General features: G+C 43.3%; 3 protein-coding genes and 1 pseudogene across 6 annotated transcripts; 2 read left to right on the top strand and 2 right to left on the bottom strand.

The window, feature by feature from the left end:
* Positions 1-9,581: 9,581 nt before the first annotated feature.
* On the top strand, positions 9,582-9,733 carry LOC113835027 (annotated as a pseudogene).
* Positions 9,734-21,278: 11,545 nt separating this feature from the next.
* On the top strand, positions 21,279-30,020 carry Gmnn (geminin DNA replication inhibitor). The gene is given in 6 exon segments (NM_001246817.1): positions 21,279-21,329; positions 24,418-24,495; positions 25,135-25,270; positions 28,483-28,565; positions 28,788-28,898; positions 29,859-30,020. Coding segments are annotated over 6 exon segments (621 nt in total).
* A 10,331-nt stretch (positions 30,021-40,351) lies between these two features.
* Positions 40,352-43,753, bottom strand: Armh2 (armadillo like helical domain containing 2). Its single transcript, XM_027409577.2, has 2 exons — positions 43,474-43,753; positions 40,352-40,791 (listed from the first exon to the last, which is right to left on the bottom strand). Exons 1-2 carry the CDS (start codon positions 43,751-43,753, stop codon positions 40,361-40,363), a joined length of 711 nt encoding a protein of 236 aa, XP_027265378.1. The 3' UTR covers positions 40,352-40,360.
* Positions 43,754-52,532: 8,779 nt separating this feature from the next.
* Positions 52,533-110,037, bottom strand: Ripor2 (RHO family interacting cell polarization regulator 2). 4 transcript variants are annotated; one of them, XM_035441515.1, is made up of 22 exons: positions 109,916-110,034; positions 108,241-108,396; positions 106,870-106,948; positions 105,288-105,311; positions 104,113-104,166; positions 102,727-102,876; positions 99,658-99,721; positions 92,978-93,021; positions 90,403-90,528; positions 89,985-90,133; positions 89,575-89,704; positions 88,728-88,853; positions 83,018-83,686; positions 79,139-79,320; positions 74,374-74,542; positions 70,705-70,840; positions 68,432-68,593; positions 66,096-66,254; positions 62,694-62,896; positions 60,130-60,213; positions 58,515-58,605; positions 52,533-52,633 (listed from the first exon to the last, which is right to left on the bottom strand). In XM_035441515.1, the coding sequence occupies exons 1-22, from the start codon at positions 110,014-110,016 to the stop codon at positions 52,533-52,535; spliced, it is 3,159 nt and encodes a 1,052-aa protein (XP_035297406.1). In that variant the 5' UTR covers positions 110,017-110,034. The 4 variants fall into 4 exon arrangements, with proteins under 4 accessions (XP_035297406.1, XP_035297407.1, XP_035297408.1 ...); XM_035441516.1 differs by lacking the exon at positions 88,728-88,853; XM_035441517.1 differs by lacking the exons at positions 52,533-52,633; positions 58,515-58,605; positions 60,130-60,213; ... (4 more) ...; positions 74,374-74,542; positions 79,139-79,320 and adding an exon at positions 80,541-80,612.
* Between the last annotated feature and the right edge of the window lie 34,142 nt (positions 110,038-144,179).

Raw genomic sequence — 144,179 nt, 5'->3', positions numbered from 1 at the left:
GTCTGATTGCACTTTGAGGATTCATGGAGACAGGATCACACATTTCAGCCTGAGGTAGAGGTAAAAGCTAGTGGCTGGCTGCTTTGCTTTTCTGATCATCAGCTTGAACCCCAATATCTGTCTCTGGGTTTTAATTATTCGTGCTACACATCTATACAAGAGAGTTCTATACAGCTTTAAACTGCTTGGAAGGAACATCTACACATGCCATTGGAAAGGTCTCCAAGGCACACAGGACATGGGGGGAGGGCAACAGTATAGAACACGGGGCCTCCTCTGTGCTCATTTGTACACAAAGATGAAGGGTACTTTTTTTCTTTTTTTTTGAGACAGGGCTTCTGTGTGTGGCCCTAGCTGTCCTGGAACTCACTTTGTAGACCAGGGTGGCCTCGGACTCAGAGACTGGCCTGCCTCTGCCTCCTGAGTGCAGGGATTAAAGAAGTGAGCCACCCCTCCAGGCTAGAAGAGAACATTTTCATTTTCTCTTGGCAGCAGGATTGATAAGGAGGTGATTTAGTTTATGTCTGTTAAGAACATTGTGATAAACTGAAGGATCGATGGGGCAGGGCAGTTTTTTCCCAAACCAAGACAATAATTTACTAAAAGGGTGTGACGGCACACACCTGTAATTCCCCGGCACCTGGTTGGCACAGGAGGATCAGGAGCTCAAGGCTAGCCTATACTTCTTCAGACTTATCTCTAACAACAACAACAACAACAACAACAACAACAACAAAGGAAACTTAAAGGAACAGGAAGCTAAAGAAAAGCTTCTGCAGAAACACTAGACACATACTAGTTCCTCCTGTGCTGAAGGTCGTGTCAATCATAAACTTGACAGAATCTACAATCACCTGGAAGATAGGCCCCTGGGCTTGACTGTGGGGGGTTATCTTGGTTTCAGTGATTGATGTGTGATGATCCTTCTTAATTAGAGGTGGCAGCATTCTCTGGGCAGGGGATCTTGAACATAAGTAGAGAGAGGGATGTGAGCAGCAGCCTGCCTTTATTGATGTTTCTGACTATGGAAGCAATGTGACTACCTATCCAGTCTTCTGCTGCCTGGACTTCCATGATGGCCTGTACCTTGAATTGTGAGCCACAAATAAACTGATCTCCTTTAAGTCACTTTTGTCAGAACATTTTATCACAGCAATAGGAAATGAAACCAAGGTAATTGCCTCAAAGATGTGCTCTGTCTACTGGCAGCTGCTTAAATTCCTGAGCAGCATCTGCTATGTCTTTTGGGGATTCAGCTTCATTCACTGTTGCTAAGATTTTGCAGATTAGTAAACACATGGCTTGACAAAGAAGATGAAGAATACTAATGGGTTATTATTGTTCTTTTAGGATTTATGGCAATGCTATCAAAGCTGCAGAGTATTGCTTGTCCTGTTTCTTTTAAACTCAAATACAGTTCCACTTGGTTGCTTTGTTTGTTTCAGTTTAATTTTATGTGTATGGGTATTTTTGCTTGCATGTAAGTCTGTGCACCACTTTCATGCACAGTGCCTGCAGAAGCCAGACTGTACTTCTTTCACTGGAACTAAAGTCACAGATTATTGTTAGCTACCATATGGGTGCTGGGAATTGAACCTCAGTCTTCTGGAAGAGCAACAAGTGCTGTTAACCACTAAGCCATCCCTCCAACTCCCCTGGTTATTTTTTTGAGGCAGGGTTTTGCTATGTAACTCTAAGAGACCTATGGTTCAATATATAACATTGAATGGCCCTGAATTTTAGAAACCTTCCTGCTGTCCGGCAGCAGCGGTGGTGGTGACAAATGCCTTTAATCCCAGCACTCAGGAGGCAGAGGCAGGTGGGTCTCTGTGAGTTGGAGGCCAGTCTAGTCTACAAGAGCTAGTTCCAGGACAGGCTCCAAAGGGAAACCCTATCTGGGGTAGGGGGACTAAAACAACCCAAAACCACAATGTACAACAGTCTCACAGCTGAGCTGAAGTGTTTAAGGCAGAGTTCCTTGTTGTTGTATAGCATGATTGCAAAGTGCACAAGTATGTTTAGAATTGTGGTGGTTTAAATGAGAAATGTCCCCTCCCCTCCACGTAGGCTTAGGTTTTTGAACACTTGGTCTCTTGCTGGCACTGTTTAGGGAGGTTAGGAATCCTTTAGAAGAGATGACTTGCTGGAAGAAGTATGTCACTTCAGGGTGGGCTTTCAGGGTTTGGAACTTAACCCCATTTTCAGTACATTCTCTCCACTTGCTGCACATGAGGTTGAGATGTGGAAGCCCAGCATACTGTTCCTGCTACCATGCCCACCATGATGGATGAGTCTTATGGGACAGTAAGCTATAGTAAACTTTCTTTTGGCCATGGTGTTTCATCACAACAACAGAAAAGAAACTAATACATGACCAAGGCTACAGTAATGTACACAGTTCAACATGGGTGAGCTGTGCCACACACATTGCCCCACATTCAGAATGTCTTTGATTTTGAATTAAGTTTTGGTCATTGGATATTCAAAGCTTTTTCCTATTATGAACTTTTGTGACCGCTACCAACTTCAGTAACGTGATCATCATTATAGGTTTGTGACCCATAATTTTAGAAGCGGTGTCATATTCTTGTTTGGTAGCCATGGAACAAGTTCTGTGGTGATATATTGTTTATGATTTAATAAAGCTTGCCTAGGGATCAGAATGCAAAGCTAGCCACAGCCATCTAAGCTGGGCAGTAGTGGCATACACCCTTAATCCCAGGACTCAGGAGACATGGGCAGATGGATCTCTGTGAGTTCAAGGCCACCCAGGGCTACATGAGAGTGAATCAGTATAAAAGAGAAACAGAGCTCATGCTGTATTGATATATTGTTTATGATTTATTAAAGCTTGCTTGAGCATATACCCAAAAGAAACACATTCATACAACAAGGACATCTTTTCAATGATGTTCATAGCAGCACTATTTGTAATAGCCAGAAACTGGAAGCAGCCTAGATGCCTCTCAACCAAAGATGGATAGAGAAAATGTGGTACATTTACACAATGGAGTACTACTCAGCAGAAAAAAAAAAAACAATGGAATCTTGAAGTTTGCAGGAAAATGGATGGAACTTGAAGAAACCATTCTGAGCGAGGTAACCCAATCACAAAAAGACAAACATGATATGTACTCACTCATATGTGGATTTTAGACATAGAGTAAGGGATTACCAGCCTACAATCCACACTGCCAGAGAAACTAGTAAACAAGGAGGATCCTAAAAGAGACAAACTTTGTCCCCTGGAGAAGGGGAAAGGGTCACCATTCCCTGAGCAAATTGAAAACATGGGAAGAGGAGGGAAGAAGCTACGAGAATGAGAAGGGAAGAAAAGGAAGGATGCAGAGGTCATGAGGGAGCAGAAAGGTTGAGTCATGTATAGATTAGAAGAAAGGATATGTGATAGGTAGGGTTTTAGTTGGGGGGGATGGTAGGGGAGGAAGGGAGGGAGAAGGGAACTGGGATTGTCATGTAATTCAATCTTGTTTGTAATTCAAATAAAAAAAGTCCCACCAGCCAGGAAATGGGGACACACACCTTTAATCCCAGGATTCAGGAGACAGGCAGATGGATCTTTCTGGGTTCAAGGTCAGGCTGACCTATACAAGAATGAAGAGTAGCAGAGCTCAGGCCTTTGATCCTAGGACTTGGGATCACACACCTTTAATCCCAGCACTAAGGAGGTGGAGACAGGAGTGATATGGCTGGGCGGAGAAAGAAATATAAGGGGAAGAAGACAGGAATTTAGAGCTTTTGCCTCTGAGGATTTGTGGAGACAGGATTGCCATTTCAGCTGGGTAGAGGTTAAGATCTACTGACTTGGCTGCTTTGCTTCTTCAACTTGAAACCTGAACCCCAATATCTGTCTTTAAGTTTTTGTTTGTTTTGTTTTGGTTTGGTTTAGTTTTTCGAGACAGGGTTTCTTTGTGGCTTTGGAGGCTGACCTGGAAGTAGCTCTTGTAGACCAGGCTGGTCTCAAACTCACAGAGATCCTCCTGCCTCTGCCTCCTGAATACTGGGATTAAAGGTGTGCGCCACCACTGCCTGGCATTTTATTTTTTGTGTTATATCATGCCTTTAATCCCAGCCCTAGAAAGGCATATGAGAGACAGGAGCCCAGTGTCTCATGCTGTATTCTGGCAATTAGTCTCCAGCCACATTGAGGACAGGAGATTTAGTTTCCAGGATCACCCTTTCAGCCTTGGTAAGGGCAAGTGGCTGGCTGCTTTGCTTCTCTGATCTTCAGCTTGAACCCTAATATCTGTCTCTGGGTTTTTAATATTCATGTTACAAAGTTCAGTAGCAGATTTTTGCAATTTTGGCTGAACAACCAAATGTCTTAATCCATGAGAAGAGATTCAAGATTGGACTGTTTATAAAGAAAAGAAAGTGTGCTCCTGGATCTGGGTTGGGAGGTTGGGGAGCTGCATCTCCTGTGGGTCTTCTTGCTGGTGGGAACTTACTTAGAGTTGTTAAATGGATAGCTTTGTAGGAATGGTGATGCCAGCGCAGAATCCCTGCTTGATGTGGTGGCACATGCAGTCATTTCAATCCTCAGGAGGCAGGAGCAGGGGGGTTGTGAATTTGTGGCCAGTCTGAACTACACAGCAAGAGTCTGTCTTGAAATAAAAGAACACTCCTTCATAGATAGGTCTTAGAGTTCCTGGTTTAGTTGACCTCCTTTGAGCCCAACAGTTTCAGGCTCAAGGTCAAGGGGTGGCATCTTTTTTTTTTTTTTTTTTTCCTTGCTGGCAAATTCCCATTGTGGCAGGACATCACCTGGTGAGAGCCAGGAAGCACCCAAAACCAGAACATTTTTTTTTCTTTCTGCCTAAAATTTTATTCCCTGCTTCATTTCACACTTATTTCTGAAAATAATTTTGTCATATGGTGTGTGTGCATGTATGCTAAAATTATCCATCCTGTGTGTATGCATATAATACGTGCCCAGGAATACCTCTTCTAGTTCCCTGTTTTCTGTCCATGCTTTCTTTATAGGTTATCTGTCTTTCCCTGGCCACCTCCAACCATTTCCCATCTATTGGTCCCTTTCTAATATCATTAAAACATACTCAAACATTTTCCCTTCTTGGTTTACCAAATTTTTTTAGTGCTGGCATTGGACTCATAGAGTTAGGGGTTTCTGATTGCACAGGCTCGCATGCCACTCTATTCCTGACCCGATTCAGTGAGACTCCTGGACCTATCAGACCACCACGTCTTCCTTAATAAGTCCAACAGCAAGTTCTTATTGATAAAGGAATGGATGTATTTATTTTTATATTTATTTGCTTGTTTTTCTTTTGCAGGGGATTGAAAGTAGGGCCTGGTGTATGCTAGGTAAATGTTTTCCCACTAAGTTATATAGTTATATTCCCAGCCCTCTTTTTAGTTTTTGAGACAGGGTCTCACTAAGTTGTCCAAGTTGGCCTTGAACTCATTCTGTAGCCCAGGTGCACAATGAACTTGCAGTCCTCCTGCCTGCAGTCCCAGGTAGCTAGAAGTAAAAGCTTAGAACCAGCAGGCCACGCCACATTGCTTAATTTTTGAACATTAACCACAGCTTTGGGTTGTTTGTTTGGAGATGAGGCTGGTCTCTTTATAGTTTTATGTTCATTGGTGTTTTGTGTGCATGTATATCTGCGTAGTGTTAGAAGCCCTGGAATTGGAGTTTTAGACAGATGTGAGTTGCCATGTGGGTGCTGGGAATTGAACCCCAGTTCTCTGAAGAGCACCCAGTGTCCTTAACTGCTGAACCATCTTTCCAGGGCCAACTTAGTTTTTAAGATGCTTGCTTTCAAGATGCCATGCTGCCCTAGCATGACTGCTTCAGCCTCTTTTGCAAACCCTTCTTAAGTGTCAATAGTCTTCACAGATAGGTCCTGGGTCTTCTGTTGATCTCTCCAAATTATTATTTACCTTCACAGTAAGGGCAGGAAGACTCCAAAAGTAGAGTGGTTTGTACAAGGTTACATTGGGTGTTACTATCGGAGTAGTTTCCAAATCAGTTTTATTCTGTGGGATATCTAACTCAGTCTGTCGTATGCGGGATGTTGGACAGGGCAGTGGGGACACAGGGCCAATGAGATGTGACCTTTCCTCCTCTGCCTCTTGCAATCTCTCAGCCCTTCCCACCCCTCCCTGTTCATCTGGCCCTTGCTTGTCCAGCTCCCTCACGAGTCAGGTTCCTCCCCCTCCGGAATTCTCCATTGTGCCCTGTGACAGTTCATTTTCATGGTCAGCTGCACTGGATTTAGAATCATCTGAGTGACACATCTCTGGGTGCGCCAGTGAAGGTGTTTCCAGGGAGGTTTACTGAGAAGAGACGACTCGCCTTGAATGTGGGAGGCACCATTCATTCTTTGACAGGAGTCCCAGACACAATGAAAAGGACAAAGAAACAAGTGAAGTAGGCACCAACATTCATCTCTCAGTGGTTTCCTGACCATGGATAAAATGTAACCAGTTTCTTCACATGCCTGTTGCCTCATCTGGAGGCTGCTCTTGCCACTCACTGTGCCTTCCCACGTTGGTGGACTGTATCATCAAATCATGAGGCAAAACAGCCCTTCCTTAAGTCGCTTTTGCAGGTGTTTTGCCACAACCATGAGAAAAGTAACTCACGAAGCCTCCGCCTATTCCCTTTCATTTCCCAAGTTGTCTTGCTATGCTTCAGTCTCTTCTTCCCATGAAGTCCTACCTTCTTAGTCACAAGGTAGATCTCTCTAGTTAGCTGACAAGAGCAGAACAACCATTGTCCTCATTGCATTTCTGTTGCTGTGATAAACACCCAGACAAAAATCAGCGTAGGGGAGGAAGCGCTTGCTTTAGTTCCAGATTGCAGGATACAATTCATCACAGTGAGATGTCAAGACAGGAACTTGAGGCAGCTAGTCATATCACATCCACAGCCAAGAGCAGAGAGAAATAGACACGCACATGCTTCATGCACGTCTATCTCTATTCTTACACTGCCCTGATCCCCTAAGAAGGGAATGGTGCCATCCACTCTCAGCCTGAGGCTTACAATAAATAAATAAACAAGACAATTCCCCGTAGACATGCCCATAGGCCACCCCGATCTAGGCTATCCTTCTTTGACACTTTCTCCCCATGTGATTCTAAGTTGTGTCAAGTGGACAGTTAAAATTAGCCATCACAGGGCTGGAGAGATGGCTCAGGGGTTAAGTGCACTGACTGTTGTTCTTCCAGAGGTTCTGAGTTCAATTCCCAGCAACCACATGGTGGCTCACAACCACCTGTAATGTGATCTGGTGCCCTCTTCTGGCATGCACTGTATACATGATAAATAAATCTTAAAAAAAAATTAGCCGTCACAGCTGTGTCAACAGGAGCCACACTAAATATTGCATTCCTCAGAAGGTGACATCTAGGTGACCCCCCAGTGTACCCATGGAGGCCCACAGAACTGTCTCCCTACTCACAACCTGAATACCTGGCACATGGTTATTACTCAGAATTTGTTGGCTTTATTGAACAAGATAAAAATGAAACATGACTTTATGTTAAATATTGGGATACCTGAGAAATGTTATGTTTCTCAAGCAAACTAAAAAAATAATACTACAGAAACCTTATTCTGTTTGGAGTTAGACAAGGAGCCTAGATGGTCTCTGTCCACCACTTCCAATCCAGTCATCCTGTTTGCTTTAGTATAGTTCATGTAGGGAGCTAGGACACACTCATCTGGGTTATTAAGCTTCTAAAGAACAAGCTGATGGACGTCTGAAATCCTAGCCCGTGGGAGGCAGAAGCAGGAGGATATGGAGGTGAAAGCCAAAATGGTCTGCTTAGGGAATTCCAAGCCAGCCTGGACTACACAGTGAGACGCTGTATAATTTTTTTTTTTAAAGAGCATTGCATAAATATGAACAAAAGTTAAGTTTGGTCAACAGATGAGAACTCGATACAGACTTAAATGGATGAGTCTTTCAAATTCAAGACCTACTTTTAGTTAAGATAGCATTGCCACCTAGTGGGCGGGAGAAATTTTTGTGATTAATGTTATTAAATTATTGTGAATAAACTTATAAACATTTTTTAAACATTTTACTTTATTTTTTTCCGAGACAGGGTTTCTCTGTGGCTTTGGAGGCTGTCCTGGAACTAGCTCTTGTAGACCAGGCTGGTCTTGAACTCACAGAGATCAACCTGCCTCTGCCTCTTGAGTGCTGGGATTAAAGGCATGAGCCACCACCGCCCGGCCCACATTTTACTTTTTTTTTTTTACAGGTATGGTATTGCAGTCATTTATTCAGGAGGCAGAAATAGGTAGTTATGTGTTAATTTCAGGCCAGTCTGTTTTACATTGCAAGTTCTAAGTCCTAGGCTACATAGTAAGGCCTGTTAAAACAACAAAAAAGAGGTTAAAAAAATTATGTGTGAGCCGGGTGATGGTGGCACATGCCTTTAATCCCAGCACTCGGAAGGCAGAGGCAGGTGGATCTCTGTGAGTTTGAGACCAGCCTGATCTACAAGAGCTAGTTGCAGGACAGCCTCCAAAGACACAGAGAAACCCTGTCTCGAAACACCCCCCCCAAAAAAAAAAGCAAATTATGTGTGTATGTGTTCATGTCTGTTCATGTGTGAGTACAGGTATACATTGAATCTAGAAGAAGGCCTCGGATCTCCTGGAGTAAAGTAACAGGTGGATGTAAGCTTCCTGATGTGGATGCTGGGAACTGAGACCCTCTGAAAGAACAGCGTGAGCTCTTAACTGCTGAGCGCTCTCTCTCTCTGTCTCTCTGTCTCTCTGTCTCTGTCTCTGTCTCTGTCTCTCTCTCTCTCCCTCTCTCTCTCTCTCCCTCTCTCTCTCCCTGATGATGGACATTCTGGAGCCAAATCCAAACAGTTTTTGAAGAATTCCGTAGGTATGCTCTTTACTAGCTTGTGTTTGGGAAAACAGTTTAGGAAGTCAGTGGGGATTTCTTTTCTCCTTCCTTTTTTGTCGGGGGGAGGAGGGGGATATTGTTACGTTTCTTCCTAAATGCATCAACACACTACATTACAATCTAAAACTGGCATTGCATTTTTACTGAGTTATTTTGTATGTAAGTGGTGGGTCAGGAATCCATGTGCCACAGCACATGCGTATACTTCAGGGTCCATTCTTTCCTTCCACCACGTGGATCCCGGGGAATGAATTCAGGATGTCAGGTGTGTCAGCAGTGCCTTTACCAGCTGAGCCATCTTGCTGGTCCTGTTGTTTACTAAGCTAATTATGTTTTCAGAATTCTCAGTTCTGTTTTTATCCAGGCTCCTGTACCATCTGCTCCCAACCCCCAAAGTTACCATTTCCTGGTTCTATTACTTTCTAACTTGGTTTCTTAAGAAGGTTTTATTTAGAAAAACCAAAAATAAAATAAAATATAAAGCTTTTATTTATTATTGGGGGGGGCATGTGTGCACAAGATCAGAGGATAACTTTATGGAGTAAGTTCTCTCTTTTCACCTTTCCATGGCTTCTGGGTTTGAAATCCAGGTCATCAGGCTTCTCAGTAAAGACTTTACCCATGGAGCCAGCTCCTGACCTCCACTTTCTCCTTTTGATGGCGTTTGCACTTACCTGACAGGGAAGATGCCATGATCACCAAGATGGTTTTCCCAGAGCGAGGCTTATCTGTTGCACTACGGATGTGCTGACCCTGAGCATAATCCAAGAAACTGGACTATATAATTTGTGGTTATGGGGAATTGCATTCAGTCCCTCTCTCCACTCCCAAAAGCAAATATACAAATATTCATATACCTTTCTAATTATTTTATTATTATTATTGTTATTGTTTTTTTTGAGACCGGGTTTTCTATGTAGCCCTGACTGTCCTGGAACTTGCTCTGTAGACTAGGCTGACCTCAAACTCAGAGATCCACTTGCCTCTGCCTTCCAAGTATTGGGATTAAAGGCATGGGTCACCACCCCCTGGTTTATATGTCTTATAAAAGAATTAAGAGTCATATATGAACACTTTTTAGGAGGAGGGATTTTATAACCTGAAAATTTTCTCTCTTCTTTTCAGCTATTTAAGGCTTGGTGTAGTAACACAGGTCCATAATCCTAGCACCAGAGAGCAAGGGGGGAGGGGGCGGGGAATGAATATTAACCCCAGCATGGGGGAGGGACAGAGGCCAGCAGATCTCTGAGTTTCTAACCTACGACATAGTGAATTCCAGGATAGTCAGAGCTATACAGTGAGACCCTATCTCACAACAAAGAACAAGCTGGGTGGTGGTGATGCACACATTTAATCCCAGCACTCAGGAGGCAGAGGCAGGAGGATCTCAATGAGATCCAGAACAGTCAGGACCATCCCACTGAGAAACCCTGTCTCAACAAACAAACAAACAAACAAAAAACAACTCAACCCCCCAAAACAAATAAACAAACAAATCCCCCAAAACTACAAACCAGCTAAACAAACAAACAAAAAATGACATCAAGCATCTTGGAGAGATAGCTCAGTTGTTGAAAACACTTGCTCTTGCAGAGGACCCAGGTTTGTTTCCCAGCACCCACATCTGTAACTCTAGTTCCAGAGGATCTGACATGCTCTTCTGACTCTCCTAGGCTCTGGATCCAATAGAGGAAGGAATGATGACTTCAGAGCACTGACCTCAGAATTACTCCAGGGATACTCCTTGGCACCAGGCATAATGCAGTGCATATATATATATATATATATATATATATATATATATATGCAGGTAAAATACACAAAATATAAAAAAAAACCCTACACCAAATCATCCTGGTATAGGGTTATTAAAATGTAAACTGTATATATGTATATATATATATAACATTATTTTTAAAAATAAAAAATAATATTCTCTCATTCTGCTTTTTGAAAATTTTCCTCATTGTTTATGTTGATTGTACATTATGATTTTCATGCGAGTATGTCATGTGCCTTTTGAATATACCCCCCATATTGTCTTCCTTCCTTGTTAATACTCTTTCTCTTGACAGTTTTTTTTAAGATTTATTTATTTATTTATTATGTACAATATTATGCCTCGATATATGCCTGCACACTAGAAGAGGGCACCATATCTCATAACAGATGGTTGTGATCCACTTTGTGGTTGCTGGGAATTGAACTCAGGACCTCTGGAAGAACAGCCAGTGCTCTTAACCTCTGAGTTATCTCTCCAGTCCCCTCTCTTGACAGTTTTGATTCTACTTTTATGTCATGTATACATCCATGATTTCCCCAACAAGGACTACTCCTGGGTGCCCACAACATGGGCATCTCTCTTCTAAGACACTTACCTCTCTCCTTCTATTCCCTCTGGAGTTTCTGTTGAGACCTTTTCCCAAAAGCTTTTCCAATCCACTTCTTCAGCTGCTTTGTCCTCTACTTGCTCTAATCGCTCCAGTAGTCTCCAGAGCTCCTTGCTTTGTCTCTGTTGGACAACTAAAAAAAACAGCAGCTCATGAATGAGAGGGAAAGTACCAGGCTGAAGTGCACAGTACAAAATAGGTAGCAATTCTGGCAGAATGCTAGCCAACAATTTCCAAATAATCAATTAATTGATGGGTGGTTGCTAGGATACCAAAGCCCCCGAACTGCTTCACTGAAGAAGCAATGGGGGAACTGGAGTTGGGATTGGCAGAGGAATCTTTTCAGTCCTCTTTGTAGAACAGTGAGTTTAAGCTAGGCATTTGGCTCATGACTGATTCTAGAGCTTGGGAGACAGAGGCAGGAGGATGATGGCATGTTTGAGGACAGCCTGGTGTAAGTGAAGTCCAGGTCAGTTAGAGAATTGCATATAGGGGTCTCTATCTTGAAAACCTAACGATAAATAATGAATAAATCAGGGAATTTACCTCTTTGAGGAAATAAACTGAATATATTTTCTCTTAGTGTATTACTTTGTCATTGCTGTGATCAAACACCTGATTAAAAAGTGACTAAAGGGAGAAGAGTTATTTGGGCTCAGTTTGAGGACATAGCATCCATCATGGTGGAAAAGCAGGTGGTAGGTGGTTATGTGGTGGCAGGAGCCCATGACAACTGCTTGCTCACATCTCAGTGGAGCGGGAAGCTGAGGACCAGAAGCAGTGTTGGACTACAGTGCTCCAGCATATAGTGCTCCAGTTCACTCCTAGTGAACTGCTTCCTCCAGCAATGCTCCACCTCCTAAAGGTTCCACTACTGTTTCCAGCTGTTCTCAACCTGTGTGGTTGCAAACCTCTGGGGGGTGGTTGAGTGACCTTTTCACAGGGGTTGCCTATGACCACTGGAAAACACAGATATTTCCATTGTGATTCATAACAGGAGCAAAATTAGTTATGAAATAGCAACGAAAATAATTATATGGTTGGAGTCACCACAACATGGGGGACTGTAGGGTCACGGCATTAAGAGGGTTGAGAACCACTGATCTAGACAGAGCCTATAAGTATACCCTTGAGGCATAGGAGTAGCCAGGCCTGCCCCCTGAGGACCTCCAACTGCCAGGCTCCACCCATAGAACACTCTACCAACCCTCTCTCTCTCTCTCTCTCTCTCTCTCTCTCTCTCTCTGTCTCTCTCTCTCTTTTTTGTGAGTCAGGGTTTCTGTGTAGCCCTGGCTGTTCCGGAACTCTCTGTAGACCAGGCTGGCCTTGATCTGAGTGATCTACCTGCCTCTGCTCCCGAGTGCTATGATTAAAGGTGTATGCTACCACAACATAGCTTCCCTTAGTGATGATTTCAATGAGTACGTCATATCTAAAATTTCACCTGTAAATACCACTTCCAAGTAAATGCTTTAACACTACTAGAGACGAGACTTGGTGATAGACTGCAATGCCCTGGGTTCCATCTCCAGCACCAGGAAAAGAAATTAGTAGTCAGGGGTGTCACAACTGAGCTACATTAAAAAGTTACTATACCTAACATTGTAATATCATAGAATATTCAGTTGTTATTCAAAGTTCCTTTTTTTCCTTCTGATTCTTAGAATTGGTGAGTTCAATCATGAACCACACATTGTACTTAGTAGAAGGTCTCATTAAAAAAAGATTTATTTTATTTTAAACTGTGTGTATGTGGGTATCTGCATGTAGGTGCAATACTGCAGAGGGCAGAGGCATTGGATCCTCTGTAGCTGGAGTTGCAAGTGGTTGTATGCATCTAATGTGGTTACTGGGAAATGAATTTGGATCCTCTGCAAGACCAGTGCACACTGTAAACTGCTAAGCCAGCTCTCCAGTCTCTGAGTACTATGAGTGTTCTCTATAAACCTTTCCCCTCTGTTTTTCAGTATTGAGCCTCAAACTCACCCCCTTTCTCCTTTCTTCTTCTTTTTGCTCTCCTCTCCCTTCCCCTCTCTTTTCTTCCCTCTCTCCTCCCCCACACCCATTGCCATTGTCGTATGTAGTTCATATAGACTCATACTTTCCATCTCTTTTCACCATAGCTGGAATGCTGGTACTATACCCATCTGTCCCTGAGTACTGGCACTATGCCTACTCCTGCTTTTTAACCTTTGTCTTGCCATTTATTTGTTGGGGACCATATTATTTGCCCTGGACAATGTTTACACTTTGGCTTTTGACATCATTCCCATGGTGTATCTCTACAATTTGTCTCTTGAATTTCCTTAGATTGGCAGTAAATATTCAATTCAAATTTAGTTTTGGAGGGTGGAGCATTCTTCGCAGTTGCACTTCTCTTAAGAGACTTATAGATGATAACCAAAGTTGTCTTCTGGCCTCTACATTTATGCACACACAAGTGAATATGCAACACACACACACACACACACACACACACACACACACACACACACACACACAATTTCCAGGTAGAAACCCGTTATCTTTGTTTTTATGTACACCTTGGTAATCTTGAAAATGAACCCTGAAATTTGACATTCTCATGTCAGAAGACTAAGGAACAGCTTGAATCTCCAGAGCTCTCACTCACTGGCTAGCTTCACAGATGGCAGCTCTGTAGGAATGGTGGCCCTTCTTGGCACTTACCTTACGTAAATAGTCACCTGTCACCTTCCCACTTATGACATGATTTGAAAACAAGTGATTTACAATGTCAACACAAATTGGATCATCTCTTGGATACAAAATAATGAAGTTTATTATTTGGGGACAAAAAAACCAATAAGAATTTAAAGATAGCAGATATACAACTACAACTACTTAGAATTAATTCTAAAGAAACGAGTGTTACCATAAATCTTTCCACCAAAAGCCACCTGAGCCCCACCGCCACGTGGACGGTCTCCAACAGCCGCCCAAGTTCTGCCCACCACGTAGATGGACAAAATAATACAGAGACTTATATGCTCCTTGGCCAATGACTAGGATTTCTCATCTGCTAGCTCAGTCTTAATTATCATAAATCTATATATTTTATAAGACTTATCAGACGCCTTCCATTGGCATCCTCCCTTGCCAGTGGATCAGATCACACTGCTGGAGGAAGAGCAGAGGGGGAAAAAAGGGGCACTTCCTGGTTGTCCTTCCTTAAATATGAGTCTCCCTATTATGTCATTTCCTTCCTGGATCACCACTTCTTACTACATTTCCCAGAATCCTCCTCGACTCCTAGTCCTGCCTAACTTGCTGCCTCATTGGCCAAACAGTACTTTATCATCCAGTAAGACAAACACATACACAGAAGTACTTCCCCCATCAAACAAGTTACTTGGCTTGGTGGTCAAGCACTCAGGAGGCTGAGTTAAGAGGACTGTCTCAAGTTCAAAGTCAGCCTGAGCTACATAGTGAATACCAGACCAGCTAGACAATAAGGCACATGAATATACCAGAATTTGGGTGGTAGAGAAAGGGGAGTCAGGAGTTCAAGGCCATCCTAGGCTACATGGGACCCCATCACAAACACAACAACAAAAGAAACATGTCTTTTGTGAGACTGCAAAGATCGACAGGGACCTGCACATTCAGCCACTTTCTGGTTTTCACCAAGAGAATTTAAGCAAAGTTGTAACATTTCTCTATACTGAGATCTTTTCAAAAACATTTTATTTTGCATACACATAATCTTATCCAAGACAGACAAAGCCTTGGGCCTTTTATCTTTAATACATACATACATACATACATACATACATATTATTATTATTTTGGGGGGCCTGGATCAGAAGGATTTGGGCCCCCCACGAGCGGCGCCAGGGAGTGGGTCTTCCGTATGCCATGTTTCCTGCACCATGAAGCGGGGATCATACATATTATTTTTATTCATGTGTATGTATCTGTCAGTGTGAGTGAATGCTACATGTGAGCACGTGCTCAGTTGAGGAGGCTAGAGGATAGAATTGGATCTCTTGGAGCTGTTCCCTGTTCCTGGAAGAGCAGGATGCACCCTTAACTTCTGATCCATCTCTCCAGTCACTCAGGCCTCTTTTGTGACAAAATTCAAACCACAGATCTGTACTTCATAGCAGGGGTTAATAACAAAGGCAGAAATCAGGAAATCTGACTTTTAAAGGCTCAGCTCCATTAAGCCAGCAAGCAGTTGAAGGGCATCAGCTGAGCCAGTCTCATTCCCCAGGAAAGAACCAGGACCAGCAAGAAAACCACCAGGAGCAGAGCAGAGAAGACCCAGACATTTCTCTGCTTGCTTTGCAGATATAAGTTAACTTAGTCTACTTGGCACCACAACAAAAATAATCCCAACACCTGGGAGGCTGAGGAAGGAGAATAGGGCAAGGCCAGCCTGGGCCTGATCTCTCTCTCTCTCTCTCTCTCTCTCTCTCTCTCTCTCTCTCTCTCTCTCACACACACACACACACACACACACACACACACAGCTCATCCCAATTTTCTGAAGGCTGAAGCAGGAGGAGTATGAGGCCAGTCTGTGCTCTTACAATCCTCCTGCCTCAGCTTTCTGGGTCTTGGGTGCTGCCACAGCTGGATGGTGTAATTCATTTTATTTTTAAGATTCATTTTTGTTTTTAATTATGTGTATGTGCATGTAAATTCAGGTGCCCTTAGAGGCTAGAAGTGTCAGATTCACTTGGAGTTACAGGCAATTGTGAGCTAGCTAATGTGTGTTCTGGGAATTAAACTCGGGTCCTTTGCTAGAGTAGCACATGCTCTTAACCCCCCAAGCCATTTCTCCAACCTAAGCTCCTTTCTTTCTTTCTTTCTTTCTTTCTTTCTTTCTTTCTTTCTTTCTTTCTTTCTCTCTCTCTCTCTCTCTCTCTCTCTCTCTCTCTCTCTCTCTCTCTCTCTCTCCCCCTCCCTCTCTTTCTTTTGTTCTTTCTTTCTTTGATACAGGGTCTTTCTTTCCTTGCTTTTTGATGTCTTTCTTTTTTGTTTTTCTTTCCTTTTCCAGACAGGTCACTCTGGGTAGCCCTAGCTGTCCTGGATCTCGGGCTGACTTCTAACTAATAGATCTACCTGGCTTTGCCTCCACTATGCTAAGATCAAAGATCTATACCACCATGCCAAGCTCCTAATTTTCTTTCTTAAATGATGTAGGATACTGTTAGTGTTTCAATTACTGTGAATAGACACCATAACCACAGCCACTCTTATGAAGGAAAGCATTTAACTGGGTTGGCTCACTTAGTTTCAGAGGTTCAGTTCATTATTATGGTGGGACATGGTGGCATTCGGGCAGACATGCAGGAGGAGCTGAGAATTCTACATCTTTGATCTAAAGGCAACAGGAAGTGAACTGAGACACTGGGCATGGCTTGAGCATATGAGTCCTCAAAGTTCATCTTCGCAATGACACACTTCATCCAACAAGGTCACACCTACTCCAACAAAGCTACACTTCCTAATAGTGCGACTCCCTATGAGCTTACGGGAGCCAATTACATTCAAACCACCATAGATACTATTTCCTATGTTTAAAGGACATTTGCACTTTTAATTTTTTGAGATTTGTTTTCATTTTATGTGTATGGGTATGTTTCTGCATGAAGTATGTACAGTGTCTACAGAGGGCAGAAGAGGGTGTCATTTCCCCTGGAGCTGGAGTGACAGACAATTGTGAGCTGTTATGTGGGTGCCAGGAGTAGAACTCACGTCCTCTGGAAGTGTTCTTAACCCTGAGTCATCTCTCTGTCAACATTTGCATTTTTAAAAACTTTATTGATACTTTGTTCATTTTCATTTTGGAGAGAAAATTAAAATGAAGTGATTAACAAACTTGTGCAAGAAAATACAAGTAATCAATCCAAAGCTGGCTAGGTGTGTAGGTGAGGGACAATGATTCCAGCACTCAGGTGGCCGGGACTGGCAGATCAAGAGTTGGAGGTCAACCTGGGGCTATATAGCAAGGCCCTATCTCTAAAAACCGAAATTGAAAAAGAAAAGGAATAAAAATGAACCTAGGGAACAGTCACAGCTCTGCTACATGATCTATCTGTGCTTTTCAGCTACAAAGCCCTTAGTTTGGGCTGGTCTTTAAAAAATGGTTTGGGCGGGACTCACTGCCAAATCTCACCACCTGAGTTTGAGTCCTGAAATCACAAGACAGAAGGAAAGGGCAGCCTCATCCAAGAAGGAGGGGGGAGGGAAGGAGAGAGAGGAGGAAGAGAAAGAGGGAGAGAGAGAGAGGGAGGGAGGGAGGGAGAGAGAGAGAGAGAGAGAGAGAGAGAGAGAGAGAGAGAGAGAGCACCAAATTAAAAAAGAAAGAAATGGCTCTCAACTTTTTCCCCCTTTGCTGCTAGTGTGACATTTTGCCAGTAGAGGGCAGAGCTGAGACAATTCAGGAACAGATGGGGTTGGCTCCCTGCTTCTGAAATGCACCAGGCTTCCACAGCTGTGACCTATGCCAGGGACTCTCCTCTCCTTGGGCACTGGGTAGGTGGTGAGCACTGGCAAAACACTGTTGAAACTGGGCCTGATGTGGTGATGCCTACCTGTAATGGTAGCACTCAAGAGGCTGAGTAGGAAGATTACAAGTTACATAGCAAGGGGCAGACGGACAGACACAGATATACAGTCCCATTGGGCTGGAGATGTAGCTCACTGGTTGAGCATTTGCCTGGAGTTCTAGTAACTCACCCACCACCAAATCGGTTATAGTCATTGGTAGTGTTCATGACAGCTCCTTAAGATCTCATTGTACACATTCCTTATGTTCATGTTTCTCTAAATAAACAAACAAAAATGTTGGAGGGCAGAGCAACTTGCTTTCTTAATTGGCAGCTATTGGTATCTCTCTTGCTACCCAAGCCAATTTCAGCAAAAGGCCTGTCACTCAAACAGCTAGTGCTCTTATACTAGCACAAGCTCCACTGAAGCCTGGAGACAGCAACATGACCATCTTCACAGCTAATAGTTCCAGCTCCTCAAGCTGCAGCTGGCTTTTTGTTTGTTTCTTTGAGATAGGGTGTCTCCACATAGCCCTGGCTGTCCCCGAACTCACAGAGATCAGTCTGCCACCATCTTGAATGCTGAGATTAAAGATGTGTGTTAACATGCTTGATATGTGGATAGCCAGGACATGAACTTGCAGTGATTCTCCTGCTTCAGATCCTGGACTAACAGCTGTTAACATTGGCCAGATTTGATCACTAAGGACTCCCCAAACATGGTCCTAAATGGAAACTGTAAGGCCAGCTACAACTGAGTTTCCTAAACTCACAAGAGCTGTAGTGCCTGTAGGGTAAAGGCTCTGGATCCTGAGGTCTGTGTAGGAACTGCAGCTCTATAGGTTATCACTTGCTGCTGTGCCACCCCCTGCTCAACTGCTACAAAGCACTGAGGGAAACAAAAGCTGCCAGAGCTTGGAACCCAAAGAACTTCTTTGTTTTCTGTCCTGGTGGAGCACAAGGACCACAATTGATTGACACCAGTATAGCAGCTACAGCAGCCAGCAGCTCCTGGCAACCCAATCCCTGGGCAGGTTTGTAGAATGCTTCTTCTGAGATTCTCATTGTGAAGAGCTTTCTCTGGTACCCTGAAAGGTTACTGTCAAGTTCTACAGTCTATTATTCTTCCAGAAAGTTCCCTGGGTGGAGTCCCACAGGGTATGCAGTTTCTCCAAGGTCTGGATCTCAGACCATTTAGGTGGAAGGGGTAGAAGCTGTTCCTTATGTCTTTTCTGTTCTTTTTTACATTCACCTATTTGTGTGTGTGTGTAGATCAGAGGACAACCTGCAAGAGTCAGTTCTCTCTTACCATGTGGGTCCTGGGGATGGAACTCGCATGGTCAGTCTCGGTAGTAAGCACTCACCTGCTGAACCATCTCCTTAGTCCTTTTAGAGTCTCCTTTCTGGCATTTTGAAATAGGGTCTCCCTTCATATCTGAAGCTGACTTCAAATCTGAGATCCTCCTGCCTCAGCCTCCCTAGTATTGGGATTACAGGTAGCTATCACGCCCTCAGATTCATATTACATTCTTTAGGAAAAATTTCTTTTAGCAGCAGGGCGGTGTGGTGCACGCCTTTAATCCCAGCATTCTGGAGGCAGAGGCAGGAGGATCTCTGTGAGTTCAAGGCCGGTTTGGTCTACCGAGCGAGTTCCAGGATAGCTTCCAAAGCCACAGAGAAACCCTGTCTCGAAAAACCAAACCAAACAAACTAAATACCCCCACAACCAATACACAAATATATAAAATACCTATAAAAATGTATATTACATTCCGCGTTTGCTGCTAGTGTGAGTAGGTCCTTTGTCCTCTCTAGGACAACACCTGGAGAGTACTGAAGCTTTGAGCTTCCGACACAGGGTCAGAAGGCACAGAATCCTAAACCAAGAAAAACTCCCAAGACTGCGGGAGCTGTGGCCAACTGCGCAGGCGCACGGAGTCCACGGGCGCGGTGGGCGGCGGCAAGAGGCGATTGGCTGGATGCCGAGGCCCCGCCCACCATACGTCAGCTACCCGGTCGGCCGGTCAGTCCGCAGGTTCGGGTCGTTCCGGCACCGTAGGCTCCGGCGTGCTGCCAGGGGTTCGTCCCGCTCTTAGGCTCGCTGGGGACGGAGCACCGTAGTCGGTGAGTACGAGGGCGCGGGGGCGGGGTGAGCGCAACCGCGGGAGCGGTGTCTCCCGTTCAGCCCGAAGCTAGGTCTGCCTTGACAGCCGCGGGGAACTGTTCAGGACAGGGGACGGCTTGAAGAGACCGGAGTTTCGGCCCCTAGTGTCGGCTCCGCAGCTAGGCAAAGCTGGGGGAGCTGATATGAGGGACTGCGCCATTGGTGGGGTCGGTTTTGGCGCGCTCTGGCGTTCGCGCTTCCTATTGGCTGGCGCACGCCGCGTTGGGCGGGGCTGGCTCGCCCGGGAAGGTGTGCGACCGCTGAGTCTCAGGAAGAGCGTGACTGGGGCCTGAGCTGGGTCCCTCCGGCCACAGCTCACAGGCATCTGCAAATGCTGCTCCTGGTACAAGGGCATTGAATTCTGCGTCTCCTATTCCACTGATGCCGGTGTAGGTGACAGTGGGTTCTCCTCGGACCCTGTCCTCTCCTCCGGACTAATGAATGATAACAGGATCTTGGGCCATTACCTGCATTTTGGGAAATATTGCCCGAAGCTTGGGCGTGGTAGCGCTCAATCTTAAGCACTCAGGAGGCTGAGGCCGGAGGTTCAGGGGTTCTAGGTCAGCTTTGCCTATTTAGCTGTCTCAACAGAAAAGAAGAAACATCTAGATTCCTTCGAGTGGGTTTCCGATATTATTAACATGAAATAGAGTAGAAAATAGCAGAACTCCACACTGTGTGTGGGTGCTAGAACACAATGCAAATTATTAATTACATGTAAGTAAGAGGGGTATCGGTTTTAAGTTTGCTATGTAGCTGAGAATATCCTTGAATTCTGTTTCTCCTGCTTCCCAACCGCTTGTGCCACTAGGCCTGGTTTATGCTGTACTAGGAATGGAGCCCAGCCTTTGAGCATGCTAGTCATGCACTCTACCCACTAAGCTACATCCCCAGCCAAGGTTCTTGGCATTTTATTTTATTTTATTTTTTTTTTGGAGACAGGATCTTGGCTGTGTAGCCTACGCTGATCTCCAACTTGATATGTTCCTGTCTCTGCCACTGCATTCCAGGATTATCATGTGCCACCATGACAGGCAGGATGGTATTCTTTAGGATAGATCTGAGTGTGATTAAGTGCCTGTTTTTCTTTTTCTGGTGCCCCTTTCTGGGATCTTTTGAGATTTCTGTATTTTGTGCAGGGCACCATGTCATTCAATCAGATAGTGGTTCTATGATAAAGTAGTAATATTTTTGTGGTGTAAATAATTAAAACAAAGTCCAGACTCTACCTTCAGATACAAACCATACTGTTTTTAAATTGTTTGTGTGTGTGTGTGTTTCCAGCTGAGAAATGAATTCCAGTATGAAGCAGAAACAGGAAGGAGCCGGAGAGAATGTAAAGGTATGTAATGGGACCTCTTAAATGTGCTTGGATTTGTTTTAATTACGAGGTGAGGTCTTAAAACTTGAGTAAATTGGGAGGGGGGGATAGGGTAGAAGGGGAGAGGGGAGGAGGGAACAGAAGTGGGGGAAAATATATAGCTCAATAAAAAATGAAAAAAGATATATTTAAAGAATAGAATCTTGGCTGTATGTTGGTGGCGCACACCTTTAATCCCAGCACTTGGGAGGCAGAGGCAGGTGGATCTCTGTGAGTTCGAGGCCAGCCTGGTCTACAGAGCAAGTTCAAGGACAACCTCCAAAGCAATATAGAGAAACCCTGTCTTGAAACCCCCCCCCCAAAGAATAGAATCTCATTTAAATAAAGTTTGGCTTTGAGACAACTTAAAAAAAAAAAAAAAAAGAGGTGAGGTCTTGCTGGGTTGGCCCAGACTGGCCCCAAACTGAAACTATTTCCTCAGCCCCCAGAGTGAATTTAAATTCAGGATTCATTATTAGAATTTGGAAAACTGAGTGTACTCTTGCATATATTTTGGAGGAGAGGGTTTGCAGAATATGAAATTGTTTTCTGAAAAGGTTAAGATTTAAATATATGAGTGAAACTTGGAGTCTGTTATTCTGTTATGTGTATAGAGAAAGAAATGTTATAGTGGTATACATTCCTTGGGTTATTTTTTTCTAAAGCTAACATGTATAAAGTGTAAATCTTGGAAGTGGTCTAAGTGTGCATATGACAGCAACTTAGTTGGCTTCTTTGACCATTATGAAGATCAAACATTTAGTTTTATTTTCTTCTGTTTAGAGACTTGATTAATCTGTAATCTAAATTATATCTGAAATGTTGATATAATATTTGTTCTCATGGTAGTTGGCATTTGTCCCTCAGTTAAATAGTGGGATATTAATCAACAGTAGAAACTTTACCGTGGGAAAGGTGAACTTTGTCATGTGAAGTACAGTAACTTTCTCACACTGGTGTGGTGTCATGTTCTTGCTAACCTTGTTTGAGTAGTCACCATTGTTTGCTATCCCATGGTGACAGTATAACTAATGATTTTTTTTTAATAGAACTTATAAATCAGGAAATATATAGGGGCTGTTTGCATATTATACAGAAGACACACTTTTTTGTTTTTAAGACAGTAGTTTGAGGATTTTAGAGGGTTATTTGTTGGGGGATTTGTTTTGGCTAGCCTGAAACTCAGAAATCCATCTGCTTCTGCCCCCTGGGTACTGGTATTAAATGAGTGTGCCACCCTGGATGACTTATTTTTATTGTTACTGTTCACTTATTTGTTTGTTTTTTTGAGGTAGGGTCTCAATATGGGGCCCTGGCTAGTGTGACACACTAAGTAGACCTCAGGCTAGACTTGAACTCAGAGAGCTCCACCTGCCTCTGTCTACCAAGTGCTGGGATTACAGGTTTGTGCTACCACGTGGGCCAGAGTGTTTTAATTTATTTAAAGCAGACATTTTATCAGTGTCCTAGTGAATGGACTTGTAGCAAAACTACGTCTGTTGTCAGGTGATAGTTGAGGAGGGGCTATCCATTACATACACATGCAATTGCTTCTACCTACAATGTGTTCCTAAAAATTATATTTCTGGCGCTACGAGTAGTAGTACAAGTCTTTAGTTCCAGCACTTGGGAGGTAGAAGCAGGTGAATCTCTGTGAGTTCAAGGCCAGCCAGGGCTATATAGAAAGACCCTGTCTTTAATAAATAAATAAGTAAAAATTATATTCCTGGGCCTGTGAGATGCTGTAGCCAAGCTTGATGACTTGAGTCGAATCTGTGGAATACATATGGTGAAAGGAGAGAACAGACTTGCAAGTTGTCCTCTGATTTATGTGTGTGTGTGTGTGTGTGTGTGTGTGTGTGTGTGTGCATATAAGTAAATATTTCTGTATTAGGGTTTGTATTTCTGTGACAAAACACCATAACCAAGCCAGATGGTGGTAGTGCACATCTTTAATGCCAGCACTGAGGAGGCAGAGGAGGGCAGATCTCTGAATTGGAGGCCAGCCTGGTCTATAGAGTTCAAGGACATCCAGGGCTACACAGAGAAACCCTGTCTCAAAAAAACCAAAACAACAACAACAAAAACCACTATGACCAAAATCAACCTGGAGTGGAGAAAGTTTATTTGAGCTCCCAGCTTGCTGGTGACAGTCCAACACTGAGGGAGATCAGGAGGGAACGAAAGGCAGGAGGCAGGAACTGAAGCGTAGGCCATGGAGGAATGCTCCTTACCTGCTTGCTTGCTCAGTTTGCTTTCTTATGTACCACAGTACACCCGCCCAGGGATGACACTGGCAGCAGCTGAGTCTTCAACCTAGAAATGCTCCCATGCTTGTCTATAGGTCATTCTTTGATCAGCTGAGATTACCTCTTACCAGATATGTCCTGGCTTTTGACAAAAACCAACCAGCAGGTTTTTGTTTTCACAAATGCCCATAATGTTTGGGAATATTTAGACTTCTGAAATGAGTCTTTTTGACTAGAGGAAAATATTTTGTGGAGTAACTAGCCTTTTCTCTCCGTGTTTACCTTTTTTGTAAGTAGAGTGTAAGTTCCCAGTTTGGAAGATTTTTTTTTTTTTTTTTAAAGAATAGAGTTAGTCATTTTTTGGTTGTGAGCCTAGCCTTTTAACGGCTGAGCCATCTCTCCAGCCCTAGAGTTAGTCATTTTTTAATTGAAAATTTGTCATACATCATTTGAACTATCAGTGCCACCATAGAAAGTGTGTTATGTGTGTTTTAACTAAATGAGATGGGTTGACAATGATTACAGCAAGAATATGTACTAGAATTCGAGAAAAGTTACTGTGTGTGTCTGGGTTGGGTGGTATGGCCCACTCATTCTTAATGATTTCTTCAAAATTTATTATAATCTTGGGAAATAAGTTTGCTAGTTGATTAAGACATCTTATTCTGATACAGCATCTTAAGATAAATATCAGGCCAAATCTTGTGTTCTTAGTTTTTTTTTTTTTTTTTTTAACTCTCAAACTATAGTAAGACAAACTATTTAGAAACTTTGAAAGTAATCATATGTAGTAATTAGATAATGAATCTCTTGACTTTTAGAACAGTCCTGTCCCAAGGAGAACGCTGAAGATGATTCAACCCTCTGCAACTGGATCTCTTGTTGGCAGAGAAAATGAGGTATGTGTGCAGGGCTAGCCTAGAATGGGTGATGGTCAGTCAGCATTAAACATTTCCCAGATTTTTTTAAATACTAATTTGTTTTAGTTGTAGCTAAACTTAATTACATTTATGGGCTGAAGAGATAGCTCTGGGGCTAAGAGCACATACCACTCTTCCAGAAGACCTGAGTTCAGTTCCCAGTACCCATGTCAGGCAGCTCACAAATACCTGTAGCTCTTACTTAAAGGGACACTCTTTTTCTGGCCAAGGAATGCACTCAAATCCATAAACCCATACACAGACATGAAAATGTAATTACAAATAAAATCTGAAAAGCAATATAACTATTTATTTTGTGTGTGGGTGTGTATGTGTTTGCATGGACTTTGGAGCATGTAAGTGCCACAGTACACAATTAAAGTCATAGGACAGCTTTCAGGAATCTGCTTCTGTCACTGTACAGGTCCCAGGATTGAATGCAGGTTGTCAGCCTTGACAGCAAGTACCTTTATTTGATGAGCCATCTCACCAGCCCCTATTTTGGTAGTTTTGATTTGTATAACTTTAAAAAAAAAAAAAGTTCTTAAATACATAAATAACTGAGCAATGTAGCTTTCTTGTTCAACAAATCTAAGTAAATAAGCTTTTCCATCACAGTCACCAAAAGGCTTGTCCAAAAGGAAGCTTTGGAATGACCAGTTAACATCTAAGACTTCAAGCTCTGGTCCAGAAGCTTGTGAAAATAAAGATGTTGGAGATGTCACCCAGGAAGCATTTGATCTTATGATTAAAGGTATGAAAAAAGTAAAATGGCTTGTCTTGAAAGTTTAAATTTTGATGAAGGTGGATTATTTGGTGGGGTTACTGTTTGGTAATTTAAAATTTTGTATTATAAATAGGCAAATACTCTAAATTTGGACACATGGAAGCATTTGTTTGGTAAGATCCCAGTGAGGGTGAAGTATTAAAGAACAGGACAGTGACTAAATTGGTATCTGTGAGGGTAAATTGCTTTGGGATTTACAAGACTTGGAAATGGGCTTTTCAGAAGAAAAGTGGTAACAAAGTATTTGAATATTCCAAGAGAACACAAAGTGATAGGACCAATAGGAGCATCCCTGGGGGAAGGGGGATAAAGGTGAATGAGAAATACACTTTTGTTGTTTTGGAGACAGGGTTTCTCTGTATAGACCTAGATGTCCTAGAACTCACTCTGTAGATCACCTGATCTTGCACTCAGAGATCTGCCTCCTTAGTGCTGGGATTAAAGTGTGTGCCACCATCTCCCGGCTGAAATACACTTTTAGTAAGTGTTAGTTTTTAATGGTGGAGTAGTAGAAATCAGACAAGAAAACTGATGATGTTTTATATTGTGAAATGGTCTTATTCTGTAGCCCAGACTGTCCTAGAACTCACTGTATAGGTAGCTCCAACCTAGCCTTGAAATCAGTCAGTCCTGCCTCACTGAAGAGTCTTGAACTGCCACACCTGGCTCATGGGGAGACTTTTCCTCTGTATTGGTCAGAGGTCATGAGAAATTAGAGTCTAGAGAAGTTCATTGGCTTGCTCAAGGTCACAGTCACAGGAATGTTTGGGTTTGTTGTGAGTTGCCTGGAGTGTTGTAAGGAAGTTTAGAAGCAGAAAGTACTTTTACAGAACAAAATCGCAAATGGTTGGTCTACTGGATAGAATCACAGCAGTTTTGTAATGTTTATGGAACAGGACTTGTAATGTTTGTACCTGATTAGGTTAAAATCAGCTAAAGGTTAGTTCTATACACATGTCAGAAATATTACTCGTACAGTCAATCAGTGATCCTAGACATTCTTTTTTTTTTTTGGTTTTTTGAGACAGGGTTTCTCTGTGTAGCTTTGGAGCCTATCCTGGCACTCGATCTGGAGACCAGGCTGGCCTTGAACTCACAGAGATCCTCCTGCCTCTGCCTCCCGAGTGCTGGGATCCTAGACATTCTTAGTCATAGAAAGAACAAGTATAACTGTGACTTGAGACTTCAGTGGGATATATCATTAGAATTAAAAAACCCACATAGAGTACCCGAATTTTGTTAAATCTGTTGTTGGTAGTACATTGGTGTACTTGTGAAAAGAAAAATCTTTTTATATATTTTAGGATGGAGCAAATGAGTAATATGTTGGTGTTGGGAGGCAAGTTCTTAACAGGGTGAATGGATGTACAAATGTGGAACGGAGAAGGAAAGAATGGATTGTTGAATTGGTTGAGAGTATTAATTAGTATAAATTGATTATTAAAAAGCCCTCCATCAAAAGCAAGAAGCACAGCAGATATCCAGTTCTTGGTATGTAAACACTGTTCTGCACTGAAGCTTTTGAGGAAATGGCTGACTCCAGCATTCCAGTGTCCAGTATACTACAGAGTGATCCTCATGTCTCATATCAGAAAATAAGCAAAAAGTATTGGACATGATTAAGGGACAGACTCTATTTGAGGAGATTCACACTGATTAAATGTGGGGAAATTTCAGCATCAAAATGAATAGTGGCAAGAATGGCTACTCATAAAGCCGGGAAGGGTGGCACACACTTGTAATGCATGTTCTTCAGAGGTAAAGGTAAGCCGGGTGGTGGTAGCACACGCCATTAGTCCCAGCACTCGGGAGGCAGAGGCAGGCAAATCTCTGTGAGTTCGAGACCAGCCTGGTCTACAAGAGCTAGTTCCAGGACAGCCTCCAAAGCCACAGAGAAACCCTGTCTCAAAAAAAAAAAAAAAAAAAAAAAAAAAAACGAAGGTAAAGGTAGGAGGGTCACTCCAAAGTTATTCTCAACTGTTTGTCAAGTTCAAGGCCAGACTGGGACACATGTCTCAAAATAAAAACCATGAGAAGACATAGAATTACTTTTGGTATAGTAATGAACCTGTAATGATAAATTAAGAGAAAATGGAATAGGGAGAATTGCTTTCAAAATCACATCCACAGCCAGGTGTTGGTGGCACACACCTTTGATCCCAGCACTCGGGAGGCAGAGGCAGGTGGATCACTGTGAGTTCGAGACCAGCCTGGCCTATAAGAGCTAGTTCCAGGACAGCCTCCGAAGCCCAGAGAAACCTTTGTCACAAAAAAAAAAAAAAAAAAAAATCACATCTACTCTATATTATAGAAAATTTAGGCAAGAATCACCAATACAGTTAAAATTGGTTGGGGAACATATTAACAAACTCAAATTTTACTCCCTAGATCTCTTATTATTTACCAAGGAAATCAATCTTTACAAGGGAGAAATTTAGCATATGGCAGCCAAATCAAATGATCAAATTTTATATTCAATATTGTAACAGATTGGTGTGTACTGCCTGATAAAATCCCTGAAGACACAATGCATTTATGCAATATTCCTGCCAAAAATGTTGAGTTTGAAGTAAATTCAAAATTAAGAACTATATGCAAATTAACTAGTCCAGACTTCTCAAAAGTAACAATATTTGGGCTGAGAGTGCATATATATATATATATCTCAATGGTTGTAGAGTCCCTGTCCCCCATAAAGGTCAAATAAAAATGCATAAGCCCAAAACAAATCTTGTAAAATGTTAAACTGTATAGGAAATACATATGCACTTATTTTCCTTCTGTTGCAATTATTTTTAAGGATTGAGAACTTTGATATGTTGGGAAAAAAATAAAAAGTAGATTGAAAAATTTTCAATAGAAATAAATTACTGGGGCTGGAGAGATGGCTCAGGGGTTAAGAGCACTGACTGTTCTTCCAGAGGTTCTGGGTTCAATTCCCAGCAACCACATGGTGGCTCACAACCACCTGTAATGTGGTCTGGTGCCCTCTTCTGGCATGCACTGTATACATGATAAATAAATAAATAAATCTTAAAAAAAAATAAATTGCTGAGGTTTTTATAGCAAAAATTTTGTGTTTTTGAAATAAGGACTTGTTATGCAGTCTAGGCTGGTCTCAGACAGGGTTTTAGCACTGATTTTTATTTAAAGTTATGTAAAACACTGATTTATTCCAGAAAACCCATCTTCTCAGTATTGGAAAGAAGTGGCAGAAAAACGGAGGAAAGCTCTCTATGAAGCACTTAAAGAAAACGAGAAAGTATGTATTGAATTCTTACTATTTAGAGGGTTCTACTGGTGTTCCTTCTCGCTTCAGCATAGTTGGACTGGTGTAGACTAGCTTGATTGTTGGTCTAATGGAAGTTTGACTATATGAGCAAAATGATCCTGCTGTGTTAGTTACTGCATGGGTTTGTCAATGATCTGCTTGGCAAATTCAGAGCAGATTTATGGAATACTGAACTCTATTTTTGTTATATAGCTTCATAAAGAAATTGAACAGAAGGACAGTGAAATTGCCCGCCTGAAAAAGGAGAATAAGGAATTGGCAGAAGTAGCAGAACACGTACAGTACATGGCAGAGGTAATTGAGGTAGGTAATTCCATATTCATTAGGTTCAGAGTCATCGAGGCAGTGTTGTGGTCAGAGAGTATTCAGCTCTGTAATGAGATTCCCAGCACCATTGAGTTTCTTAGATAGAGTAGCTTATTAATCCTGTCAGGGTTTTATTTTCCTTACCTATAAAATGGTAGTAATAAGTGCACATCTGAAAAAGATGAGAAAAGTTACTCCATCCCATGGTTGACACATTTCTAGATTCTAGTTTTGTAAGCATGTTATCAGCTATCATTTACAAAACAAATAGTCTTATCTGACTTTTTAAACTTGGGTAGTATGTGTTTCTAAAAGTCAGCTTGATTTTTGTGACTATCAGGCTTGGCTTGATAAATGCTTTCAGCCTTTTTTATATTTACAAAGCAAATCCATTTTACTAATGGGAGGAAACCTTTTCACATCAAACTGTCTCACATTAAATTGCTCCCTTAACATTTTAGAGCCATGACAATGTTGTTTTACTATTTTTAATTATGTGTAAGTATGGCCTGGAGCTAGAGTTACAGGCACCTGGCGTGGGTGCTAGGAATAGAACTCTGGTCCTCTGGAGGAACAGTGCAGGCCCTTAACCACTGAGGCATCTCTCCAGCCATGCCATGACAAAGTTTGAAGTACTTAACTAGCCCTCTCTGTTGGCTTTTAACATGTGGTCCCCAGCTGGCTGGAGAGTAAGAACTCATGGTCTGTGGTTTCCTAGAAGTACCAATTTAAGTTGTGCTTTGCAAGCAGCTCAGTCAGGGCATTAAAAAAACCTGGCAAATTACTAACTGGATTTGGCTGAAATATGATGTAGCACTGAATAGACTTTGATAGAACAGTGTAAATGATTTATTGGGGGTATTATAACATTGGTGTGTTGCCTTATCAGTGTACTGATTAATAGTGGATTTCAGTTTCAAGATCTTTACAATAAATTGCTGATTTGTTCCTTAATAGAGGCTGAGTCATGAACCTCTGGATAGCTTCGAATCACCGGATAGTCAGGAATTTGATTCCGAATTGGAAACTGTTGAGGATTCTGAAGTGGAAGACTCAGAAACTAGCACATGTGCTGAAGAGACTGTGTCTTCCTCCACTGATGCCAAACCATGTACATGAAGTGTGAGGTACACTGCCAACTTTGCCCTGCACTACAGCTCCTGGTAAATTAACTACAAGATGCAAGTGCTGGAATCCAGGTTTGAATCCTAGGGGCTATTACCACATTAAAATACAGATAGTATGTATTTTTAATCTGTTTTATGTAAATAGCATTTTCATTTTCTCAGTGTCAAGATGTGACTTGTGTATATTAAATAAACTTCAATTTCTTATTGAACATGGTCTATTGTGGAAAATTCAGTGTATCCAGTTTGTAGAAAATGTGTCTGTTTCTATAGTATTTTATTATTTCACTGTTGTATAAGTGGGAAATGACTTTTATTAGGAGCTGAATGTCTGTTGATCTGATTTTCAGGATCATTGTGAGCACTGTTGATTTTCATGTTTGCATATTCTTACTAAGTAGTATTTTTTGAGTGAAGCGTCTACTTTCCTAAAGCTTCCCCGAGTGAATTTGATTAGCCAGGTAAAGGCTTGTCTAACTGGTATAGTCATATTCTTTTTGAATGTTCCAAGCAATAGGTAGAGGGTGGTTGGTAGGGATAGTCCTCAGAAGCAAAGTGGTGAGAGGTGCAAGTGCAGCGAGAAACACAAGGGTAGCTGAAGTTTGGAAACTATATGCACAGTGTGTAAATACCAAAGGACAAGAGGCATTGCTAGGAAAGCAAGGAGCATAGGGTTAGAATATGTTCTGACGGGTAAGTATTTCTATGTAACTTGACAACAAAGAACATTACCGACCTTTATTTTTATCATCCTTACTTGTGTGTGTGAATGCCAGAGGTCAACTTGTGAGAGAGTCAGTTCTTCCACCTTTTGGGTCACAGGGATGGGTTGCCAGGCTTGGCAGCAAGAGTCCTGCCTGTTGAATCATGTCACCAGCCCCAATATTGACCTTTAAAGGATGATTTTAGGTACATTTTCTTAGAGAACTTTGATTTTTCTCTCTCCAGTATTGAGGTAAAGCGTGTCTTAGTATTCTGTGATGAGAAAGACTACTGTGTCTGAACTAAGTGCTTAAAAAAGGAACTTGATATTGGGTTGGGGATGTAACTCGGTTGAGCTTAGCATGCACAAAGCCCTGGTTTATCCCCAGCTGCACAAACCAAGTGTAGAGGTGCACATTTGTAATTCCAGTGCAAGACAAGGTTTTTCTGTCTGGCTGTCCTGGAACTCTATATAGACCAGGCTGGCCTCGGATTTAGGGATCCACCTGCCTCTGCTTCCTATATGCCCAGTTAATGGAACTCATGCTTTTAAGACAAGGTAGGTCTGCAGTCTCAGCACACTTCAGTGTGTAGACAGGAAGCAGAGACAGAGCTCACAAGCCATCTAGCCTGGAGTATGCAGAGCAGCAGAAATGACAACCAACTCTGAAATTATCTTCTGACCATTCATGTGCTTTGGTATGGTTGCCATACTCAAATAAATAATAAGTATTTTAAAAACAAAATGGAAGCTATTGCTAATAGCTTCATTCGATAAACTTGGAGATGATGGTGATGTACTTGTGTTGTACAATGAAGGAGCCATCGGTTCAGCATTCAAAATGTGATTAGTGTGAATGGAAAACAAGATTTATTTATGTTTTATAAACTACTCAAAGCTACTGGTTACTGAGAAATGGTGGCTATGCATGTCTTGGAGTTGGGCCACTCGCTTAAAGATTGCACTAGAGGATTGGCTAATTAATTTTTAAAAATATTTGGGAAAGGGTAAGGGGGAGAATCTGGTAATATTGTCTCAATTAGAAGAGTGGGAAGTGGAGCTCTGTTGCTTAGGTTAGTTACAGAGGATAATAGGTTTCAGGGTAATGTTCTATATATGCCATGCTGTGGTCTTACCCCTTTCCACATTTCCCCCTGTCCCCTTTTTGCTGATCTCCATCACCCGTTCACCCTCTCAAATAGTTGTGCTTTCATGTCACATGTAGTCCATTAATCTCTTTCCTCCTCTTTATAAAGAGAATTTTTAATGTAATATGATAATAACTCTTAGGACAATGTCAGAGCAGGAAAGGTTTCTAAAAGAAAATGAAGCATTATTTGTAATAGCCAGAACCTGGAAGCAACCTAGATGCCACTCAACTGAAGAATAGATAAAGAAAATGTGATACATTTACAAATTGGAGTACTTACTCAGTATAAAAAAAAAAAACGAAATCTTGAAATTTGCAGGCAAATGGATGGAACTAGAAGAAACCATCCTGAGTGAGGTAACCCAGTCACAGAAAGACGAACATGGTATGTACTCACTCATAAGTGGATATTAGACATAGAGTAAAGGATTACCAAGCTTACAGTCTACAACCCCAGAGAAGCTAGGAAACAAGGAGGATCCTAAGAGAGACATATGGTCAGCTGAAGAAGGGGAAAGGGACAAGATCTGAGCAGATTGGGGGTTGGGGGGAGGAGAACATGAGGGATCAGGAAGATTGAGTCTGGGAAGAATAGAGAAGGAGAGCAAGAAAAGAGATACCTTAATAGAGGGAGCCATTATAGGTTTAAAGAGAAATCAGGCACTAGGGAAATGTCCAGGGATCCACAAGGATGACACCAACTAAGAATCTAAGCAATAGTGGAGAGGCTACCTTAAATGCCCTTCCCTTACAATGAGATTGATGACTACCTATATGCCATCCTAGAGCCTTCACCCAGGAGCAGAAGCAGAGATTCACAGCTAAGCACTAAGCTGAACTACTGGAATCCAGTTGTAGAGAGGGAGGGGAGATGAGCAAAGGGGTCAAGACCATACTGGGGAAACTCACAGAAGCAGCTGACCTAAGCAAATGGGAACTCACGGACCCCAGTCTGACAGCTGGAGAACCAGCATAGGACCGAACCAGGCCCCCTGAAAGTGGTTGTCAGTTGGGAGGCCTGGGCAGTCTGTGGAGCCTCTGGTAGTGGAACCAATATTTATGCCTAGTGCATGAATGGACTTTGGGAGTCCATTCCCTATGGAGGGATACTCTCTCAGCCTAGATACATGGGGGAGGGCCTAGGCCCTGCCCCAAATGAGGTGACAGACTTTGATGATCCCTCATGGAAGGCCTCACCCTCCCTGGGGAGTGAGTGGATGGAGGGTGGGATGGAGGTTTGGTGCGGGGCATGGGAGGAGACGGGAGGGAGAGGTAACTGGGATTGGTATGTAAAAAACGATTGTTTCTAACTTAAACAAAAATTTATAGAAAAGAAAATGAAAAAGCCATAACAACATTTAGGTTTGCAAAGGTTTCTGATACATCAAATGAAGAACTGGAGTTTGTCAGTAGGCTTTGTAAAAAGTAGAATCTTCTCTTTGAAAAAAAAAAAAAAAAACCAGGGAAAGGACACAGCTTCTCTGGGATGTTTTTCTCCATCTGTATAAGAGTCTCTAAGGCTCAGGCCTGTGTTGCCACTGTTGGAGAGGCTTGACTGGCAGTCACTACACTTTAGACAAACAAGCAAGCAAGCAAGCAAGCAAACAACAAAACCTAACAGCAACAACAAAGAAAACCTCAAAGATCTCTTGACTTAGGTTTTTACCTGAAAAATCACAGGTCAAGGAACTACAAGGAATTTATAACCAGCAGAGCACCTGGGTCCTCTGGAGAGGATAATGGGTCCTTATGGATGCACATGTGTCCGGTTCCCCATCAGGATTAAAACTTCCTGCTGGGCAATGGTGGTGCACACCTTTAATCCTGGTTAGGACAGCACAGAGAAACCCTATCTCGAAAAACTAAGAGAAAAAAAAATTACATTTTCCCCACAGTAATGTTTTTATTTTTTCAGTTCAAACTTATTTTCCTTTGACTTAAAATTCAAGTTGCTATTACATGGTTTGATACTCAAAGAGGAGTTTGTTCAACAATGTTACTAACATTTCCAGGTAACTTGATAGCAATGCCCACAAATGCCTGGGACACCTACTGTGGTGTTTGCACTTTTGGGGGGCTTGGTTCCTTTGGAATGGGGATTCCCCGGTGATGCAGGGGTAGATTTCCTTATGGAGGCTTGCTTTGTCCTTAGTAATGTCATCTCAGCTTCTTTCCCCATTGCCGTGATAAAATTCTCTGGTGAAATCAATTTACTTATTTTAAAATTTACTTATTTTTACTTTATGTGCATTGGTGTTTTCCCTGCATGTATATCTGTGTAAGTGTGTCAGATCTGCAACAGGAGTTACAGACAGTTGTGAGCTGCCATGTGGGTGCTGGGAATTGAACTCCCAGAAGAACAGTCAGTGCTCTTAAACCTCTGAGCCATCTCTCCAGCTCAGCAAAGGCGATTTAATAAAGGAAGTTTATTCTGGCTGACATTTCAAGGACATAATGGGGAAGTCAAGGTTGTAGAAGCTTTGGCAGATGGTAATGTTGTATTCACTGACATCAGAAAGCAGAATATTAGATACTTGTTACTGCTCAGCTTTCTTTAACTTGATCCCATCCAAGGAAAGGTACCATCCCCAGTATACCTTTCTTGCCGCCACAACACAGTTCAGATAATCGCCCCCAGATTTGCCCAGAAGCCCATCTCCTAGGTGATAGCTTATCTGTGTATCCACAAGGTAGCATGCACACCCATTCATGCAGTTTGAATCATCCGGTGTTTGACTTGTAGCAGTATGTCACCCAGTGAACCTCAAACTCTACCTAACATATGTGACTCATGGGAATGGCACATAGCTAACTGGATACTAGCAGGGTTGAGGTGGAGGCAGGGTGTAGGCGCCTCAGAATAGTGTGCCAGCTATAGCTTAGCAGCAGAGCAAACAGCACGTAGCATAATGGTGATGGGATGTACGCTGGCTGAGGCTAGAGAGAAGCCAGGTGAGCTTGATGGCTGTGTAATAGTTTGTGACAGCAGAAACATTTCTGAGAATATTATATTCTTAAAAAAAAATGAGACTGGAGAGATTTTCCAATGGTTAAGAACACTTGCTGCTCTTGCACAGGACCTGGGTTCAGTTTCCTATACCCACCTAGTGGCCCATAAATGCCTGTAACTAATTCCAGGGTGCAGGTGCAGAGACTGGCTTCTGAATCCACCAGGCAGTCATTTGGTACACAAACATACATACAAGCAAGCACAGAATAACAATTTTTGTTTTTGTCATTTGTGTATGGGTCACCTGCATACCTGCATATGCCTTTAAGCCTATGTAGAGGACAGAGGAAAACTCATGGGCTCTCTCCTAATATATAGTGTGGACCCATGCAGGCCTGGTGCTTGCTGTTTCAGTCTCTGTGAGCCCTGCTTAGTTGATTCAGTGGGCCATGTTCTCTTGGTGTCTTCCATCCCCTGACTCCTTCCTCACCCTCTTCTTCAGGGTTCCTGGAACTCTGAGAAGGACCTGATGGAGACCTCCATTTAAAACTCTCTGCATAATGTCTGTTTGTGAGTCTCTGCACCTGCACCCATGTGCTGCCAGAGGGAGCCTCTGATGACAACCGGACAAGGCTGATGATGGAGGTTTCTGTTCTGCCAGGTCCCTTAGCTGATTAGCCCCAAATAAACACATGAACACTATATTAATTATAAAAGTGGCTGATGGCTAGGGCTTCTTACGGCTAGCTTTCTCTTAATTATTAACCCATAACTACTAATCTATGTATTAGTACATGGCCTTATCTTACTAGAGAAGGCCTAGCATGTCCTATCTTCCTGGTCTCTACATAGCATCTCCTTGCGGTCTCTCTCTGCCTTCCTTTTCCCAGCATTCACCTTGTCTCCTAGCCCCACCTATCTTCCTGCCTCTACTTGTCAATCAGTGTTTTATTCATCAACCAATAAGAGAAACACATATACAGAAGAACATCCCCTATCACAAGGTATTGATCTATGTATGAGTAGAGGAGAATATCAAGAATCATTTTTCTTCTTTTTCAATCAATTGTATTTGGTTCTACCCCAGGTCACTGGGATATCTGGTTTCTGGCCATCTAGGCAGTGTAGGGCATGGGCTCCCTCTTGTGGAGTGGGCCTCAAGTTAAATCAGACATTGGTTGGCCACTCCTACAAGTTCTGAGCCACCATTACCTCAGCACATCTTGCAGGCAGGACAGATTGTAGGTGGTTTTGTGGCTGGGTTGATGTCTACATTTTTCCTTCCATAGCCTGCAGAGTACCTTTCCATGCCAAAGACTAGAATGTAGGGGTGAAGGCTCCAAGCTTGGACCAGCTTAACCTCTCTACATTCAGAAAGCTGAGTGGAACTTGTCCTTGGCAATTGGGGCCCCACTGTCAGTATTCAGAGAGAGAGAGAGAGAGAGAGAGAGAGAGAGAGAGAGAGAGAGAGAGAGAGAGAGAGCTCTTTCATCCCTGCATCATTCTGGGTTGTTTAGGGATCTCCAGAGGACCTCCTAGGCCAACAACTCAACCAAATGTACCTCAGTCTCACCACTGGAAGCTTCACCTGGCTACAAAAACAAACAAACAAACAAACAAACAAGCAAGCAAACAAGCCAGTTCAGACTCTGCATTCTCCATTACTAGGCATCCTCACTAGGGTCACCATCATAGATTCCAGGAATTTCCCACTTCACTAGGTTTCCACACCACTCCCCAAACACCCCCTAATTCCATCTGTCTCCCCCGAATTCTCCCTCCACCCCATCCCCACCTGACCCATCTTGCTCCCTACCCACTTCCAGTCTTCCTGCAGAATCTAGTCTATTTCCCCTTCCCAGGGAGATCCATTGAAAGCACATTTTTAAAATCCATACCCTGCCAGGCAGTGGTGGCCCTTGCCTTTAATCCCAATACTCAGGAGGCAGAGCACACAGCCACAGCTGCTCCACAGTGAATCCCTCTCTTGAAAAACAAAATAAAACACAATCCGTACCCCTCTTGTCCCTGTTGCTGGTTCCAGAGATCAACTCCTAAATCCTGTCCTAGTATTCAGATCCATATCTCTGTGTTGTTTCGGGGAAAACCCAAATGCTGGAGAGATGATTTAAGAAGGGTTAGTAAAGGAAAACAAAAGGACTTGAAAACTGGTTATCCAGTTTGGTATTCAAGGCATTACAGTGTTGCAAGACCTAACCTTGTATTTTACCTCCTTCATCTTGACAGGCACGTTTTGGAGGTTGGTGGCCAGACTGCCTTACAGTCTATTCTGTAGAAAAAACTTTCCCTGAGCACAGTCAGAAGAGCTTTCCAACATCTCTGATTAAATATATAGATTGAAATAGCTATCTATTGGTTTCTTACCCTAACCCCCCAAGAAACCTAAAAGCCAATTCCACTCCAACAAAGCTGAAATCCAGGAATGAAGAAGTGACAGTGAGGGATAACAGGACACTATTACTAGTCAGTTTCATTTTTAGAAATATCTTTGATACACTTGTGAAATATATGGTATTCATTACTGCTTTGACCTGTTGAGATGGGAAGCAAACTAAATGCCATTTTATGACTGGTATAAAGTACAGTATGCCATGGCAGAATCTTCTGCAGCAGTGGGGAAGAGTAAGTCATAGTAGATATAGAATATTAATGTGTGTTTTTAAGGAGGTATATTTTCTACCACGTTTTACTCTTTTTTCCCTTTCAGTATTAAGGACTGAACCCAGGGCTTCCTGCAGTCTAGAAAAAGACTTTACCACTTAGCCACATCCTCACCCAGTTTACATTCTTTAACTGGCTGCATATATGCTTTTCTGTATCACATGTTTTCTTCCAGGTATTGGTCACGCCAGCAGCTCAACACTGCTGATTCCAGTATGACATGACATGATTGATGACTTCACAAAGTATAAACTCAGCATTGTGGGCTCAGCTTTCCCTGTCCTCCAGGGACTCAGAGCTTGCCTGGAGCATTCCTGCTTGCTACTGCTTCTCTGGGTTCAGGAAAAGATGGAAGTTGATTTTATCAGCCAAGGGCTGAGTATGTACCTCAGTGGTAGAGTTATTGCCTAGCAAGTGCAAGATCCTGGTTTCAGTCTCCAGTACCTTAAGGAAAATGTCAACTTCCAATAAAAGGAAGACTTAAGACATTGGACAATGAAAGGCAAGGGTACATAGAGGAGGAGAACCTATCACTAGGGGTGATGGAGGTACTTGGGCATGACTCCTGTTATCTTGTTATCTTGCTGGGTTCCATGCTGATTAGCTCTCCAAGAGATGCTGAATTTAGAGAAGACAAATGTGGAGCTTAGTGGCAGGTGTCCAGGAGCTAAGGAAAAAGCATCTGCAGGGGAAAGACTTGTACAAGGAACAATCACACTATTGGTGGACAGCTCTGAAGAGTACTGAAGGATTTATGTTATCTAATTGCATAGCAATTACATTGAGAGTGGGCATATGGATGTAATAAGAAACTGTTAGTATGCTGTCTTAGTCTCTGTTTTATTGAGATGAACAGACACCACAACCAAGGCAACTCTTATAAAGGAAAGCATTTAATGGGGGGCTTGCTTAGTTTCAGAGGTGTAGTTCATTATCATGGCAGGCAGCATGGTGGCTTGTAGGCTGGCATGATGCTGGAGAAGTAGTTGAGAGCTTTATATCCTGATCCTCAGGTAGCAGGCAGAGAGAGTGAAGAGAGAGGGAAAGGAGGTGAAGGGAGGGTCTCCTGTGGGTCTTTGGAACAGGAAAGCCTACTCCATACTCACTCAATATGTAGCTGAAGATACTGCTAAACTCCTGGTCCTTTTGCTCCTACTTCCTGAGTGCTGAGGTTAGAGATGTATGCTGCTGTTCCTGGTAAGCATGTGATATGATGAGAACCCAAGGCACGTTTTTTCTCAATGAGGAATTGGTAATGAAGTAATTGTTCTAAGTCAGCTTCAAGTAAGTATTAGAAAATAATGTTCATGGTTTAATGGTAGACATTGGAGGCAATAACTTTGGCTTTTGTGTAAAGGCTAAAACCAATATTCCCACAAACAATATTCAGCTTTGTAATAACACACAGCCTGTTGCATCTAATTGCAACTGCAGGCTACAGTGTGTGTGAATGATTTCAGGTTGATTTCAGACTGAGTCAGCAGCTGAGGATGACCTTGACCTCCGATCCTCCTGCCTCCATCTTCCAAGTCCTCTGGAAGAGTAGTAAGTACTTTAAACTACCCAGACATCTCTATCCCTTGACTTTAAACCTGGCATTACAGGTGTGTGCCATTTAGTCCTAGTTCCTTTTTGTTTTCCACTTTCAAAAATATTTTTTGTGTGTACATACATGATGTGTGTGTATGTTCATATGTGTGAGTATGGGCGTGCGAGTGCTGCAGTGTGCATGTGGAGGTCAGAGGACAACCCAAAGTGTCAGTCCTCATCTTCTACCTTATTTGAGACAGGGTCTCTTGTTCACAGCCATGAACACCAGGCTAGCTCACCCACAATCTTCAGGGATTCTCCTGTCTCTGCCTCTCATATGCTCATAGGAGTGCTGGGATTACAAGCACACTCTACTGTATTCAGCTTTAGGTGGGTTCTGGTGACTCAAACTCAGATCCTTATACTTGTGTGGCAAGCTCTTTATCCACACTGAACCATTTTTTCCAGCTGCCCTCCCTAACCAACCCACGACTTTTATTTTTTTTAAAGGCAGATTATCACTATATAGCTCTAGCTGGCCTGTTACTCAATATATAGACCAGACAGACTGTCTTCGAACTACAGAGCTCTGTCTCCTGAGTGTTGTACCACACCTGACCAGCCTTTTTGATTTTTATTTTTTACTTTTATTTTTTGAGCCTAGGGTCTCTCTCTTGGGTTTTCTGTGTCCTGGAACTCACTCTGTAGAGCAGGCTAGCCTCAAACCTGGAGAACAAGTCTCACTCTGTTACCCAGGCTAGTTGTGAACTCACAACCCTCCTGCCTCCACCTGCTAAGTGGCTGAGCTGGGATTACAAGCCTGTGTGATTTAACATATTTATTTCCTAATGGCAGAGATTACACTTGTGTGAGCTCAAGGAGTCCCATATTTATAAGTTCATATGAAGCAGTTCAGAGGTTTTATGATCACAGCTGACAGACTGGACATCTACATAGACTGTGTGTGTGTACATGTTTGTATGTGTGTGGTGCATGTGTATAGGTGTGAGGTTGACCTGGTGTGTCTTCCCCCATTACTGGCCACCATCCCTACTGAGGCTTTGTCACTGCTGGGACCACATGTGGGTGCCAACACCCACATAGCTTTTAGGTGTGTTCTGGGGATCTAGACTTTTGTCCTCAAGCATGCACAGCAAGGACTCTCCCCACTGAACCATCTCCCCAGCCTATGCATAGAACTTTTTAACTGCAAAAAACAACAATGTACAACAACACATGGATTTTATTATTTATTTCTTGTTTCCAGGGTAATGCAATAACACAAATAGCTGGATCATGTAACTGGACTGAAAAAAATTAATTTCTGTGAAAACCTAGTAGGAAATATAAGACCTCGGCAAAATTTTCAGACCACCCAACCCAGTTCTCCATAGCCAATATCTGCAGGTGGTATTTTAGAGTGCCATAGGATCTCAGCTCCCTTATGATGGATAAGTTGTTACAGGTCATGGAAGAGAGGGCATAGCATGTCCAAAACTGAACCAGGCGATGGCTGTTGACTTCACTCTTGATGGTGGAGTGGAAGGGAGTATCAAAGAAAGTAATGAAAATAGGAATAAACTGCAGTTGTCTGGCTCTCTTCTGGCTGGCCGGGTTTAAGTAGCACCAACATGCCACACTCTGGAGCAGCAGGATCTTTGTCTTTGGTGACATCACCTTTTCAGTCTGCATTATGAAAGCGACTTCTTTCATGTACTCGCTGGCGAAGTTTGCAGCAACCACGCCTCCTGCAAGACAAGCATTTCCACTTGCAGAAGTATGTAGCTGTAGCGAATGGAGCTAGCTGGTAAGATTTCAGAGGCCCCTGTGCATTACTCTTTGTGTGTGTTGGGACAGGTGTGTGTGTGTTTGTGTGCCTATGTATGTGTGTGTGTATGGGCATGCTTGAGGAGGTTGGGAAACAGCCTCAGACATCATCCACTTTTGAATGGTTGTTATTTTGGTTTTCTGAGACAGTGTTTATCTGTAGCCCTGGCTGTCCTAGAACTCACTTTGTAGATCAGACTGGCCTCCAATTCAAGAGATTTTCCTATCTCTGCCTCCTTGTTGGACTGAGCTACCATGCTGGGCTATATACCTTTAACATTTTTGTGATTAGGTCTCTCTGGCCTGGAACTCTACAAACAGACTAGCCTGATTGACTGGCTAGTCCATCCATCTCTCCAGTTCGAAGATTACATCCAGCTTTTTATGTGGGTGCTACGACTCAAACTCATGTCCTCGTGTTTACAAAGTAAGCATTTCACTGAGTGAGCTATCTGCTCAGCCTCCATTTCCTCTGTCATTTTGTTTGCTTTGGTTCTGGGGATTGAATTCAGGGCCTCACTATACCCCCAGACCCAGGTTCATATTCTGGTAACTGTCGGCGACAGTTTAGATGTGTTAACTTTTCCTTTTCTGTGTCACTGTGGAAACAGAACCTGGTGAGGAGGCATTTGGGCAGCCTGGGAAGGCCACTGCCAGGGCTCCTCCCTGGGTTCAGTTACATGGACTGGGGTGTGAATGTATCCAAGTGGTAGGATCTGGATGTGTTTGCTTAGAAAATGTCTGTCTTTGTACTGGATGAAAGTCTGTGGATCTGAGACTGTCAGAGCAGAGGAAATGCAGAGCCTGAGTCAGGAAGCCTCAGCTGCCTTGTGGTAGAAAAGTGAGAGTCATTAATTGCTGAGATGTTCTTGTACATTGTTTTGAAACCCCCCCTCTCTGAGACAAGGTTTCTCTGTGTAGCCCTGGCCTTCCTGGAAGTCACTCTGCAGAATAGGCTGGCTTTAAACTCAGAGATCCCTTGCCTCTGCCTCCCAAGTGCTAGGATTAAAGGCATGCACTACCATGCCTGGCTTTGTGATAGAGTTTTGATGAAGAATGTAAGCACAAAATATTTTATTTTTATAGTTTATAAAGTGTATTACACATAGTCAGGCATGGTGTATGCATCTGTAATCACACAGACAATTACACGTCTGTAATCCCAGTTTGGAGGCAGAAGCAGGGAAGTCTGTGCAGGTCTGAGTATAGCCTGATCTACACAGTGATTTCAAGTCAGCTAGGGCTACAAAATAAGAGTCTGTCTCAAAACCCTTCCTCAAATAAGAAAAAGCACCATCACATAAAGAAATGTCTTTGAAAAAAATTAATAAGAACTTTTACTCCTAAAATACATATGTAGACCTGGGCATGGTGGCACTTACCTTTAATCTCAGCACTCAGGAAGTAGAAGCAGATAGATCTCTATGAGTTCAAAGACAGCCTAGCTACATAAAGTTCCAGGACAGCCAGAGCTACATAACAGAGAAAGTTTGTCTAAAAAGCCAGAACAAAACAAGTAAACAACAAACAAAAATAGTTACCAAGAAAGCTAATAAGTATACCGGCAAAAGGCAAGATCACACTGCCTAATGACTACCAAGTCCAACCCATTCACTTATCTCCAATGAATTTAAAAATATATATATAGTTTTATTTAATCCTTATGATCATCTTCTAATAAAATGATATGTTCTGCGGCTGGGAGTATAGCTCCATTGCCAGAGTGCTTGCCTAGCATGCATGAGACTTCGGATTCAATGTCCAGGACCAGCTATAATCCCAGATAGAGGCAAAAAGATCAGAAGAAGTGTAAGGTCATCCTAGACTATACAGATTTAGAGGCCAGCCTGGACTACATGAGAACCTTCCTCAAAATAAAAAAAGTATATGGCTAGAAAGTCTGCTTTAATTTTATTTAGGTGGGAAAATAACTCCTTAGGTGTAATTTGAGGGGTCAAATCTTCAAAGAATGATATCCATGAGGGACTATGTAGGAGTCCTTATCCATATCCACTGAATGGTCAAAACTAGAGAGTCAGGAACCTCAGATACACCCCAGCCCTATGAAGGAAGTATTTGTGCTGGGCATCAAATGAGGCAGGCTCAGCTTCCTAGATGTTCACTTTCTGGAGGAAGAGCCAACTAACTAATTATAAGAGGACCAGAATGCTTTAGTTTGGTGTTAGTGTTAGCTATACAGGTGAGAAGCAAGGGAAAAGGCTTCCATCCTGGCTTCTACTAAAACTTTAACATCAAATGGACTACTCTCAGCACTATAGGTCCAGGGTAACACAAGTTAGAGAAGTCCATGAACAGAGCTCTAGTGGTTAGAATCTCCACCAAAGTACACTTTATCCCATGTCCTTTTAGTAAGTACCTCGTTGGAATCTGAGATTGAACTTGAAAGATCTTGGGTTGATATTGAAACAGAATCTAAGCCTGGTTTACAGAGTTCCAGGACAGCCAGGGCATCATCATCATCATCATCATCATCATCAATCATCATCAATCATCATCATCAATCATCATACTTTCTAAACTGCAGTGTTATAACAAGCAGAAGATTATGAAGCAGCTACATTAGCACAGTGGCGAAGCAGTACCTGTGAAGGCCAGTAGTCCAATTTTCTGGGCAGCCATAGCTCTTTTTTCAAGGGATAGATGTATATTCTTCAGCGTTTTGCCAAGTTCCTCAATTTTTTCTTTGTGAAAAATGCAGTCAGCTGTGGAGAGTGCCTGCTCTTCCTCCTGGGGCTTAAAATGTGTCTTAAAAGTTTTCCAGAGCCCTCTGAGGTACGTCAACAGCTTCCTGTAGCCCTGACGGGTCTTTTTGCATATCCGCCTATAAAAAAAGGAGATCCTCAACTTCCTGATGAAGGTCATTGGTGCTCATGTACACAGGCGGGGCTGGAGAAGACAGTAGCGCTGGAACGCACTGCCTGGCAACAAGATAGAATGGAATGTAGGGTACTGTCCCACAACACGGTAGAACCCGAACGTAGAAACATAAACTCTAGGTTCCTGGGCCTGGCATTCAAGGCCCAGTACTAGCACAAAAGCAAGTTGTGCTTCTATGGAGGCACAAACCCTCAAATTAAGCTGTTTGCCCGAACACATAGCTCACTCCTGTCTTTGCTCCTTGTCTTGTGCTGGGTTTACTGGAGACTTTCTTCCTTTGACCACTACCCTAGCTTCTAAGTGGCTTCTGGAACTTGCATTGGTTATCTCAAGGCTGTGGTGCGTGTTCTTCTTTGCACTGTAGACTTACCCTGTTTTGATGACAAAGCTGAAGCAAGCAAGAGAAACAACCAAATGTCACCCACATCATATCTACCCTTCTGTGTGTGCCCATTTTTCTCTTCTCTTGAGCCTGTGGGTATTCTGTTTGTGTACCAGCTTCTTCTAATCCTCTAAAATATAGTGCTCTTAAATTCTTCCCTTGTCCTAGTAAATTTTCCTTGGCAACTAGATCCCAGTATACAAGAACCTGGGCTTTGTTTAAAACAAAACAAAAAAAAAACAAAAACAAAAACAAAAAACAAAAAACCTCTCGGCTAAATGTGGTAGCTTACTATCATTTGAGCATTTGGGAAATTGAGGCAGGAGGCTTGTGAATTTGAAGCTAACCTGGGCTGTATATCAAGACCCTGTCTTAAAAAACCAAAACAGGGCTGGATAGATGGTTCAGAGGTTAAGACAACTGGCTGTTCTTCAAGAGGTCATAAGTTCAATTCCCGGCAACTGCATGGTGGCTCACAACCATCTATAATGGGATCTGGTGTCCTATTCTAGTGTGCAGGCAAACACGGTAGAACACTGTATACATAATAAATATTTTTTTTTTTTTTTGGTTTTTCGAGACAGGGTTTCTCTGTATTCTTTGGAGCCTGTCCTGGAACTCACTCTGTAGACCAGGCTGGCCTGGAACTCACAGAGATCTGCCTGCCACTGCCTAACAAGTGCTGGGACTAAAAGCATGCATGACCAAGCCTGGAAAATGAAATCTTTAAAAAAAAGTTTAAAAACAAAACAAACAACTCTTGGTTATATATGCTCCTCCATCTTTCCTCTGTATAAACCAGCTAAGTCAATATCTTGTCTTTAAATGACTTCTGTATCCCAAGCATGCTCAATTATATGTGTTTGGCTTGTTTTCAGACAGGTTATTGCCATTTTTGCCTAGAATCACCTTAACTTCTGAGCTCAAGTGATTTCCCAGCACCAGCCCCCCACAAGAGCACACCACTGCATCGGGGTCACACAAGGACATACTACTTACTTCATCCCCAGTCCACCCACCTGCCCACCCAACCACCCAGACAGACAAGGTCTCATATACCTCAGTTTGCCTCGTTTGCTATCTTTGCAGTATATATTTCAGACTCTCAGTTTTCTTTTACTTATATATACACGTGTGTGGCTGGGGGTTATGTACATGTGTGTGCAGGTGTTTGCAGAGTCCAGAGGAGGATGTTGAGACTCTTCTTCAGTCAATCCCCATCTGAATTTTTTTAAAGATAGATTTCTAGCAGGTGGTGGTGGTGCACGCCTTTAATCCCTGCACTTGGGAGGCAGAGGCAGGGGATCTCTGTGAGTTCAAGGCCAGCCTGATCTACAGAGTGAGTTCCAGGACAGGCTCCAAAGCTACAGAGAAACCCTGCCTTGACCTACCCCCAAAAGATAGATTTCTTTTGTTTTATGTATATAACTTTTGCCAGAATGTATTTCTACACAATGTGTGTGCCCAGTGCCCTGGGAAGTCAGAAGAGGACATTGGATTGTGAACTGCCATGTGGGTTCTATGAATTAAATCCAGGTCCTCTGCAAGAACAAGGCATGCTCTTAACCACTGAGTCCTCTCTCCAGCCCATAAAGACTTGTGTGTGTTTGTTTAACACTCTGCAGTCACCCACAGGCACATAACCTCCACCCCATACCCACACACATACACATATCTTTGAAGTAAGTATACTGCAAAAATAGTGACTTTGAGGCAGACTGAGCTATATGAGACCTTGTATCAAAAACCCCCCACAAAAACAACAACAACAACAAAAAACAAAATCAAACAAAACAACCCCAAACCCAATATATACATCCATTGATGGAAGTGGGGTGGTGGTGAGTGACAGGGGTATGTCCTAGTATAATTGATCCTGATGCAATATGTGCAGTGCAGTGTGTGTGTGTGTGTGTGTGTGTGTGTGTGTGTGTGTGTGTGTGTACATATATCAGTATAAGTGCTTTTGAAGGATAGAAGAGGACACTAGATTCCCCTGGACCAAGAATTTAAAGGTGTTTGTGAACTGCTTGAATTGGGTTCTGGGAACCGAACTGGGGTCCTCTGGAACGCAGTATGCTCTCTTAACTACTGAGCCATCTCTCCAGCTCAGCCCTCAAGACCTTGATTTTTATTGTCTCAGTCCACCAAGTACTGTGATTATGCTCTGGTGCTCAATTCTCTGTCTGTCTGTCTGTCTGTCTGTCTGTCTGTCTCTTTCTCTCTGTTTGTCTTTGTCTCTCTGTCTCTGTCTCTGTCTCTGTTTCTGTCTCTCTCTGTGTGTGTAGTTTGTTTATTGAGACAGTCTCATTCTGTAGCTTTGGGTGGCCTGGAACTAGCTATGTAGACCAGGCAAGCCTCGAACACATAGTGATCCATTTATTCATTTGCCTCAGTCTCCCATAATTTTACATTTATAATAAGACTTCTCACTTGAATTCCAGACTCATATTAAATCACCATCTTGATCTTTGGATGTAAACTTTATCATGTCTAAAATAGTTCCTGTGTTTCCTTCTTGCTGTAGGGTTTTCTGTCGATATATACATATTTTTAGTTTATTGTTCAGCCTAAAATATTTGCACTCATCCTCAACCTGTTTCCCATTCCATTTCCAACCTCCTAACAAATTCTCTTGTTTTTATTTTTCAAAACATATTCCAAACATAAGAAAATGTCCCGGATTGTGTACTTCAGTTAAATGAACTTGTGAAGGTATGAGGATGTAAAGAGTATAGGAAATTCGAAACACCAAACATGGTGATTTTTCCAAGCCTTATATTTCTTGCCTCTGGAATATTTCTTAAAAATATTTCATATGTAGGCATGCTTTGCCTGCATGTCTGTGCATCATGTGTGTACCTGGTACCCAAAAGGGCAGAAGAGGGCATTAGACACTAGCAAGCGCCCCATGGGCCCTGGGAATTGAACCTAGATCCTTTGGAAGAGCAGTGGGGCTCTTAACCACTGAGTCATCTCTTCAGCCCCCTGGAATATTCTTTCCAGAGATAATCTACATGACTTCTCTATTCAGTTTTCATCCACACATTTTATAGGCTTTTTCTGGCCTTTAAACTTGTGACCTTTGAGCTTACCTCTCCTTATCCTACCTTTCCCCTCCTTTGGAGTTCAAGCTCAGAGCCTCAAGCTTCCTAAACGTTTGCTCTAATACTGGGTTATGTCCCTGTGGTGGTTTGAAAGAAAATGGCCCCCAAACGGAGTGACACTATTAAGAGGTGTGGTCTTGGAGGAAGTGTATGGGGATGGGCTTTGAGGTCTCTCTTGTTCAAGCTTCCGCCCATGTGGCTTTCAGTCAACTTCCTGTTGCTTGCAAGATGTAGCACTTTCAGCTCCAGCACCACTCTGCCTGCATACTGTGATGCTCTCCCTGTCATGACGATAATGGACTGAACCTCTGAAACTGTAAGCCACCACCTCAATTAAATGTTTTCTTTGTAAGAGTTGCTGTGGTCATGGTGTCTTTTACAATCATTGATTTTTTTTCCTTCTTGGCCTTGTTATCCTTTTGCCAGACAATGAATCTTACAAGGGCAGACATTATTATGTCTTTTGTCCTTACTGCCGCACATTTGCTGCCCAGTCCCTGACTCACTTGCCAGTCATGGCAACTATGCAGCAAATTAGAGGACCTGGTTTTTAGGCTCCTTGTAAGTGTTCCTTACAAGGAACACTTGTGACAATGTATTTGAGATGAACAATTTATAAAGAGGAAATGCTGACTCATGGTTAGAGTCAGCTGAGTCAGTGGGCTCCCTTGCCTTTTTTGTTTTTGAGATGGGGTCTCTCTACATATTCTTTGCTGTCCTGGAACTCATTATGTAGATCAGGCTTGCCTCAAACTCACAGAGATCTGACTGCCTCTGCCTCCTGAATTCTGGAATTAAAAGTGTGGGCCATTGTGCCTTGACCCCTTTTTTTTGATCCTATAGAGAGGTAGACCATGGCAGGGAGCATGTGATGGAGTGAAGCTGTTCATTTTATGGTGGCCAGGAAGCAAGGAGAGACAGGAAGGGGCAAGGTCCCAGTACCTCTTCAAGGCATGCCCCGCTCACTCCTAGTAGGCTCCACTTAAAGTTCTATTACCTCCCAGCAGCACTGTAAATTGAGGACCAAGCCTTAAGCACATGAGTCTCTGTGGGTATTTAAGGTACAAACCAACTGGACATAGTGAGGGACACTTTTAGCCCCAGCACTTGTGAGGCAAAGTCGGGTGGACTATGAGTTTGAGGCCAACCAGAGATACACAGTGAGACCCTGTACCAAAACAAACAAAAAACCCGTATTCCCAAATGCTCATGCCCCATATTAGTGTAAATAACAACAAACAGAACAAAACCCACAAGCTCTCATCTTAAAGGGGACAGGAGAGAGTTTATTTGGGGGCTAAATATGAGCAACCAGGCCTGGAAACACAGGTTTAGGTTACCCTAAATAGCAAGTTCCAACATAACAGTCTTGTGAAATCTTTATAGTAACAAAGCAGAGGAAGTCAGAAATTATTACACTTTTTGAATAGGGACATCAGGTGGATGGGTGACATCCCCTCTGCACAGCCTCAGATGTCTTAGTTTTGGGTTGGTAGAAGGTAGGGGTCTGTTTGTACATTCCCAAAGACCCACTAGTCACAAAAGTGGTAAGTCATTGACAAAGATGACAATAAATGGCTGGCTACCAAGGGGGCAAATCTAGCCCTGGGTAGTTTTGTAATTAGGTTCAAGCCCTGCAACATTCCAACCTCCCCACAATCATGGTAGTTCTAATTAGTTGAGCAGCCTTTGAAGAATGTTTAGCATAAAGTACAGTTTATTTTCGGGAAAGTCCATTCTCATTCTCCTGGGAAAATACCCATTTAGTCCATCTCCAAGAGTCCCCAGAGTTTTAACGGTTCTTCTACTGCTCAAATGTCCAAGTTGGAAATCTGAGACCCCAGCCAAACTTCATTGTAAATCCAAGATCCAATAGCCCAGGATAAACATTCACATTTCAGAAGGGAGGAATATGGCACTGAAAGGAAAGAGCAGACAAAAGTGAAGGTGAAACAAAATCCCAGCAGAGAAAACATGAGGTCCTGCAGCTCCATGGCCAGCATACTGGACACAGTGATGTGAGCCTTGCTAACTGCAGCCCACCTGACTGCTCCCTCAGGCTGGCTCTGTTCACTAGTTGCAGCTTCCTGCCCCGAATTCTGGCCATAACTTCTTCCATTGCAGCTTTGGGTTCACTCAGTGCAGCTTCCTGCATTGCCTTCCTGGTGGGGGTGGGTAGGCAACACTTGCAGGACTTCCACCCTGCCACACATGCCTGACCTCCAGGCTTGTCTTCTGAAATCTCAATGGAAGTATTCACTGAGGTCATTATCTGCTGTATAATGAGTTCAAGGGCAGCCTCAGCTATAAAGACCTGGTCTCAAAAGTGTGGTGGGGTGGACAGGGAACAGGCTGGAGAGATGGCTCAGCTGTTAGAAGTACTTGCTGTGAAATCATGAAGATCAGAGTTCAGATTCCAGCAGGGCATCCCATATAAGCCTATAACCTCAGCTCTGAGGAGAGGAGGGGAGAGGAGGATTGCTGGGTCTTGCTGGCTTCTAGCTTAGATATACGAATACGAACCCCAGACAGACCCTCAAAGGAATAGGTGAAGTGTGACAGAGGACACATGACTTATCCTGGCTTCCATGTGTGCACAAGAGCAAACTTGGCGCACACATGTGCATACACACACACACACACACACACACACACACACACACACACACACACACACTCAAATAACTGAATAAAAATTGGGAGAAGATACTACAAATATACAATGAACCTATACTGAGTACAGATGAGAGGGGCAGACCAATGCAAAGCGGATGAAGATCTGGCTAGGCCTTGATACTTACAGAATGGCTGGTTTCAAGAGCGGAAACTATGGCTTTTGTGGAATAGTTTTATCACTCAGGAAAGGCAGGTGGGCTGCTGCTTCAGTCTGAAGAGGTTTTGTTCTTTTGTTTGTTTGTTTACTTTTTTGTGTTGCTTTTTGAAACAGGGTTTCTCTGTATAGCCCAAGCACTCACTTTGTAGACCAGGCTGGCCTCAAACTCAGAGATCTGCCTGCCTCTGCCTCCTGCGTGCTGGGAAGATATTTTTAAACAGTTGCTTTCCTCCTGCGTATTCTAGTCTACTACTTATATCAGGATACAGAATTCCCTTAGGATTTTCAGGATAATAAAATCAAAGTGGACAACGTGTAGTGATGTATTGTATAAATACTAACTCAAGAAGGGAATTGCAAAATAGATAAGGACCGTGAGATGGCTTAGTGAGGAAAGGCCCTTGCTATGCAAGCCTGACAATCTGAGCTTGATTTGAGGAACCTATGTAAAGGGGGAAAGAGAGAACGAACTCTACAAAGTTGTCCCTTGACTTCCACAAGGCATGCACCATGGCATGCATGCCCCCCCTGTCACATTATGCATACACATAATAATAGATAAAAATTAAAATATATATCAGATTCTACATTAGACTAGTAATTAAAAATAATTTTTATTTCAACTTACATGATTGAAAGAGTGATGAATACAAATACCACAAAACTGAAAGCACTTCCCCAACCAAAACTAAAACACAGAGGTGACTACAAAAGATGTGAAATTATCCATGCAATAGTTAAAAAGTTTCAAATCCCAAACCAAACAAAAGCTCTGTAATAGCTGTGATTTGACTTTCTATAAAAGAGACATTTCAACCATTTAACAAAGACTATAGCCTATACACACTATAACTGTACAGTGTACCTTTAAAATGAGGGATATATGCATATATATTTACAAATTTACAAAAATGTACAGTGGAACTTCACAGTTGAAAGAATATGTTGCCAGAGGTCTGGCAAATTTCACTTTAAAATGAAATGAACCCTTTTAAAAGTCTTGCTAAAATGTAAATATTGAAACTAATATCTAATTGGTACTTTATACAAACACATCCAGAATACAGTTTAAATTGCACTCACACATGTTGTTGTGATGTCTTGGCATACCCACCCCTTCCACACTTAGTAAGTGGCTGAATCTCCACCCTGGTTCTGAGCTTCTATTGAAGTTATGGGGTGGTTTCCATCTCTTAAGGCCAGGCACTTCCTAGTCTCCTGGACAATTTTTATGGAAGCAGGGATTACTTCCACTACCCCACTATTCTACCCAGTTAGGACTCATCCAAACTCCAGGCTCCCACCTGAAAGAACAGTACATCTTTCTAAATCTACAACTTTGGGGTTTGTATTTGTCTTAGGAAAAAAAAATTACAAATGTGGAACCAGGCCTAGTGGCTTGCACCTGTAATTCCAGCTCTGGAGGCAGAGGCTGAAGAAATGTTGCAAGTTCAAGGTCAGACTGGTCTGTATATTGAGTTCCAGGACAGTCAGGACTGCAATAGTGAGGCTGTCTCAAGATAAAACACAAATCAAACAAGCAGAGTGTGATAAAGATGCTTCTTGTTAAAGAACAAAAGCTTAAGCTTCAAGTTTTTTGTTTACTTTTAATAGTATAGGTACAATCTTAAAGATGCAGTACTTTTAATTAATCTTTAAACCATTTGGATGGATGATATGGGAATTCTCAAGATGGAAAAATGAAACAAATAGTAGCAACTAAAACAAAACAAAACTAAGATATAAAACTTAGGTTCCACCCTCCACAGTTGCCCTGGGAACTCCGTAGGTAGCTGAAGATGACCTTGAACTTCTGGCCCTACTTCCTCCCCCCTTTGAGCACTGAGATTACATGGGGAGCACACCGCAGTTTGTGGTGCTGAAGATGAACCAAAGCTCGGTGCCCACCGAGGGGGCACATCGGGATCTACATCCTCAGCTCCGAAACTTAGTCTCTTACAATTGATCATTTTGTCGGGTTCTCTAAGAAAACTTCTCTTTGAAGAAATTTCTTTTTGTGCCTTTTTTTTTTTTTTTAAATAAAAGTAGGTAGCTAAAGGGCCACTCAACCCTGAGAACCAACCCAGCAGAAAAGTGGCAAGGCATATGATACTTATCCAAATAGCGCATGAAGAGTTCAAGCTTACAGATGAACTTCCAAACAGGTGTGAAGAGGACTATTTGCAAATTTCACAGTAAAGTAAGATGGACTTTGAAGTGCTGTCAGACACAACTGTGATGCGGTCTGGTGAGTTCTGCACAGCCCCGTTCTGTGGGACAAGGAAAAGTTGACAGTACAGCACAATTGGACTTTGAGATCTCTACACTGGCAACAGCGGCAGCACCCTGCAAGTTCCAGGTGCTGTCTGCTCACAGCACAGCACCCTCTTGATGGCAAGGGCCAGGTGTCGGGACAGCAGTCAGGCATTGCTAAAGTGAAATTTAAAAGGCTGTTGCAACTTCGGTTCCATGACGACCTCCGACTTTAACACAGTCTCGAGGGAATTTGTCTAACTGTTCATATGCCAGCCGTCCGTCTTCTCCTGGATAGGGAACATTTAAACATGAATAACACTTTGAATTTAACTTGTTTATCCATCATGCAGGATAACATGGTGGAGCCATGCTATTGCTACATTTTTCTCACAGTTCCTGGGGATTGGACCCAGGACTTCATGTATGGGACCAAACACTTTCCCACTGAACTGTACCCTCAGCCTTCTGCTGCTATCTTAGCTAGTTACTAGGTTAAGAAAAAGTTGTTTTACTGTTCTTATGTTATAGATTTCTAGGCAATGCTTAGAAGAACCAAGAACTTTTGAGTTAATATTAGAGACCAGATGAAAGGCAAAGCACAAAACAAAGCACAAGTTCTTGCCAGCTGCTGCCAATTGCACACGACAGATTAATTTTTGTTTAGTGCATTAGGGATTTCAGTAAGGGTTATCTTTGACCTCACCGTATTGAATCTCTATGTAACTTGAACATATTCTATATTGATTTAGTTCACTATATCATATATAGACATCATTATGCATTATATCATTATGTACATCTACATGCTTAGTGGTAAAAGTTAATTTTTAAAAGTTAGGCTTTCAAGCTTTAGCTGAAAGTTAGTCTTTAGCCCTGTAGTAGCTTGAATGTAATTGATCCCCATAAGCTCATAGAGAATGGCACTATTGGGAGGTGTGGCTTTGTTGGAGTAGGTGTGGCCTTTTGGAGGAAGTGTGTCACTGTGGAGGTGGGCTTTGAGGTTTCATGTATGCTCAAGCCACACCCAGTATCTCAGTTCACTTCTTGTTGCCTTTGGACCAAGAAGTAGAACGCTCAGCTCCTTTTCCTCACCATACTCCCAGCTGCCATGTCCTTTCAAGATGACAATGAGCCACCATCTCAATTAATATTTTCCTTTATAAAAGTTGCTATGATCATGGTGTCTCTTCACAGCAGCAGAAACCCTAAAGAAGATAATCCCCAAAACACACAGTGCTCCTCCAGGCAATGGGTCATTCAGTTTTGTTTAGAGCCACATCTTTTGTTTATTTACTTATTATTCATGTGGGTGCATGTGAGTGCACTGCACCACTACATGCATGTGGAGGTCAGGGACAGCATCCTGGTCCCTCTTGTTTCAACTGCACTGCATACTCCACTCTAGCTGGTCTTTGTGTTCTGAGTGAGTCTTTTGTCTCCACTTCACTGTAGGAATGCTGTTATTTCAGATGTGTGTGCTTCTAGCTTTTTAATTGGCTTCTGAGGACTAAGTTCATTTCAGATGTGTGCAGATAGCATTTTACCTACTGAGCCATCTCTCTGGCCTCTGTAGCAACATCCTATATAGCTAACATTTTGAAAATCAATTTTATTACTATTAAAATGATTAAAATATAGGAATATGAGGGCTGGGCATGAGCCAGGGATAATGTTCAGATTACAGAGAGAGTCAAAAGACTGCCTTGGCTATACTGAGAAGTGGTCATAAGAAAATAAATAAAGCCAGGTATGCTGGTATAGGCCTGTAATCCTACCTACACAAGAACCTGAGGCAGAAGGATCACTGCCAGTTCAAGCAAAACCTGGACAACTCAGTGAAATCTTATCTCAGAATAATTTTTTTCTAAGACAGGGTTTCTCTGTATTGCTTTGGAGGTTGTCCTGGAACTTGTTCTGGAGACCATGCTGGCCTCAAATTCACAGAGATCCGCCTGCCTCTGCTTCCTGAGTACTGGGATTAAATGTGTGAGCCACCAATGCCCGGCGGAATAAAATGTTTTAAAGGGAGATGTTTATTTAGCCCAGTTGTAGGGCACTTGCCTAGCAAGCAGGAGACCAGGGGTTCCTTCCTAGTTCAAAAAAAAAAAAAAAAGGAGTAAATTTGCTTAGCACAGTATCTTAAATTTCCAGCATTGTCTTGAGCTTTTGAAAGGGGAAAATGAAGCATAGAGACAGATAGGATGCGGCTTCCTTAGTGAGGCAAACTGATTTAACCAGCCATGCACAGCTCCTTCATGTGAAGGAGAACATAGGTTAACAAAACATTGGGAATATACTAACATGATTGGTTTTAGAGAAGGACAGAGCCTCAAAAATAGAGCTAAAGTTCTCTATGAATGCCACCCCCAGCACAGGTTAAACATCTGTAATCCAAAATTCCCAATCCAAAATGCTTCAATGTCCAGATCCCTGAACACTGTAAGACTCCACAAGTGGGAGCCTCATAACCCTTGGGCATGATAGGTTATAGTCCAATATATGTGAATTTAAAATGGTACATAAAATTGCCTTTATAACACACAATTTTGAGCTTTAAACTTAGACTTCACTTCTAAGATATCTCATGTATATGCAAATATCCCAAATTTAAAAAAGGCAACAAACTGAAACATTTTTTGTTAAATCATTTGAAATAAGAATGAGAAGTGGAGAAGAGGAGGGGTGAGGAGGACATGAGGAAGCAGAAAGGCTGAGTTGGGGGAAGAATAGAAGATAACAAGAAAGGAGATACCATAATAGAGGGAGACATTTTAGGTTTACAGAGAGATCAGGCACTAGGGAAATGTCTGGAGATCTACAAAGATGACACCAGCTAACAATCTAAGCAACAATGCCCTCCCCTGATAATGAGATTGATGACTGCCTTATATGCCATCCTATAGCCTTCATCCAGCAGCTGGTGGAAGTAGAAGCAGACACCCACAACTAATCACTGAACTGAACTGGAATCCAGATGCAGAAAAGGACAAGTGAAGAGCAAAGGGGTCCAGACCAGGCTGGTGAAACCCACAGAAACAGCTGACCTGAACATTGGGGAACCCTTGCTCCCCAGACTGATAGCTGGAATACCAACATAGGACTGATCCAGACCCCAGGAACATGGGTTTCAGTGAGGAAACCTCGGTAATCTACAGGACCTCCTGTGGTAGTTCAGTACTTATCCCTCGCATAGGTGTGGACTTTGTATTCCCCATTCCACATAGAGGAATACTACCTGAGCCAAGACACAAGGGGGAGAGCCTAGGCCCTATCCCAAAGGATACGAAAGACTCTGATGACACCCTATGGAAGGCCTCACCGTCCAGGGGGAGCAGAAAGGATATGTGATAGGTAGGGTGTTAGTTGGGGGAGGTGGTAGGGGAGGCCAGGAGGGAAAGGGATCTGGGATTGTCATGTAAAACAATATTGTTTCTAATTTGAATAAAAAAATCTGCACAAAAAATATAGCAAAAAAAAATCATTTGAAATGAGGTATGTTCAGCCCTTATTGTTATAGTAACACAACCAGAGCTGGCCCTCAGGAGATTTTGCTAATACCTGGCTGTCAGTGAGCTTTGATTGAAGCGTCATGATACAGGCAGAGTTTCAGAGGACAGAAAGCCTGGATTTGGGGAGTCATAGACCCCACTGGCTGTTCGAGCATAGCCAAGGCCACAGGTAAAAGATGTTTGCAACTAAGCTTGGTGACTTGAGTTCAATCCCTTTGATTTACATACGGGAAGTACCTTCACACAGGTGCCCTAACAGGCATGACCCTAACACATACACACTCTCGCATACAAGATAAACTTGTGTGTGAGAAAAATGCACCAGTATTTTTGCATTAGGGCCAAGGAAAAGTCACAACATTGAGTTCAGGGGTGGGGTCTTCCAACTCTACTTCATATTATAATCACCCAAAAGGCTTTAAAATCCCAGTGCAGGGCCCCCCTGGAGACCTCAGGGAGCAGCCACATTGGGTGCAGCAGAGGCACAGTGACATTAGGCTCCCCTGGAGAGTTGGGTATGCAAGTTCAGATGCCTGAATCATGCTGGTGAGGCCTGGGTGAAAGAGTGAGTCCCGTGGAAAGGGTGGTGGAGGAGCAGAGGTGGTGCTCATTCTTGGAGATGCAGCCAGGAGTGCAGCTAAGTGAGTCTTGGGGCATAGGCACACCCCTCCTCAATTTTCCATGGAATGGGAGACAGACGCTGACTGTGCTTTGCAAACAGCTGGCTGTTGTTTATTTTTTAAACCTTCATTGTTATTTCAGAACCCTGAGGGATAAAAGACTTTAAGCCACTAATACCCTGGGTATGTTTTAGAGAATTAAATAACTTCTATATCTAAAACAGCCACACGGAATAACTATTTTATCCTTTAAGCAAACACAGGCTGGCCAAGCTTCCTCTGCAAACAATGGTGTATTCAACAGCAGCACTAGTTCTTATTAATCCCATAAGAAAGAAGGTCTCAAAATAAATGGGTTTTTTCATGGTGGTTGCAAGAACCATGAGTCTTCTTCACATGATGAAGATGTATTGTCAAACCAGAGTGGCTTTTTTTCCTGGAGACATTGGCAGGATTAAGCTTAAATGCTATTAGAGGAGTATTTTTAGACTTTAGACTATGTGACTATAGTAAAGGTTTCTATAACTCTCCCTTATTCCTTTCTCCCTGCCCTCTCCTCCTCTCTCTGTGTAGATAGGGACTTTGTAGACCACACTGGCTTGGAACTCAATATGTAGCCCAGGCTAGCCCCAAACTTTTTTTTGTTTTGATTTTTTCAAGACAGGGTTTCTCTGTGTAGCTTTGGAACCCATCCTGGCACTCCTCTGGAGACCAGGCTGGCCTCAAACTCACAGAGATCTGCCTGCCTCTGCCTCCCGAGTGCTGGGATTAAAGGCATGCACCACCAACGCCCGGCCAAACTTGTTTTTTTTTTAAGTAAAATTTTTTAATTTAAATTAGAAACAAGCTTGTTTTACATGTCAATCCTAGTTCTCTCTCCTTCCCCTTCTCCCGTCCTCCCCTGATCCCCACAGACCCCCTATCCCATCCTCTTTCTGTTCCCCAGAGAAGGCGAGGCCTTCCATGGGGGAGCTTTAAAGTCTGTCATATCATTTGGAGTAGGGCCTAGACCCTCCCCCGTGTGTCTAGGCTAAGAGAGCATCCCTCTATGTGGAGTTAGCTCCAAACTTGTTGCAAGCCTCTTGCCTCAACCTCTGAAGTGCTTGATTTACAGCTGTGAGCTACCAGCAACAACTGACTGTTTTATGCAGAGTTAAGAAAGGTTTTTCTGTTGGCTGAGGATGGTGGCTCAGTTGGTAGAGCACTGGTCTAACATGATCAAGATCCTGGATTTGATCATTAGCACCAAATAAATCAGAAACTGTGTCACAGACATGTAATGCTGGCTCACTGGGAGTAGAGGTAGGAGGATCAGAAATTCAAGACCATTTTTAGGCTACATAGTGAGTTTAAGGCTAACCTGGGATACATAAGACATTGTCTTTTAAAAAAGGAAAAAGAAAAAAAAAATCTTTGTCATCCTCATCCTCCCAAGTCTACCCAAATGAGCAAAAAAGGCATAAACCTTCACAAAGTGAAGTGGGGAGGGGCTATCTGGATATCCCGGAATGAAATGATGCTTGGTGAGAATAGGACAGCAGGTAGTCAGAGGTCGCCGTGAGGCTGGCTGAAGCAATTGGGGGTGCACAGCATTCAGGGCAGAGGTCAGGCACATTGACTTTGGTGTGTCATACTCACACTGGCAGCCATGCCAGGATTTCTAGAGTTCCTATTTGCCTTCTGTGGTATGAGACAGTTTCACAGTGTAGCCTAAACTGTCTTTGAACTTGAGGTGATTCTCCTGCCTCCACCCTTCAGTGCTGGGGTTACAGGTATGAGCCACCATTCTCAAATCATAGTCTTGATTCTAAACAGGGCATAGACTGACGAAGTCTTGGAGATAACAAGGGAGAAAAACCCTGATTCTTGTGCAGAGAGAACAAGGGGCGTGGCAAGATCTGGACACAATCGAGTTCTCCTGTTCTAGGAGCAGTGGGTGCACAGCCAAAGGGAAGGCAGACAAAGCAGAGGACAAGAAATGTCCTTCCAGTTCCCAGGAGAATGTCAGAAGTCAGCAAACATATAAGAAACAAACTTACCGAGAGACAAGAGCGTTTCTGAGGCCACGTTTCTGATTTCTTCAGTGTCAGACTGACACAGGGTCACTAGCATTTTAATGCTTTCGGTGGCCTGTCAGGGAAAACAGATTAGTGCCTGACACTTAGACCCAGTCTTCCAGGAGACTAAACAGCTAATTCTTTAAGCTGTAGCCCACTGAGTCCAAAACTACTCTCATTTTAAAACTCTTGTGCTTGTATTGAAACAACATGTTGTGTGGAATTCTTTTCATGAGTTGGGGTTGGTTTGGAAAGAGGGCTTCTGTTCCCAGAAGGGACTGTATCTTCCGGGAGAAAAGGAAGAGAGCAGCAATGTGGTAGGCTCAGCTGGGCATTTGCCCGGGTTAAAACAAGTCAGGTAGAGCCCAGATAGACTGCTGCACCCCATGTGTCTATCCATGTGAAGACTGTGGCAGAAACACTCAGCTCTGATGAGTCACAGCACACCAGGAGGGTGCCCAAATAAATACTTACCCAATGGGGACATTTTTTGGGGGGGGAGTGTGGGTTGGGTCACTTGAAGGTAATTTTCTGTCAAGTCACAAGGAAGGCAAAATTTCCCACGGTTGTTTTCCTTCACAGATCATTAACTTTTCCTTTTATGGCACTAATCCCTTGTTTTCATGTCCCCTCAGGTCTGCTCCTTGTCCCATGTGCCCATCTAAGGTAAGCATTAAGGTGTGGCCCTCTCATTCCTTTTCCTGGGCCCCCTCCTAATGTTTCTGTGGTAAAGGCGGGTCACACATGAATTCTAGCCCGCCGAAAGACACACTTCCGTTGGAAATCTGCAGCCTTTGCTTCCTTGTGTCTGCGTTTGGCCCTCTCCCAGCTCACTAAAGTCTCCTCTAGCAAGTTAGTTACCATTGCTCAGCTGTCAGGTGCAGCCAACATGCAGCCTGCTGTTCCTGAGTGCCTGAGAACAACAGTGGAGCCTGACACAAAATCACAGACTTAAAACAGTGTGTGATTTTTTTTTTTGAAACTCAGCTGTGAACTTTATAGATAATGACATCATGTCATGGTATCAAAGTCTGAACATTCCTGCAAACTAATTTCAAGAGAAAGGGTCTGCGAACTAAGTGGCAAACTGAGTTGAGATACTTCAGTGCAAGCTTTACTTTTCTATGCTAATTTATACAAATAAACACTGGGGAAATGATCATATCATCTCTTTGGTGGTTAAGATACTTTTTTATAACATTGACCCCAAGTCACACTGGCTCTTATAGGCAGTGGTAAAGGGCAATTGTTCCCCACTTGGCTACTAACAAATCCTGTGCAGTCATTGTTCATGGGGGAAAAGGTCCCTGGTTATGCAGCTCCAAGGAGATGAGACACTGCTGCTACCAGAGGGGCTTTGAATAGGAAAGAATCCGATACGTCCACAGCTTGCATCTAAGCTTAACAGATTCAAGTTGTTCTAGGGTTGACCAGGGATGGGGTCTCTGAGTTTGGATAGGAGTGTGGGCCTCTGAGTTTGAACTGGAGTGTAGGGATCTGGGTCTGGACAGGGTTGGGAGGCTCTGGGTCTGGACAGGGCTGAGGGACTTTGATTCTGGACCATGTGGGACTATGGCCCTCTGGGATCGGGCTTTACCTCCAGGCTCTTTAGGGCCAGGCATGCTGCCTTCTGTAGCTGGAGATTGGTCTTTGTTAGTGCTTCACAATAATAGAGCAAGGCCTGAAAGGAAGGAGAGATGCTGTGAGATATTTTGAACTGTTTGTCATTCAAATAGTACATAAAGCAGGGGAACAAAGGAGGGTAATTGGGGTGGGGGAATATCGGGGACCATGGGAGGGACCAATAGGCAGCATTGGAACTCATGGGTAGTTGGCAAAGCTATACCTGCATGAGCCTTGGAGAGGCAAATCCCTGGGACTACATGTCCTGAGGACCTCATGATGTTATTGAGCATAACTCTGATTGTTGCCTTCATGGTCATAATAGCCCTCATAATCTATGGGTTGTATGAAAATTCTCAGGGGTTTCTAGCCCCTCACTGGCCAGTGTTACTGGTACTTACAATATATGGTGATTGAGTTTTTTCCAAGCATTGCTGCTGGAGCAGATTAATGATTTAACCACCACCCTTAGAAAGAATTTAGATATGTAGAATTGTGAATAAGATCAGGTTAAGGTGTTTTTGTTAATGGCTTTGAGGTGGAAAATCTTGGGGAGCAATATAGGAAGGCAACTATTTGAGTGAGGGACTCATTGAGGTCAAGAAACAAGAACAATGGCAGCCTGGCTATTGCTGGCTAATGTACCTTTCTTGCTAGGATGGGTTGGTGATCAAAGGTGATAATTAATTCCTTGTACCAATTTCTGCCCTCAGCTTCCTGATGTAGAAAACTGTTGATGAGTGGGATGTACCCCAAGGATTTAAAGTCTAACTGACTGGTTGTTTTACGTATATAAAAGTTTTTATTTTAAATAAACTTAATTTGTGGATACTTTAATATTTTTTAAATAAAATTACCTTTTGAGATAAATAATAAAATGATTGGCCCTTTCTTTGTTAGATGAATGTGATTAAACACTACACTACGGAAACTGACTTTGTAACTGCAAATACAGCATGCCAGCAAAAGAACTGGCTGAGAAAAATACCTTGGTTGCTTACACTCTGTTAATCTATAGCAAGTTGCTTGGGTATGAATACATGTGGGTTCTTGGGACAACTTGTTTTTCACCTGTAATACATAATTACGTAAGGGATATAGAAAACATGTTGTTTTTACTTGTATTCTTTGGGATATATAAGCCGTAAGGGAAAAATATAAAGACATGGGAGAAGGAAAATAAATACCAGAAAAGATGCAGAAAGAAAGACATAGAAGGAAGATATCAGGAAGTAGCTGGAAGGAAGACACCAGGAGAAACAGAAGGAAAACATCAGGGTGGAACAGAACAGAAAAGGAATAGAGGAGAACAAGCAACAGAAAGAATAATAAAATGAAGAACTAAGCTTTGGGCCTCAGAAAAGTCCTTGTGTGTGTGTTTGTCTGTTCAGTAGTTCACCTGCTCTGTATCTCCTCTTCATTTTCTCTGACCTGCTGAAGGCTCGACATTCATCAGCAACCTAGGTGAGATCCTGCTGTGTTGCAGATTATGTGTGTGTTTCTGTTTTTTTTTTTTTTTTTTTTTGCTGGCCCAGCAGCTGGTGACTGTGCTAGCCCAGAACAAGACAGCCTGCCATATGTATCGGGGAGGAGCCTGTAGGGACCCTATCTCTTGACTAATGGATACTGATGAATTCTGGGGGAGAGTTTTTAATCTTTAACTGTTTTCTGAATGGCATTATCTACTAAGTTGCAATGGGCATACATTCGGCCCTGGTTAAACTCAACGGATCAAAGAAAGAAACCGTGTGGGAAAGTGACTTGTGGGAGGGGGTAGATATGACAGAGGTGGGAGAGATATGAGAAGGTGGGAGTAAGAGGCCATAGAATGTACTATATATGTGCACTAAGTTGTCAAAGAACAAATTTAACAATAAAAATTAAAAAAATATGTTACCCATTTTTTGTATTGTAAAAATAACAAGAAGTACTGAAAGATACCAGTTAAAATATATGTATAAAAATATATAAAAATTACCATCTGAGATAAACTATAGCATGGCCTTTCACAGTGTTCAGGGTAAGAAAAAAATCATGAAGCCTCACAAGTGTATTCAGAGTTGATTGGCGTATTTTAGCAGATTGTAGACTCAGGGTTGTTGGAAGATATGAAATAATGATTATAGGTTTTAGTTTAGTGATCAGTTTTTTTTCCTCTGTTGGTTTTTCTTTTAAAACCATACCACTTTTGCTTTTCATTAACAGATTTTGTGCATCTCTAGGGTAGAGGGCAATAACCGAAGACAAGGTGTGATGCTCAGATCTGCAGTGCTCCCACTCCTCACATGCTCACCACTTCTAGGGTTGGGAAGTTTTGAACTCTTCCTTCGCAGTCATTTTTGAGCTATATCAGAAATTGTTGTGATGTTAGTAACTCTAGTAACATAGTTTGGTAGCTCCATTCCAGGCCCACTGTGAATTCTCAGCAATCCTCCTGCTTCAGCCTTTGGGATGAGTGCCAGGATTAGAGCGCAGCTGTATGTTAATGGTAAATGACAGTTAAGCCTGTGGCTGGATACCCGAGATTTAGCATCCTACCTTTTCTCTGAAGTGCTCATTTTTGGAGGCTGCTGCCAAGTAGAGTGTCACAGCCTCGCTGACCTCATTGTCATCTCTGGTGAGCAGCAGAGCCAGGGTCCTGAGGACTTCCTGTTGGGCAGGGAGGTTGCTGGGTGTGAAGTCGCTCATAGTCTGCAGAAGTTTCTCATCTCTCAGTGACTGCAGGGTCTGCACCATGGCAACTGGAAGGGGAGGAGCCAGAGCTCATGTTCTGATAGCACAGTGGCATGTTTGTTGAGAATGCAAGCATTTCACTTATGTTTTCAGTAAAAGCATATGTACAACAGACCCAAGTGTATATAAAAACTGTCTATGATCAAGGTGGTATTTCAAACTAGTGAGAACAGGTCAATGATTTAAATAATTGTGTTGAGATGAGGCGAATTGTAGGAAAAAAGTGTAAAGCTGAATTTCTACCTTAAAATGGTGGCAAAAAAATATAGATTTCTTTTTAAAGATGAAACTCATATAGCCTAGACCAGCCTTGAACTTTCAATGAAGTAAAAGATGACCTGAAACTCCTGATCCTCGCCTCTTACTCCCAAATGTTGTGGTTATAGGCATTCATCACCCCATACCATACAGATTAAATTAAACAGTCAAATATAAAAATATACAATGGAGAAAATAAAAAAAAACATCTGCCACCTTCTTAATAAACATAGTAAACATTGTCTTTCACTCAAAACCACATGCCAAAAACCTAATCTTACCTAGGTGAAGGGTCAGGACTGGAAGGGGAACGCCACTTAGTTGATCGGAATCTAGAGATAATCGGAATCTATGATAAACTATAGGATTTTGAATTCCACTGGGACAAACTGACCATGTTCTGAGAATATAGACCCTAACTAGATATCCAACAAGGATATCTCTTGGTCTCTAAAACATACCGATGAGACTGTGTCTATTCAGTAACATGGGAAATATATGGGAAAGAAGAAGCCAAAGTTCACGTCTTGTAACATGTTCCCATAGTGAATAAAGGTGAGAATCATCTAGATATTTTGCTTTAATTTCCTGTTTCCTTTACTGTGGACGTCTGTTAGTTCCACTACTTTGTAAGTAAGCACACCAATAAAATCCCCAAGGGAGTATTAAATAACTGTTAAACAAACAAATCACAGAAAACATTTGACAATACAAATACAAAGGATATATCTAAATATAAAGGCAATAGAAAAACCAATAAAATGTTTTAAAATATTTGATATTTAACAGCATGAAGCATATTAAGTTAAAAACAAGATGTAATACTTTATAAGGAATAATCACATTGGGGACATTAGCTCAGAGTACAGTGCTTGTCTGGTATTGGGGATCCTGGGTTTAATCCTCTCTACTGCAAAAACAAACAAGCACACAAACAAACAAACTCTAGTCTAAACAAGATACGATTTTGAAGTCTAAAACGATGCATGTTCAAATGAAAATGAAAGTTTACAAGTAGGGGAAAGAGATTTGAATATATTTTTCTATTTTCCAAACTTTCTGTAATGCAAAAATTATCCATTTTATAATGAAAGAAAAAAAAGACATTGAAAAATAAGGGAAGGAATTAGGGAAGGGTTGGGATCGTAGCTCAGTTGGTAGAGCCTCGAACATACAAAGTGAATGGGTTCAGTCTTCAACATCACATAAACTGGGCATGGTGGTACACACCTGTACTCTTAGAACCTGGGAGATAGAGGCAGGAGGGTCAGAAGTTCAAGATCATCCATGGCTACATAGTAAGTTTGAAGCCAGTTTGGACTAGAGACCCTATCTAAAAACAAAAACAAGTAAAAACAAGGGGCCAGAGAGATGACTCAGCCTTACGAACACAAACTGCTTTTGCATAGGATCAGAGAATTTCATTCTCAGCACCCAGGTGGAATGGCTCATAACCCTTTAAAACTCCAGCTTAGGTGGGTACAATACCTTTTTCTGGTCTCTGTGGGCACTGCACTCACATGCACAGACCCACACTTGACACATATATATGTAATTTAAGATAAAAATAAAAGTTTAAACAAAACCAACCAACCAACCAACCAACCAAACAAACAAACAAACAAAAGCAAAAAACAGTGGGCTGCAGAGATGGCTCAGAGGTTAAGAGGTCCTGAGTTCAATTCCCAGCAACCACATGATGGCTCACAACCATATATAATGAGGTCTGGTGCCCTCTTCTGGCCTGCAGGCATACATGCAGGCAGAACACTGTGTACATAATAAATAAATTAATAAAAAAAGCAAAAACCAAACACTAAACCAAACAAGAAACCAAACCAAACCAAACCAAACCAACAACAACAACAACAACAAAACAACCACAAATTTCCCAAAGGTTAAATGGTATTTTTTCCCACTATCATTCCCCATTCCTCCTGCTGAATAGGTGGGTGTGTCAAGGTCTATCTCTATGAGTTGGGACCATGAACTGCCACACTAAACCCTGAGTAATTTATATATCTGACTAGAAAACTGATCTACACTTGGCAAGCCTAGTATCACATGTATGCTACGAGGCATTGCATCTGTAAGAAAGGGCCCCCCTTGACCTGGTCTTTTGTGCCAGGCATATCACCTGCAAGGCTTTCTCTAAAGCACTTGTGTCCCATGCTGGGCAGAAATGTCTCCTTCACCATGCCAACTAACATTACTGCATTGCATATTGCTGCAGGATTTAATGTTCTGGAAAGAGCAGAACTAACCTGGATCTGAGCCAGACAAGTTGCTGCTCTGTGGTGCTGTACCAGACGCTACCTGGTCCCAGAGAACAGGCCCTATTCCCCCTGTCCTTTTTGCCTGGATTGCTAAATCTTGGTGGCTTTATTGAGCATAGACCTGAGAGCCTGAAACCAGCCCCTGCCCAATATCTGCTGCTTTCCCAAAGATTTTCCTCTATTCAGACACGATCTGTACAATATTTGAAGTGCCATGTGAAAGGGTTGGGCTAAGCTTGCCACACTCTAGTCACCCCCTTCACCCTCCTTGAACAGGCAGCCTATCGTACTTTTTATCTTTTCTCATTTCCCTTCCTTTCCACTGTCTCACTCCAGTCTTCATTTGGGGTCCATTTCTGTCTATGCTGAATAAGAATTCTATCACAAAAGGCAATATGAACTAGCACTGCAAATAGGCTGAGAAAGGAAGGAACACAATGGGATCTCCAGTCACCTACCAATTTCCTGTTTAGTGAACCCCTGCTGGGGACCAATGTGATTAGTGAGATCCTGTTCCGATACCAGGAAGTTTACTAAAGTTAAAAGTCCAGAAGTCACTGAAAAGGCAAGCTCAACTGTGGAGGGCAATACTCACTAGTAGTCTTGAGTAGCAAGACCAGAGCTGACGCCAGACCGAGACACTACCGCATCACAATAGGAGACCACATCTTACCCTGTCTGGCCAGCTGGCTTAGGTAGGTCTCCAGGTCACTCACACCATGGCTGGTAAAGAAGCTGTAGTACTGGAACACGGTGATGACTTCCGAGGAGAGGCTGGAGGGAAGCAGGGGTTCAGAGCGGTCCAGGATTTGGGACACCAGGGTTCTAAACACTGGGAAGGAAGAGATAAAGTGGCTTAAGAAACATGATCACTTATTCGTTTATCCATCCATTCATTCACTCACCCATTCATCTCTCTTTTATCATGATATTTCATGATGAACATGATAACCACTACACTGTGGGAAATGTGACTATCATAGTACTTACATGCTCATTTGTTTGCCATGGTACTAATATCAACTTAACTTTTTTTCAAATACTTACATTCATCTTTAACATGAAATTTGTTATTCATGCATTCACTTAAACTATTTGTTATTATTATTTATTTTTATTTGTATGGGTGTCTTTGCCTGCATGTATGTCTGTGCAGTTTGTGTGTGCTCGGTGCCCAAGGAGACCAGGATAGGGAACTGGATCACTTGGGATTGGAGTTGTAGACACTTGTGAGCTGTTATGTATGTGCTGGGAATTGAACTGGGGTCCTCTGGAAGAGCAGCAAGTGATTTTAATTGTTGGACCACCACTCCAGCCTCATTCACCTTTTATTATGGTACTCATGCTCATTCATTTATTCCTTCACTTTTATCACCCTTTCCTTTCCACTGACCTTTTATCATAGTAGTATAAGGTGAAGTGCTACAGTGAGCTAACCTTCAGGGTACAGCCAGAGAGATACCTTCCCCATTTTCCATACCCACATGAAACCATACATGTCAGGATGTGGAAGATTACCAGCATCCCTTCAGGTATTCTTGGGGCCTTTCCTGTTGGTAGCTACTTAGCCTCCCCCAAAGGAAAGAATAATTTGAATTCCACTTTTGCTTTTGTTTCTGAGGCATCACGCAGCCCAGGTTGATGTCCAGTTTGACATGTATCCAAGGCTGGCCTTAAGTCTCCTGAACGTCCTGCCTCATCTCCCAAGTGTTACAATTATAGATGGTCATCATCATGCCCAGATTCATAACTTGAGTTTTATCAGCATAAGTGAGCTTTTCCTGTTCTTGAACTTTCATGCCAACAGAATATACAGTATGTCTGGCTTATTTTACTCAACATAGACTCTGTGAGAGTCACCCAGACTGTAGCCTGTAACAGTAATAGAGTCTCCAAGAAAATACTACATGATACTCTGTGATATCATTATGTATGTTATAGTAGCTCCTTTTCCACATGGCATTTGAGTAGTGTTGTGATTAAAGCTGTGACTCTTCTTACACAGACAGGAGTGCTTAGAAGAAACCATTTCTCTTCATGTATTTAAGAGCAGAATTGCTGGCTCATATTGTAGGCACAGACTAGGATTCCATAGAAACTCCCCATTCTTCAAAAGTCATTGTACCATCAGACACTTTTACATTGGAGACACTTTCATGGAAAAAGCTTACTTTCAGCCCTCTGTGCCTATGGGTCCCACATCTATGAATCTAAGCAACTGCAGACCAAGAACACCCAGGGAAAAGCGCATCTATACTGAACATGTAGAGACTTCTAAATGCAGTCACTCCCCAAGCAATGTAATCTATCAACCATTCACTTGGTGTTTGCCTAACCAAGTATTATAAGTCATCTGGGGTATAGAGGAGGAAGTGTGGAGGTTATATACAAATCCATACTGGTATAAGCAAGGAATGTAAGCAAACACAGACTCAGTTATGCACGGCAGGTTCCAGCACCATTCATTCATCCACAGACACCAAGGGACAACTGTACAAACATGAGCAGCAATATAGACACAGAGGACATATGGGCATTGTGAATTGAGTGTGAAATGTCTCCCACAGGCTCAAGTGTTATTTGCTTCTCAGCCAGAGGTGCCATTTGTGAGGCTCTGGAAGCATTGGAACCTGGGTTTAGCAGGCTGACATGGCCATGGGGTGAACCTTTGCCGGGGGCGGGGAGCTCCCACCGTCTTGGACCAACCTGCTTTTTGCTGCCATTTCTTTCCTGCCATGATGGACTGTACCTCCTGAAATTTGGTCAACATATACCTCTCCTTTATAAGCGGTTTCTGTCTGGTGCTTTGTCACAGCAGAAAAAAAAAATGAATACAGAATTTAAAAAACTGCCCCCGCTGGCATCCCGATGCTCGGCATCATTTATAGTCTAGCTGACTAGCTCATCTTTTCCCAGGAGTGTATGAATTTCTTTTTCAAGGCTAGCCTTTTTATGTCCTCACCACCCAGGTTGCAGGGGAAGAGGAGCCTTCCTCACTGCTGTTTGTACCTGGTTCTGCCAGTCCTGGAAATTCTTTGTTGATAGTTCTGGCGAAGCTGGCCTCCAGCTGTTTGATCACTCTGTCAGCAGAGCTGTGGTAGACCCCAACTGGGCTGCAGCACTTGGTCCAGAAAGACAGCAAGGACAGCTTTTTGTGGAATTCTGGTATGGCTGGAAAAGAATGGGATGTTGCTGAAAAGATGAAGATGGCTACTTGGGTGGGGTGGGCAAGGTGTCCCTAGGGACATTTTAGCTCTTCTTTTGTGTTTTGTTTTGTTTTCTCTGTGAAACAGTCCTGGCTATCCTGGAACTCACTCTGTAGACCAGGTTGGCCTTGAACTCACAGAGATCTGCCTGCCTCTGCCTCCCGAGTGATGGCATTAAAGGCATGTGCTACACTGCCCGACTTTCTCTTTTGTGTTTTTCACAAATTGTACTTTTATTTTTTAAATACTTTAATTAATATAATATAATTAATTAATTATCCAAGACTACGTCTCATGTAACCAATTTTGGCCCTCAAAGGGTAACCTTGAACTCCCAATCTTCCTGTCTGCCTGGAGGCAATTTTCCATTCTTTCCTTCTTTCTTTTATTCTCTAAGCATTTGTGTGTGTGTGTGTGTGTGTATGTGTGTGTGTGTGTGTGTGTGTGTGTGTGTGTGTGTGTGTGCCTGTGACGGCATCCCATGAATGCTCTATTACTGAGTTATATCTCCAGCCATCATTTTCCTATTGATTGTGAAATATGGTCCTGCCCAGGCTAACTTTGACCTCACTCTATATAGCACAGGGTGGCCTTGATCTTGTCATCCTCCTGCCTCAGTCTCCTCAGTAGATGAGATTGGATATATTACCACAGTCACTAAGACTGTGGTTTTCAGTTGGAACTACTACAAGATTCTTTGGAGACTGGCAGGTAGTCTAAAGGAAAACCTCCTCCTCCTTGGCTAGCAAAGTGAACACAGTGAATGCTCAAAGACAGAAGGCTGCTCTGCCCTGGGGAGACCATACTTAATGCCTGTGATTAGCAATGACCAAGATCATCAGGATCAGTGATGCAGATTTCAGGAGAAGCCCTCGGAGGGGCTGGAACACAGTAGTGTTTACTGGAGAAGCCTTTCCCCCTGCCCTGTGGCTCTCAGGTCAGAATGAGCAAACAGCTCGGCAGCAGGGGTGCGGGCCTCACAGACACACTTGTGGTTGCCTATGATCAGGAGGAGACTGGGCCACAAGTCATTTGCAGCCTGAGTATCTGCCATTCTCACACCTTTTGGACATCTGCCAAGGTCATCTGCTTATAGCAGGAGTAGACAGTAGAGGCAGAAACTCGTAGGGAGACCCTCAGGAGGGCTTTAAGCTCAGTCACAGATTACCCAGAAGTCTGCATTTCCATTTATACGTGGTGTGAAAGAGATGGCCTTTATCAAAGAGCCCAGGGGTCAGATCACAAAAAGTCAAGGGCATCTTCCCCATGCCAAGTTCTGCTTTTGGAGCTGAGGAATAGTTCAATTGTTAAAAGTGCTTGCCTTGAAAGCACAAGGACCCGAGTTTGAGCCCCAGGACCCACAATTCAAAAGCTGGTGGCATACTGCTGGGGAGGACGAGACAGGAGGATCTCTGCTGCTTGTTGGCTAGCTAGCCTAGGCTACTTGGTGAGCTCCAGGCCAGTGAAAGATCCTGTTTCAAAAACCAAGATGTCATCCTAAAGAATGATATCTGGGGCCTGGAGAGATGGCTCAGAGGTTAAGAGCACTGGCAGCTCTTCCAGAGGTCCTGAGTTCAATGCCCAACACACGGTGGCTCACAACCATCTGTAATGATATCTGATGCTCTCTTCTGGGGTGCAGGGATACATGCAGGCAGAACACTGTATACATAATAAATAAATCTAAAAAAAAAAAAAAGAGAGAGAATGATATCTGAAGTTGACCTTTGGTCTTTACACACATCATACCCTTCCCCAAAGTTCTGCCTCATGCACTCTCAGAACCAGTCTGCCCTGTAGGTTACTGAGTCCATGAAGCTTCTCTTCCACAGCAGGGTGTGGAAACTCATCCAGTGCAACTGCATCCATGGGGCACGGGGTGGATTTAACCAACTCCTCGAGTTAGAACAATCCAGATTACCTGTCCTAAAGGCAATCTTGGCAATAAAAAATGTCTGAGAAGCTCTGCCTGGAGGTGGTGCCATTTTTGTGTGTACATTTCATTTGCTTTTGAGAGTCCGTTGAGTAGGCCTGTGTGCTTTGGTTCCAGGGACGGCCTGCAGGTGGCGCGCCTACCTTCCACCACAGAGGTGATGTTCCCAAGGTTTTCGTCGCTCACTGCTGCCAGCTTCTCCATCACGAGCACCTGCCTCGATAGCTTCTCCAGGAGACTTCTTGCCACAAAGGGGATTTTGCTAGAGAAGACGATTTGCTGACAAGACAAATAAAAGCCCTTTCAATGATGTCGAGGGCAGTGACCTTGCCCTCTGCGCCCTTCCCAAAGTGGTTGCCCAGACTGACCTCTGTAACACTTTTGTCCCAGCCTGACAATGTTCCTCATTCTCTGCCAGTTCATGACATCATATCTGTTTTTGTTACTTTCGACCTCTTCCACATATGTATATGTTCGGGAATTTTCTCAGTGGCAGAGCTTCAAGTTATTGTGAATTTTTCACTTTTCCTCCGTTTCTTCTTTTAGACAGGGTCTATCATGTGTTTCAGGCTGGCCTAAAACTATTAATTTGGGCTGTCCTCAAACTCATAACCCCAGTGCCTTAGCTTCCCAAGTGCTGGGATTTTTGGTATAAAAACTCTGAACCCAGATCTGCCCTTGCTCCTATGTAAATCTCAATTTCTTTGAAGACAGCAGAGGGTTTGGGTGACGGATAAGCAGAAAAAGATTTGCTTTACGAACTGCATGGTTTTATTTCCCTGATTCCAAACTGAAAATTCGGAGCACATTATACAGTCATTCTTGTAGTCAGAACTATCCCAGTGTAATCCAAGAGCACTGTCTGGGTACCTGGTGCCACTCTGAGCTCTATACATGTATTAGCTCACACCGTTTCTCACAATGACACAATGAGACTCCAACTGCCATCTCCATTTTGGTGACAGGAAACTCTGTGTGACTGAGGCAAACCAGGGTTAAGTAACTGGCCTAATGCCACATAAGCAGGCATTGGTTTCACTTGTGTGTAGGGTACAAGGAAAAGAAGGTCTGCGACAGGAAGGATCTAAGTGACTTGTTTAATGGCTCTGCTCTTTCTCTGTCCCGTGGGGACCTGCCCAGGTTACCTGGTAGGCACAGATGGCAGGCATGGCTCATGGGTGAGGATGACACTGCCATACCATGCTGTCTAGAGCATTTGAACCCTAAAATAAATGGCATTCTCTAACTTCAGAGTCCAGCAGTTATCCAGGTGTGGTGGTGCACACCTGTGACCCCAATATGTGGGAAGTAGAGGCATGGCACTCAGGTCAAGGCCAGCCTCAGTTACACAGTGAGCTCAAAAGCTGCCTAGGCTATGAAACAAAATGAAACTGACGTCTAGCAATTACACACTGATGTCTTTCTTGTGAGCAAGTACAGGACACACACCTCATCTCTAAATATAGTTATAATGGACTCATAGAATGCCCATTTTTAACTCTCCCCAATTATATACCAAGTGGTAAGGAAACACCCTGATTATGGAGTGACAGCAAGTGGGGATTGGGGCTTGTAAATCTCACTCCTTCACCCCATGTCCCTTTTTTCTTTTGAGATTTTAAATACATTATTTTCCCCTTCCCTTTCCTCTTTCCAAACTTTCCAATATACCCCTCCTTTCTCTCAAATTCATGGTCTCTTTTTCATCAATTGTTACAAACATATATGTATATGCATACATATGTTCTGGCCTGTATAATATTAATATTACTTGTCTGTATGTGTGTTTTCAGTCAGCCTGTGCAACACAAACCTCAATTGCTTTTCTAGCACAGATCTGTTCCACAAGAGAGTTGGACTGTGCCTCATGGCCCTGCCAGAGAGGAACAGTGCACTGACGACGGCTGCATGCTCTTCAACCTTTGGGAGAACACTTTACCCCCTCCATGGAAGAGACTTCTCTTAGGTTTCATAAGAGCTACTTCACCTCTCAAAGGCTGGCTGATGGTTTGCCTGGCACATTATCAGAGTTGGAGAAGATAATTATAGACCTGAATGAATCTCAGTCAGGTAAATAGTGGCAGCTGGTAAATAGTGAGTAGCTAGAAGGAAACATAAATCCTTTTTTTTTTTTTTTTTTTTTTTTTTTAGATGGGTCTGACTCTATAGTCCAGGCTGGCCTCAAACTTGCAGCAATCCTCCTGTCTCAGCCTCCAAAGTGCTGGGATCGCAGGCATGAGTACCACAACTGGTTCCATTTACTCAGCAGGGAAAACACAGCCTTTGTGAGGCTGGTTGGCAATGTTACAGCTAGAGCCTCAACGCTCAACAGATCTTCAAACAGGGCACAAGTCTGCCAGATGCCAGGGTTTTGACAGTCAGCCCCCCCCCCACACACACACATCACCTCTGTGCTTCAGTTTCCCCATCAGGTAGTTCCTTTCTTTGAGGCAGTGTCTTGCTGGGTAGCCCAGGTTTGTTTTGAACTCTGGATCCTCCTGCATCTGTCCCTCCAGTGCTGGGGTTACAGTCCTGTACTACTATGCTCAGATAGCGTCTTTATTTGTGGTGGAAAATCATATTCTTCTATATTTCACACAAATGTGTGGCCAACACCGCCCAGCTGCTGGCCTTCCCTCACTCCTCTCCCTGCCATTTGGTTTTGGCTGGCTTAGGTACTCGGCACTCTTCCTCTTCCTTCTGCGGCCTGTCTGAGTGGCTGTCTTCTGAAAAGCTGTGATTACAATTGCTTCTGTGTTCTTATCCTGTTCCACACACACCCCCAAGCAATCTGGGAGAAGATCAAGGCAGCGAGAAGACAAGCAGCCAGGCAAGAAGGAAACATTTCAATCCAGGCCTCTGGGAAAATGTCCTGTTTAGTCAGGACAGCTGGAAGCTTTTCTGCTGCAAAAGGCCTTCACAGCTTTGGGACTGTCATACCTCAGGTGGTAAATGTTTCAATGCCCACTGAAATGAGAAATGAGAAGAAGGCCGTATGGTGTTCCAGTGTGAGAGCTAAGTGGTGAGGAGATGACCTGGAGGGACTTTCCTTCCCATTGCTCATAAGAATTACTAGCCGGAGCCAGCCTGCAATCCCAGCACTCAGGAGGTGGAGGCAGGATGATCCTGAGTTCAAGACTAGCCTCAGCTACACAGTGGGTTTGAGGACAGCTTGGCTTACATATGAGCCTGTCTTGAAGAAAAGGAAACTTCCTCATTTGCTATTTGGGGAAACATGGCTTGCTTCTGTAGCACATTCTGTTTAGTGCGACATGTGGTAGGAAGTGAGCTTGACATCACATCTATTTAGTTAACAAAGTCTTCCAACTCTGCCGGTAGATGGCACCATTGTCTCCCTTTGTCGAATCCCTCTCCTTTACTACCTGACAGTGTAGTAAATTGATCATATTCTGCCTGGCACCCACAATTGTCTCCAGATCTAGGTTTAACTTAAAACTGATAACCCAGGCTTAGGAAAGGGTGAAGGATGTTGGTGGTGCACACCTTTAATCCCAGCACTCAGGAGACAGAGGCAGGTGGATCTCTGTGAGTTCAAGGTCAGCCTGGTCTACAGAGCTAGTTCCAGGACAGCCAAGGCTGTTACACAGTGAAAGTGAAACCCTGTCTTGAAAATAATAATAATTAAAAAAAAGGTGGACACGTCTGCCAAGTTTTTACTTCCTTCAAATGAAAACAGGAACACTCCCTTACCTCTGAACTCTCATTTCCTTGGCAAAGCTAAAACACATAAATAACATGCACACCTTCCTGGCACATCAGCACCTCCATCTCCCACACACCATGCACCCTACCTGAATCAGCTGGGTGCAGTACTGTAGATGTTTGACAATGGTGATGTCCAGGCTCTCATTTCCTGTTGTCAGTGGGAGCGGGCTTCCTGCCACACTGGTCCCTACGCCTGTGTCTTCAGTCAGAGCTTCGCTAAGGTGACCCCTGGCTTCCGGGTGAACTGACCTGTAACTGTGAAGCAGGAAAGTGGGTGAAACATGAGCTTTTTCTTTCTGTGCACAAACCACAGACCAAGTTTACATGGTCTCCACTGAAAGCAGCCCTTCCCAGGCTTGCTCTCAAAGGCAGAGATACCTTTCTAGAACAACTTAATTTCAGCTACTTGCCAATCTGCCAGGTATCAACAGACCATGCAAACACAGGCTGCTGTTTGCTTTGCGAGCACAATGAGGGCTTTGTGAGGCAGTTTCCCTGGGAAGTCTTTGAACGGTGCCCTCACTCTGCTCTTGCTTCCGTTTCCCACTCTGTAGCTGGGGGATCTGCCAGCTTCTCTGGGATTCAACAGTCCTGTGTGTGTGTGGTTTCCTATGAGTCCCATTAAAGAGTGATCTCGCAGGCCTTGCCCTGGCCTCATGCCAACGGCCACTTGAAGACAAGAAAGAAACTCCTAAGGACAGACACAGTGCTGTGAACAGTCAGACTCTAGAAGGGAAGTCTGGTTACACAGTTCTCAACTCAGTCTTGTTTCTCATGCTCTCTAAAGCCCCACCGTCACACTGTCCAAGGTTAGATCACCATGTACACACTGAAAAGTTCGATTTCGTGTGTTATGTAAGTTTTTTCCTTCCCTTCTCTTTTGAGACAAGGTCTCACATAGTCCTGATTTGCCATGTGGCTGAGGCCAGCCTTGTGTTCCTGATTTCCTGTCCCTACCTCTAAGTGCTGGGATTACAGGTAGATTTCACTATGGCTGTTTATTCTTTTTTCAATGGACATACGTTTTGTTTTATTTTATGGGTTTTATTTTAATTTATTTATTTCTTTATTTTTCGTTTTTCAAGACAAAGTTTCTTTGTGGAGCTCTGGCTGTCCTAGATCTCATTCTGTAGACCAGACTGGCCTCAAACTCACAGAGACCAACCTGACTCTGACTTCCAATGCTGGGATTAAAGGTGTGTGCCACCATGGCCGCCATAGTTTGTGGTTTTTAAGTATACAAATAAGTCTTATATTTATCTGGGTTGTTTGATTATTTTATGATGTGAGTATATAGAATTTTCTTTTTAAAAACAAATTTTTAAAAAACATAACCTTCATTATAAGGATCTTGTAAATCAAAACCGTTATACACAAAAAATTAACCAGATCCAAAGTCTTTGCATCTCAATGAACTTCTATACAGTTAGAATAGGCATTCTGAAACTGTGGAGTTTTACACTTTACACTATTAAATTCATTTTTACTATTGAATGCATTTTTATGCACTTATCCCCCACCCAAACTGAAAAATCCATAAGAGCGTTAGAACAAGAAATACCTGCTGCTTTATTTGCTATAGCAAAGAATTGGAACCAAACTAGTTGCTCATCAATAGATGAATGGGTAATAAAAATTTGATATATATATATTTGATGTATGCTATTCAAAAGAAAAATCACAGTAAAACAAATGCACTTAGGGTATATAATACTAGGCAAGGTCACATAATCTCAGAAAGAAAACAAGCCACCTGTTCTTCCTCATATGTAGGACCTAGCCAATAATATATGCAAATATGTAAACAAACACACATGTGAGTACCGTATGACATGCAGAAAAGAGAAGAAGAAAGGCTAAATATTAGGGCACAATGCAGGTGGCGGACACAAGTCATAATGGAGAACATGAAGCTAATTGCTTTCCTAGTTCTGAGAGTGACTTCCTTGGATGCTGTTGAAACAGACCATCATGGCTGAGGGATGAAACTACCACCTTTTATCTGTCTTTTCAATGTATACTTTAAAAATATTATAATGGTAATGTTGTAGACATTGTGATTTATAGTATGTTCTAATATTCCAAAGGATGGAACATTCCCCATTGGGAAAAGGAACTTATTTTTATACTTTATAATCATTTAGTATGCCTCTTCCATCAAGTGATTCTGTTGAAACAAAAAGATTGTTTATTGTCATTTTGTGTTTATGAGAGGGGGCAATGGGCTATGGCATGCATGTGGAGGTCAGAGGACTACTTTGTCCACTTGGATCTGTCCATCCTCATTTGGGTCCTGGGGATCCAACTCCGGCTGCCAGACTGGGACAGCAGGGACTTCACTTACTGAGATATCTTGCTGGTGTCTGCTGAAGCATTGATGGGCATCATGTGAGTCCCAGAAAGACCCAGGACCTTTATAATAGTTAACCATCCTTTTCATAATTGTGTCAAAATTTAACATTTAAATTATTTGTATATTTTGTTTCATTTCTTTAGATTAGCATATGAAGAAACGGGTTCACCTTGTCATCTCCATATCTGTGGATCATTATACGTTGTTTTCATTCATTCCATTTCCCTATACCCTCCCCTGTATCCCCTAATTTTATTTTTTATATGTTCAGGTGGGAGGGGATAATTGGATAATTTCATACATGGAAGGCTGAGCAGCAGGGATGCTAATAAGAGTCCCTGGTGCACACGGGTACACAGTGGCCTTTCACCTCATGCTCTGCAGTGTCCACAAAGGTAACATTGCACAGAAAACTTAGGAGCTTTGAGGGCTTGTCTCTGTCCACATGTTTCACTTAAGAACCATGCTCAGCTTGCATCCTGGCAACTGGCACATATTTAAAACATGTACACAACTCACATACATGTTTGTGCACATACATGCACACACACTCTCAATGCACACTCAGTCACACACTACACAGGCAACACAGCCCATATATACACATTCACACACTTTCATACATAAGTGTGTGCATGTACATGCATACACTCTAATGGGTGTGCACACTCTCCTACACATACGCATACGCATACGCATACACATACACATATACATACACATATACATATACCTCTTCCTATTGCTCCGGTAACATACAGCAAGACTGGTTTGATTAGATAGATTTAAAATCAATGTTCTGTAGGATGTACAAAGGAGGTGATATATTTGTGAAAATGCTGCAATTTAGAGCTTTACCTCATCTATGTATACAACAGCAAAAGCCAACAGGTATGTAGAAAAGTCTAAGTGAAGAAATATTTTGTAAATTCAGTCAAGCCACAGAAATTTCAATGTAGCATGAAGAACTATAAATTAAATATTACATTTTCTACATTTCATTTCCTTTTATTCCCAGTTTGCTCAAGGAATATACATACATACATACATACATACATACATACATATGTATGGTTTTATTTTGGAAAAGGAAACCCATCAGCAACAATAGAAACCCAAAATAATAGCACTTCACTGACAGCTCTGTAAGGTTGGACAGCCAAATTTGTTGTAATTTGAAAACCTACTTGTACCAAAGGTAAAGTCAGAGGAGACCACCTCTTCCCTTGATACATGCTGGTGGATTCTTTCCTAGCAGGTGAATACTGGCCATTTAGTTTCTTCTGAAATCACAAAGTGGGCCTAGGAGCTGGCTCTAAGAATCTTGGCTTAGCTGTAGGAGGACACCTGAGGGAGAAGGTAACACGTTTTCTGCCTGGAGGAGCTTAGATCTAATGGAGTGCCAAGCATCCATCTTTACTTTATTGGGCAACTCAAGCCGGCCTTTGGGAAGCACACCAGTGATTTCAACCTCATGCCGAGATAGTTGAAAGGAGAGAGAGAAGGGCGCTGAGAAAACAGCTCAGTAAACGGAGGCATTGCAAGTATGAGGCACAGCAGGGATGGAGGGTCCAAGTCTGGTGCCACCTGGCTTGGCTGATTTAGAATGTGCTGCATGTGGTCATTCTACACCTGCCTGTGTAGACCCCTCACCCTACACCACACATGCCCGTGTACACCAACTAACACAGTTGTTTCCCCTTCTAAGAAATCAAAGGTACTTGGGTACCTGATGCAACCTCCAGTCGGTCAGCAATATTTACAAGCTGTACTTGACAATCAAAAGGAACCAAAAGTCAAGTCATCCTTCAGGTGTGCCCAACCTTTTCACATTTTGGCACAGTATTGTCATCTACAAAAGTCCATCCTCAAGACCATACAATCTAGATACTAACAAAAGTCACAAAAATAATGCCATAATGTCTTAAGTAAGGTTTTGTTTTTTTTGAGACAGGGTTTCTCTGTGGCTTTGGAGCCTGTCCCAGAATTCACTTTGTAGACCAGGCTGGTTGAGAACTCACAGAGATTCGCCTGCCTCTGCCTACTGAGTGTTGGGATTAAAGGTGTGTGCCACCACAGCCAGTGTCTTTTTTTTTTTTAAAGATTTTATTTATTTATTATGCATACAACATTCTGCTTCCATGTATATCTGCACACCAGAAGAGGGCACCAGATCTCATAACGGATGGTTATGGGCCACCATGTGGTTGCTGGGAATTGAATTCAGGACCTCTGGAAGAGCAGTCGGCGCTCTTAACCTCTGAGCCATCTCTCCAGCCCCACACCCAGTGTCTTAAGTAAGTTTATGATTTTGTGTTGGGCTGCACTCATGGCTGTCCTGGGCCACATGTGGCTGCATGTGACCTGTTAAGGTTGGACATGACAGCAAGGATTGTGTCATTCTGGAGCTGTGTACCAGGTGGTCCCTGACAGTAACAAAGGGTGACTGTACCAGCTGTGACGGGAGAAATAGAAGCATTGGCTGTCTCCACACTCACCCAGTTTTCTCTGTCTCAGTGTCTGAAAACACGGAGTCTGCTCCTCCTCCTCCGTGGCAGGCCTCATCCCCATCCTCCTCTTCATCAAAGTCAGAGGTGTTGAGGAAATCAAAGCTTTCTAATGCACTCTCAACCGTCAGACTTAAGCTGGAGGATCGGCTGCGGCTGCCTACCGGCTTGCACTGCAAAGGCAGAAGGTACCAAGGAGACCATCAACACACCAGGGGGACCAGCAGGACTCGTGGCATCCATGGGAAACGTGACACTTTCTTACAGTTTTCCAAGCCTTTATTTTTGGTTGGCATTTAAAGTCTTCATCTTGAGGAAAAGAAATACAACCACAGAGAAAATGGCACAACAGTTGTGATTTGGTCAAAAAGAACCCAGAGGGAAGTACATAGGAAGAGTAGGAGAGATAGAACTGGAGGTAAGTCAACCACTGGGGGTTACTGGGGATCACTGGAGGTCACTGGGCATCACTGGGCAATTGGCATATCTGCTTCTGTTGGAGTTATATTACTACAATAACAGCTCTAAAAACTGACAACCTGAAAGTCCTGGGAAGCAGAAGTGATGTATTCCTTTGGTGTAGTGCTCATGACCAAATAGAACAGAATGAGCAAACCTGGCACCATAGCATTTGCCTGCAGCCCCAGACACTCAGGAGGCTGAGCTGAGAGCACCATTTGAGGTCATGCATTCAAGACCAGCCTCAATATAGTGAGACTGTCTCAAGACATTTTTCTTTTTTTAAATCAACCCAGCAGACAAATTTTAAAAGCCACTGAGTCATTGCTGACTGTTAACCAGAATCGGCCTCTACTGCCGAGTTACAGTGTCTGCAGAGCCTGGAGCTCTGTGTCTAAAGTATGTTGTAAAGAACTGACAAAACGAATTCCAGAAAAGGAAACTGCTCAAATACACTTGCCCCAGGCTGATCACCATGTTCCATTCAAATGCTTTTTTTCTGAGCACTGAACACAAAGAGAAGCAAATGAGTGACTTGGGCATGATGGGAAAATAGCCCTGATTCCCTTGGATGTCTGCCTTGAAAGGAACAAATCCTATCATCCCTCTGGCCAGATCCTGGAATTTGTGGGGACAAGTTCCTTCTACAGCATGTTGCAGGACATAGACTGAAGCATGGCTGGTTGGCAATGCCAGTGTCTATGGCCTGGAGACAAAGAGAAGCATATCCATATATTCAAGAGGACTTGAGGTGGGCTGAACAGAACAAGGCCTGCAAAGAAGACGCACTAAATGTCCTCTGTCCGTCTAGGAGGATCCCCTTGCTGATTCTTAGCACAAGGTAGGAAGGGCCTTTCGGGAATCTGTCTCAGATACTTGGGATGGCACAGAAGCACATGGGAAATGTCTTTCAGTCTTTTAAATCACGGTTGTCTCATTCACCCTCAGTGATCTCCGTCCGGGAAGCAGCATCATTGAGTCTCTGATCCTCAAGATGTTTAGTATCCTAGGAATGTGAAGGAGGAAGAAAAAGAGAGAGCTTTGTCCCACAGAAGCCACTCGCCCCAAACCTAAGCTCCCAACGATGCTGATGCTGTTGATCTCAGGCAGAAAAGGGGAACTGCTGTGGACTTGGCCTATCTTTTGAGTCTTCTTAAATAAGTCAGCCATCTGTGTAGCAGGATGATGGCTTCAAACATTGGGCACAGCAAAAAGATAAGTGGATGAAGGTCACTAGACAATATTGGGACAGTGCTGGTCAAGAGCAGGCTGAGCCGTAAGGGATTCTGAGATCACCAAGGCATTATAAGATGGGCAGCTAATGAGCCCAGTGTATCCTGATGAGCTGAGCCTTGTCAGTGCCTTAGACTGGGGCTGTTGAACCCTTACCCCTCACACTGAAGATCAAATCCCATCACTATCTTTCTTCAAGGCACCTCCTTTAGTGGGGCCAGTGTGTACCTCAGCTCTTTGAAATGAGCCCCTCTTACTACAAGGAAAAGCAGGTTAATCATGCAGATGAGATGTAAGGTGGAGCACCATCCAGGTGTCCTCCACGCTTGAGCTCCGTGTGCACAGTTTTGAGACGTGTCCTACAGAGAGCAGACTCTATGTGCCCTTCTCAGAGGTTCTTTCTATAAAAAGAAACTTAGAGGACCTGAAGTGTCATAGGCCTTAATTATCATTTGTCTCAGGCATAAATCTTGTCTGGAGCTAGGTCAGTATGAGAAATGGAGAGAAAGAAGATGGTAAGAAAGTCCTGAGACTATAGCTCCTGGTGTCATTGCAAAGGCCACATAAAACCATCTTACAGAGGAACAAGGGGGCCTCCTATAGGCTGCCTTTCAGCTTGCTGCTGAAAATTTCTATCTTATTTATTCCTTGAGGAATCCTACTTGACCATATAATCAGAGCAGAGAAAAAAGGGTTAAACAAGTGGCCATGTAGCCTTGTCTTCCTATGCTACATTTAAAAAGAATTTCCACTTGTATGCCAGGTTCAGACAGATTCATTCTGATGTAGCTGTGGTGACAACATTATTAAGATATCCGGTTTGAGGGGCTATTGCCCCCTCCCTCTTGCCTTCACACCTCGACCCTATTTGAGCACCAGGGATGATGACAATATCTCTGTTGGAATTTGTGGTTCCCTAGGTTCTAGTATATGAGCAAAGGGGAATTGTTACTGAGTCCTTTCAGATCTCAGCTTGTTGATTCGGGTCAAGTTCAGGAGGGATGATCCTCAGTAAGAGTCACTGTGACAATGTGAGAAGAGAGGGTGGCTCCAGACCTTGGGGCTGACCTTCCCAGCTTCCCTGGTATCCCTAGAAAGACCCTAACTGGTAGCATCTTTGAGACCATGATAAACAAACACCAGTATTTCACACTTGGACTTGATAGGCATGTGGAGGCAGTAGTGTGTGTGTGTGTGTGTGTGTGTGTGTGTGTGTGTGTGTGTGTGTGAACATGTGCATGAGGGTATGAATGTGTAGGACAGAGATTAGCCTCTGTGTTTTTGAGGTGCCATCTTGGTTCGAGTCAGGGTCTCTGTCTGGCATGGAGCTCACTGAGTAGACTAGATGGCTGGCTGGCAAACTGCAGGGGTCCACCTGGGATTGCTGGAATTTCAAGCCATGCTCAGCTTTTTCTATGTGGGTTCAGGCCCCCATGCTTTCATGGCAAACTCTTCACTGTTGGGGGCCAGGGTGATCCAAGGCTTTCTCTGAGGCCCTGCTGTATGGAGAAGAAATATAGCTCCCTGTCTAAAATGAGGAATATGCTTGGCGAGGCCATTGGTGGCCTGGGGCCTGAGCCTTGGAGGAAGTGTGACTTCAGATTCTGAGAACCCAACACTAAAGGGTTATGGTTATTAGTCCCAAGGCTACTATGTGCTCATCTGTGATGTACTTGAGACATCCTGTGGGCAACATTGCTTTAATAACTTCCTGCAGACTTTGTCTTGTATTACAGTTTTCTGCTGACTCTGTCCCATTTTTTTTTTCACTGAAACTTATATATAAGATGCTGTACTTCTTAATAATATTTGCTTGGCATAAGAACTCCTGACCCCAACTTTTCCTGTCTTCTTTATCTCCTCATCCCCAGGTCCTTCCTCTCAGGAACCTGACTTATCTAAAGAATGACCTGTTGGTCCAGGCCACTTGGCCTTAGCCATCTCCCCACTTCTGACCTTCTTTAGAGTTTTTAAGACAATTCCTAATCAAGTTAGCTAAGTTGATTTGTTGTTAGGAAAATAAAAATGGATAGGTGTGAGAAGAATTATAAAAAATCACCTCCACTTACGTAACAGTTATCGGTCCAGTGACACGACAAGATTTGCTTTTTTAAATACAGCGTTGGTTTAGGATGCTTTTTCCCAAACCGAATCAGATTTTTCCAGAAAGGTACTTACTTTGAGGACATCATCCAAGTGCGTGACTTCTTGGTTCAGATCCTGGAACTCTTTGTACTGCTCCTTGTGTGGGTCTAATGCCAGGAAGAGTCCATTGAAGGCATCTTCTAGGCTGCCGTCAAGAAAGGAGCGGCCAGCCTCAGATTCGCTACCAACAGAGCCTTCAAAGAAAAGCTTCTCAGTGACTATGGGCCCCTCGGCTGAGGTGAGCCTCTTCACTAGTTGCTTGGTGATGTTTCCTTCAAACGTGTCCAGCTCCACGGGTTTGAGCTCAGAGGCCTCATCTGATTCCTGCAGGAGAGCCTCGGCAACACTGTTCTCTAGGAACAGGCTCTCTGCTCTGGACCCTGCCGACACACCGGGCTTCCGGGCCTCTACCGTATCACTCTTTGTGTGGGACTTTGGCTCATGGTCCTCACCCAGGGAATTCCTGGAAGATGCTGAGCTGCTGTCCTCTGTACCCTCATTCTGTGAGGACAGGCTGCCATGGGTGAGCTCAGCAGGGGTGATGGTAATTTCAGGGTGGGCTGAGTGTGAGCTGGAGGGCGAGGTGGCTGAACTAGAGGTGAAGACGCAGTCTCCATCCTGCAGGTCACTAAAGCTGAGAGACAGTGGCCTTTTTTCCTCTGTCGCCTTTCCACTTTCAAAAATATCATCTGGCAGATTTGACTGCAGAGAAAGATACAACATGATATGTTTGGCACAATTCATCTCCAGACAAGAGAGGAGGCAATTAAGATGAAAACTCTTTAACGCTGGTGATTTATTTGATATGTGTGTGTATGCAGGCAAAGGAAAACACACCATTAAAAACTGTTTCTGTTGTTGGATCTAGGTGAAAGTTCATGGTGCTATTCTTAGGTCTGGCATTTTTCAGATGTACTCTGAGGGTGAGTGGGGATGCTACTTGTTTTTTATAAATTCCAGGATCTCACGGTACTTGGCAGCCATCTTTATAATTATCATTTTTTGTGTGTACTCTCTCTCTCTCTCTCTCTCTCTCTCTCTCTCTCTCTCTCTCTCTCTGTGTGTGTGTGTGTGCGTGTGTGTTGTGCGTGTGTATTAAAAGACTTTGCACTCCCATGTTCCTTTACTCCAAAGATTAGTTATTTGTTCTGCTTCAGTTCTTAACAATTATCTTTTGAAAAATATCCGTCAGAGTCCAAATTTTTTAAATGCATTTGTTTAGCTTCTGTAGAAACCAAAGAGACTAATGGGTGGAGCATCTGTCTCTCAGAAGGCAAACCCTGGGGCTCGTGGAGTCTCTGGAAACATAGTTCTTTGTCAAGCATGCCTTGCTTTAGGTTCCCTCTCTGAAGAGAGAGGTCAGCGGTCACCAGCCAACTGAGCTGGGGCTACAACTCAGTGGGCAGAAGGTCTGCCCAGCATGTGTGAGGCCCTGGGTCTGATCCTCACACAGAAAGAGATTTCCAGATAATCAAGACAATTGACTTCTGACAACAGAGCAAATTCAAAGTCAGTATCCTTGACTGTCTTCCCTCAGACTGGTATGTCCAAACTTTTGACACCATGATATGACATTGTCTTTTACAAAATTTACAAATTCATGCCAAGAACGCCACAGCCGAGTGTTAAAAATTACAAAAAAAAAAAAAAGAAAAAGAAAAATCTCATAGTGCCTTAACTAAGTTTATAATTTTGTGTTGGGCTGTGTAGGTATGGTCACCTGTAGAAAAGTCTTGCTAGGTATTTGAGATTAGCCTCTTAGAAATTGGTTTCTTTTCTTATATTCCAGGTGGGATTTAAATTTTTTATTTTATTTGTGTGTGTGTGTGTGTGTGTGTGTGTGTGTGTGTGTGTGTGTGAGAGAGAGAGAGAGAGAGAGAGAGAGAGAGAGAGAGAGAGAGAGAGAGAGATCATGGGCATGCATGTGGAGGTCAGAGGACAACCTTGGGTGCTGGTCCTCATCTCCTGCTTTGTTTGAGACAGGGTCTCCAGTTCACCACTGAGTATGGTAGAGTGGCTGGCCTGTGAGCTTCTCACAGCTCTGCTTCCTCCTCCCATCTTACTACAGAAGCACTGGGGTTGCAGGCGTGTGTGCCACCATATTCAGCTTTCTGTGAGTTCTGGATCTCCAAACCCAGTTTCTCATGCTTTCGTGGCAACCATTTTATCCACTGAGTCATCTCCCTAGCTCCCAAATTAGACTGAAAAACTGTTTATTAATTTTGGTGTGTGTGTGTGTGTGTGTGTGTGTGTGTGTGTGTGTGTGTGTGTGCGCGCGCGCGCGTGCGTGCACATGTGGAGGATAAGGGACAACTTTGTGGAGTTAGCTCTCTCATTTCACCAGCGACTGACCTAAGGTTGTCAACTTGTGGCAAAGCACTTTTGCCCACTGAGCACCTCATTGGTCCTTCAGATTGGGCTTTTAATGGACAGCTAATCCTCTCTGTATCCATTGATTCTAATCCTGCAGAGTCAAGCAACCACAGAAGGAAACATTTGGGACATGTACAGACCTTTCCTTGCCATTACTCACTTCGGTCGGATAACTATCTCCCCATCAGTTACACTGTGCTAGGAGTCATATGTTAGCTCAGAAGGAGGTGACTTCAAGTCCAATGGGATATACAGAGGATCTGTGTGATCACTATGCCATTGGATGTAAGGGACTCGAGTCTCTGTGGATTTGGGGATCTGATGGGGGTCCTCGGATCAATTCCCTGTAGATACTCAATGATAGCTATGTATAGTAAGTGTTAAGCTAATGTCTGTTTTAATTATATACAAAATCAAGAATTTTCAGAGTCATGCTAGGAATGATCCCAGTGAACAATGATAATGATGGAACTAATGCCAGTAGGGCAAAGGCTGTCCTCCTCTGAGCCCTGGAGGCAGAGGGGCCTGTGCACTTCTTCCTTCTCTCTAATCTGAGTTCCTCCCCCTACTTTCAAGTTCTGTCATATGTCTAGTAAAAGGAAAAGGGAAGGTTTGGGCACCAGACGGGTGAAGGATCAGAGACCTAACTGCTGGGCCTTTTCTGAAAACCTCTTAGGCTCCCTACTGAATGCTCATGTTCTCCAAGAGAGCCTTGTAGCTTCACCTGAACTTCTGTGCACACACACATCTCTCGAGTGCATCAGGGGTGGAGCGGCTGCTATAGCATAGGCTGGGTAGCCAAGGGCAATTTACACTTATTTAAGTGGCGAATATTGAATTGTACTAAGTTCAGCCACCCTGCTTACAAGGACTTATGGTTTATGAAGGACACACGCCTACCAGCAGGCACCCCACAGGAAGGAGATCAAAGTGGAGTACCATGGCCATGGGGCTCTAAAAGTGGCAGGAGGATTTGCATACGGCCAAATTTTCCATATCTACTGTCTACTTCATGACTTTGCAAACTACCCACACCATTCTGAAGGAAATTCACTGGGTTGTATCTGCATAAACCATTCCCTGTGCTTCCCAAGACTGCTCATCCCCTCAAAACAGCTTGGCTTTTATGGCGCCAATCACAATTCTTGAGGCACAGAGATGTAACACTTCTTGAAGCTTGACCCACAAACAGCTACTGTCTCATAACACCTTGCACACTGGCCTCCAGGTATCATCACCCTCATATATAGACTCAGAATTCCTTTTTAGCTCTTGACTAGATTGATTTTTACCTTGGTTGACAAAAGATACATTGGAAAGTATGTCATGAGATCAAGGTTTTAGCAAGGGAAAAGATGGTTCTAGAACCCAGCCATGGAGATTGGAGAGGCAGAAGATGGGAGAAAGAGATAGATATGAGTTCTGGAAAGAGTGTGGTGTAGGGGAAGCTGTAGCCATGCCTTTTTGCCCTGATTGGGGGACCCCTCTGCCTTTTCTTACCCTGGTTCTGGGCCCCCTCTCCTTTCTTGCTGCCTTGTAGGGGAAGCTGTAGCCATGCCTTCTTAGGGGCTGGCTACAGTGTGGGACATTTGAAGTGCTGTGGACTGTAACAGAAATAATAACACAGAAGGGGCAGAGCGGAGAGGGAGACATGGGTTTAGATGGTGTGGTGGGCTGTGAACAGATGTGAATGGCTGCCCCCGAGGACCGTTGTGTTTTCCCAAACGCTATAGGAAGTGATCCACTGTTTTCTAATCTTGCTTAAATTATGCTGTTCTGCTTCTACCCACTCTCCCACGATGGCTGATCGTCACTGTCAACTTGAGTAAATTAGAATCACTGTGGAAATATACCTTTGGGTATGGTCTGCCTATGAGAGTGTTTCCAGAAAGGTTAAATTGAGGCAGGAAGACCACCCTGAATGTGGCAGCATTCACGGGACAGGGTCTCAGACTGAGTAAAAGGGGAAAGTGAGTGGAGCACCAGTGTCCATCTGTTTCTTGACTGCAAACACAACGTGACCAGCTACATCAAATGCCTGCCACCATGCCTTCTCCACCATGTACCTCTTAAATCGGGGGTCCCAATAAACTCTTCCTGCATTAAATTGCTTCTTGTCAGGTATTTTGTCATGAGTGCTAAGTAACTTCATCATTCCTATACCCTCCAAGGTATGTCACATGGACACGAATATCTGTCACATCAATAGTTATATGTACAAGTGCATCTGCCTATTGGTTTTTGGTATTACTTATACACATTTCCCATACAGGCTTCCTATTTTCCTCTGAAACTACATGAGGAAACTACATTGTCTTTTTCACCTTCATTTTTAGTTCAATGAACGAGATACAATAATTGTTGTTGTTGTTGTTATTAGCCAGAAGTCCTTTAATCTCCTCTCAGGATAAATAAAGGTGACAATTATTCTTCTGACAAAGAACAAAACATTTCTCATTTGTAGGTGTACCTGTCCATTCGTTCTCTTAAAAATAATATGTGATTCAGGAAAATAGGTTACTTATTATGTTTCTGTGAGTTCCAGGCTTTCTTCTACTAGAGCAGGATGGAATGAACAAATAAATCAAAAACTGAAGGCAGACAGCTAAACAGAAGCAGTTATGACGAAGTTAGCTTAATCTATTTTTGAGTCCTTGAGTGGCAGTTCTTGGAAGTCTAATGCCAGTGGTAAGCCTTTGGAAATTACAATTTCTCCCTTCCCTCATAGGAACTCAGTCTTTGGCGTTTACCTTCTAATCCCCTTGCCTCCACTTTCTGAGTGCTGGGATCATAGGTGTATCACCACATCTGGTAACTGGCTTACCATTGGCATTGGCATTAGACTTCCAAGAGCTGCCACTCAAGGACTCAAAAATAGATAAAGCTAACTTTGTCATAGCTGCTTCTGTTTAGCTGTCTGCCTTCAGTTGTTGCATTATTTGTACTGAGCTTAGAATCCAGGACTCAAACAGTCTACCAACTAAGCTAGTATCCCCAGCCCCGATACTACTGCTTGGGGCCTATCCTGGCACTCGCTCTGGAGACCAGGCTGGCCTCGAACTCACAGAGATCCGCCTGCCTCTGCCTCCCGAGTGCTGGGATTAAAGGCATGCGCCACCAACGCCCGGCTACTACTGCTTGTTTTTAAAAGTGAAAATCTTGTTACCATGGAGAAAAATCACAGCATAAAACCAGGACTTGTTGGAAAAGAAGGACGACAGAGTTGCATGCATGACCATGCTTCCCACCCCAAGGACAGGACAGTTGTCATCACCCAGCAAGTAAGACAGATAAGACACAAGAGTCATGCTAGGCTGCATGCACAGGCTCCCTGAAGTCAAGCACACCACTCCAGGGGGCCCACACTCACATAGAATTCTAGCAGGGCCTTGGGGTTCAGGCTGAGGGAAGGCAGGTCACCGACAGAGTGGTTATGGTGCAACGTGGCAAAGAAAGTGTCTCGCAAGGCACTCAAGACAGACAGCCGCAACCATCTCTTCAGAAGTCAGGGCGAGATGGGGAAGTTAGTGGAAAGAAGCAGGTTAACGGGTTTCCTTTGGTAGTTAGCAGGGCTTCATGAAAGTCAAGCAGGTGTCATTCATATACACTTAAAAAGATTAATGTCAAAGAATGCCTGGAAAACCTACATGCCACTTCTCAGTCAAAGGTGAAGTAGAGTGAGGGAAAGATAGGCAGAGGAAGCCAGGCCCGGACTCAGAGGGCCAGTGTGTCCCAGAACATGGCTGCCATAGTCACCACACAATTATGATGACTTCTAGGAATTACTTTCCTTCTTTCCATGTGTTTACGTGTGTGGTATGCGTTGGTGTATGTGCATGTTTACATGCACCGGTGAGGAGTCCCAAGCTTGATATCAGGAATTTTTCTTGATTGTTTTCTCACCTTATTCTCCAAGGCAGGCTCTCTCAATCAAACCCAGAGCTCTAGGATATGGCTAGTCTCACAAGCCAGTCTACTCTGGACATCCCCATCTCAGCTTTTCCAGGCTGGAATTATAGGTGGGCTGTCACACCTACTGGGCATTTATGTGTGTTTTGGTGATCCAAACTCTAGTCCCCATACTTGCATAGCAAGCACTTTAACTGTGGAGCCATCTCCCCTGTTCTTGAAAATCTCTGCCATGGGTGTTAATGTTTCAAATTCTACCGGAACTCCCAGCCTTATTATTTCTGTGCCAGAAATCACACTGAACTTACAAAGAAGGAGTGGTCTTTGAAGGTAGGAGTTTCTGGGGTGCCCTGGCTGTACATGGACATCCTCCGCTGGAGAGCGGCTGTCTTGTTCCCAGGGCCCGATGATGGGGTTGTGTCCTCCACGTCAAAGGGACTGTAAAACAATAGGTCCTCAGGTCAGCATATCTGTTAAAATCACCTGTCATCATGAGATGGTGGAAGATGGCTTCTCACTGTGACAACATCTTCTCAGACCAGTGGGAACAGGGCTCGTTGGATCAAGCTAGGATGTCAGAAAATATAAAGAAAAAAAAGTGTAGCAGTTTGGGTGTGGCCACTGTACCATGCTGATGCCATGGTTCACACACCAGCCCTGAACAGCTTTAGCCATCAGCACCTGCTTTTTTATGGTGAACTCGAAAAGAGGAACTTACTACCAAGTGATTTCCAGGTTCAGTTTGATTGTACCAAGGTCATTGATGTCAACAGCCAGCACCTGGGGTCGGGCTGCAAACAGCTCTTTGGTCTCACACGTCACACTGCCCACCAGGATGTGAGTTGCCAGTCCTTTGAGTTCGGTGACCTGGTAGAGAAGGTGTGATCAGAAAAGGAGGAATAGTCTGTTTTCACTTTCCCTTAATTGATTCTTTATTTCAGAAATACATCTGACAGGTATTTTTAAAAAATGTTATTTTGCTACAGTTACTTTGTCTCCTGTCTTTGAGAGCAGTTCAAGTGTAAGTGGCTTTGCACAAATACAAGCCTATGTGTTCGATGGACAGACACCACCCAGGGATCATTGGGTGATGACACCAGGAAAGACTACAAAAGGCGACAACAATACCACTGTACCTTGATGGAAATGAGCCCAACTATGAGGGGCAAGAAGACCGTTTCTTCTCCATCCCAGCTCTGTTTGCCATTCACTTCTATTTTGCCCTTCAGTTTCCACCTCTGCCGGCCATACTTCATGAAAATCTGGGGTGAAGACATTAGGGAGCCTCATGTTCCACCAGACTCCACTTTCTCTCCCGGTCACTAAGATCCAAGGGCCAGGAAGTAGGCACCTACCCTTCAATCCTCTTCCCAGCCCCCAGTCTGGGTTCTCAGAGGAGCCCACGAGGAGTCTGGAGGAGGTTTAATTGATTTATGTTTATGTACTTGAAACAGGGTCTCACTATGTAACCCTCCTGGTTAGCCTGGAACTCACTAAGTAGATCAGGCTGGCCTCCAAACTAACAGCACTCCACCTGCCTCTGACTCTTGAGTGCTATTGTTAGAGGCATGTTGTCAGCACATCTGGCCTAGTCAAGGGGTGCAGTCTGCTTCTCTAGCTGAAGGTGCAGACATTTTTTTAGTAAGAGATCATAGCAGTGGCTGGAGAGTTGGCTCAGTGGCTAAGAGCCCTTGTTGCTCTTGCAGAGGACTGAGGTTTGGTTCCTAGCACCCATGTCATGGCTTATGACTATCTTAATTCCAGTTCCAGGGGATTGAACACCCTCCTCTGGTCTCTGCAGGCATCAGGCACACACATGGTGTACAGACATACATGCAGGCAAACACTCATACACATAAAATAAAAATAAATCTACATAGGTATTTTAAAAAGTCATAACCAGGCATTGGGGGCTCATGCCTTTATTCTCAGCACAGGGAGACAGAGGCAGGCAGATCTCTGAGTTCAAGGCTGGCCTGGCCTACAGAGTGAGTTGCAGAACATCTAGGACTACACAGAGAAGCCTTGTTTTGAAAAACCAAAAAAATAGAATAGAATAAAATAAAAATAAAAATAGGTTTCACAGCCTTGTGTCAGTCTGCCCAGGCATGTGAAACTTGTCTTTGTCCATCCTGCATCACCATCTCAGCCATCGGAACTTTTTCTCTGCTGACTCCAGATCCTTCAGAGCGTCAAGAACCATCTCCAATTCTATCTGCACCCAGAAGGGAGAAATAAAGACTTCTTCCTCTGAATGAGGGAGGTGACACTGGTAAAGGGTGAGACCTTCCATTCTCTGGCAGAGGACAGCTGGAGTGAATGACCTCAGAGCCTTTGTAAGGAGACAATGAAATGTATATTGTCTTTTGAAGAAGGAAAAGACAAAAGGCCTTTTTTACTTCACAAAGGTTTTGTTTTGTTTTGTTTTGTTTTATTTTTTGAGACATGGTCTTACTATGTGTCTCAGGCTCTCTCTCTCTTTTGGTTTTTCAAGATAGTGTTTCTCAGGGTAGCCCTCGCTGTCCTGGAACTCTTTATAGACTAGACTGGCCTAGAACTCACAGAGATCCTCCTGCCTCTGCTTCCCGAGCGCTGAGATTAAAGGCATGCACCACCACCATGCTTACAATTTTGTGTCAGATCATTTCATATTCTTGGCTGCATGCAGTCTACAGGCCATGTGAGCTGGACATGCCTGGAAACTGTGTTTCTTTCATAGTCATAAGACTTTGAATCAGTCACGATCCTACATTAGATCTTGGATCAAAAAGAAAAATGACTACAATGTATAATTTTGAGGTACTTGGGAGAATAAGAATGTAGACTGTAAGATGACATTTGCTGAAGAGGCAATGCTAAATTTGTAGGTATAAAGGATTGTCCGGGGCTTATGTGTTGGGAGAAGAGCTTAGGAATGAAGGGTCATGATTGGCAGTGAACAACATAACATCCACATGGTAATGAAGGGGTATATGGAGCTGTCATGTTCCATAAGTGGGAGTTCTTAGATAACCTCCAAGCTTTTTCATTGGCTCAAATTTTATAAGACAAATTAAGCAAAAATAACTGGACCCAGACCTGGTAGTCTGTGCCTGATATCCTAGCTGAGGCAGGAGGATTACAAGTTCATGACTAGCCTCGTAAAGAGCATGCTCGTAAAGAGCAACTTTACGAAATGCTGTTTCAAAAACAAAGAGTAGGGGTGGAGAAATGGGTCACCCATTAAGAGCACATATTGCTTTTGCAGAGGATCTGATTTCAGTTCCCTGTAGTCACATCAGGAGGCTCACAACAGCCTGCAACTCAAGCTCTGATCTCTGCAGGACCCTCACTCCTGTCCATATATCCACACAGACACAGACACAGACACAGACACAGACACACACACACACACACACACACACACAGAGAGAGAGAGAGAGAGAGAGAGAGAGACAGACAGACAGACACACACACACACACACACACACACACACACACACACACACACACACACAAACGCACACACAATTTTTTAAAAAAGCAAAACATTGACTGGAAATGTAGTTCAATGGTAGAGCACTTGCTTAGCATGCATAAGGTTCTGGGTTCAGTTCCTAGTACCAAAATAGCAGCAGCAGCAGCAGCAGCAGCAACAACAAAAACAAAACTATAGCCAGCCCCTGTCCTTCAAGGCCCCAATGCCAACATGTAGACCAACATGTTACTTACTTCATATTGATCTCCAGGACAGAGGCGAGCAAAGCCAGCCAAACCTGTAAGAAGAGATTGGGCTGTGAGGTAAGAACACATTTCCCTTCTTTAGAGGCCCAATTTGTCATAGGTTAAAAACTCAAGTATTATGTGAAACTGGTGAAAATGAACGTTACAGATTTGAGACCATCTTTGGAGAATAGCCTTTTCAGGGGATTTGAGGGGGATTCCACCATCAAGGTTAGAGGGGCACATTCCTTGATAGGGTGGCTGGAAGGGTGGATTTTCAGGACTGGGAAGGATGTTAGGTGGTTAGAACTCTGTGTACCTTTGGCATATTTCAGGATCAGGGCAGCAGGATCAGAAAAGATCTATTCTTTCACTGACCAAAATATTCCCATGAAAATAAACCGGCCTCTTGTTTTTCTTTCTGTCCCAAGATCTGTGACACTAAATACCTCCCTTGTGAGTCCTTGTCCCCACACCCATGACTTGACTGAACACACTCATTGCTCTGTTTTTCTCATTCTTTTTATACAGAACAATGATGCCACTGTTTATGGTTATGGAATTGCTAGAAATAGACTATAATGTACACAAAACTGGTGGTTAAGAAAACAAACCAAGGGGTTAGAGAGATGGCTCAGTGGTCGAGAGCACTGATGGCTCTTCCAGAGGACCTAGGTTCTATTCCCTACACGGCAGGCACCTACATGGCAGGTCACAATCATCTGTAACTCCAGGATCTGACACACACACACAGACATGCATGCAGGCAAAACATTAATGTACATAAAATAAAAAAAATTTAAAAAAGAAAACAAACCAAATCCAATCAACCAACCAACCAACCAACTGCCTACAGCCTACATGCTCAACAGAAGAGGTCTGTCTTAGTTAGGGTTATCACTGTTGTGATGAACACCATGAATAAAACAACTTGGGAGGAAAGGGTTTATTTGGCTTAGGTGTCCCTGTCACTGTTTGTCATTGAAAGAAGTCAGGACAGGAACTCAAACAGGGCAGGTACTTGGAGTCAGCAGCTGATGCAGAGGCCCTAGAGGAGTGCTGCTTACTGGCTTGCTCCCCATGGCTTGCTCAGTCTGCTTTCTTATAGAACCCAGAACCACCTGCCCAGGGATGGCCTGGGCCCTCCCCCATCAATAACTAATTAAGAAAATGCTCTACAGCTGGAACTTATGGAGGCGTTTTCTCAATTGAGGTTCCCTCCTTTCAGATGACTCTAGCCTATGTCAAGTTGGCATAGAACTTGCTAGCACAGGGTGGCTTTCCTTCCCCTGTGCCATCTGCTAGTCATGTGGAAACTGATTGCTCCCCTTGAAGTCTACTATGCACCAGTCTGGTTCAGCAGCAAAAACATCTTGTCAAAATAGATGGTCATCATCTTGGGGGGCTCAGGAGTCCCAGCTTTGGTCACCCCTTTTCTTTTTCCTATAGAAATTTACTGAAAGCCTACTGTGTGAGGCTGAAAATATCTATTTACTCCTTAATTTCCTTAGAAAAATTTGTGACAAAAATTCCAGAGAAAAATTTGGCACAGGTATTTTTCATTTATAACCTTTGAGTCCTGGAAGGTTGCTTCTTGTGTGTTTGTATATGCTTGTGCATGTATACATGTCCACATGTGTGCCTGTTCATGTGGAGGCCAGAGTTCGATGCTGATACTGATACTGTCTTCCTCAATTGATTCATCCACCTTATTTTTTGAGACAGTATCTCTTACTGAACCTGGAGGTTGCTGTTTGGTTAGATTGGCTGGCTAGAAATCACAGGGACCTACCCTACTTACCTGTCTCAAGTACTGCCCCTGCCACTCCCACCGCTACCACCAATATGGGATTATAAATGCATGACACTATGCACAGCTTTTTACATGGATTCTGCAGATCCAAACTCAGATCCCTATGCTTGCTTCATGCTGTCTTCTTGCCCTGGGCTATGTTTCTGGCAAACCACATTTTACTCATGAAACATAATAAGGACGATGTCACACTGTGTGTTCTACCTTCAATGAATGGCTCAATTAATAGACTGTGAGAATCTGGAATGAATGAATTTGCATCCCATTGGCCTATGGGCACAGTTATGAATAAGATCGGTAAGTCCAGGGAAGCTTCAAAATGGACCCATCTTTTTTTTTTTTTTTTTTAACCATCATTCGTCAGTAGATGGCAGCAGTTCACCAACTTGGCATGTCTTTTTCTTGGGCGAGCCCATCCATCTAGGACCAGCTCTTGCTAATAATCAGAAGCTAATGAGCCACTTAGGAGGCTTCACTGTAATAAAAGCAAAATTGGAGGAAGCTATTTTCATGAATAGTTCTGGAGCACTTAGGCTTTTTATCCCCCAGACAAAAATACATCTGGAAGAAAACATCGTTGGCTGATTTATGAATCCAAAGCCTGATGTGCTAATTCTAACAAAACCCAGTTTATCCTTTGAAAACCTACAGATTATTGGTTTGGGGTTAATCTGCTACCTGTTTACTCATGCAGTGACAATAAGGGACACTGCTTAAAAGAAGCGGACCATGTACCATGCTAGATAAGGTGAGGGAAGCAGGTAGAGTCCTTTGAAGATTCATCCCCCTTCTCAAAATTACCAGAAATTTCCCATGTGAAGACCTTCACTTGAGAGGGAAGGCTGTGGTCACAATGGATCTGAGACCTCACTGACCATGTAATGAAAGCATTTTCTTGGCATTCCTTGCAAGGCATCTCCCATCCCCTGGTGACAGTGATAACAGCAGAAGGGCGGCAGTAAGGAGGCACCAGCTCCAGGGAATGCTTCCTGAAGCTCTCTAGGTGGTGGTGGTGGTGGTGGTGGTACAGGCTACAGAATGAGCACCTTGGCTGGAGCAGTGGCAGTGACAGCCTGTCTTTGGGGCCTGGCAGGGTTCTTTCAATTCTGGCCCGAGGCCCTGCTGGCATTTCTACAGCTGTAGGACGCTCAATGTTTTCTCAGTTTCGATGGTAACTGTTAGGTCAGCTAAGAAGTTTTCATTATGGCCACTCAGGACCCATCCCTGGGTTCCCTCTAATGGCATACCTGGGAGGCCAGGAAATAGGGGACTTACATATTCACATCTTTTCAATCTTTTAAACTTGCTCCCATGTTACTGATGTAACAGCTCTTTCACAACCTGAATGGAGGGAAGGGTGCTGTCCCAATGTGACTATATGAATATGAAATGTCCCCAGGCTCATGTTTGAACATTCGGTCACCAGCTGGTAGCTCTGTTTTGAGAGGTTATGGAGTTTTCAAAAATTGGGGACTACCTGGAGGGAACCAGACACTGGAGGGTGGGTCTTGAGGTTTATAGCTCTGCTTGCTTCCAGCCCCCACTTTGCTTCCTGATCCAATTGGATGTGAACAAATCCTTGACTCAGCTGCAAGCCCCTCCAGCTACCACAGCTCCCCCTCCCACAGTGGACTGAATTCCCCCAAACCTTAAGCCACAATGAATCGTTTCCCCTTAAGTTAGTTGCTGCTTTAGGAGAGTTTATCACAGTGTAGCTCTTGCCCCTGTGTCTTTATCACCATCACCAGGACAACTGCCCTTCATGTTGTAGTTAGTTGTGGGGTTGAGCAAAAGGGAAGTGTAGGAGGGTGTGTCAGTAGGAAGTTAGGGGTTGCCAGATCTGACAATGTGATGCAAGTGGCTAGTTTTGGATATGGCGGTAGGGGTTGGGGGTGTCTCCTAATCAAACACAATAGACAGGAGTGGCTCATGGGAATCTAGGATGTCTTGACTTGACAGCAGGCACGTCTTCTTTTGTGAAAGGAGAAGAGGATAGTGTGTGTGTGTGTGTGTGTGTGTGTGTGTGTGTGTGTGTGTGTGTAATCACAGATATAGTTTCTAGGTTTTTTACATTAAGAGACTAGAGGTGACAGAAGTTGAATAAGTTGAATTTAGGGCAACCAAGGAAAAAGATGAGAAAAGTGGGCAGGGGGAGAGCAGAGCAGACAGCTCTGGCATTCACTACCTCCGCCCAAAGCACCTGTTCACTGCTGGTGGCCAGGATATCTCTACCCATGGCAGAATCTCAGTATCATTTCCTTACTATCTCCAGGCCCGAGATGTAGATCTGTGGATGGTGGGTAGTCCCTTTCCGCTACCAAGCCTTTTGGGTGTCCATGTTTTATGGTGAAGGGAATCCCTTTTCTAGAGAAAAATCAACATCTGAGCAATGGTTGATAGTGTCTGCTCAATTGGTAAAACTTCTTCATAAGGTAGCATTAAGGTGGTCATGTACCGGCAGCTGTGATGTCTAATCTCCATGACCACTTGAATAAAAAATGCCTAGAAGACTGGGTATGGTGGTGGATGACTACAATCCTAGCATTTATGGGGTAGGGAGTGGTAAGAATATCAAGAGTTCAAGGTCGGCCTCAGCTATATAACAAATACTGTATGAGACCCTGTCAAGAAAGAAGGAAAGGAAGGAAGGAAGGAAGGAAGGAAGGAAGGAAGGAAGGAAGGAAGGAAGGGGCCCTGAGAAGCAGTCAGGCATAATACATAATAGGTGTATCTGTGAGGGTGTTTCCAAGGTCATTAAATTTAGAAAGCAAGACCCACACTGAATGTGGGTGGCCACATCCTGCAGTCTGGGGTTTTGGACTGAATTAAAACAACAGCAACACAACAACAACAAAAGGGAGGTGAGTTTGGCACCAACATTGTCCTTTCTCTGCTTCCTGGTCCTGGGGAACTCGAGAGTTCTCAGCCGCAGGCCCCCACAGCCATGAGTTCTTTTATACCCTCCCTGCCATGATCAACTTTTGTCCTCCAAACCATAAATTACAGTAAACCTTTTGTCCCCAAAGTTGATTTTTGTCAGGCGTTTGTCACAGAGATAAGAAAAGTAACATAGGAGCCAGGACCCGGAATTCAGTTTTAAGTCTGACATCAGCTTACTGTGTGACTGGTGAGAAGTCATCTACTGTCTCTTGGCCACTGGCTTCCACATAAGAAATAGAGGAAATTATGCCTCTCATAAAAAATGGCAACATCTGTACCAATCAATGTTAGAAACAGGACATGGGCAGTCCATGTGTTAACAGTGACAAAGTAACTTCACTCTATATGCTAGCCCACAAGGAACCTGGCTGCTGACAAAATCATCCTGAAAGTTTAGAGAACCTTAGAACCCCTAACCTGGATGTATAGATTTTGAACTGCTGAGGGAGGGTGGACCCCAAACCACCGACTCAGGTGGAGACCTAAATGGAAGCAAGTAGACTTAAAGAGTTGGAAGGTGTAGGTGTCCAGCATAGGCAATGTGCTCAGGCTACACTACATGTTTGCCTGCTGCCTGAGGAGGTCAGAATATGGCATCAGATCCCCTGGAACTGGAGTTATCAATGGTTGTAAGCAGCCATGCAGGCATTGGGAACCCAACCCAGGTCCTCTTCAAGAACCACTGGTGTTGTTAACCACAGTGCCATCTCTGTAGCCCGGCCCTGAGCCTCTTTGAAAGGGAGTCTCCCCCTTTCACTCTGCTTGTTGCAGAAAGTAGGGAAGGTAATAACTCTCATTAGCAATCTAGGGATCAAACTGTTAAACAAGCAACCAAAACGGAGAGAAAGGACTGCAGGGGCCTAGCCCTCTCAGCTGCCATCAAATGGGTCAAAAAGGGAGAGAAAAAGGACTGGCTCTGATGGTGCTGCCCAAAGTCCTCATGGCCACTGTGGACACCACCATGTAAGTCTGACCACATCTAGTGGAGCTCTCTTTTCTGAAACCAGGCTTCCTTTTTATGCAGAAGATGCTGTAGTCTAAACCAAAGATGCTTCTAGAACATTCTGTACTAAATATTGCTGACTCAGAGAAACATAGGAGAGAAGGAACAAATGAAATGGTTATGTGACAGGAAGCCAGGCATAGTGACACAGGCCTATAATCCCAGTGGTTGGCAGGCTGTGGCAGGAGGATTGCCTTGGGTTTGAGACCAGCCCGAATTATGTTGAAAAATTTTGACTTAGAAACAAAAGGAAAATATCCTACATAGACAAATAAACAAATTAATAAATTACAATGCAAAGAAACCAACAGGCAAGTCTAGAATGTAGAACAGGGGTTTTGTTTTAGATTAAAGGGAATCTGTCTGACAGCTAGTTATGACACACGGACCTTCCTTGCGTGGGTTCTAATGGAAGCAAAGCAACTGTAAGAAGCACTTTTGAGACAGCTGGGGATGTCTGCAAATGAACTAGGTTAATAACAAAGGCTTGTTAATTTTGTTAGATTTGATAATGGGACAACAGGACACAGCACTGTGGTTACATAAGAAGATGGCCCTATTCTTTCAGAACTGTTCCCTGAAGTTTACAGGCACTGGCTGACACACTTGGGTTTTGCTCCTCTGGAGTTTTCTAGTTCATCAAAGGGAAAAGAAAATGTAGCAAATGTGATTACTGAATCTGCAGGACAGATTGTGAGGATTTGCTATTTCACTCAGTCTATTCTTGTGCCTGTTTGACATAGTCCTACAATAAACACCATTTGCAAATGTGAAGGCAAGATTCAAGAAGAGACTCATCAAAAACACCAACATGAGTGGAAGGGCTGAGTGTGGGTGAGCCTATGTCCCTGCAAGGAAAACACAAATAGCATCCTTCTCAGGAAGCACTGTGAAGACGGCACCTCCCTCTCTCTCTAAACAAGGGAAGATTACCTTTCATCTTGATGGAGAATTCTCCCAGCAGACTCTCCAGCTCTGCTTCGATGGTGCACATGTTCTGCAAAGAGCGTAGGAGATGGTGTTAGATCCACCACCCTCCACACTACAGCTCAAAGCACAAGGCATTTCAATAGTGACAGCATAAACAAAAGGCATTTTCCTGTTGGCCGTGAATACACAGAACAGTCCCTGAGACACGGCTAAGCAAGGCTTCCAGTGCACAGGATAGCTTGGGCTTAGATGAACAAGTTAAATCACACCAAAAGAGTCAGACAAATATAGAATATGGGCTGTTTCATAAGAACGGACTGTATTATTGTGATGGGGAATCAGCCACACACACTACAGAGGAAGAGATCCATGCTCCAGGTTAAACAAGCTGGGTCAGCCATTCTATAGTATATGCCTGTTTTATAACAACATGCTGTATACCACACACACACACACACACACACACACACACACACACACACCGTACACACACATATCTTTTACTTGCTAAATTAAAAGAAAATAATAAGAAAAAAGCAGTCAGGCATGGTGGTATGTGCTTGTAATCCCAGTACAAGGAAGGCAGAGTGGCTGACCTCTGGGCCTTGTTGGCTTGTCAGCCTAGCTTACTTAGAAAGTTCCAGGCCAGTGAGAAATCCTGTCTCAAGACAAAACAAACAAAACACAACAAAATGGGCGGTAGTACCCAAGGGATGACAGCTGAGCTGAAGTATTCGTCTGGTCTCTACATGCGCCTCTCTATAACACACACACACACACACACACACACACACACACACACACACACACACACACACACACACATTTGGGAAGGGGGGAGAGCATAGGAGTTCAGTTCTGCTCAAGTGAGGCAGACTTCCTAATGTGATGTCATGAAGTCCCAGAATGACCCCCTAGGTCTAGTAGGGGTCCCTTCCTCACTGTGGTGCTAAAGGAATGAGAGGTTGAAGGTTACAATGCCTAACTACACCCATTCTACTGCCTCAGTATCTGATGACCTAATGAGAGCAGTTAGAGGCAGACTTAAAGTGCCACAGCCCCAGTCTGTCCCCAGTGAGGGTCTCCTGCCGCTCAGCTGGGGCAAGATTTGGAAGCCTCCATACTGTAGTAAGCTGCAGTGTCCACTGCTTCCGAAAGGTCTTCCTCATGGCCAGCTTCACTGAGGCTCAGCCTGTCTAAGTGACCTTTCTGACAAAAGTGAGACTACTCAGTGAGCACGAGCAGGCACAAGCAGGGCTTCAGGGAGCATTAGGAAGGCCTGAGGCTCCGTTTCTTATATATTTCTTTGTTCTGCTCATCACCTTCATTCTCGTGGGACACAGAGAGAATGCCCTTACCCCTCCTGTCAGAAGATCTTAGTACTTCAGAGAGCTCAGCAAAGCTGGGAAGGCAAAGCATTTCCTCAGGTCTGAGCTCAGAGGAGCCTGAAAACTTTGAAAGCAAAATCTCAGCTTCCTTAGAGCCTGAGGCCTCTCTGCAAGGGAACAGTTGCTAGACATTCCAGATGTGTCATCAGACATGTTGGGACTGCTACTATTGTCTCAAGAACTCAGGGGCCACTAGGTTAACAGCTGAAGTCACCCACGGTCACAATACAACCAGGGCTGAACACTGTTACATATGGGAAAATACTCTTGAGACTTGCTGCTGCGATTACGGTGTGATAAAATCACTTATGATTTTCACTGCTTTGAAACTGGAGTGCTTATTAGGGCTGTTCCTGTCCTGTAATTCTGATGTGCTCAAAAAGCAGGTGGTAGGGCTGGAGCGATGGCTCGGTGATTGAGAGCACAGGATGTTCTGCCAGAGTGTCCAGGTTTGGTTCTCAGCATCTACACTGTGACCCATAACCATCTGTAACTCCAGTTGCAGGGGATCTAGGGCCCTCTTCCAGCAATCAATTTAATGACCTAGTTATCTCCATAGCCCTTATTTATTTATTCGAGACAAGTTCTTGCTATGTAGTCACTATGCAGCCCAGGGTGGTCTTAAACTTGAAGCAAATCTCCTATTTCAACCTCCGAGTGTTGAGATTACACTATGCCCAGCTTATTTTATGAATTAAACATATTCTTCTGAAAAGGGGGAATTTAGGCAAAGAAGAGCCTAATATTAAATCATGAAAAGAGCAAGACTTGGTTCAGACAATGGGCAGCCCTGTGGTTGGAGTATAAAGGGATCCATCCTGAAACAGATGCTTGGCTCTGTGAATTGTCCACCAGGCCCTGCTCGAGCCATGACCTCATGGATGACATTTGATCTCTGAAGAAAGTCTCCAGGGACAGTGAGACGTGCCGCTTTAATAATTCAGCCTGTTCATCAAGGGCATGCATTAGTGTTAGGTGACCCCTAGAGGGGTGAAAACCTCCCAGTTTGATGCTTGGGCCCCAGGGACCATCAGAAACCAGGAAGATACATTTCTGTTCATGGTTCTTTATCTTGGATAAAAATTTCTCATAAACACATCAAAAAACAAGCAAACAAGCAAGAAAACAAAAACAATACCAAAAACAAAACTGAGGCAGGATGGATACCTATATCAATACCATGTGGGCTGGACATCTCAACCTGGGGTTTACTCTTCCTTCAGGGTACACAACAGTATTTGGAAGTGAATTTAAATGATGACATGTTAGGCATCATGACTCCGTTTAGACAATTCCACCATTGACTGGCTTGTTTGCAGTTTTCCTCCCTCCCCCCACATTAGGGGAGGAGCCTCATGTCTGTAAGGTAAATAAATGCTCTACTGCTGACCTACTTTCCCAGCTCTTTTTTTTTTTTTCTTTTTTCTTTTTCTTGTTTACATTTTGAGCCACAGTCTCAAAGCCTGGCTTTGAACTCACTCTATAGCCCGAGTTAGCCTTGAACTTGTAATTCCCCTGCTTCAACTTCCTGAGTAGCTGGGCTTACAGGCCTGTGCCAGCAGGCGTGGCTGCATTTGTGTGTATTTTCTAGAGTATGGAATGGGTTTGTGTGCGGCTGCTTGGCTTTTTTCTGGCAGTGATTGTCAGGTCAGATCCAGCCATGGACAGAGATGGCAGGGTTTACCTCTGTGTACTCCTTATAGCTGCGGTTGATCTCTGACAGACTCTCCCGGGCAGCCTTGCTGGCAGGGGACGCTGCAAATGCTTGCTTCATTTTGCTGGCACCATCTTGGAGACGCCGTTGGATACAATAGGCTTCATAAAGCTCATCTACCTGCCGGAACCCAAACAGGAAAGAGATAAATAACTGTCACGCTTGAGAGAAGTCCCACAGGCCCTTGTCATGCCCTTAAAGATACACTGTCTTTCTGTTCTCAAGAAGCAGAGTCCTGCCAAGGGTCATTCCTTTAGACCAGTCACCTACTTCCAGCACTATGTGTCACGTTTGTTTGTTTCAAAGTAGATTTTGCTCAAATCCTGTTTCTAAATTACATAAGTGCTTGTATTCAGAGCTCTCCCTTGAATGTATAGATCAGGTTTTCTCAGCTAAACTGAAGGCCAGCAAGCCCCAGCCACCCTCGTATCTTGGAACTTGGGTTACAGACATTTTAGGGATACCCAGTTTTTGTGGCATGGGTGCTGGGATCCAAACCCCATTCCTTGTGATTGTGGGATTGAATAGCAAGTACTCTTAACCACAGAACCATTTCTGTAGACCTGGAGTTAGCCTTTTTTGCTTGTTTGTTTTATTCTTAATTATGTGCCTATATGCTGTGTGTATCTATGTGTGGGCATGTGTACTTGAGTGCAGGTGCCTTTGGAAGCCAGAAGAGGGCATTAGATCCTCTGGAGCTGTATTTATAGGTAGTTGTGAGCCAAGGGATATGGGTGCTGGGAACTGAACTCTGCAAGAGCAGAGTCTGCTCTTAACCACTAAAACAGCTCTCTAGCCCTGGGAATAAGTATTTAAAAATTAAAAATGAGTTTTTTACCGAAAACAATTTTGTAAAGTCATGCATTAATAGCAAATAAAATGAAATTAATTTGTTCAAATTTATTTTCAAAGTGCAATCCCAACAGTGATAAATGATCAGACTTTACATTCTTATTTCGCCCCATCTCCCTCCCCCCCACCCTTCCTTGCTTAATTCCTCTCTTTCTTTCGGACTTTATTTACTTATATTTTATGTGAGTGGGTGTTTTGCTTGAATGTGTGTCTGTATCACATTCATGCCTGTGTACACATGGAAGTCAGAGGAAGGTGTTGGATCCCCTGTGTCTGGAGTTACAATTGGTTGTGAGCCATCATGTGGTTGGAAACTGAACCTGGGTCCTCTGCAAGAACAGCCAGTGCTCTTAATTCCAGCCCCAAGGCTTTCATTTCTATGTTCAGTTTAGATATCTGTGAGTTGAAGGCTCACTGGGCTCATGCTAGACTCAGGGTGGGCATACACTGGGCAGTAACTGAGAGCAGAAACACAGAAGCAAAGACAACAGCAGCATGGCTTACCTTACTAATGTGAAACTCCAGGCGTCGCATGTACCTCTCAATTGTTTTAATTTGCTGGAATTAAAAGGAGAAGCTTGAAAAAAGGGCAGCCATTCACAGCGCAATCAATTAGGCTTGTGAGAGTAATTTCAATAGCGTGTCCTCTGCACAAGCACTGGAAATACGGTACTTATTACTTCCTCTTTCCTCCCACCTTGACCACTATTTTAGGGTTGTTCTAATGTTAATTTTGAAAAACAATTTTTTTCAAAACACTGACTATCGTGAGAGATAAGCTTGAACTAATTATGGTCATCCTGTGTTTAACACTAAGGTGGCCAATCCATTCGATTTCTGGTGGAGCGGTCTCATTTTTTGTATGTTTTAAACTGAGCTTTTTGCCCATTGAATTATGCCTGAAACTGGGGTACATTTTATAATTGTTATTTGTCCATTGTGGCAGTTAGCCATGGGTTTGGGTTTACAGATACAACTGCTCATGACAGCTTTATGAGTCATAAATATTGTTGTAACATACATTTAATTTAATTACTCTTTAAAATATCGTCACAGAGACTATATCATAATTTAACATTTAAATAAAGCTATGTATATAGAATGGCATGGAGAGTCACATTGTATACAACTAAAAAGGAAGACATAAAAATCTCACTTCTAAAAGGCCTGAAAGAATTTTGTCAGTAAGAATATATATGTATATGTATACATATTATGTGAAAAGAAAGAACTAGATTTAAGTGTAATGATTTTCTATTTAATAATTTATTTTTATTTTTTTAAACATTAAATTATATATGGAATATGTAGTGAAAATATATATTTTAGTGGCACATAAACAATTGTGGCATTTTCTGATCAGAGATGTCTCATATTTGACATCTACTTAAAGGCCACATGGAAAGGACCTCTACATCCAAGTTCCAGACTCACAGAAACCAGAGCAAACACACAACCAGGAGGCCCTGTTTCCCCTCAAGCCAAATGCCCTTTGATTCTGGAGTGCCTAATGCTCATTCATCCTTTAACAACAACAACGAAAACGATTTTTCTTCCCAAGATGAGAAAATCATCCTTTATCTGGACTTGTACTGTCTACCCCAGGGTCTCTTACTGACATCTGCTCAAAGTGCAGAATTTCACTTCCAGCAACACCCCAACACAGAACGATAGCCTACCTTGTCTAGGTCATATAGCACACCCTGAAATAAAAAGAAGAGCCCCTGGTTATAACACATCATCCTCAGAAATGCCGTAATAAGCGGCGCGGCTCACATTTCTACATTGCTTGAGAAGGAATCACAGCCCCACAAAATTTACTGGATTTTTTGGTATCTGCTTTTACTGAGTAGAACTCTGGGTTATTTGGAATACTCTCAAGAGCCAGCATCACCTCACCTCTGTGATTCTATGACTGCACCCTATGCTTTCCGGCCTCTCGGCAGCTTTAAGGGTTCATAAAGAAAACCCAGAGAAGTCTGTCTGTCAGAAGTGGAAGATAAACACAACTGCAAGGCCTACCTATGCAGACTTGCCTGGGGTTTTGTGCTGCCCTGAAAGGCTAAGGTGTGATAAATAACACTTGGGTGTGAACAAAGTCAGTCCTCACAAATTCATCAGAATAGAGCACATTCTCCATCCAGCATGGGACTCAAAGATGCTTTCACTCTGGCCTTAGTGACCTTCTTCCCTACTTCCCTAACTGCTGCCACTGGCTGAGCTGGTTAGTTTTTGACACAAGCCAGGGTCATCTGAGAAGTGGACCGTCAATTGAGAAAAATGCTTTCAGGTTGGCATGTAGGCAAGTCTGTGGTGTGGGAGAGTCCTGCCCATTGTGGGCGGTACCACTCTTGAACACTTGGTCCTGAGTACTATAAGAAAGCGGGTTGAGCAAGACAGGAGGAAGAGACAGTAAAGCAGTGTTCCTCCATGGTCTTCTCTTGCCTCCAGGTTTCTGCCTGACCTCTCTCTATGATGGAGCATAGTCTATAAACTAAAATAAATTCTTCTGCAAGTTGCATTTGGCTACGGTGTTTACCATAGTAATAGGAAGCAAACTAGGACATTGACCCATATTTACAAGTGGGAAGTAGAGCAAAAAAAAAGTTCTTGTTTCTGAATTCTGAATGAACTAAGGTGATACTAGGAAAACAGCAACATATTTTGTTATATTACAGAGAGTTTTCTTTTCTTTCAAGGATTTATTTATGTATTTCATATATATGAGTGCTATGTCTGCATGTATGTCTGTATACCAGAAGAGGGTACCAGATCACGAGCTGCCATGTGGGTGCTGGGAATTGAACTCAGGACCTCTGGAAGAGCATCCAGTGATCTTAACCACTGAGCCATCTCTCCAGCCCTACTTAGGGGAGTTTCCAAAAACCATCCTTATCATCTTTATTTCACTATGAAGTATATCTATATAAACACATAGCACATGCTCAGAAGAAATAAGAATAAAGCTTTCAAAAGAAAATAATCTTTTTTCCTATTATTTATTTATTTATTTATTTATTTATTTAGTGTGTGAGACAAGGTCTCACTATAGTATAGCCCAGGCTGGCCATTTTCCTGTCTCAGCCTTCCTCCAGCAGGGATTACAGTTGTGAACCACCATGCTCAGATCTTCTTCCTTCCAAAACATAGCTTTGTTAAGCATTTCTCTCTTCCCCTCCCCTCCCCACCTCTGGTAAGCTAGGAGTGGAAACACCTACCCCCCCACCTTATGTTAGCATCCTCGTGGTCAGAGGGACTTACCAGGCGAGAGTTTCTTTTCATATCTTTTAACTGAGCGGTCAACTTGTCCAGCTCCGTCTGGTGAAATTCCAGGTACTCACTGCAAACATAAGACATCATGGTGAGCTCTCACTTCCGGAGGGACCTTGGCAGTTGCTGACCTTTGCCTTTTGAGTTAAGAATAGGAATCTCAGTCAGTCACACCATAATCTCAGTACATGGGAGACTGAAACAGGACTAATAAGTATTCTAGGCCAGCCTGGGCTTTACAGTAACTCCCAGGCGAGCCTGGGTTACAGAGTGAGACCCTGCCTCTCTCTCCTCTTGGAAAAAGAATCAAAACTTTGCTCCGTGGCTGGGGAGCATTTTGGAAACACTAGTAGTTACATCTGATCTTGTCTAGTTTGAAGAGAGGGCGAGAGATGGGGCAGGGAAGGGGATGTCCCTGTGAAGATGAAAACCCAGAAATGAAAAGTCAACTGGGAGGGAAGAGTCAGGCAGGAGTTTGGTCACACAGTTTTGTCACCTTGTAGTGACTGCAGGTGCCTTACCAAATGCTAGGCAAGGTTTCTTCTGGACAAATGGTTTCAGAACCCTTTATAGCGTGTTTACATGTGTATATGTTTGAGGCAGGTTGTATATTACGCCATCCAGGCTGACTTTGACCCTTTGATGATCCTCCTGCCTTGGCCTCCTGAGTGCTGGGTAGAATTACAGGTGGGATCCACCACACTGGGCTCAGAACCCTTCCTCAGCAATCTCTAGTGCAGCTATGGCTGTCCACCACCGTCTAAATAAAGTCCAACCCTGCAGGGATTGGATTTCACTTAACAATAAACACATGGACACTACAAACACATCGCCGTGTCAATCCTGCTTCAGTGTCATGTATACATGCAATTCCAACTGTCTCCCATCTAGGAGACTTACTAAAAGCTTCCTCAATTATAGAACTGGAAGGAAACACCCAGCGAAGTATGCTTTTTTCTTCTGCAGTCCCAGCACTTGACAGGTAGAGACGGGGTCAGAACTGCATAGTCATCGTTGTCTACATAGGGAGTTCAAGGCCAGCCTGAGCCACATGAGACTCTGCCTCAAAACCAAACAAAATATATGCCGGGCATTGGTGGCGCACACCTTTAATCCCAGCACTCGGGAGGCAGAGGCAGGCGGATCTCTGTGAGTCTGAGGCCAGCCTGGTCTCCAGAGCGAGCGCCAGGATAGGCTCCAAAGCTACACAGAGAAACCCTGTCTCAAAAAACCAAAAATAAATAAAAAAATAAAAAAATAAATAAAATAAAATAGGGCCGGGCTATTAGCTTTTAGGAAGGAAAAGGGTTATTTTAGGAAGGAAAAATGCCCAAAGTGCTTTGTCAAGTCTATTGTTCTTACTCAAGTCCATTTTTCAAGGCTCTATAGACCTCCTCCACTCTCTTTGGCTGAGGCTCTTTGGGAGTGTTGTTATTTTTGTGTCCTAAATTGTGCATTTTCTTCAGTTTGGCCTGAGGCTTCTTGAGAGCAGAGGCATTTTCAATGAAGGAGTTACACCTAAAGAAAGAGAAAGGAGACTGTGAGTCTCAGACATCAGAAAGACCCACCAGGGAAACGCCTTTTAAATCTTCTTGCCTTCATCCTGTGCCCTGGATAAAGGTAACATGACCCTGGACAGCTACAGATCCCAACTGACCACATTTCCTTTCTTGATGTTTGTTGAAAGTTTCGCTGGGCAGAGGCTACCCTGTGGCATAGCCTAGCTTTGAGTTGTATGTCTTTTGAGGGTGCCCTTGCAGTCTAGCTCAAAGCGAGCCAGGAATAAATGTTCCAGGTGGAAACAATGAACAGGTAGAAGTTATATCAAACTAAAAGAAAGAAAGTTCTTTGCATAATATCAGATACAAACTTATACAAACAAAACCACATGTAGCTTGTACTCAGAACTCTCCTTGGAGTATTATTTATATTATTTTACTTTATTTTTTGAATTCTGTTTTTTTGCATATGGGATCTGTGTGTGTGTATGTGAAGGGGCTAGTGCATGTGTGTGCACACGTGTATGGAAGTCAGACACCGACTTTTGGGTATTGTTTTTTAATCATTCTTCTTCTTATTTTTTTTAGACAGAGTCTGTCTTTAAACCTGGAGCTCCTTTGGAAAGGGAGAGCATCAGCCATCAGACAAACCAAAGATGAGTTTCCTTGCATGTTACCCATTCACTCTCTGTACTTCCTTGGGTTTATGAGAGGAGGTGATTCCAGGGAAGGTAGGGCCTAATTTCCCAACTCCCCAGGGTCACGCTGAGGCATGGTCTTCATTCACTGTCTACTTTCATACCAAATACAGTCTCCAAAACAGGAAGGTAATGGTAAGTGTGCTTTAAAGGGGTTGGAAATGAGGCAGGAGGGAGTCCACACTCTTAGGTCCATGGCTAACTGTGGTACCTATTAGCATACCAAAGTGCACACTTGCCTCCAGGCTCTTTCAGTGTGGCAAGTACCTGTTACAGAGTCCATGCTGGCACCCTGGTTCTTCTCACCCGCTTCCAGTACTAACCTTTTCCAGCTCATGGGCTTTCCTTCCCCTAGTGTCTGATTCCTATACAACCCTGCCATTTCAGCCATGTATTTTCTTGGCCCTCTTTGCCACCTTTCTTGGCCCCCTCTCCCACTCCCCCACCACACACCCACCCCATGGCCTAGTCTAGTCTGCTGGCCATGCTCAGTGTATTACTTTCTCTCCAAGCTCTGGACTCTTCCAGATGCCCCTAGCTTTACTTTCCCTCATATCTCCATTAAAAACCATCCCCCCAACCATACCTCTGATGAGTCATGTCCCCAAAAGTGAGGACATGACTGCTCATAATAGCTAGGATGAGCTAGCCATTTACATACACACATCTTTGCACAAGAAATTCTGAGTGATATAATGACTGCACTTAACTCTGGGTGAGTTATGTTTTCCGTGAAGAGGACATTAACTACCACACACATGCACGTTGGTGTGGCACACACACCATCATCAGCTCCTGCCTCTTTTCTGCTGCATCCCAGGAGGAGCACCCAGCACTTGCCTGGATCGCCTTTCCTGCAGGCCGCTAAAGCCCGCGAAGGACTGGCTCCGGATGATGCCATTGGGCCCTCCAGGCGAGAAGGATTGAGATCCCACCAGCATGATTTCTGGGAGTCTGGTTGGCAGTCCTGTAAGATAGATGGAAGACCATGATGACTGTCAGGCAGGTTCGCACAGAAACACTGAGCTTGTCGACATCCACAGGTGTACAAGGTTAAGTGACTCACGAGGTCCTGGTCATGAGGGCCATGAAATGCTTCTGAGACTTTCCTAAAAAGATACTCATTTATACCAAAGTAAATATTATCACACAAGTTCCTGCCACTTAGGTTTCCTTTGGGGGTATGTGTATATGATGCACATATGTTTATGTGTGTTTGCATGCGTACGGGCACGTGTGCATATACGTGTGGATTCTTAAGGTGATGGTAGGAATCTTCCCAGACAGTGTTCATCTTACTCATTGTGGCAGTCTCTCAACCAAGTGCAGAAATTGACAATATGGCTAGTTGACTTAGCTAACTTGCTCCAGGGATCCCCTGTTTTCAACTTCACAGTGTTGGAATTATAGGCCGGCTGCTACGCCTTCCCAGAATTCATGTGGGTGCTGACAACTGGCACTTTATCCTCAGGCTGCACACTTACTCACTGAGCCAGTCCCCATCTTCCCAACCGACGCATGTTTTCTTAGGAGTGCCCACTCTTCCTTCCTTCCTTCCTTCCTTCCTTCCTTCCTTCCTTCCTTCCTTCCTCCTTCCCTTCCTCCCTCCCTCCCTCCCTCCCTCCTCCCTCCCTCCCTCCCTCCCTCCCTCCCTTCCTTCTCTCTCCCTCTTTCTCTTCTCTCCCTTCTCCTTCCTTTTACCCAGCCCCCCTTCTTTCTTAGGTTCAACCAAGGTTTACTAAAGATAAGAACATTTGTGATGGTCCAGTCCATTCAGTTGCAACAACAACCCTGCACAAATGAGCCACCATCAAAATTTCAGATTGTCTAACAACCTGAAATTCAAAACATCATCAGGCCTACGGATGGGATTTTATGTTTAAGGCTGAAAACACGAGGTTTCTTCAAAGATGAACTTATTTAAACTCTCTCCCCCTTTCTCACTAAGTTGGCTGGGCAAGTAAGAAAGGGTAGAAGGGGTGCTCACAAAGGAAGTGATAATCTGGGTTAGATAAGAAGGCAAGAGAGGTAGGCCTCCAGCCTTTTTGAACCTTTCTTCAGTTGTTTGTTTGGCTTTGTGAAGATTCCCTGTGACAGACTAAGGTGCAGTGTCAAAACACAACTTCAACTGAACAGAGGCCCAAGGTTAGTCCCCCAAGGGACTGTCCTAGAACTGTGAAGTAACCCTACCCATAGTCAACCAAAGTATGTACCATTGTCTCAGCAGGTGACATCAGCCCAGACAGGGGCTGAGCTACTAGGAATAGGTGAGTGCCCACATTGAAACCTCCCAAGGTAGACACACACCAATTAGCATCACCCATTGTTCTTTAAGGGACCTAGGAGAAAGAGAGAAAAGCTAAACTCTCAGGGAGCAGACTCCCTTCCACACTGCCACAGGGCTTTAAATTCCTTATTGCTGGGGACAAGGTGCTCATTCACTGGGAAGTCAGTCTGGGGATGAAAAGTAAGCTGGCTTTTCCATGGGATGGGACAGAAACCTCATAGCTACCAAAGACAGAAGGGATACTCTAGACTTTTAAATGTAATGAAATAGAAATCTGTAAAGCTAATGGGCTGTGCGCAGTGACTAGGTACAATGAAGCTGTCCCTCGTTACTCCACAGAGAAGCCCAGTTTCTTGAATTCCTCAACAAGTTCCCATAATTGCTCTCTCTGGTCCTTAGGTTTCTATCTACATTTCACTGAGGACATGGTCCTTGGGCTCACAGAGCCAGCCCACACAGCATGATGTCACCTGCAAACTTCTAAACATCATGAAGAGGGCATTGTGGCTTGTGTTCTTCACTCCATTGATTTATGCTTGTTTTCCCTTGGTGCTAGGGATGGAAACCAGGGCCTCCCCCATGGTAGTCAGGGGCTCTATCACTGAGATTCACTCTCACTCCTGTATTCAATAATTTGACAACCAAAACCTAATCTCATTAAGTATCAACTTCACAAATCTTTTAAATTTCATGTTATTATTTTATGTGTATGGTTCTTTTGCCTGAAAACATGTCTGTGCACCACAAACTCAAAGTGCTAGCTGAGGCCAGAAGATGGCGTCTGTAACTGGAGTTATAGATGGTTGTGAGCTGCTAAATGGGGTGCTGGGAATTGAACTCAGGCCTTCTGGAAAAGCAGCCAGTGGTCTTAATATCTGAGTTTTCTCTGCAGCCACATCTTGAGGAATCTTATTAGTATCGTGTCTCATGTTGTAAATTGTTCATCAGGTCTAATGAAGCACAGACACTTGATTAAAACATGAATAAGCTTTAAGGCTGTTTAAAATATTTGACTTTCACACTTCCTAGAAGTTATGTGTATATATTCCTCTTGGTGTGATGTTTTGAGATAGAGTCTCACTATGTAGCCTGAATTGTCTTGGAACTCACTAAGCTGCCCAGGCTGACTTTGAACTCATATCAATTCTCCTATCTTAGCTGTAGGCAGGGTCTCACCATGCAGAACTGACTGGCCTGGAACTTGCTGCATAGAGAAGACTGGTCTTATACTTGTGATGAGCTTGCTACCATTGCTCCTTTGTGCTAGCACAAAAGTATGCTGAAGTTTGATTTTCTTTTTAAACTCCAAAGACTTTTGTCTCTCTCTAATTCTTTACAACAGTAGATTAAGCTACAGTGGCCTGGCTCCAAGCCTCAGGCATTCTAGGATAATTAATACAGGCAATGACCTGTTTATACAGCTGTTCAAAAGGCCCCTCAGGTGTTTTGATGTTGGGCAGAGTTGGGATGATACTGCTTTAGAAATTCCATACACAATCACTTGCACTTAAGATAGACTTGAAACAAAAAAGGAGAACAAGAGAACAGAGGAAAAACTGTAATGTTGGGAAAAATGTAAAACCTAGAAGAACATTACAATTGAACAAATTCAAATGTTTTCTTAAATTTTATTCTTCCTTTTATTTCTATTTTATATTCATTTATTTACATTGAGGCCGGGTATTGTTATATAACTCAGGCTGGCCCGGAATTCACTATGGGGCCCAGGTTTGGCCTTAGTCCCCTGAATGCTGGGATTATTGTCTACCATGCTTGCTATTCAGTATTCATGTTACTAAGCCTGTGGAATGCTTGCCCATCACTCGCAAGACCCTGGGTTCAATGCCAAGCACCATGCATGCACACAAATCATTACAGAAGTGGTTAATGCGTTGTGGCATAATCACTAAGGTAGAAAACTCTGTCATAGTGAAAACAATGATAGGCAGAGTCGTGCATGCATGTCATCCCAACACTCAGGAGGCTGAAACAAGACGAGTGAATTCAAGGCCTGTCTTGGGATGTATAGTAAGATTCTGTCTCAAAAATCCAATAGTAATACTAAACTGTCATATGATTTTCTTAAAGAAATAAACCCTAGGGGCATACTGGGCAACAGTATAATATTAAGAATAATAAAAAACAAAGTCATAGAGAACTATGCAAATGGATGGAAAAGTTATGGAAGCATAGACAGTTGTCATGGGCTGTGGGATTGAATGGTAGTCAGCAACATTGTAGTATTTTCTGCATGTTGGTCTTATAGAGATTAATGCATGTATTATTCATGGATGTGAAATTTCCTTCTTGAGATTCCAGGCCCTTGGAGTTGGGAGTGGAGAGAAGACAGCTTACTTCAGAAATCATGTAAGAGCCGGGCGGTGGTGGCGCATGCCTTTAATCCCAGCACTCGGGAGGCAGAGGCAGGTGGATCACTGTGAGTTTGAGACTAGCCTGGTCTACAAGAGCTAGTTCCAGGACAGCCTCCAAAGCCACAGGGAAACCCTGTCTCGAGAAAAAAAAAAGAAATCATATAAGGTAGCTTTGGGGTGCCAACTTTGGTTTTTTATTTATGTCTTACAGAGAAGAAATATGATTTCTAAGAAACAAGGTAGTAGTAAATTTCAAATATTTTGAGTGGATTCAAGCAAGTCACAATTCCCATAATGTCCTTATTTTGAATTTTGAGATATATAACAACTTCCTGACTCTCATTCAAAACTGTTAGAGATCACACCAGATTTAGATTGCTACGCTTCATCAAAAGCATTTCCAATAAGCAGAGTTTCATATCAAACTACAGACTCATTTTTGGATGCTGTTACTCATATTCAGGACTGCTGGAGCTTTGCAAAAGAAGACTTTTTGGAGCTGGAGAGATACCTCAGCTGTTAAAAACACTGGCTACTCTTCCAGAGGAAGGTTATCACATGGTGGCTCACAACCATAACTCCAGTACCAGGGATCTGATTCCCTCTTCTGGCCCCTTTGACATTGTATGTATGTGTTGTATATATATGTATGCCTATGGTACACATACACACATGCAGGCAAAACACTCATACACATAAAACAATTAAAAAACAAAAAGACTGGTCTTTTTGAAAACTACAGTTGAGTCAATATTCATCTTTATGCATTAAAACCTAGAAGGGGGGGGGTTGTGTGTGTGGAGAAGTGGTTCAGTAGCTAAGGATGATTGCTTCTCTTATAAAGGACCCTAGTTTGGTTTCCAGCACCCAGACTAGATGGCTTACATCCTCCTGTATGTAACACAGCTCCAGGGTACCTGGTGCTCTCTTTTGGTACCAACACACACACACACACACACACACACACACACACACACACACACACACCAGGATCTTTTGAAATTAGAATGATGAGATTTTGCTGAATCAGAAGGCAGGTTTGAGACAAGAGCACTGAGCCAGGAAGTGGAGGAAAAGTGGAGGCAGATGGGAAGGGATTAAGGGGACTGGTTGCTTCCCCATCACTGCACCAAGTCTCACACTGGGATTGGTCCAGAAAGGACAGAACTGCAAATCAGGGCTACCCAGAGAACTTAGAAATAACCTGATGCTAAAAAGCCAGTGATGGGAATCACAGTTGGAAGGCTCGCTGCTTGGAGACTGAATACAAAGAACATAGCTCATTAATGCCACCAGAATTCATAGAAGTGATGGGAAGATGTCTGGGAATGAGCCTGGGTGACAGTTCTTTGCATTATGCTTTCATTAGCTGGGATTCCGACTTATAAAACATGCTGTGGTTGGGTTAGCTTGTGTTTACATATTACTCTCTTCAAGCGTCAACAGCTCCTCCAGGACTACCAGGGTTAGGTATGACAAGGGGCAGATCTACAACAGATTTGCTCACATCTGCTAGGCATGGGTCTTTACAATGAGGAGTTCAAAGCAGAAGTGCTTAGAGGCTTTGAGGAATGAAGGCAAGTAGGAAACCACCCAGGCAGCCAGAAGGAAGGCTTTGCTGACATAACAACAGTGAATTCGTTTCACGAAGGAAAACAGGAATTGTTAAGTTTTTGTCTTTTAAAATTTCATAGGCATAAAAACTGTCCCCAACATCAGGGAAATAGAGAAGACCAGGAACAAGGCAGGGAAGGGAATCACGCTGTTTACTCCACCTACAGGACCACAGTGGAATTTATTTACTTTCAACCCTCCCTCCCCTTGCCCTGCAGAGCGCATCCATGGTGCAGACTGCCTATTAACTTTTGCATGTTGTTTTTCCTAGCAAACTTTTTTTAAAGCTCTTTGGTGGCCAGGTTTCATACATTAACTTTTGCCTTATACCATCTTGAAAGGATACACATGTTTACCCCTATGTTTCATGCTCTCCTTTGGTCAGTAAAATGAAACCCACCCAAACTGCATTACATATGTTTCTATTTCTGCCTTAAAGATGGGGAGGTTTTGGCCAAAAAACAAAGGCACGCCTTGCAAGGGCAAGAGGGGAGCTCTTCTGTGGGAAGTGGGAGTCCATTACATCTATATTGCTTCAGCTGTAAGACAGTACATTTGAAAGTGCCAAGTCTAAATATGATCACCTTGACTCTCATGGGGTTTTCCTTTTCTTGTGTAAGCAAATAGGCCAGAATCATAAACAAGCAATTATGAAACATCCCTGCTGGCGACAGAAAACATACATTTATGATGTCCAAGTGAGATGAAGAGGGATATCCTGCTCCTGCTAAAGCATGGCTTATGGGGCAAAAGCCCACTAAGAAACCAAGAACTGTCAAAGTTCTGAGCCAGGCTAGTGCCACAAATCAGGCTGAGACCAGCCCTTGGAGACAATGCCGCTGACATGCTAACAGTGGTAAATAATTCCATGACCAGTTCAACTGCTTTCTGGAGGCCAGGGCTAGAAGCATGCTAGGAAACCCAGAGAACTTCTGGTGTGTAATAGGAGCTAGAACTCTATTGTGATATGCTGGGGTGTGGCTGTCATAGAGCCCTTGCCTAGAACGTTCAAAGCCTCAGGTTCCACACACTACATCATAATGAAATGTAAAGAAAGAGAAATACAAATAATTAAGTAAATAAAAAAATTTAAATATGGATGATGTACATTTACTAAGACTCACACTGGAAACACAAGAAGAGTAAATATTATGGCTGAGGAATTTCAGATCAATAAAGCTGATTTAAAAATCGCCATCAACTTCCAGGAAACAAGTCATTATTCCTTCTACAAGAGCAAGACTCACGACATCAGGACAAGGAAAGGAAATATTAGGGTGAGATGTCCCCTTTCCCAACCTGAGCACCTAGTAATTTAAATCTTTCCTACAAAGGCCAAGTCACAGGCAGCACACTGGGCCCACTGAGCTCTGAGTCATTTCTTCACGCCTGACAGGTCCCTCCTTCCCTAACAGTGTGCCTTTCTGTTTGTGCTCCTCCACATCTTGGTCAAGAGTAGAACTATAATTCAGGTGTCTCAATAAGCATGTGAACCAGATGGAAATAGCCTGCTGTGCTAAATGATTATTTGAGATGAACCCTAAGAATAGTTGTCTTCTTATTATATATCTACAAGGCACCCATTATAGATGTGACTAACCTTTTAAAAAAGGAGATGTAATTAAGTCATTGCTTGCTTTTTTAAGATTTATTTTATTTTTACTGTGTGTTTGGGTTTTTTACCTGAATGTGTCTGTGCACCATGTCCATGTAGTGCCTTCAGAGGACAGAAGGGGGCTTCGGATCCCCTGGAATTGAAGTTATAGATGGTTGTAAAATGCCATGGGGGACGGGGAGTTGAACCTGAGTCATCTGAAAGAGTAGGCATCTCTCCAGCCCCAACTGCCTACTTTTTAAAAGTACAGATGCTCTAAGATAAATCAAGGTAGTGTTAATATTTGCTTCTCAGATGTCAGCATTGTTAAGAAAATGACAAATTCCAACTAAGTGATACAAATGGATGGAAAATTATAAATGACTTTCTATAACTTCAAGCATATGGAGGGACCAAGGCAGGTTCCAAAGGCCACTTAAGCAAGTGCCACACTTGAGCAGCTACAGATTCTGTTTGTAAAAGAGAAAGCAATTCTTCTTCATTTTTATATTTTTACATTCATTCATTTGTGTGTGTGTGTGTGTGTGTGTGTGAGAGAGAGAGAGAGAGAGAGAGAGAGAGAGAGAGAGAGAGAGAGAGAACATGCATGTGTGTGCTCTCCCATATACGTACTTTCCATGACACATGTGTGGGAAGGTCAGAGGACAACTTGTGGGAGTAGGTTCTCTCCTTCTACCATGTGGGTCCCAGGAATCAAACTCAGGTCATCAAGTTTTGCAGCAGTACTCAGCTGAGTCATCTTGTTAGCCCATAGTCTCCATTTTAAAGCAAGCATTGTGAATCTCAATGGACAATGAAACGTCCTCTAATCTTGAAATCAATCACAAGACTACCTGGGTCTTTTCTAAACTATTAGTCATCCCCATGAATGGGAGGGCTTCTGTTCAAACAGAGAGGGCAGAGAGATAACACAGTGGGTACAGTGCTTGAGATGCAAGCATAGGAACATGAGTTCTATTTTCAAACCAGTCATGGTGGAGTACACTTATAATCACAGCACCAGAGTGACAGAGACAGATGGATTCTTGAGGCTCACTCTCAAGTCTACCCAGCTGAATTGGTAAATTCCAGGCCAATGAGAGACTCTGTTTAAAACTTGAAGTGGACAGCTCCTTAGGAATAACAAGCAGAGGTTGACCTCTGGCTTCCGCATGCATGGTATCTACACACACACACACACACACACACACACACACACACACACACACACACACACCAAAATAGATAGAAAATGAGGAAGTTCTTTCTGAGAATGAAAATACCCAAGAAACACAAAAACTACTATAATGAAGATTTGCTCCCAACCAACCAGACAGAAACAAAGTGAGAAAGAAGAAACTGATATTTAGACTCTCTGGAAATAGATAGAGATGATTTTCACTTATTATTTTAGATTGATTTTATTTTATATGTATGAGTGTTTTTCTTGAATGTGTGTTGTGCCCACAGAGGCCTGAAGGGGATATTGGATTTTCTGGGACTGGAGTTATAGGTGGCTGTAAGACACCATATGGGTTCTGGGACTCAAACCCAGGTCCTCTGCAAGAACAACAAATGCTCTAAATCACTGAGCCACATCTTTCTTGGCACCTAAGATACAATGCACAAAAAAATTATTGACTGTATTATATTTATTTTACTGACAAAATATTGTCTATGACTGGGGTCTGCTTTAAAGATAATTTCATTGGAGAAGGTATTATGACTGTACACAAAGAAAGTAGGAATCAATTTTGGAAATAATAAACAGCGTAAGGACAATTTTAGGTGCTTTTTCTCCATGCTCCCAGGGGAGCATCAGGTCAATGCTGATACAAAGGTGGACTCACAAAGGACGAATGGAAATCAAGTTATTTCTACAGTTTACTGTTCTAATTTATACCTGCTTACTCAGCCTCTCTGTATTCCAGTCACCTATTTGTACAAGACACACAATTCAGAAGATTTTTGTGAAATGGCAACGAGATAATACAAACAAGGCTTGGTATGAATAGGTGCTTGATTAAAAACTAGTTTTTAGTAATAATTTAAAATAATGAGTCCTTCCAAAAGAAAGGGTGGTAAATGATATAGGAACAGCCAGGTCATTTCATTACAAAAACAAAACAAAACAACACAATTTTTAAGAAGCTGCCTTTAGGAGAGAGAGTGTGGACAGACTAGATGAAGCCTTCAGAAGCTAGAACTAGTTCTCTGGAAAAAGAGCAACTTTTAGATAGTCTATATCAGTCAACAACATTGACTAAAAACTAAAAATGCAGGTGTTTTAGAAATCTAGTTCAAAAGTCATTTTTAAAGATGTTTTTATAGGCCTGTGTACATGTCTCTATGTGTGAATGCCACATGTGTGCAGGTACCCTCAGAGGCCAACAGAGGGTGTCGAATCCCTGGGAGCTAGAGTTAAAAGTGGTTGTGAACTGCCTGACAGAGGTGCTGGGAACCAAAGGGTCCTCTGGAAGAACAACATGAGCTATCCTGTCATTCCTAAATGTCAACTTAAAAAGATCAATTTGAAATTGTGTGATTCTTACAAAAAATTGCAAGAAAGGTACAAAAGATCTGACCTGTCTTCCCCCAGATTCACCATTTGCAATATCTGCCACATTTTCTCTGTCATTTCCCTTCCATAATATACACACATCATTTTATGTTTTCCACAGTAATTTGTATATACATGGTTCCACACACAGATTTCTACTTCTTCACTGGCCAGTTTGTAGTATGATGCAAATTCAACATTCAGTATTTTAATTCATAATTTCTAAGCACATGATAACCCACTTAAGTAACCACAACCCAGTGATTAATACCAGGCAATTTGATATCAACTCTATAGTATCATCTAATCTATAAATATTATCTAAGTTCCACCAATTGTCCCATTAATAGTCTGTATACTGTCTCCCCTGGAATCTGGAATCACACAGTGTTTCTCTTGTTATGTGTCTTCAGTTTCTCTCAATCTGGGGACAGTTCCTCAGCTATGCTTTGTGACACTGATCTTTGAATAGATTCAGACCAGCTGTTTTACAGGATATTCCTACTCTGGGATTGTCTAGTATTTTCACACCCAACATAATATACCTCAAGAGTGTAGCAGAGGCACAAGGATTTATTGATCCCATTATTGGTGATATTGGCTTTGATAGTTTGGCCAAGTTTTACTGGCCAGTTTGCTTTTTTGTTTACTTACCATATTTTTTTGCCATTGTGTTTGGTAAGAACTTGATAGGGAGGTACTTTGAAGCTATGACAATGCCTCAGGAGTTTTAGCATCCATGCTGATTCCTGTCTCAGCAAGTTATAGCCATGGTGGTGGCATAATGGCACTCTTTGAACTCCTCATTCCTTGGTATATAAGAAAGGGCTTTCCCTACTCCTTGTATTCATTAATCAGTTAATAGATTCTTATTTTCAATGGGTTTTCAATCTACTACTATCATTTTAAGAAAGAGTCAACTTTTTGTCTGTTTCTTTTTCTTTTTCCTCCCTCATTCCTTCCCTCCCTTCTCTCTCTCTCTCTCTCTCTCTCTCTCTCTCACACACACACACACACACACACACACACACACACACACACACAGATTTTTTTTTTAGAAACAGGCTCGAAGTATGTAACCCAAGCTGGTCTTGAACTTTCAATCCTTCTGCTTTTAGTCCCAAATGCAGGAATTATAGACACGTGCCACCATGCCTGCCCCAGCTGTTTCTTGAAGCATTTTCTGAGTGGCCTAGCCAGAAACTAGCATCTTTAGGGGCTCCCTTGTATCATAATTATCTTTCTTAAGCATCTTATGTCTTTAAACAAGCCCTACCCCTTTTGAGTCATTACCAGCTGTCTTTTGAGCTATCTTTGATATTAAGTACTGGGCAAGACCAAAGAAACAAATACACATTAAAAAAAAAAAAAACCACAAACAAATAAAAAAACTTGGTTTTAAGACCAGGTGGGCTAGTTTCACTCTGTTTAGCTTTGTAAGGCCTGCTTTTTCTTGTCCTAAGTGGTCTTTTCCATTATCTAGAATTGCAATTTGGAGAAACATCTGAGTTTCATCAATCAAGTGGAGTATTTCACTGCCAAGAAAATGCACTCAAATCCCCTCTCCAAAGGTGACAGCACAGTACAGTATGTAGAAGCTATTTTAAGTGTCTGCCCGAGTCATGTGAAGAGGAAAGCAGAAATGTTAACAGCCTGTCTATTCATTGGGCTAGTCAATTGTAGGGATTTCTAGATAATTGACAGTGCTTCAGCCCTGGGGAAAATGAAAATTCTGCTCCTTCTTCCGTTCTGGTGGATTAAATAAATGCAGGGAGTAGCAGCTGGTCTCACAATAATTAGAAGAGAAATGATTCAGGACACAAAACCCACTTAAATCTCTGGAGGGGTTGGGTTGATTTTGACTAATGTTGTCATCACTCATTTTAAAATGCAAAGCCTAGAACACTCATAGGATTTCACTGAGTGCACACAACACATCAAAGTGGGTTAGAAGGCAAGAGCATTTTGCACTTAAATGAGACTCAGGCTGTTTGTAATAATAAGTCATTTTGTCTATTTTTTTTTTAAACCTGTGGGTATCAAAAGGGGAACGCGTCTTGGGAACACAGTTTTGGAGACGGCTTGGCTGATCCTGCTGAGAGAAAAACACACCCACCATGAACCCTTATTTTTTTTGATCATCAGATTGAAAAAACAACATTCTGGTGTAGAAGAAAATCAGCTCCTCCCAGTGTATCTGCATGTAGCCTGATTGTCCGGAGGGCCTGGCAACTTCTTCAGATTGCAGTTTCATTATAACAACCTCAAAATGACACCGACATGTTCTCTTCCGCTGTATTTGACTTTAATAAAATTACCATTTTTTTTAAACAAGTGCTTATGTTTTATGGTTCTCACCAAAACTGAGCTCCAGCTTGGAAACCTTAAGCAGAAACAGCTGTTGGGTTCTAGGAGAACATGCCCAACAGTGTGCTGAGAAGTGTAATATATATTATGGGCTTGACAAAGCCTGTCATCCATTAGTGGGCAAAAGAGTCAGGGAGAAAATGAGTCTGGGTCTCATGCATAGAGATATATGCTGCATTTCATGAAGAGAATGGACAAGAAATTATCTTAAGTAGATTTCTTTTAGAGAAGGCACACAGAATCAAACTGACAGGTTTTTCATAGGGCCCATTAATTTCTCTGTGACCACACTTTTTCATGTCCTCTTATTTTTTATGTTCTTATTTATTTATTCTTTGAGAGTTTCATATATGTACACAAATATATTGAGATCATAACCACTCCCCTCTCCGATTGCCCCAGTCATGCCACAATGGGTACCCATCACAACTTAGTTATCCTCCTGTTTTGAAGATTTATTATTTTATTTATGTGCCTTTGAGTGTATAAGCACACATTTGCAGGTACCCATGAAGATCAGAAGAGGCCATTAGGTCCCCTGGAGCTAGTGTCACAGGTGTTTGTGAGGTACCTGACATGGGTGCTGGGATCTACATTGCGGTCCTCAAGACTGAGCAGTAAGTGCTCTTCATTGTTGAACCTTTCTCCAGCTCCCTCCTCCTCATCCTCCCCCTCTTGTTTTCACCCACTGAGTATCAGTACTGTCCATCTGTGCATGTATGTGGGCCGTACCAGTAGCCATTCCTTCCTTACCCTCCAATACCAAAAGACTCTCCCATACCCAGAAGCCATCAGCTGTATATAGCCATGTTAACACATCTTGAGTAAACTGACAGAAGATAGACTGGAAATTCTGTGATATAAATACAATTACAACCGTGGACACGGTTATAATGACTGATAATGGCCTATGACTGAGCTAGTCTTCGATAGTAAACTCTAGCAACAGGAAGAACTGCTATGATCTTAAAAACTAAAGTTGTTCCTTTCAAACGGGGTTAATTCATCACTTTATTCCTGTTGTTATGACAACACTTCAAAAGCAGCATCTCAATGGTTAGCATTCAGCCATCTTATTATAGATTTGACAGTAATATGAGTGCCTATGCAGTGCTGCTGAGAGGGGCTTAACAATGGGCCTGGAAGGCTGAGGGGCTTGGAGGACTGAGGGGGTAGCTCTGCCATACACTGCTTGCTTAGCATGTGTGAGGCCTTGACTTCACTCTTCAGTGCCTGGGCAGGGCTGGGGAAAGGAGGGCTGAAGAACATCATGAGGAGTTTAAAACCTGGATTCCTTTCTTGGCTTTGGCCACAGGATTTCTCTTTATTTTTCTACCCTTAAGAAAGTGGAGGTTTGAGGAGTGGAGGGAGGGGAAACTGTGTTTGGGATGTATTGTATGAGAGAAGAATAATTTTTTTTTATAAAAAAAAGAAGGAAAAAGAAAAAAAAAAAGTGAGGACCCACCCAGGAGAAGCAAGCCTCAAGAATTCATGTGGGAAGACACTAATTATTCTTACCCTACTCTTTGGCTGTTTGTGAACAAGAAGTTCTCTCTCATAGCCTAATTTATTTAATTTTCTTTAAAAAATATAGTTTATGATTTTTTTTATGTGTCAATATGCAGGTGCCCCTGGAGTCTAGAAAAGGCATTGGATCCCTTGAAGCTGGAGTTTCAGGCAGTTGGGAGCTGCCTGATGTGGGTGCTGGGAGCTAACCTTGGATCCACAAGAGCAGCAGGTGCTCCTACCTGCTGAGCCAGCTCTCTGACCCTATTTCATTTTCTTGATTACAGCAGCTAGTTTCCCGGGAGTCAGTAAATCAGTGTGTTCTGATGGATTTCAATATTGTTGGAATGATCTGCTTATGTAAATCTTAATTTGTAGTAATCAAGGCTTATTGAAACTTGGAATTATCACGAAAAGTAATAGCTGACAAAGGGATGTTGGTGTTGGTGTGAATGTGTGACACGAACAATGTCTGCTTGGGTTTGTACTACAATTTGATAAACACATATAAGTGCTTGTTTACTTTGACATTTTGATTCTCTCTCTCTCTCTCTCTTTTTGGTTTTTCAAGACAGGGTTTCTCTGTGTAGCTTTGGAGCTTATCCTGGCACTCGCTCTGGAGACCAGGCTGGCCTCGAACTCACAGAGATGGCCTGCCTCTGCCTCCCAAGTGCTGGGATTAAAGGTGTGCGCCACCAACGCCCAGCACTCTCTCTCTCTTTTGAGACAACTGTTTCTCTTTTTAGTTCAGGGATGATCTGGAATTCACTTTGTAGTTCAGACTGACTCTAAATTTATGGCAATCCCCCTGCCTTAGTCTTCTAAGTGTCTAGATTACTTGATTACAGGTGTGAGCAACACCCAGCTTTAGTGTTTCAATTTCTCTTAGCCCTACACAAACAGGATTGTGTTTCTACTAAGGAATGAGTTAGTTGAATGTTTACTCTTCCAGTCTCCATACTTTAAGAGAAAGTAGATATATCTGATGTATTCAAATAATTTTCTGTTTTGAAATAAATCTGGATGATAATCTTACCTTGATCTTCTAAAATCTGTGGTGGTTTATTTGAAGTCATGTTAATTATTATTAAATGAAGGATAGCAGATCAAAAAAGAAAAAAAAAGACAGAAGAAAATGCTAATAAACTGCCTAATTGCAGAATAACCTAGCTTCGGAGTTAGTAATTTTTAAAAAAGAAAGAAAGAAAGAAATAAAGGAAGGAAGGAAGGAAGAAAGAAAGAAAGAAAGAAAGAAAGAAAGAAAGAAAGAAAGAAAGAAAGAAAGAAAAGACAGGGTCTCACTATGTAGCTCTGGCTGTCCTGGAACTCACTACGTAAACCAGGCTGATCTTGATCTCACAGAGATCCACAAGCCTCTGCCTCCTGAGAGCTAGGATTAAAATGTATGTACCTCTATGCCTAGCTAGTTAGTCTGAGGCAAGGCTGTGTGTGTGTGTGTGTGTGTGTGTGTGTGTGTGTGTGTGTGTGTGTGTGTGTGTGTGCTCATTCGAGCACGTGTGCTCATGCAGTCATATGCTAGCAGGTTCAAAGTTAAGTGGCTTCCCATAGGCTTGTTCACATGCTCTCTTTGTGGTAATTTTAGCACATTAATCTGTTATAATTGGGTGGTTTCTGCTGGTCCTTGCTTCTGCATACCAAGAGGTGGCCGGGTGCAGAACATCTGCAGTTATTCTTGGCTGTCAAAGCCAAATAATTTATCATCAGAATGCAGAGCAGCTATGTGCAAGAGCACAGATGATCCGCAAGCAGGATAATGTGCCTTCCCATTGAACACTGAGGGTTTCCAGTGATTTCTTAGTATCCTACATTTTGCCCAAAGGCTACAAGTAGAACAGTAATAAGGCAAAAATCCATCTCTTTCTTAAGCTTTAAGAACAGTGGAGTGTAAAGAGGAACATTTTATGAATGCAGCACTGGATCTAATGACACAGGGAAAATCCCCAGCACCGTAGACAAAATACATTGGAGGGGCTGGAGAGATGGCTCAGCAGTTAAGAGCACTTGACTGCTCTTCCAGAGGACCTGGGTTCAATTGCCAGCACTCACATGGCAGCTCACAACTGTCTGTAACTCCAGGATCCAACACCCTCACATAGACATCCATACAGGCAAAAATAAAATAAAATAGATAAATTTTTTAAAAAGGATACATTAGAGGTTTACTGGTGCACATGTGGAAGCCATATTGCTTGTAAGTTGAGCTAAGAAGGCCTTGTCACATTATCCCTCTTGAGCCCACAGAACTCCTACAGTCACACCAGCCTGACATCTGGGCTAGAATAAGTTTCTTTCTTCCCTTTCTTCCATGCTTATGACACACACACACACACACACACACACACACACACACACACACACACACACACAGAGAGAGAGAGAGAGAGAGAGAGAGAGAGAGAGACAGAGACAGAGACAGAGACAGAGACAGAGACAGACAGAGACAGAGAGGATCCTGCTATGTAAATCCAGGCTAGTTTAGAACTTGCAGTGATCCTCCTGTCTTAGCTTCTCAAGGATTGAGATGCTTGATTTGTCTGGTTATTGTTTTTAGCCTATCTACCTAGTTGGGAGCTACATCCATTTTTATGGAGTAGGAAACTGAGGGGTTCGATGCCCTTTCCTAAGGCTTCTGGAAGTCTATGGGCAGCTTGATTACCTCCCTGTCGCTGTCTTCAAATGCTGCTCTCTCCTACACGCATGCCATCATCACAGCATGCACATGAGCCACTGGACCACACAAGATCATTTGAAAGACTGTTTTGCTTCCTGGGGACTCAGCCCTCACTCTGCAATGCTTGTCCCTTCTTTCATTATGATGACAAGTTAACGAGGAATCACTTTTGAGATGCTTGGGGCATTTAATATGGTTTAGATATTAGACAATAGGAAGGAAAGTTTACTTATTTTGTTGGGTATGAAATGGCATTGGAATTATCCAAGAAAACATCCGTAGTTTCAAGTTGCATATTGAAGTGAGCAGCAGGGAGGTCTGGTTTGGCTTCCATAGTCACAAAAACCAGAGATCCATGGAGTAAATATAAAAAAAATCTTAGATGTTGGTTATTCGGGGATTTGCCCTCTGCATTCTACTTATATGTACGTTTGAGTAATTAATTTTATTTATTTAGTGGTGTCTGTGCTTCTGTGTGTGCATGTCCACCTGTGAGTGTATGTGGGGGTCTAACTCGGTGTCAATTTTCAGGAGTCACCCACCTAAGCTATGTCTCCTCTACGCAACACTTCTTAACCTTTATCATTCTTGTAAGCTCATCAGGGCATAGTGAGCGTAAGAGTGGAGGGCCAAAGATAAAGGTAATATATGGAAACCGGTTGCACTCCCAGATGTGAAGCAGATGAAGATGAGTCTACAGTGAAGGGGAATTTGTCTATTTTCTCCAGAGAGGGAAGGAGAATTGGTTTGGCATTTTAGATGGATCTACCCTATAGAACTTCAAAGAAAACAAGAAGCCACAGTGGGGGTAAAATTAGCTAACTTTAACGAGTTCCATATTTGTGTAATTTTTCACTCTACATGGGCTGACATCTGTATAAACATAGAATGCCCAAGCTTAGGACCATGGCTTGGAACAGAACAACAGAGTTGGGAAGTACCATTAGGGAGGCGCCAACACAACTCCTGTCCTCCAGGAGAAGCACGTGAGAGTTTTCTAGGACTTCAGTCACAGATAAGAGGACACGGACGTCTCACATTGACAGGATTTGAAGAAACACACACACTTTGAGCAAGCTGGCTGTACTGAGCTGGATCATATTAGTTCTGCAAAACTGAAATGATGATGTAGTTTCTGGGTAGGGAAGCCGTTCAGGCTACTTGACTGAGGTATGCTCCACCGTATTGAGTTTCTAAAGAGTCTGGAACCAAATACTTTCCAGAGGAGGCAGCCCAGTGGATACCAAAATCAAGAATGGCTTCTGTCTCGGTGGCTCCATGGCTGTTCATACCTCACATATCAGTAAAGGGCCTCAGCAATGAGTCCAGTTCTTCACCATAGCTCATGAATGTAGCCTGCATGTTCCCAAGTATTGTGGCATCATAGAAGCCAGTGAATTATGAGGGATAGTTATCAGCATTCTTCCACACATAAGGAAACTGGCCTTCAGGCAACTGTTCCAAGAAGGTGGATGGCAAAACTGAAACCAGAATCAGCAATTGTCCTGTTACCCTTCATCCCTACTGTCCCTTAGCTGAGATATAAAAATTCTATTACAACTTTCACATGTTCATTGTTTCTTCTCTGCCTTCCCAACCCTCAATGCTTCAGTTTTCTTTTCCTGAGGAATGGTCTTCTGTAGTCCAAGCTGACTTTGAGTTTCCTATGTAGCCAAAGATGACCTTTAACTCCTAATCTTCCTGTTTCCACCTCTGGAGAGCTGGGATTACAGGTGTGCACCACCATGCCTAGTTTTATTTTCCCATTACCCAAGGAGACTCTCCACGAACCTGAACTGTAGCATTGCCAGCCTGCAAACATCATCAGTCTATACTAAACCATTACTCATATGGTTGGAGACAATGAGGTGGGTCTCATACAGTTTCCCTAGACTTAATTCCTTTATTCTATAACCATTCCCCACCATGAGGTTACCTGCTAAGTACGGATGGCCCAGTGTGGTGCTAACAACATTTAGGTGTGGCAAAAATAAACAAGCTATCTCTGCTGCCCTGTACCTTATTTCTTGTGGTCAACTTCAGAATGTCACATTCATTCTTAGGAACTGAATTACTGGCTCTGCCTGCACTGAAATAAGGACCTTGTGTCTCGACCTCTGTCTCTTGATGTCATCAGCAAACACAAGAACCAAAGGAGCATTCTCCAAACTGGCTTGCATTAGAATTCCCTGAGGAGATTCTTTCTAAAACATTGTAGTTTGAGACTGAATCCCAGAGTGTCCAACTTAGGTGATCTGAACTGGGACTCGGGCATAAGATTTTTAAAATATCTTCCTAGGGCTTAGGCGTTCTTCATGCACACAGGCTGTGTAGTAAGCAGAGCCACACCTGACCTCTGAGTCCTTAACACTCTGTAGTCATCTGATGCCAACTTCATTATAGGATACTTGTAAAGGATTTGCAAGTCTTTACTAGATGTCTAGCAATTTCTGAAATGGCCCTAACTGTACTTCTGCCCTTCTGTACTATGTAAGTAAGAAAAGTGGCATTCTCAGAACGCCATGAAATCAAAATCTAGGTATATACCCAGAGCCACTGAAGATGCTCTGTCTTACAGAGTCAAATATTCTGCCAATGTTTAATTTCTTATTTGACTAAGTAAGCACCATATTCTTAGTATGCATGCTTGTTTTCACCAAGAAATATATGTATATGAAGGCAAAATATATGTATGTGAAGGGATTTTTTTCAGGATTTGTGTTTCACCATTTTTAATTGGGTATACTTGTGTGTGTGGAGGGGTGTACACACGAGTGCAGGTGCCCATTGAGGTCAGAGGTGTTAGAGCTGCTAGAGATGGAGTTATAGGTTGTTGTGACTGGCCAGATGTGGATGCTGAAAATGGAACTAGGGTCCTCTGCAAGAGCAAAATGTGCTCTTAACCACTGAGTCATTTCTCCAGTCCCTAAAGAAGTTGTTTTAAAATTAATTTCTTTATGATTTATTATCAGCAAATGTCTTGCCTCTAGCCTTATTTTGTATAGCTGTATGCCTGGGGGTGCATAACCCTTTCTCTGGTGACGAGGGATCGGGAGTGGTCGGGAGTGGGAAAGCTTTCAGATCCCCTGTCCCCAGCACCATTTGTCAGGTTTTCAGGGAACACCCTTAGGCAGTCAGCTGGCACGAACATTTTCTTTTTCGAAGGACACATTCATGTTGCATGCTTCTGAAACCTCATCCCAGACTTTGCAATTGAAAGGACTGAAGGCATTGAATGGAGGCGTTGAAGACAGTCAAATGGGAGGAGCAGAATTCAGAATGTGAACCAGGCAACTTCTTTAAAAAACGACACACAGTCTCATAAGAATGTATTTTGATCCCTAGGAGGGATAGAATTTTTCTCTGTACCAAAAATATATTATTTGGCAGGCTGTGCCTATTGTTTTCGAGTCAGCAGTGCGGGTGTTCCAGCCCCAAGAGCAGATGCCCTCCAACTGTTCAGACTTGGGTATTCAGGGCCAAGAGAGAAGAGGCCACTACTTGGACAGGTGGCTGGACACAGCCAGTCACTTCATCCCCCCCCATCCTGCTGCCACCCTCTAGAGTAGCACTGGGGGTGGGGTGGGGATGGGATCACTGTGTGACCTGATTAATATTCACAGCAGGAAAGAGTGAATATTGCATTCACTAACTTGGCTTTCCTTAGCACCTCCAGAGCTAGCACAAAGAGTTGAAGCTGAGCATTAGTCTTAGAGTATGCAAAACCAGTGTGGGTTTACACATGTCCGGTACCTCTCTCCTGAATAACTGCAGCTCTCACTAGTAGAGGCCTTGAGTGCATAGACTTAGAGACAGTCCCAGCCAATGAATGCCTTTATTAACAGGTAGAAAAAGGCAGGGATGGAAAACAAGGAAGTCGACAGATCTCCAAGGCTAAGAACACACACGCAGTATGTGGGTCATCAGTTTGCAGTGACACTATTAGTGTGAGTTCTTTTTTGGAAGAGTGCCCTCTACTTGGCTTCCTCTTCTGTAAGATGTTGGTCGTAACATTTGCATCCTAATTTCTGAGGATTAAAAAAGACATCAGACCTGCCAAGTGGAAAGCTGGGCACCAAATAGATGCTCAGAAAAACAAGTACCTGCTGTTCACCCCATCACCATCACCAAAGTCAAGGCCGCAGAGACAAAGGACCTTGCCTAGCAATGGTAATTGTCTGCTTTGACACTTCTCTGTGTTTTGCTAATCCCAGAATTTAAAGTCTCAAGTGACAAATTCTGGCAGTCATGAGCCCATTGAGCAGCTGTGGCCACATAGTTCAGGCAGGGCTCCCTGTGAGGGTCTGTGGTGCCAGGGGGTCAACCGTTTTTAACGCTTCCTGTTAATATTTGCTGATCTGATTATGGTGAGTAATTTTGGCTTAGATGAAATTATATCACTTTTTCCAAAAAAGGGCAATTGATAGCCAAATATAGATGCTTCTTTTTCTTTTTATAATACTTCTTCCCCTTGCCATTTTTAGATCTTGGGAGAGTTTCAGGGAGAGATAAGAAAGCAAAAGTGAAGACCAGCAAGTACAGGGCAGTTATTTTTGAACCTTGCTCCATTGATATCCTTAAGATACTTCTTTCACAATTCATCACTAGAAAGGTTTGTCCTCCAAGGAACTGATACATACTTACATACATACATACATGCATACATACAGACATATATATACATACATACACACACATGTAACTTTTCTGATAGCAACCACTTAAGTAACAACTTGTTATGTTTAGCCCTTTTTCTGTGACTATAAGAAAGCTCAGAGCAAAGCCTGCCACTGAGTCAGAACAAGACCTCTGTTATTTATTTATTTATTTGGTTTGGTGCAGAGGATCAAACCAGCTCCATAGCATTCTATACCAAGCTACCTCTGCAGACTACAGGCTCTTTAGTATTTGTTTTGGTTTATTGAGACAAGATCTCACTATGTAGCCCTAGCTGGTCAGGAACTTGCAAAATAAAGGGGGCTGGCCTCAAATTCACAGTCATTCCTCTTTCCCTATTGAGTGTCGTGATGGCAGGTGTGTAAGACCAGTTTTAAAGTCAACTCTGTCCAAGGCTTAGTTTCCTCTCAACACCATTAGTGAGCTCACGGAGGCTTTCTCAGCCTGACTCAAGTCATCAGGAAATTTCCATCCGTGTCCTTTTATGGACCCATAATTTGTTCCAGCTGCTTGTTTGAGTTTTAGATTTTGGAAGCCACTGCTTCATGGAGGTTCTGGGACAATGTGGGAAGCTGTTAACTGATCATAGCTGGAAATACCCCATGAATCTTGATAAGGGAAATCATCATCAATCCCACCAAGTTATTCTCAGAAGAGAAATTATACTCAGGCTAACATGGAGCCCATGAAGACAACTTCTCTTGTGCTGATTTGAAAAATGGGAACTTCTGGAAAAGATCAAATACACATTAAATTGGTGAATCACAGCTATTGTTCTAGAAATAATATTCAAATCTAGTCAGTCTCAATCAGGGAACTCTATTTGTGATGCAAATCAAAGGGTATATACCAGAAAATACTTCTGCTTCACAAACCAATGTTAGTTTGCATATCATTTAGGTTTGTTATCACTTTAAATCTTTTTTTATAAAGACACAGAGGGGTAAATTGAGCGTGTATTAACCAGATTTGACAGGATTCATTTTTCTTCAACTGTAGGTAATTATCCTGTATAATTCTCTGATGCATAAATTAAAGCCACATAAATTAACAATGGTCTTGTTTTCCTACATTCAGTAATTAAGACAAAATTGATCAAGGGATATTCTACATGTGGACATGGAGCCGATAATAAACCTCCTTCATCAAAGGAAAGGAACGATTCCCTTTCCTCTGTTTTTTTTCTCCATTCCCCTCTCCTGCTCTGCACTGGTTCAGACCTCTGAGGCTCATCTGAGAGACTGCCAGTCAGGTGACACCAGTGTGGCATTGTTCACCCCAATGGGTGTAAATTTGCAGACACATATCCCCTCTATGTGGGAAAGCTTCTCCATGGTTGCAATAGACTCTAGAAGAGCCAAAGAACTTCAGCCCACATGGACAGTCTGAGATTGGAGTTGCCAAGCTAAAAGACCTGACAGACACAACCCAGCTGAGCTATGTGGGAGAACTCTGGCTTTCTCAGTTGCTGCCTGCTAGTTGCTGTGGGAACCGTAGCTCTGCTTTTGGAGTCTTTGTGTATTTATATTTATTGCCACTGGCTGGACTTGGATCCCACCTGGCCTAGGTTTAAAGCTGGGCTCCTAGCATTTTAATAGTTTTGCAAAGCCATAATTTTTATCATCTATCAGGTGGTGAAAGCCATTCCTGCAGGCTATCATGAAGACTTCATGAGTTAATAAACACGTCTAGAGCATCAGAAATGCTATTGAATGATAGCTATTATTATTGGTATTATAGATGAGGTTTCTATTTAGATTGGCTGTTTCATCACGGAAGAGGATTTTTGTCAACATTCAATATGAAATACATATGCATGAAGCTGTCACTCAAGATTTGTATTTTTGTTCCCCCTTTCTTTTTTTCTCTTCCTTCACTTCCCTCCCTCTTTCTTTTTTTTTGGGGGGGTATTTTAAGATAGTTTTTCCTATGTAGCCCAAGCTGATCATCAAATTTGCAGTGACCCTCCTGCCTCTGCCTCCTGAGTGGTTGGTTTTGCTGTGTATAGGAACTTATATGAAGGCCAGGGAGATGGTGCTGCAGTTAGGGGTGCACACTGCTCTTGCAGAGTACCAGAAATTCCCAGCACCACCATGGGGTGACTCATAATAGCCTGTAACTCCAGCTCCAGGGGAATCAGCTACCTCTCCAAGAGCATCTGCAGTCATATTGACAACTCTCCACCACACACACACACACACACACACACACACACACACACACACACACAACTTAATGCAAAAAATACTTTAAAAATAAAATCATATGCATGGTTTAGTCAGATTTATTTTTCCCAACTAGATCATAAAGGAGTGAGACTAGTCTCCTGAAGGAGAAAGTGTCCCCACCCCAGTACCTTGAGCTTGACGACTATAGTCATACTTAGGAAAACATCTTGGTGTCACCCTTTAGCTTCTTCTTGTGGCTATTTTCTTCCATCAGTAGGGAAGAACCATTTTTATGTCAGAAAGCAAAATAAATAAATAAGAAAACATCTGGGAAACGTCTCGCTGTAGAGAAACATACACCGAAGATGAAGATCCCAAAAAAAGAAAGTGACCCTCAAACGAAAAGAACATCATGTGTCATCGCTGTCTTATTTTTAGGGCAAAGAGCAAGATGACATGATTCAAAGGACAAACTTTTTTTTTTTATTTGAATGTCATGGGAGCCCTTCTTCCACCATTTTACAGAACAAAGAGTTCTGAGAGCATCAGATAAAAAATAGTTATCTCAGACCCACACTGAATGTTTGGCCGTAGTTATTGAGGAGGAACAGCGGGAAGAACAAATCAGCCTCCTCTCTCCAACTTAGCCAGGCTTTCGCTGCCCAGGCTAAGTAAGGTGGGCAGGCCAATGTGCAGGGAACTCAGGGAGCAGTTAGTGGGTGTCCACCCATCCTTTTCTACACACAGACATTCAGATCTTGGACAAAACAGTTTACCTTTTACTTTTCTTTTGAGGCTGGGTCTCATATACCCCAGACTGGCCTCCAAACCCCTCTACCACCTCCTGTAGCTGAGGATGCCACTGTACTCCCCATCACCCCCCACACCCCCCCGCTGTCACTTCCTGAGTACTGGGATTGTGTGTATGGAGCCCCACATGTGGTTTGCACTTTTTAATTTGTGAAATCAGAAGCATTGATATTACATCACTGGGTTGTTCTATGTTTAGATGAATGATGGAAAAGACTGGGAGATGGCTCAGTTGGTGAAGTTTGCTATCCAAGAATAAGGACCTCAGTTCCGGTCCCCAATACTCACATGTGTGGTGTTCTGTAATCCCAGCAATAAGGAGGCGGAGACAGGAAGATCCCGGGTCTTGCAGGCCAGCCAGTTTAGCTTAGTAATGAGTGCCAGGCCAGTGCAAGACCCTGTCTCAAAAAACAAGCTGGAGAAGTGATGAATGGCCTCCACATATACTTTCACATATATGCTTGCATGTTCTTACACATACACACATACACACACTCAAGTAAATGGGACAATGGAGGCAAGAATTGTAAACTGTAAAAATCTGAATAAAGCAGAAAGTCTCTTCAGGCGTCAAGGAAGGCAGCACAAACAAAAACCATAGAAAAGGGAAAAAACCAGTGGGTCTGGTGGGGCAGTGGCACCAGCATGAGGGAGTGCCTCTGGGGCTAAGTCACTTCCAGTCCCTCTTTCTCCTCTTCTCCCCATTTCCTCAGAGGACCCCTAGCTTGAGGATGCTCCCTAATGCAATAATTTACAGCCTCTACATTTCCTGCACAGGGAAGCTAGACTTCCGGAAGTTCTCTGGAATCTGCTAATTCAATGTTGGACTGGTCAGTTGGAAACTCCTCCTCCAGGCCAATGTTTCCACCTTCCTAACTGCCCCTCCCCAGCAAACCAACCACAAAGCATACTATCTGCTCCTCATAGAAAATTCAAGAATGATGTCCAGCATCCTGGCTCATACCTGTAATCCTAGCACTTTGGAGGCTGAGGCAGGATGCTTGCTGTGAGTCTGAGACTAGTCTGGACTCTAGAGTAAAATTCTGTAAAAGAAAGGAAGGAAGGAAGGAAGGAAGGAAGGAAGGAAGGAAGGAAGGAAGAAAAGTAAAAGAAAAAAATGAGTTTCTTAGCCAGTACTGAACTGGAGGAAGAGATGGGAGTCAGAACTGGATTGGGTCTACCATGGACCACTGTCCTGTTGTCTACCTCAGTAAAGACATCTGAGAACAGCAAAAGGCTATGCTTTTCACCGACCTCATTCTGCACTTGTTAGGACTATGCAGGTTATTTATCGTTAGGTGACCAGTCATTCCACACATGCAGTGGCCTGAAACAACCACAGTGAGTCATGAACCTCAGACAGCTCTGGATCCAGGCCCTATCAGTCAGAACGTCATGAACATCAAGAACCGGTGTCACTACAGCCAACTGGGACGTCATTCTCTCTTCTCAAAATCTCAGCCTGTCCATGTGGTCAGCTAGCTTGGGCTTCCTCACAGCATGGTAGTCTCAGCTGAGATAGTTCACATGCTGGCTCCCAGCTTCATGAGCTGTTGGTCCAGCTGACAGGGTGGAAACTGGATTATCTCTAGGGAGAGGTGCAGTGCCATTTGTAATCCCAGCACTCAGGAGGCTGAAATAGGACTGCCTCAAGTTTGAGGCCAACAGGCTACATAGTGAGCTAAAGGCCAGCCTGGGCTCTATAGTAAGACACTCTGTCAAAAAAACAAACAAGCAAAATTACATTTTGTGATCTGCGCTTAGAAGATATATTCCTTTTTTAAATTTTTATTTATTTTTATTTCATGTGCATTAGTGTTTTTGCCTGCTTGTATATCTGTGGAGAATGTTAGATCCCTTGGAACTAAAGTTACAGACAGATGTGAGCTAATATTTGAGTGCTGGGAATTAAACCTGGGTCCTCTGGAAGAGCAGCCAGTGCTCCTAACCACAGAGTCATCTCTCCAGCTCTAAAGGATATATTCTTAAACTAGATATAAGAGTATATTCTTATTATTCCACTGGCAGGTAGCTGGCAAGATGATTGTGAGGTCAAGGCCTTGAATAAGTTCTGGGCTACCCCGGGATGCTTGGTGAACCTCAGACAACAACAACAAAAATAACAACAACAACAGACACCAAAAGGTCATATTCTCTATTGATCAGGGATGTTGAATATTGAAGGGACAGGCATAGACTCTCTTCTCTCCATCAGAGGAGCATCAGAGTGCTCCCTTGTAGGAAGATCTTACGGGGAAGGAGATAATGCTGAGGTCATCTGCACTATGTGGCTCAGGGTAGAGCTGCAGTAAGCCAGCACTTGGCCCTAATAATGATGTTTTTCTGCAATGCACTCTCTGGGCAGTAACTTCTATCATGGTGAAGTGAGCAGCTATTTGAAGCTTCCTTCCTCCCTACTCCCCTTGTACCTTCATGACTTAGCAACATTTGTTAAATTTCCTAAAAATCTCAGGCATCCACTTGTATTCTGCCAAATGCTACCATCCCTCACTGAAAGATAGAGTGCTGGACATATCTGCCAGTGGCTCTCAAGAGCCTCATAACTTCCTGTGGCAGCTGCGGGGGTTATGCTTGGTTGGCATTCAATGGGACATTGGCCACTACCCCATTGTAGGGTGCCTTCTTGTATTGAAGTTTGGAAACTGGAAACTATTTCTCAGAATCCTCTGAAGCTAAATCCTTCCTTTGCAGGAGGAGCCTCCATAGACTCTTGCGAATTCTGAAGGTAGATGCGAGTGGCAGGGTGTGGGTGTTGCTTTTCTACGGCTGTTGTAACCAGTGGCCATGATACCAAAGCGAGTGGCATCAAACACCACCACACACTTGTGAGCCTTAGAGGACTGAGGTCTGAAATGAGTCTTACTAGATGCAAATCAAAGCACTGGAAAGCCAGTGTTTCTTTCTGGAGCCTGTATAGGAAAATGTTCTCTCTCCTAGCTTCTAGGGGCTTCCTGCATTCTTTCTCCCAGGCCTCATCTTCAAAGGCAATAACTTTGTCTGGCTCTGACCTTCCGCCCAGAGAGCCGTTTGTCTTCTTTTAAGGATTGAATTAATTAGACTGGGCCCAGGTGGTAATCTAGGATATGGCTAAATCCTTGACTTAATCATACAGGCAAAGTGTCCTTTGTCATGTAGGGAATTGAATTTGTAGGACCCAGGGATTTGGCATGGACATCTTGAAAGAGAGAAAGTCATTATTTTGCATACTATTCTGGACCAGCCACCATACTAATCTGTTTGTTCCTGTGGTAGCTTCCTGGTAGTTGTTTCCTGGCCATGCCAATAGCCTCTCACTCAAATCACTGAGCAGCTTCTCAATACTAAATCAGACACTAGGGACATTTGTAGCTCAGTTACAAGAGTGGTTTATAAAGTGTAACCTGTGAATATTTCCTTGGCTTTCCTGTACAGATAATTCTGCAAGCCATCTTGTCTTTATGACCTTTCTGCTGATTGGATTCTCCTCTCTGCAACTGAACAGGGTGAATGCTGTGTGTTTGACTATTACCTGGGATCCATCCACCTCTCCCTTTCCCAAGCTCCAGTTGTCCCCAAGGATGAAGAATTGCCAAGACAATTCTAAGTTAGACTTCAGCTAATGAAGAGCATGGATCTATTTTATCCACACAGCTAACATTACCAGTAGCCTTACCAACGAATAGTATGGTATGGTCCTGCCATTCAAGGTTCAGCCCTGAGCCTGTCCTTCAGCAGGACACTCAGTGTGGGAACACATTAATTGGAAGGGAAACTGTTAAAGTCAAGGTCATTCTAGAACTTCATGTGTTGCAAAGAGCAAAGAAATAAAATGTCATGTGAGGATTAACCTCTTGGGAATTGGTCTAGCTCCAGGAATCTGTATTGGGCTCTGAATCCCCATTGCTCTGTCCCCTCCTTCCCTTGCCTCCCCTCCTAGAGCACCCCTGAAGGATGAAGTGCTACACAGACAAGCAGAAGAGAATGCAGTCATTGTTCCTTAGGTTCCTTTCAGAACAATCAACTTGTTAAGGAACAGAGCACTCCCAGGGTTACAAGGGAAAGCCAGTAGCATTAGTCCAAAGGGAGATACAAACACAAGCAAGTGTTAAAATACATTGTTTGTCTATATGTAAGGCGTTATGTAGTGTGGTCATGGCCCAACCTTGCTCTGATATCACTGTCATTGATAACAGCCAATTTCACCTCTGTTCCCAGGTGACCTTCCCTGCCCTGCCCTTCATTGTCTTCTTCTTCTTCTTCTTCTTCTTCTTCTTCTTCTTCTTCTTCTTCTTCTTCTTCTTCTTCTTCTTCTTCTTCTTCTTCTTCTTTTTTTTTGGTTTTTCGAGACAGGGTTTCTCTGTGGCTTTGGAGGCTGTCCTGGAACTAGCTCTTGTAGACCAGGCTGGTCTCGAACTCACCTGCCTCTGCCTCCCAAGTGCTGGGATTAAAGGCATGTGCCACCAACGCCCGGCCCATTGTCTTCTTTTAGGTTCAGGCTCTTAAGGTCAGTTTCACAAGTTGTTAGTTAGTATTTAATGTCTTCCACTGGCTAGATACAAAACCACAAGGGCACAGGAACAAGCCAAACATCCCCTCAGAGCCCTCAGGGAGCTTACTGGTCTTTCTGTCTGGAAGTTTTTCTTTCCCCTTCCAGTCATCTTTCCTAAGAGGCACAGCTTTCTCTGACCTAACTCAGCTCTTTGCCTAGGGTGATCAGTCTCTTCCTTTCCAAACCCCAAATGCTTCTGAGTGAAGGGGTATGTCTGCTGTCAATAGCTATCTTACAACAACATGTGTATATGTAGGCTATGATTTGAGTGTGGTTCCTGTGGCCTGCAAGGATCCCAGAAGTACACTATTGGAAAGTGGTGGAACTTTTTGAGGTTAGGACCTAGTGGAAGGTCCCTAGGTTACCTGGGAAGATGCTCTCTGAAGGGAGTGTGGCATTCTAGGCTCCCCCTGCCTCTGGTTCAGGATGTCTCCATTTCTTAATACTTGCTTATCTGAGAACTATCAGCTATGAGGTGATGCAGGCAAAAGGTGGCTCTTACTAGGCCCTCTCTAAGGTCATCTGGACTTTTAGCCTTCCAAGCCGTGAGCTAGATAAAAAGTCTCTCTTTACTTCATAAGCACCCTGTATCAGATATTTTGTTATTATGACAAAGAACTGACTAACACATGGGACAAACAAAGCTATATAGTCACCCAATTGTTTCTTCCTTCTTCTCTTCTGGACTGCACTTCCTGGAAGTTATAACTGATACTTTATGAGTTTATATTGGAGGAGAAATCTCACTCTGGCAAGATCCCAAGTACCTGCTCAGGGAACACATACATAAGCAGGAGGAAAAAAAAGTATTTCCCTAAATTCCTTAACAATGGACTTAAAAAATCCACTTCAGAATTAAAAATTATTGGTAATCAATTTCTGTATGTATTTTAGGATTGCAAAAAATTTTTTTACACTGTTTTAATAGTGTGAAAGCCATATCCTTTGTTTAAGGCTCACTTCTCGCTCTGGCTGGGAGCTCATTTTGGTCTTATGGAAGACAACATAGAAATACTGCATCTCATTTCACTGTGAAAAAAAAAATTCCAATTTCCTTTTTCATTAGCGTAATGAATGTGAACGCATTCACCCCCCCCCACCCCGTGCCTATTGGTGTCATGTAAACAAAGAACAATAAAACAAACTGGGCGACTTCCTCTCTTCATAGTAGTCTGGGTTTCCTTAGGAGGCGGGAAAACCCTCAAGGAGCTATAAGTAAACAAATCTTTACTAGATAGATGCCACACTCAGAAAAACATCTATTATTTTCAGGGAGTGCTTCCAACCCAAGTGGGATAAGCCTACTGTGACCAAATCAACTAAACAAAGACCGTTAGCCCAGAGAGGAAGCTTGTGGCTTCAGAGGGGAGGTGCACAAGAGGGACAAGTACTCCTGGGTATTTCTGAATTAGCTCATTCAAGATATAGGATGGACTGTTCCGTGGAGTGCCCATGAAGGTTCCCATGCTTATAACAGTGAGGTTTTCAGAGTGAGGCTGCTGTCTTGAGAAACTGAATACAATTTGACAGCTGAGAGGAGGGAAGCTCAAAGCAGGGCTCCGCTGGGATACAGAGGTGCAGCCTCATAATCCTTTCTCTTTTCTGAACAAATCTTCCTAATAATCACACTGTGGGCTGTTTACATGACAACTGCTCTAAGACACCATTTCCACGCTGACGGTTGGTTGTCTGTGGGGAACCAATTACTTGCCTATCTGTACCTCCTCGCCCCACCCCCACCCAACTCCCTTGACCCATTGTCTGATTTCAGTTGGTATTCTTTTCTGGTTGAATGGCCTCAAACACAAGCTGTGTCCCCCCCACCCCTGCCACACCCCCACACTCTCGGAGCTTTCTTGGTATATGAGAATAACCCTGGTAAAAGATCTTTTGCAAGCGTGAAACCCTGCTCAGTGCTAGGCACAGGAAGCCCCAGATAGAAAACTGAGTCTGCCATTGCCTGAGGATCACCCATTGTGCAGATAAAACGACTTTCGCTTCCCCTCCTACTTCCTCTCAAGGAGAGCAAGAGACTGATTTCAGACTATTTGCTGCTTTTCAGAATAAAAATAAGACTGCATTTTAATTTTTCCATCCCATTGAATGAATTCATGGTTGCTAAAATAAAGCATTTGTTTGCAAAGTCCTTAACCTAAAGGACCACTGTAAGAAAGCTCTGGTCATTAAATGTGAAAGCTGAAAGCTATATTGTCCACTCTCCACAGCTGCCCTGCTCTCTGTGTGGGTCTCTTAACAGAGGTGGGGTATACATGAGCTTGGAATGTAACAGAGAGGGGCTGGGGAGATAGCTCATTCAGTAAAGTACTTGCCACACAAGCATGGGGACCTGCATTTGGTTCCCAGTACCCGTGTAAAAAGCTGGGCATGGTGGTGCATACATGTAACCTCAGGGCCAAGAACTCAGAGACAGGGGAATATAAATCCCTGGAGCTCCCTGGCTAGTTAATCTTGCTGAATTGATGAGCTCCAGTTCAGTGAGACTGTCTTAACTAATAAGGTAAAGACTGGCTGAGGAAGACACCTACACCTACACACACACACACACACACACACACACACACACACACACACACACACACACACACGGTGGAGAGAGAGGGGGCAGGGAGGGAGAAAGAGAATAACAGAAGTGGTTTGGTTACATTTAAAAGGAGGTATATGGTTGGTATTGCAGGTGAGCCCTGGGCTCTATCCTAGTAGGGGTAGTTTCATGATACTGAAGGAAGATTTAGTTCTCACACCTATCAGGAACCCATTCCAAAGACTGAGGCCTGGATGCTATTATAGTTACAGCTTCCAAGACCCAAACAATAGACATAAAACCCTCCTCCTAGCCCACTTGGGACATTTCACCCCTGACAGGGCACAGGTCCCTTCTCTTCTGGAAATAACTCTACTTTGTAATTTACCAAAGGAAGGGAGCCATTCATTTTACCTGTGTTTGGGTAATCAGGATGCCAGGCAAATTCTCTGGCCACACTTTTCAGTCTTCTCTCTCTCTAGTTGGGCATTTCTTTATATTTATACTGAGGACAAAATATTCATAGCAAAAACATCTCACATCAGAGTGCCAGAGGAAGAGAGCAGCAACACCCCTCAGGGGGCTTTTGGAAAAGCAACACATGCGATATGTTTTGACTAAACAGATTCTCCAATGTTCCTTTTCAGATGGTTGGGTACAGTCAACTTTTGGACAGGCAAATGTATTAACATCCAGGGCAAAAGCCACCCTGTGGCTGTATCTCCACCAAGGGGACCTCTGAAGGCAGGAGCTCTAATGTTGAAGGCTGGATTGAGCAGCAGACAGAGAAGGGGGAGGTCCTTTCCTCAAGCTACTGTCACCCCAAGCCCAAACACACCCCTGCAATTTGTTCCCAGAGAGGGAGTGGGCTACTGGCTGCTTTACAATTAATTGCTGGAGACTAGACTGAGGATGCTGGTTCTCTGCAGGAGTTGTGCCCTGACCTCTCCTGCTGTAACAGCAGATAGGAGGCTCTGGTGGAGCTAAACCTTATGAATGGGAGTCTCAGAAGCAGCTCTAAGAGAAGTAGGCTAGTAGGAATACTGGGGTGAGGATGGGAAGGAGGAGCTAGGCAAATCTGACCAAAAAAAAAAAAAAAAAACCATAAAAACAAACAACCAAAAAAACCCCCAAAAGAATCAAAACCAAAGCTCTCCACAAACAAAACCAGCCAACCAACAACAAAAACAACAAAACCAAAAAGGAAGAAATGACTGTGTCAGGAAACAATGGGCGTGTGCTCATATTTGCAAGGGGAGCCGGGAGGAAAGACAGCTGATGTTATTTTTTAAGACAACCACATTGTTTCCCTGGCTAAAGTACTGACATTTCTTCACAGTCACTCATGCAGCAGATAGGTGTCCCCTAAACCAGAGCCCCTAGACTAGGCTGCGGATCCTACCCCGCCCCACCCCCACCCTACAAAAACCAGTCAGCTTTCTGAAATTTTGCCCTGTTTTCTCACTCAGGAGCTGTTACTGTCCACAGTCCTGTCACTCTCACACCTGAATGGCTCTGCTTAGCAAATTTCAACGCCTGCTCCCTTCGACAGCGAGGGGTCTGTGGACCAGTGGGAGGCAGCTATGAGGTAATAAATAGGCTGAGGTAGGAGGGCTACAAAAGCCGGCCTTCGCAGCCACGTTCCATATCTGCCACAGACACCTGCCGGGGCTGGGGTGTCCTCAGGTGTGACCCCGTTCCCCAGTCTTTCCAAACACAGGTTAGCATCAAAAGCAATACATTTCTTCTGGTTTGTCCCCTCTTCCCCATTCTCACCGCCCGGCTTCACGTGGCCAATTTGAAGTGGCTGGGTCCCAGCCAAGCTCAGTTGCTCAGTCTGGGGGGGGGGGGACCAGACACACGAAGCCCTTGGAAATTGAGATCCTGCCTCTGAGCTGGATCACCCACCTCTGTTGGGTGCCCAGACGTCTTTCGGTAGCTGGGGGTTCACTCACGATCCCACCCGCGAATTCTCCCACTCGGGGTCCTGTCTCCTGTCTCTCAGGCCACAGTGATCCCCTCCCTGTCCCTGACAAACCTCAGCCCTGGGTAGCCACAAGCTTCACTAACCTCCTCAATCGATCCCTCCACGGCCGGGGACACCCTTCGGGTCTGCCTGTGCTAAGTGTGTGGCCCCTCTCACTTAGCAACTTCCCTTCTCCTCCCGCCCGCATCGGACTCCCGGATTTACCAGGACCGAGGAAGCCCGGACACCCAAGGGATCTCCTTAATATGCCAGGCTCATTCAAGCCCAGGACACCCCTCCACACACCCACCTCATCGAGGTGAAAGCAAAATCAGACGCAGGGAATGTCTTTAAAGAGGCGCATGCACCTACTTGCTGAGAACGCTCCTGGTGCCCGGAGACGCTTAGTGCCTGGTGGCATGTACCACCTCGGCACCCACGCGCCGCCCCTCGCTGCCCTGCACCTCCGGCTCCGCGGACAGCCGGTGCTCGCTTGCTCCTCCAGCGGACAGGGAAAGGGCGGCGGGTGACAGTCGTGGCCCCAGAGCTCAGGTGTCTCTCCAGATGCCGCGACGCCGGGTGAAGTTGCGGGGCCAGCGGACGCGCGGTGGCGGAGCGTGGAGCGAGCGCGGCGGCGGAGCGGGCGGTGGGGAGGCGCGCACGCGGGGGCTGGCGCGTCACCCGCGCGCGCGGGGAGGGAAGAGGAGGAGGAGGGCGGGTGGAGACAGCTGCTTGATGCAGCTCGACTCCTTCAGGCTGCGCTTGGGTGCCTGCTTGCCTCCAGCTGATCGTCCGCACGTCAGGCTCCAGTGCACTAGCTTGTGGCGCGGCTTAGGAGGACTCAGCCGCACGCACCGGAGTTGAGCGAGACCCGTGGACTCAGAGCATTTGAAGAGATCTCAGCTGAGACAGGAGTACTGGAGCAGCCAGCCCTTTGGGGAATCTCAAAAAGGGCAGTGCATTACAAACGATGAGGTGGGGGAGGACTTCGCGCAGGGCTGGGGAGTGAAGTTCAAGGCTCAAGGCAGGAGTTACGCTGGAAAGCCCAGCTGGAGAGGCACTCAAGGGTGCGTTTGGACAGGGATCTCACAATGATGGGGAGAAACAAGGTTTTTGTTTGTCTTTTAACGCCCCCTTTCTGTGTAGATTTGAATTATACATAAAGCTTTCAAAGTGTAGGTGGGTCTGACAGACAAAAACATTCCATAAAGAAGGACCTTTTGAAGCTGGCTGTGTTGGCACTTAAGAGTCTGAGGCAGGAAGACTGCTGCAAGTTCGATGCCTGCTTGGATATATATATATATATATATATATATATTCAGGCCAGCATGGGTTACTAGGCTATGATATGAGACCCTGTCTCCAATTAAAAAAAAAGTGTGTGTATGAGATGAGAAGTC

Source organism: Cricetulus griseus, chromosome 3, assembly GCF_003668045.3.
Source record: "Cricetulus griseus strain 17A/GY chromosome 3, alternate assembly CriGri-PICRH-1.0, whole genome shotgun sequence".
Taxonomy (NCBI): domain Eukaryota; kingdom Metazoa; phylum Chordata; class Mammalia; order Rodentia; family Cricetidae; genus Cricetulus; species Cricetulus griseus.
The sequence above is the reverse complement of the archived record's forward strand: the minus strand, read 5'-3'. Positions and strand labels throughout refer to the sequence as shown.

What these genes read in the sequence shown, in the direction of transcription:
- Armh2 (XM_027409577.2), bottom strand. Translation starts at nt 43,753, where the DNA reads ATGACCTTCATCAGGAAGTTGAGGATCTCCTTTTTTTATAGGCGGATA. An exon ending in TGGACTACTGGCCTTCACAG is followed by an intron (nt 40,792 to 43,473) that starts GTACTGCTTCGC and finishes CTTGTCTTGCAG; the next exon opens with GAGGCGTGGTTGCTGCAAAC.
- Ripor2 (XM_035441515.1), bottom strand. Translation starts at nt 110,016, where the DNA reads ATGCTGGTGGGATCTCAATCCTTCTCGCCTGGAGGGCCCAATGGCATC. An exon ending in TGAAAAGAAACTCTCGCCTG is followed by an intron (nt 105,312 to 106,869) that starts GTAAGTCCCTCT and finishes TTTTTATTTCAG; the next exon opens with GGTGTGCTATATGACCTAGA. An exon ending in ACTTGGATGATGTCCTCAAA is followed by an intron (nt 79,321 to 83,017) that starts GTAAGTACCTTT and finishes CTGCCTTTGCAG; the next exon opens with TGCAAGCCGGTAGGCAGCCG.